The following is a 144179-nucleotide window of genomic DNA, read 5'->3' as shown; positions in this document are numbered from 1 at the left end:
TTTAAGGTGAAAGGCAAGAGGTTTAGAGGGGATTTGTGGAAAAATATTTTCATTGGAGAGTGGTGGAAATCTTGAATGTACTACCTAGGACAATAGCTGGAAACTAGCAGGAAACTTCATAAACATTAAAAAGTACTTAGATGAACATTTGAAATGTCATAAAATTCAAAATTATAGACCAAATGTTGGAAAGTGGAATTAGTGTAGATTTTGAGTAATTTCTCAATGGGCCAATGGTCCTCTTCTGTGCTGCTTGATTTCATGAGTTGATTTGCTGGGTCGAATGCCTAGTAAATCTATGAGCTCTTTGTTATGGTCTCAGGGAGTTGATGGTTAGACTGACTGAGTCATATCGCAGGATGAATACAGGCTTGATTGATATAGTGCTCTATCTTTGCCGTCTGCCAACCTTATGATTGGTCAACGAAACGTGTTCAGACAAAACTGCAGATTTTTTTTTAAACAATAGAACATAAGTTTATGAAATAAAAGAAAAAGAAAGCAGACAAATGCACTTTCGTTTTATGCATATATGCATAAACCACCTGGAAAGGTAATTAACACAAACACCTAGAGAAAGTTTCAATCTCTTTCAGAACACCATTCATTGCATAGCCTCAATCCAAGAGAAATATCACTCCTATCTCAGAGTTTAAAATCTCTACATTTTTAAAATTTGATTGTGGGTGATCACTGCCTGGCCAGTATTTATTGCCCCACCCCTAGTTGCCTTTGATCTGAGTGGAGTGCTAGGCCATTTCAGACAGCAGTTGAGAGGCAACCACATTTCTGTTGGGTGCAAGTCACGTGTAGGCCAGACAAAAATGGAAGTTTCCTTCCCGAAAGGGCATGAGTGAACCAGATCATTTTTTCCAGCAAGGAATTCATGGCCAACATTAGATTCTTAATTCTGATGTTTTTTGTAAATTGAATGCAAATTCCATCATCTGCTACGGATAGGTTTTGAACCCAGGCCCTCATAATGGCGGAGTATCTGGATTAAGTATCCAGTGATAATGCCACTTGAACATCAAGTCTGATGGAATGTTTGCTGGTTTTGTTTCCTTAAATGCAAAGACAAATTTATAGTTTGTTTTCTGAGTTTGCTGGCATGAAACTCTTACAGTTTTCATGGTCTAAATGTTATCAGCTCGAAAGATTTGATGATTTCAAACCAAAGTGTCCTGGCTTGGAAGCTTCACAGATGAGAAACTGTACAGTTTAGTTGACTGGTTCCCTTGAACAGAATTGGGAAAACATGGCTCCTCCAAAAGAATAAACAATTCTATCCTCTGAACTGAACTCCGGGTTCTTCTGAACCTACCCTTAAAACTGTTGCTTTGGTGTCAAAGCTAAATTATCTGCCTTTCTCTATTGACCTTTGCCTGTCCTAAATCGAGAATATAAATGTTTTTATCACTTACACTACACTGAAGGAGTCTGCTTGATGATTGGCTGAGGTCAAATGCTTTCTTCGAAATTATCTATTGACATCATTGTTTCAAAATGATTGTCTGACCTTCTACAAAAATCTTCACAGAACTAGCCCAAATCTCATTCTGAAAAAAGTGTCATTATCATACACTTTTCATCACATCTACCTTTGTTGTATCTGCTACCTAATGTGCAATTGATTGTTTATATTAACTAAAATTTGTCTGTTAACGCATGCCTAATTTATTGTATTCTTGTTTAATTTTTAAAGAAAAATACTACTAAAAATGAAATCTTGCCTACTAGTTTTCTCATGGTGTTAGAAATCAGCATAATTTCTAATTCTTCTCAATGGAAGAAATGTAGACCCCTGTCATAGTATGAATGCAGAGTGGCAGCAGTCTATGAATCATTTATTAACGCTCCCTGTCAACACTCAAAGATTGGAAACTGAAAGGTCTTCTTCTTAACAGAACACACTCAGTTTGTTGCAGTGATTGCCACAATCGAACATTAGCCTCAACAGCTAACCAGAAATGCATAGTGCCCAGTTAGCAAAGCTGTGCATCACAGAATCAATCAGCTTCAGAATGCCTCTGGATTCATAGAAACCCTGCATTGCAGATAATGACAAGACTGGTTAAGACCTACAATCAAGCATGCTGGAAATTTTGGTCAAGCTAGTTTAAACTTTGACCTCAGTTAAAACTGGAGTCAAGGCATGTGACCTGTCCAGTGAGCTGTGATCTGCAATTCCTGTGTTGTCCAAATATGGGAGGATATATAGTGGTCTGCTAGACACACTGACACTATTATCTTAGATGGAATGGGGATGTTTAAGGCTTGCTATAAACATTTGGGAGCTATTTCCCAGTAAACTCCATTAGTCGAGATTGTACACTGTGATAGGGATTGGCAGACTGCCAGAAACGTTTCTGGAAAGTGAGCTTATTTTGCTATAAAAGTTAGCAGAACAAAGGCTTTCGCATGAGTGATCACCAAGACCAATATTTGCCCTGAAGTTATCTTTGGAGGGACAAAGAACCATGAGGCAAGATCTACACAGAGAGAAAGATTGGCCACTTCACACGAATCAGGGTGGCATTTGTTTCAAGCCAGGATAGAATTAAATATTAATTAAGGTAAAATAAAGTGAAATAAAATGAAGTGGGTTAAAGAGAGGCTCAGTTAGATAAGGAAAGAAGGAAATGTTGCAATGAATGTTTGTTTTATGTTAACTATTGTGACATAAAGAGTTAAATAAAGAAGGGTTTGTTTAATTAAAATCTGAGTTGACTTCCTGTCCTTTTTCTGACACACAAGGGAAGAATACCTGGGGAAAAGGTTTGAATCCCCTTTTCAGGTAACATTTTTGCTGTCCTTGAGTGTCTATGATAAGAAGTGACTTCAGGTTGCTAGAAAGTCAAACATCCAGCCTAAGCCTGATTATGAGGTCAGATGCCCCACCTGATGTCAGAAATCATATGTGCATCTGAGGACTGAGGCGGATTGATTAGTAATTGGAAATAAATCAAGTGTTTGCTGTATGCAAGAAATAAATTTCAGAATTTACAAAAGGGAATCCTGTATCCCTTTGATGATGTCTAAAGAGTTAAGAGTAGATGATGGCAGATTGTCAAGAATGGGAAGAGATACAAAGAGAACATTGAAATAAGAAGTGGCTCAAGTGGGTTGAGTATTGCAGTAAGTTAGTACCAGGTCTGGTTCCCGAAGGACAGAAATGTCGGAAAGAAGCAAGGAGAGTCCAAGGAACGCATGCTTCCACATTCAGTAAGGTTACAATGATAGTCTGTTGTTTGGAGCAATTAAGGGGAAAAGATTTAGAAAATGAAAAATCACATTAGGAAAATGAGAAGTTATGTGAAGAAAATGAGAAGTTATGTGGAGAAATCCTGACCCAATGAGTTCTGTGACTACTAGTCGCATAGAAAGTGAGGACTCATTCTGTCATCTAAATAACCCCTCTTACCGTATTGGAGTTAGGGGAAATCACTAAAAAGAGCACCACTTTTGCACCCACTGCAGATTCTTCTGTGAATTTTGAAGGAATTTGTCAGCAAAGACTTTCACATGGGCTTGATGATAGGGAAGTAAAATTAATGTTAATGTGTGTGTGCCCTGTGATTTCATCTGATTCAGTGTGAATGGGTGGGGAATTGGAAGATATGAAGGAAGCTAAATTAACCACTTTCTGGATTAGTGGTGCTGGAAGAGCACAGCAGTTCAGGCAGCATCCAAATAGCTTAGAAATCAACGTTTCGGGCAAAAGCCCTTCATCAGGAATAAAGGCAGTGAGCCTGAAGCATGGAGAGATAAGCTAGAGGAGGGTGGGGGTGGGGAGAAAGTAGCATAGAGTACAATGGGTGAGTGGGGGAGGGGATAAAGGTGATAGGTCAGGGAGGAGAGGGTGGAGTGGATAGGTGGAAAAGGAGATAGGCAGGTAGGACAAGTCCGGACAAGTCATGGGGACAGTGCTGAGCTGGAGGGTTAGAACTAGGGTGAGGTGGAGGAAGGGGAAATGAGGAAACTGTTGAAGTCCACATTGATGCCCTGGGGTTGAAGTGTTCCGAGGCAGAAGATGAGGCGTTCTTCCTCCAGGTGCCTGGTGGTGAGGAAGCGGTGGTGAAGGTGGCCCAGTACCTCCATGTCCTCGGCAGAGTGGGAGGGGGAGTTGAAATGTTGGGCCACGGGGCGGTGTGGTTGATTGGTGCGGGTGTCTCGGAGATGTTCCCTAAAGTGCTCTGCTAGGAGGTGCCCAGTCTCCCCAATGTAAAGGAGACCGCATCGGGAGCAACGGACACAATAAATGATATTAGTGGATGTGCAAGTAAAACTTTGATGGATGTGGAAGGCTCCTTTAGGGCCTTGGATAGAGGTGAGGGAGGAGGTGTGGGCGCAGGTTTTACAGTTCCTGCGGTGGCAGGGGAAAGTGCCAGGATGGGAGGGGGGATTGTCAGGGTGGACCTGACCAAGTAGTCACGAAGGGAACGGTCTTTGCGGAAGGCGGAAAGGGGTGGGGAGGGAAATATATCCCTGGTGGTGGGGTCTGTTTGGAGGTGGCGGAAATGTCGGCGGATTATTTGGTTTATGCGAAGGTTGGTAGGGTGGAAGGTGAGCACCAGGGGCGTTCTGTCCTTGTTACGGTTGGAGGGGTGGGGTCTGAGGGCGGAGGTGCGGGATGTAGACGAGATGCTTTGGAGGGCATCGTTGACCACGTGGGAAGGGAAATTGCAGTCTCTGAAGAAGGAGGCCATCTGGTGTGTTCTGTGGTGGAACTGGTCCTCCTGGGAGCAGATCCGGTGGAGGCGGAGGAATTGGGAATATGGGATGGTATTTTTGCAAGAGGTAGGGTGGGAAGTGGTGTAATCCAGGTAGCTGTGGGAGTCGGTGGGTTTGTAAAAAATGTCAGTGTCAAGTCGGTCGTCATTAATGGAGATGGAGAGGTCCAGGAAGGGGAGGGAGGTGTCAGAGATGGTCCAGGTAAATTTAAGGTCAGGGTGGAATGTGTTGGTGAAGTTGATGAATTGCTCAACCTCCTCACGGGAGCACGAGATGGCGCCAATGCAGTCATCAATGTAGCGGAGGAAGAGGTGGGGAGTGGTGACGGTGTAATTACGGAAGATCAACTGCTCTACGTAGCCAACAAAGAGACAGGCATAGCTGGGGCCCATACGTGTGCCCATGGCTACCCCTTTGGTCTGGAGGAAGTGGGAGGATTCAAAGGAGAAATTGTTAAGGGTGAGGACCAGTTCGGCCAAACGAATGAGAGTGTCGGTGGAAGGGTACTGTTGGGGACGTCTGGAGAGGAAAAAGTGGAGGGCTTGGAGGCCCTGGTCATGGCGGATGGAGGTGTAGAGGGATTGAATATCCATGGTGAAGATGAGGCGTTGGGGGCCAGGGAAATGGAAGTCTTGGAGGAGGAGGGCGTGGGTGGTGTCTCGAAATTATGTGGGGAGTTCCTGGACTAGGGGGGATAGGACAGTGTCAAGGTAGGTAGAGATGAGTTCAGTGGGGCAGGAGCATGCTGAGACAATGGGTCAGCCAGGCTGGTCAGGCTTGTGGATCTTGGGAAGGAGGTAGAACCGGGCAGTGCGGGGTTCCCAGACTATGAGGTTGGAAGCTGTGGGTGGGAGATCTCCTGAGGTGATGAGGTTCTGTATGGTCTGGGAGATGATGGTTTGGTGATGGGGGGTGGGGTCATGGTCGAGGGAGCAGTAGGAAGAGGTGTCCTCGAGTTGACGTTTCAGCGGTGTAGAGGTCAGTGTGCCAGACTACCACTGCGCCCCCTTTATCCGCTGGCTTGATGGTGAGGTTGGGATTGCAGCAGAGGGATTGGAGGGCTGCGCGTTGTGAGGGTGAGAGGTTGGAGTGGGGAGGGAGGTAGACAGGTTGAGGTGGTTAATGTCCAGGCGGCAGTTGGAAATGAAGAGGTCGAGGGCAGGTAATAGGTCCGGGTGGATGCAGTGTATTGGAGGTGGGCGAAGGGGTCCTCGGAAGGTGGGCGGGAGTCCTGATTGTGAAAGTAAGCTCGGAGGCGGAGGCGACGGAAGAATTGTTCGACGTCATGGTGTGTATTAAATTCAATGATGCGTGGACGGAGGGGGATGAAGGTGAGTCCTTTGCTGAGGACTGATCGTTCGTCCTCAGTGAGGGGGAGGTCTGGGGGGATGGTGAAAACTCGGCAGGGCTGGGAGCTGGGATCTGGTGTGGGTGTAGAGCTGGGAGTGGGGGCGGAACCTGTAACTGGAGTGGGTATGATGGTGGGGGGAATGGGGGTGGAGTCATGAGCAGGGGTAGTGTTCCCCTTGGGGTTCTGGGGGGTGGGAATAGTGACAGTGGGGTCTGTGGGGGGCATGTCAGCAGAATGCAGGTGAGTGGCGCTAGTGGGGGCGGAAGTGGTGGTGACCACGGTAGTAGGGGTGGCGGGAGTCACTGAGTATGTGGCATCAGCGACGATGTGAAGGGCAGAAGTGATGTCAGGTGTGATGCATGAGGGATTGTGAGGGGTGGAAGTGGTTACCTAAATTAACCACTGTTGGTTATAACAGAGAGGATCCAGTAAATGGTTTAAATAGGTGTAGCCAAACAAAAGAGGAGCATCAGACTGTAAATGCAGGTTGATTTTGGATTCATTTCACCCAGGTTTTGGGGATAGGGATCATACTAGGTTAACTGGAGGCAATCTTTCTACTTAGTTAAGAACCTGAGTAGCACATGCTGCAGAATGAGAAAGAAGGGGGTGTGATAATTTTGACCCCAACAGTTAACACACAGGATGAGGTATGAAGAGCAAGGTAAATGGTTCGAGTTTGGGACAAAGAAATTCAACAGGTATGGGGAAAGGGAGCACAATTGGGAAAAGGTTTCTCATAAAAATGGTCCAGTGTGGAAAAGTGAAGGAAGCAGAAGAAGGAGTAGTGGTGTAAATCCTCGGAGTTTCCTGCCTCCATGTGGGTAGAGGTAGAGGCCAAATGGAAGCCGACCCAAGATCTCAGGAGCAGTGTTATAACAGCAGTTGACTGGATCACTTCACTCAGGATTGTCAAGCACCTGTATAGGACTGAAAAGGACAGGGACAAGGACAAGGATAGGAATTAGGATGGAGATACAGAGCTCTGCCACTAGAGGGACTAATGAGACTAGCTTGAGAAAGGGATTTGGAGGCTATTTCTCTTTATCCACCATTACTGGATGCAAATCCAAAAGCATGACAGTGTCAGGTCTCTGCAGCATGGGTGTGTAATGCTACATGGGATAATGTGGGAAGATCGCTGCTAGAAGGCAAGATAGGAGACCAAACAGTCAAGTTCCTGTGGGATACAGGGGGTATCCACACTACTCTTCGCATGTCCACAGATGTTTGTTTATCTTGGTAAGGAAAGGGCCAATTATTTTGGATGCGTTTACCTGACATTTACAAGAAGGATGTAAAACAAATTCAATTGCATTTAAGCTGGGCAATGTGGTTTGTTATCACTTGGCCAAATTAATCCAACTTCTCCGATTCTGATTTTATGAATAGCTGTAAATTGTTATTTGATCCAGTGAATTGTTGCGTGTGACAGGTGGCTGATAGGAATAAGGTGCCAACAGAGTACGCGTGGCATCCTATGCAAATGGAGTCTTTACATTCGGGGTGTTCTGGCTCTGGCTCAAACCTATGGATGGCACATTGGCTCAGTGGTTAGCAGTACTGCTGCATAACACCAGTGACCCAGGTTCAATTCCAGCCTCAGGCGACTGTCTGTATGGTGTTTGTACGTTCTCCCTATGTTTGCATGGGTTTCCTCTGGGTGCTCGTTTCTTTCCACAGTCACAAAGATGTGCAGTTTAGGTAAATTGGCCAAGCCGAATTGCCCATAGTGTTCAGGGATATGTGGGTTAGGTGCAATAGTCAGGGGAAATGTACAGTAATAATGGAGGGGAATGAGTCTGGATCAGATATTCTTCAGAGAGTCGAAGTGAACCTTTTAGGTTAAGTAGCCTGTTTCCACACTCTATGGATTCTATCAAGTCCAATGATTTAATTGTACAAGAGCTTATTGCTAAACAAGCAAATACATTGCTCATGAGTAAGCATGACAATGGTCAAATGTGGAGGGTGGGGTAGGGAATGTATTTCTAGAAGGCTCTGACCCAAAATCCAAAAGCAGTAAGGTTTCCTGAAACAAGCTGAAGGAGAAGTAGAAAAGCTAATTACAAGTCTGATAAAATAAGGAGTTTTTACAGCCTGTAGCTTCGACAAATAATTCTTCTATTTGGCCAATATGAAAACCAGATGGTTTATGACCATTGCCGAATGATTATAGAGAGTTAAATAAAAGAATGTTGCTAACAGAGCTAAACTGGTTAGCACCAACAGTAGCAACCAGTCCTTGGGCAAAGATGAAACAAATTCCACAAGCAAAATATTTGATATTTCTTAGCATTAGTAATGTGTTTTGATCTATTCTTTTAAATCAACAATGATAATATAAATTTGCTAGCAAGTTTTGAGAAGGTTGAGGTTCTGGATATAGATTTGCTCGCTGAGCTGGAAGATTCATTTTCAGACCTCTCATCACCATACTAGGTAACATCATCAGTGAGCCTCCGGATGAAGCATTGCTGGTATGGCCCGCTTTCTATTTATGTTTTTGGGTTTCTTTAGGTTGGTAATGCCATTTCCTGTGGTGATGTCATTTCACTGATGATGTTACCTAGTATGGTGACAAAATGTCTGAAAACGAACCTTCCAGCTCAGCGAGCAAACCTACATCCAGAAATTTGCTTTTATGTTTCAAGGTCAGCAAGAAACATGGACTTATTTACCATGAATGTGCCACAACTCTCCATCCATCTTCCACTGAAGATTAACTAAAGGGTTGGAGACTTTTTCACAACCTGATTGTTTAATCCAATATGTGGATGAACTTCTTCTCCAGACTGAAACTAAATAGGAACATCTCTGATTATTGGATGAACTATTAGCCCTCCTCACCTCATCAGGACTTAAAATAAATCCTAAGAAGATGCAAACTATGAAGTCTTAGGTGTGTACTTAGGCACTGTGTTAATCCACAGGAAGCACAAAACTGAGAAGAAACACAAGGAATCCATTGTGCAATTGCCCTTTCATAAATGTAAATTTACTATGATCTATTCTGAGATTAGTGGATTATTGTATGAAATCATATTGATGGATTTGCTACCAAAGCATCTCCATTATTAGATCTTTTGAAGAAGGATTTTCCATGGCAGTGCGCTGAACAGCACATGCAGGCTGTTTCAGAATTAAATCAGGCTTTAGATGTCGACCCAGCACTGCAAATGCCAAACCCAGAACCCTTTTTTGCACTATAGGTCACTGCAACACAATTAACACTGCTGCAGTGCTTTTGCAAGAACATCATAGGAGACTGGCACCGGTGGCTTAGCTTCTAGGCTTTTAATCCCAGCAGAGCAAAGATTTACAATTTGTGAATGACATCCTTACAGGACATATTCCTATTTAGTTAATAATAACTTCCTTCTTATACTAGGACAACCAGACTTGTATGCAATACTCTAAATTTGGCCTTACTAATATATCATTCAGCTGTAACATGATATCCTGTATTTAACGCACTGACCAATGAAGGCAAGAATGCTAAATGCCTTCTTCACCACCCTCTACCTGTGACGCCACCTTCAAGGAACTATCTACCTGGACACTACTAGGGCCCTACCATTACCTGAGTAAGTCTTGCCTTAGTTTGTCTTACAAAAAAGCGAAACCTTACATTTATCTGAATTAAATTCCAACTGCCAGTCTTCTGCCCACTAATCCAGTTGATTCAGATCCTGTTGTACTTGTAGATAATCTTCTTCACAATCCACTATTAATTTTGATGTCACCCACAAAGTTATTCATCGTGCGTCCTATATTCTCACCCAAATCGCGTCTATAAATGGTGAACAGCAGTGCACCCTGCACTAATCCTTGCAGCACACCGCTGGGCTCAGGCCTTCATTTTCACAACAACCCACCACCACCACTCCCTGTCTCCTACTGTCAAGCCAATTTTGTATCCAATTGGTTAAACGTCCCTGGATTTCACATGATCGAACCTCACTAAACAAGTCCACCATTCAGAACCTAGTTGAAGGCCTGGCTAAAGTCCATGACAACATTTACCACTCTGCCTTCATCTATCTTCTTGGTCAAAACTTAAAAGAAAAAATCAAATTTGTGAGACACAATTTCACACATTGTTGTTAGATGGATGCATTAAAAGTAGCATAGTTGGACAGCACATTGGACATTAATTCTTCAAGGTTGAGATATCACAGTCAAATTGAAGAACTGCCAGGTTTCTTAGCTGGCACTTTAAATTACAGTGGTAAACCACATGAGTGTCAAATTGTGGTAACAAATGATCCCAAGAGATAATTTGTTACAACACAACAGCAGGGAGGACCGGTGAAGTCTGCAAGATCTGGATATATATCTGACAAAACTACACAGAGAGAAACCACAAACGGGCTTTTGAATATTTTTGATGATGGATCCTCTGTGGTGGCAAATGGTATTAGAAAGACAGGATGTGGAGTATATGTAGAATATCACTAAGGCACGCCTCTTACTGAGTTAGCTCTTAAATTACCTTGTGAGATGAACCTGAAAAAATGTGTTGCTGGAAAAGCACAGCAGGTCAGGCAGCATTCAAGGAGCAGGAGAATCGATGTTTCGGGCATAAGCCCTTCTTCAGGGATGAGAAAGGTGTGCCAAGCAGGCTAAGATAAAAGGTAGGGAGGAGGGTGTTGGGGGAGGGGCATTGGGAATGCGTTAGGTGGAAGGAGGTTAAGGTGAGGGTGATAGGCCGGAGAGGGGTGGGGGCAGAGAGGTTGGGAAGAAGATTACAGGTCAAGAAAGTGGTGCTGAGTCCAAGGGTTGGGACTGAGATAAGGTGGGGGCGGTGGGAGGGGGTGGGAGGGGAAATGAGGAAGCTGGAGAAATCTGCATTCATCCCTTGTGGTTGGAGGGTTCCTAGGCGGAAGATGAGGCTGTCTTCCTCCAGGCGTCGTGTTGCCATGGTCTGGTGATGGAGGAGGCCAAGGACCTGCATGTCCTTGGCGGAGTGGGAGGAGAGTTAAAGTGTTCAGCCACGGGGTGGTTGGGTTGGTTGGTGGGGGTGTCCCAGAGGTGTTCTCTGAAACATTCCACAAGTAGGCGGCCTGTCTCTCCAATATAGAGGAGGCCACATCGGGTGCAGCAGATGCAGTAAATGATGTGTGTGGAGGTGCAGGTGAATTTGTGACGGATATGGAAGGATCCCTTGGGGACTTGGAGGGAAGTGAGTGGGGGAGGTGTGGGCACAAGTTTTGCATTTCTTGCGGTTACAGGGGAAGGTGCCGGGATTGGAGGTTGGGTTGGTGTGGGGTGTGGACCTGATGAGGGCGTCGCGGAGGGAGTGGTCTTTCCAGAACGCTGATAGCGGTGGGGAGGGAAATATATCCTTAGTGGTGGGGTCTGTTCGGAGGTGGCGGAAATGACGAAGGATGATATGATGTATCTGGAGGTTGGTGGGGTGTAGGTGAGGAGCAGAGGGGTTCTGTCCTGGTAGCGATTGGAGGGGCAGGATTCAAGGGCGGAGGAGCGGGAAGTGGAGGAGATGCGGTGGACAGCATCGTCAACCACGTCTGAGGGGATATTGTGGTCTTTGAAGAAGGAGGCCATCTGGGTTGTTCGGTATTGGAATTGGTCCTCCTGGGAGCAGATGCAGCGGAGGCGAAGGAATTGGGAATATGGGATGGTGTTTTTACAGAGGGCAGGATGGGTGGTAGGTGCATTAGTCAGGGGTAAATGTAAGGGAATGGGTCTGGGTGGTTTACTCTTCAGAGGGTCAGTGTGGACTTGTTGATTCAAAGGGCCTGTTTCCATACTGTGGGAAATCTAATCTGAAAAAATATCAACATATCTTAGTGGTCACTGATACTTTCAGTAAATGAGGTGCAGCATTCCTTTTCATAAATACGTAGTTAAAATGGCAGCTAATATCCAAGTGAAACAAACGTTTACTAGATGGGACTCCCAGAAAGTATTGAATCAGATCAAGGCGCTCAAGTAATGTTAGCTGGGATCAATTAAAGGATCCATATCGCGTATCACCCTCAGTTAAGTGGGAAAGTAAAGAGGATGAATCGTATTTTAAAAATATGATTTGGAAGACTCACACAGCAAAACATGGAACTTAGTACTACTGTTTGTTACAATGTGAAACACAGTCACTAGTTCACCTGGATTTACTCCACATATTATGACGACAGGACATTCCATGAGAGATTTCTCCATCATGAAGGCTTCCTGCCTCCATTCCTGGTGAAGGGCTTTTGCCCGAAATGTCAATTTTCCTGCTCCTCGGATGCTGCCTGACCTGCTGTGCTTTTCCAGCACCACTCTAATCTCGACTCTGGTTTCCAACATCTGCAGTCCTCACTTTTGCCTAGCTATTAAAATGGAACACAAAATGAAATTGAGCAAGGATTATTTTGATGGTAAAGTGAATTCTGCAGAGTATGAAGTGGAACAACAATCTATGCCTCAACTTCATCAATCAGGTGATGTTTGTCACCGAGGTATTGTGGACCCCATTCTATTGTTGATAAAGTAAGGTGTTACTGGATTGTGGGAAAATCTCACAATCCGATGCCTGGAGGATAAATGCCTCGTCTTCCGCCTCGGAACACTTCAACCCCAGGGCTTCAATGTGGACTTCAACAGTTTCCTTATTTCCCCTTCCCCCACCTCACCCCAGTTCCAAACTTTCAGCTCAGCACTGTCCCCATGACTTGTTCTACCTGCCTATCTTCTTTTCCACCTATCCACTCCACCCTCCTCCCTGACCTATCACCTTCATCCCCACCCCCACTCACCTATTGTACTCTATGCTACTTTCTCCCCACCCCCACCCTCCTCTCATTTATCTCTCCACCCTTCAGGCTCTCTGTCTGTATTCCTGAGGAAGGGCTTTTGCCCAAAACGTCGATTTTACTGCTCCACGGATGCTGCCTGAACCTTTGTGATTTTCCAAAATCTGGTTTCCAGCATCTGCAGTCATTGTTTTTACCTGGTTTCAAATAAGCCAAATCAAGGCATATGGTGTTCAGTGTTGCCATCAGTATCATGCTATCTTCGAAGCATGTAATCCCTATCATCATACTTCTAATTCCCACCTTGACTCTTGTTTGTCTGATGATTCGACACTGATGGAGCAGTCTTCCACAGGCACCAGCATAAACAGCTTGTGAAGCTTTGGGGTTCTGAAAAAAATGGAATGATAGAAGCAGCCGAAATGGAAGTGGTCAAGCTCCCACAGAATCTGGATTTTTGGTTTTAGTTTTGAGCAATGGCTGTTGGAGTTTTGAAGAAGTGGCAGCTATTTTTGCCATCTATTAGTTATAGCCAAGTGCTGGAGGTTCTCTTCCTGGTACAGGAGTGGCATGTTTCTGAATTTGACACTTTGTCAGGAGGTGTATCTACAGGATGTTACTTTATTAGAACAATAATTAGTAGTAGTTACTGTAGCTATTATTCTCTTTAGTTTTCCAGTAGAGTTAAATTAATCCAATTCCTTCTTTCTTTTGTTGTATTTTAACTATAGTAGATGAATGAAGTGCGTTTTGCTTTAAATTCAATAATTTGACCAATCAAATTGCATCTGGAATACATTCATATTTCCCTTTAAAATAAGAAAATGTTAGGGTCTAGTGTACATTCTGAATATTTTTGGGGGATTTGCTCCAGTCTGTAACAAGACAGATAGTCAGTCAGATAGTCAGACAGAAGTTCCATAGTTGGTCAGTCAGATAGTTTATCTAATACTTTGTTAAATAAGTCACCAGCTGCCGGGAAAGCATTTTGGTTGCGAGATGTTCAAAATTGCTTAGTTATGTTTGCAAAGGTGAATGTGGGAATGGGTATTGAGTTAATAAATGTTCAGGCTGGAGAGGACAGAAAGTAGGTAAAGAATGATACGGTTGAACCTATTGCTAGTCAAGTTGTTGACTGAGTTGTTGGCTAAATGTTGCATGATGAGATCATTCCTATTAACCAAATAGCACCAGACTAATTGTTTCTGATACACGCCCATACATACACGCCCCTGGTGTTTCTTCCAGGAAATCTTCCAGTGTTATGAGGATGTTGTTATCCTAATCCCATTCATCATTCTCATTCTTCATAAATGTCAGAAAATGCACATTAATAGTAAAGACCATAAAACCATAAGTCACAGGAGAGAAATTCGGCCATTCAGCCCATTGAGGCTGCTCCCCCATTCAATCATGGCTGATAGGTTTCTCAACTTCATTCTCCCACTATCCAGCCGTAACCTTTGATCCGAGTTATTCTGACGATCCTATCTATCTCAGTTTTAACTATACTCAATGACCTGGCCTCCACAGCCTTTTGTGGCAATGAGTTCCATAGATTCACCACTCTCTGGCTGAATAAGTTTCCCTTTATCTCAGTTATAAAAGGTCTTCCCTTTCCTCTAAGGCTGTGTCCTCAGTCCTAGTCTCTCCTGTCAATGGAAACATCTTCCCAACATTCACTCTGTCCAGGCCATTCAGTATTCTGTAAGTTTCAATTACATCCCCACTCATCCTTCTAAAGTCGATCAACTATAGATCCAGAGTCCTAAAACATTCCACATATGTTAAGCTTTTCATTCCTGGGACCATTCTCATGAACCTCTTCTAAACACGCTCCATGGCAAATACATTCTTCCTGAGATATGGGGCCCAAAACAGCGCACAATACTCCAAATGTGATTTGACCAGAGTCTTATAGAGCCTCAGAAGTACATTCCTGCTTTTAAATTCAAGTCATCTCAAAATAAATGTCATCATTGCATTTGCTTTCCAAAATACTGACTCAACCTGCAAGTTTACCTCGAGAGAATCCTGGACTAGAACTCCCAAGTCTCTTTGCACTTAAGACTTCGGAATTTTCTCCCCATTTAGAAAATAGTCCATGCCTCTATTCTACCTACCAAAGTGTATGACCTCACACTTCCTCACATTGTACTCTGTTTGCCACTTCTTTGCCCTCTCTCCTGACCTGTCCAAATCCTTCTGCACCATCCCCACATCCTCAGTGATACCTGTCCTTCTACTTATCTATGTATCATCTGCAAACTTAGCCAGAATGCCTTCAGTTCCTTCATTGAAATTCTTAATGTGTAAAGTGAAAAGTTGTGGTCCCAACACTGAGTGACCTCCAATGCAAAAGAGAGTTCTGGCTTGGCACTTGCAGTGTTGGGTCTGTAGCTAAAGCCTGTTATAACAGCCTGCATATGCTGTTCAGTCGACTGCCAAGGTGCATCATTCTTTAAAAGATCTGATAATGGAGATGCTTTGGTAGCAAAACCATCAATATGATTTCTACAATAGTCCACTAATCCCAAACAAATGTCACAGTAATTTTACATTTTACAGCCGGGCAACTGATTCCTGGCATTTCTTCTCAATTTGACCTTCCTGTGAGTTAACACAGTGCCTAAGTAGACTACCTAAGACTTCATAGTTTACATGTTCTTAGGATTTATTTTAAGTCCTGTCAGGGTGAGGAGGTTTAATAGCTCATCCAATAATCAGACAGAGATATTCCGCTCTAGTCTCAGTCTGGAAAAGAAGTTCATCTACATATTGAATTAAACAATCAGGTTGTGAAAAAGTCTCCAATCCTTTAGTTAGTCTTCAATGAAAGATGGATAGAGAGTCCTGGCACACTTGTGGTAAACAAGTCCATGTTTTTTGCTGACTTTGAAACATAAAAGCAAATTGATATTGATGTTGTTGATTTAAAGGAATCGATCAAAACTATTGCCAAGAAGTGTCAAATATTACGTTTGTGGAATTTGTTTCATTGTTGTCCAAGGACTGATTACTACTGTTGGTTAAGCTCTGTTAGCAACATTGTTTTATTTAACACTCTATAATCAATGGCCAGTGGCACAGTGGCACAGTTGTTGGGGCGGCACGGTGGCACAGTGGTTAGCACTGCTGCCTCACAGCGCCAGAGACTGGGTTCAATTCCCACCTCAGGCGACTGACTGCGTGGAGTTTGCACATTCTTCCTGTGTTTGCGTGGGTTTCCTCCCACAGTCCAAAAATGCACAGGTCAGGTGAATTGGCCATGCTAAATTGCCTGTAGTGTTAGGTTAGGGGTATGGGTGGGTTGCGCTTCAGCAGGTCGGTGTGGACTTGTTGGGCCGAAGGGCCTGTTTCCACACTGTAATGTAATCTAAGGTAAACCATCTGGTTTTCAAATTGACCAAATAGAAGAATTGTTTGTTCAAGCTACAGGTTGTAAAAACTCCCTGTTTATCAGACTTGTAATTACCGTTTCTACTTCTCCAGCTTATTTTGGGAAACCTTGCTGCTTTGGATTTTGGGTCAGAGCCTTCTACAACTACAATACCGCCACCCCCCATCCCCCCCCCCCCCCCAACCCCCTCAACATTTGGCGTCAGTCTTGCTTATCATGACTAATGCATCTGCATGTTTAGCAATAAGCTCTTGTGCAATTAAATCATTGGACATATCCGTAGGTTTGAGTCAGGACTAGAATACCCCGACTACACAGACTCTATTTGCATAGGTTCCCTTGCTTGTCTCTGTTGGCATTTTATTCCCATCAGCCATCTGCCAGATGTAACAATTCGCTGGATTAAAAGGCAATTTACAACTACTGATAGAATCAAAACCACATCGCCCAAGTTAAACTCAATTGAATTGCTTTCAAATCCTTCTTGTAAATGTCAGGTAAACCCATCAAAATAACTGCCCCTTTCTTCCCCAAGATAAACAAACATCTGTGGATGTGTTAAGAGTAGTGTGGATACCCCCTGTAACCTACAGGAACTCACCTGAGTGGCCTCCTACCTTGCATTCTAGCAGCAATCTTCCCACATTATCCCATGTAGCATTACACACCCATGCTGCAGAGACCTGACACTGTCATGCTTTTGGATTTGCATCCAGTAATGGTGGATAAAGAGAAATAGCCTCCAAATCCCTTTCTCAAGCTAGTCTCATTAGTCCCTCTAGTGGCAGAGCTCTGTATCTCCATCCTGATTCCTATCCTTGTCCTTGTCCCTGTCCTTTTCAGTTCTATACAGGTGCTTGACAATCCTGAGTGAAGTGATCCAGTCAACTGCGGTTATAACACTGCTCCTGAGATCTTGGGTCGGCTTCCATTTGGCCTCTACCTCTACCCACATGGAGGCAGGAAACTCCGAGGATTTACACCACTACTCCTTCTTCTGCTTCCTTCACTTTTCCACACTGGACCATTTTTATGAGAAACATTTTCCCAATCGTGCTCCCTTTCCCCATACCTGTTGAATTTCTTTGTCCCAAACTCAAACCATTTACCTTGCTCTTCATACCTCAACCTGTATATCATCTGTTGGGGTCAAAATTATCACACCCCCTTCTTTCTCATTCTGCAGCATGTGCTACTCAGGTTCTTAACTAAGTAGAAAGATTGCCTCCAGTTAACCTAGTATGATCCCTATCCCCAAAACCTGGGTGAATTGAATCCAAAATCAACCTGCATTCACAGTCTGATGCTCCTCTTTTGTTTGGCTACACCTGTTTAAACCATTTACTGGATCCTCTCTGTTATAACCAACAGTGGTTAATTTAGCTTCCTTCATAATTTCTAATTCCCCACCCATTCACACTGAAGCAGATGAAATCACAGGGCACACACACATTAACATTAATTTTACTTCCCTATTATCAAGCCCATATGAAAGTCTTTGCTGATGAATGCCTTCAAAATTCACAGATGAATTGGGTTCAAAAGCTCTTTTTAGTGATTTCCCCTAACTCCAATACCATAAGAGGGGTTGTGTAGGTGACAGACTGAGTCATAGGGTCATACAGTCATAGAGATGTACAGCATGGAAACAGACCCTTCGGTCCAACCCGTCCATGCCGACCAGATGTCCCAACCCAATCTAGTCCCACCTGCCAGCAACTGGCCAAGATCCCTCCAAACCCTTCCTATTCATATACCCATCCAAATGCCTCTTAAATGTTGCAATTGTACCAGCCTCCACCACATCCCCTGGCAGCTCATTCCATACACGTACCGCCCTCTGCATGAAAACATTGCCCCTTAGGTCTCTTTTATATCTTTCCCCTCTCACCCTAACCTATGCCCAATAGTTCTGGACTCCCCGACCCCAGGGAAAAGACTTTGCCTATTTATCCTATCCATGCCCCTCATGATTTCGTAATTCTCTATAAGGTCACCCCTCAGCCTCCGAGGCTCCAGGGAAAACAGCCCCAGCCTGTTCAGCCTCTCCCTGTAGCTCAGATCCTCCAACCATGGCAACATCTTTGTAAATCTTTTCTGAACGCTTCCAAGTTTCACAACATCTTTCCAATAGGAAGGAGACCAGAATTGCACGCAATATTCCAACAGTGGCCTAATCAATGTCCTGTACAGCCACAACATGACCTCCCAACTCCTGTACTCAATACTCTGATGAAGAAAGGAAAGCATACCAAGAGCCGCCTTCACTATCCTATCTACCTGCAACTCCACTTTCAAGGAGCTATGAACCTGCACTCCAAGGTCTCTTTGTTCAGCAACACTCCCTAGGACCTTACTATTAAGTGTATAAGTCCTGCTAAGATTTGCTTTCCCAAAATGCAGCACCTCGCATTTAGCTGAATTAAACTCCATCTGCCACTTCTCAGCCTATTGGCCCATCTGGTCCAGATCCTGTTGTAGTCTGAGGTAACCGTCTTCGCTGTCCACTACACCTCCAATTTTGGTGTCATCTGCAAACTTACTAACTGTACCTCTTATGCTCACATCCAAATCATATATGTAAATGACAAAAGGTAGAGGGCCCAGCACCGATCCTTGTGGCACTCCACTGGTCACAGGCCTCCAGTCTGAAAACAACCATCCACCACCACCCTCTGTCTTCTACCTTTCAGCCAGTTCTGTAACTAAATGGCTAGTTCTCCCTGTATTCCATGAGATCTAACCTTGTTAATCAGTCTCCCATGGGGAACCTTGTCCAACGCCTTACTGAAGTCCATCACATCTACTGCTCTGCCCTCATCAATCTTCTTTGTTACTTCATCAAAAAACTCAATCAAGTTTGTGAGACATGATTTCCCACACACAAAGCCATGTTGATATCCCTAATCAGTCCTTGCCTTTCCAAATATATGTACATCCTGTCCCTCAGGATTCCCTCCAACAGCTTGCCCACCACCGAGGTCAGGCTCACTGGTCTATAGTTCCCTGGCTTTGTCCTTACCACCCTTCTTAAACAGTGGCACTACGTTTGCCAACCTCCAGTCTTCCGGCACCTCACCTGTGACTATCGATGATACAGATATCTCAGCAAGAGGCCCAGCAATCACTCATCTAGCTTCCCACAGAGTTCTCGGGTACATCTGATCAGGTCCTGGGGATTTATCCACCTTTAACCATTTCAAGACATCCAGCACTTACTCCTCTGTAATATGGACATTTTACAAGATGTCACCATCTATTTCCCTACAGTCTATATCTTCCATATCCTTTTCCACAGTAAATACTGATGCAAAATATTCATTTAGTATCTCCCCCATTTTCTATGGCTCCACACAAAGGCTGCCTTGCTGATCTTTGAGGGGACCTATTCTCTCCCTAGTTACCCTTTTGTCCTTAATATATTTGTAAAAACCCTTTGGATTCTCTTTAATTCTATTTGCCAAAGCTATCTCATATCCCCGTTTTGCCCTCCTGATTTCCCTCTTCAGTATACTCCTACTTCCTTTATACTCTTCTAAGGATTCATTCGATCTATCCAGTCTATACCTGACATATGCTTCCTTCTTTTTCTTAACCAAACCCTCAATTTCTTTAGTCTCCAGCATTCCCTATACCTACCAGCCTTCCCTTTCACCCTGACAGGAATATACTTTCTCTGGATTCTTGCGATCTCATTTCTGAAGGCTTCCCATTTTCCAGCCATCCCTTTACCTGCGAACATCTGCCTCCAATCAGCTTTCGAAAGTTCTTGCCTAATACCAGCAAAATTGGCCTTTCTCCAATTTAGAACTTCAACTTTTAGATCTGGCCTATCCTTTTCCATCACTATTTTAAAGTGAATAGAATTATGGTCGCTGGCCCCAAAGTGCTCCCCCACTGACACCTCAGTCACCTGCCCTGCCTTATTTCCCAAGAGTAGGTCAAGTTTTGCACCTTCTCTAATAGGTACATTCCACATACTGAATCAGAAAATTGTCTTGTACTCACTTAAGAAATTCCTCTGCATCTAAACCTTTAACACTATGGCAGTCCCAGTCGATGTTTGGAAAGTTAAAATCCCCTACCATAACTACCCTATTATTCTTACAGATAGCTCAGATCTCCTGATAAGTTTGTTTCTCAATTTCTCTCTGACTATTGGGGGGTCTATAATACAATCCCAATAAGGTGATCATCCCTTTCTTATTTCTCAGTTCCACCCAAATAACTTCCCTGGATGTATTTCCAGGAATATCCTCCCTCAGCACAGCTGTAATGCTATCCCTTATTAAAAATGCCACTCCCCCTCCTCTTTTGCCTTCCTTTCTATCCTTCCTGTAGCATTTGTATCCTGGAACATTAAGCTGCCAGTCCTGCCCATCCCTGAGCCATATTTCCGTAGTTGCTATGATATCCCAGTCCCATGTTCCTAACCATGCCCTGAGTTCATCTGCCTTCCCTGTTAGGCCCCTTGCATTGAAATAAATGCAGTTTAATTTATTAGTCCTAACTTGTCTTTGACTGTTTGACTCACGTCTGTTCTCAGCTGTACCCATCTCAGATCGATCTCTTTCCTCCCTGGGTCCCACCCCCCCACCTTACTCGTTTAAATCCTCCCAAGCAGTTCTAGCAAATTTCCCTGCCAGTATATTAGTCCCCTTATTATTTAGGTGCAATCCATCCTTCTTGTACAGGTCACTTCTACCCCAAAAGAGATTCTAATGATCCAAAAATGTGAATCCCTCTCCCATACACCAGCTCCTCAGCCATGCATTCATCTGCTCTATCCTCCTATTCCTGCCCTCACTAGCTCGTAGCACTGGGAGTAAGCCAGATATTACTACCCTTGAGGACCTACTTTTTAAACTTCTACCTAACTCTCTAATCTCCCTTCAGAGTCTCAACCTTTTCCCTTCCAATGTCATTGGTTCCAATGTGGACAAAGACCTCCTGGTGGCATCTCTCCCCCATGAGAACATTCTGCACCCTCTCTGAGACATCCTTGATCCTGGCACCAGGGAAACAACACACCATTCTGCTTTTTCCCTGCTGGCCACAGAAATGTCTGTCTGTACCTCTGACTAAAGAATCCCCTAACACAATTGATCTCTTGGAAGCCAACGCACCCCTCGTTGCATTAGAGCCAGTCTCAATACCAGAACTTGGCTGTTTGTGCTACGTTCCCCTGAGAATCCATCACCCCTACATTTTCCAAAACAGCATACCTGTTTGAAATGGGTATATCCACAAAAGACTCCTGCCCTAGGTGCTGACCTCTCTTACCCTTCCTAGAGTTAACCCATCTATGTGACTGTATCTGAGACTTTACCCCCTTTCTATAACTGCCATCCATCACATACTGTTGCTGTTGCAAATTCCTCATCGCTTCTATTTGTCTCTCCAACCGATCCACTTGATCTGATAAGATTCACATCCAACAGCATTTATGGCAGATATAATCCGCAGTAACCCTTAAACTCTCTTTAAACTCCCACATCTGACAAGAAGTACATATCACTGTAAAGGCCATTTTAGCTCCTTCACAACCTACAAACCCAGAAAATAACACTGTCTTATTCCTCAACAAACACTGGCACAGGTTAAATTAATAGCTATGGCTTATATTTTAAGTTTAATCAAGAGACTTATCTCCAAAAACACATAATCAAGAAAGAATCCACTGTACCCACTACTGCAGCCTTTCTCTTGTACAGACTTAAAACAACAATTAACTTATCTGATTCTGTGCTGTGAACTTTGCCCAACAGTTCCTCCAAGATTAGATGTGACTTTCGGTGTTTGTTAATTTTCCCAGGTGCACTCCGATGTCCAGCAGTCGACGCATGCAAACAGCAAAGGCAGTAACTGCGCAGGTTTTCTTCTCTCTCTTAACTGCTCTTGTTTTGACTTTATTTCCAAAGTTCCAAAACAATGCAACAGCATATAAAACAGTAATTGCTGCCCCTGGAATTCGAGGAAATCACCTCCAACACCTAAAATACCTCAAAAAAGGAAGCAGCTCTTACTCCGGAAATGTTTCCCGTCCTCCATCTTGGATTACCCAGAATCCCTCCTCACCTTCCATGCCATTATTAGTCACAGGACTCATTGGGGCAGGATCTGGGGACGCTGAGGGATTAAATTCCTTTGCAAAAGGAGGTGGGAGTCCCCAGTCATCACCACATGCAACACTCTCCCAGGTATTCTCTTCTAACTCTCTCCAGTCCAATTCTTAATCGCCTTCTCCACCAGAATGAACTGTCCCATAAGGACACATCATTAATTTTTGTATCGACACCCAACATTTTAATTCATCAATCTTCTTGCTGGCATTTTGACTGATCAGCTACAGAGATTCTACTTCCAATGATTACTTGATACAGGACTTTAATGGAAGCCTGCAAACGTATGTGTTTTTCATTCAGTTTGGTCACAGACTGTTTGGATGCATCTTGGTCACTGTTTGCATGTTGCACTGCTCAGTAAGCCTTCTCCCAATGGGTCATGTGCACCACATTTAACAGACTCTGGCTCAGTGGGCAGCACTGCTGCCTCACAGCGGCAGGGTCTTGGCTTCAATCACACCCTTGGGTGACTGTCTGTGTGGAGTTTGTACATTCTCCCCATTCCTGTGTGGTTCTGGATGCTCTGGTTTCCTCCCGCAGTCCAAAGATGTGCAGATTGCGTGGATTGGTCGTGCTAAATTTCCTGTAGTATTCAGGGATGTGTAGATTCGGTGGATTAAGCATAGGAAATGCAGGATTACAGGGATAGGATGGGTGGGTTTGAGTGGAATGCTGTTTGCAGGGTTGGGATGCGCTGAATGGCCTGCTTCCACACTGTAGGAATTCTCTGATTCGTGTTGTTCCACTTTTTCACATAACCTTTCTATTTCTCCACATAACTTCTCACTTTCCTCACATAGCTGCTCATTTTCCTAATGAGACTTTTCATTTTATAACCCTTTTCCCCTTAACTGCTCCAAACTACAGTCTATCATTGTAACCTTACTGAATGTGGAAGCATGCTTTCCTTCCTCTCTCCTTGCTTCGTCCCAACATTTCCGTCCTTCGGAAACCAGATGAATTGAAATGTTGGCTGTCGATACAAAAAAGGGAACTCCATCGTGAGAGGAACTGACCGGGGTTTTTGTGGCAGCAGACGGGATTTAAGGATGGTGTGTTGCCTTCCTGGTGCTAGAGTAAAAGACATCGCGGACAGAGTGCAGGACATCCTCAAGGACGAGGGTGAAGAGCCAGAGGTGGTGGTACACGTCAGCACAAATGATGTCGGGAAGAAGAGGAGGAACATACTACAGCGAGACTTCGGAGAACTAGGAAGAAGGCTAAAAAGCAGGACGTCCAAGGTGGTTATCTCCAGTTTGCTTCCAGTTCCTCGGGCTAGTGTGGCCAGAAACCGGGAGATAATGGACTTGAACGTGTGGTTGGGGAGCTGGTGCAGGAAGCAAGGTTTCAAGTTCTTGGATCACTGAGGTATATTTTATGGTAACCATAAATTCTACAAGAGAGACGGCTTGCACCTTAATAGATCAGGGATCAGCATTCTGGCAGGCAGGTTTTCTGCTGCAACACCGCTACATTTAAACTAAGTAGCGGGGGGGAGAGGACAAGCTGGATGTTTAAAAAGGAAATTGAAGGGGTAGTTAGAACAAGAGAAGTCAAGAAAGACAACTGTATCAAGGAGGCAGAAAACTGGAAAAGGCATCATGCTGTAAAGTTGAGTGAAATAAGGATTGAGGGGAAGGGTGAGAGCAGTAACAAATTAAAAATTCTATACATGAATGCACGAAGCATTAGACACAAGGTGGATGAGCTTGAGGCTCTTTTGGAAATTGGCAGATACGATATTGTGGGGATAACTGAGACGTGGCTTCATGGGGACAGGGCCTGGGAAATGAATATTCAAGGCTACACGTGCTATCATAAGGACAGACTGACGGGCAGAGGGGGTGGGGTGGCCTTGTTGGTAAGGGAGGATATTCAATCCCTTGCGCGGGGGGACCTAGAGTCAGGGGATGTAGAGTCAGTGTGGATAGAGCTTCGAAACACTAAGGGTAAAAAGACCCTCATGGGAGTCATCTACAGGCCCCCAAACAGTAGTCTGGATGGCGGATGTAAGTTGAATCAGGAGCTGAAATTGGCTTGTCGCAAAGATGTTACTACAGTTGTTATGGGGGATTTTAACATGCAGGTAGACTGGGAGAATCAGGATGGTATCGGGCCTCAAGAAAGAGATTTTGTGGAGTGCCTCAGAGATGGATTTTTAGAGCAGCTGGTGCTGGAGCTGACCAGGGATAAGGCAATTCTGGATCTGGTATTGTGTAACAAACCAGAATTGATCAGTGACCTCGAAGTGAAGGAGCCATTGGGAAGTAGTGACCATAATACAATAAGCTTCAATCTGCAATTTGAGAGGGAGTGGGTACAATCGGAAGTGACAATATTTCAGTTGAATAAAGGAAAATATGGAGCTATGAGGGAGCAACTGGCCAAAGTTCAATGGTGCAATACCTTAACAGGGAAGACCGTGGAGGAACAATGGCGGATATTTCTGTGTATAATGCAGAAGTTGCAGGATCAGTTCATTCTTAAAAGGAAGAAAGATCCCAGGAGGAGACATGGGCAGCCGTGGCTGACGAGGGAAGTAAAGAAACATATAAAGTTAAAAGAGAAAAAGTATAACTTAGCGAAGATAAGTGGGAAAACTGAGGACTGGGAAGCTTTTAAAGAACAACAGAGGATTAGTAAGAAGGAAATACGCAGAGAAAAAATGAGGTACGAAGGTAAACTGGCCAAGAATATAAAGGAGGATAGTAAAAGCTTTTTTAGGTATGTCCAAGGCAAAAAAATGGTTAGGACAAAAATTGGGCCCTTGAAGACAGAAACAGGGGAATATATTACTGGGAACAAAGAAATGGCAGAGGAATTAAATGGGTACTTCAGATCTGTGTTCACTGGGGAAGACACAAGCAATCTCCCCGAGGTAACAGTGGATGAAGGACCTGAACTTAAGGGAATTTATATTTGCCAGGATTTGGTGTTGGAGAGACTGTTAGGTCTGAAGGTTGATAAGTCTCCGGGACCTGATGGCCTGCATCCCAGGGTACTGAAGGAGGTGGCTCGGGAAATCGTGGATGCGCTGGTGATTATTTTCCAGAGTTCAATAGAATTGGGGTCGGTTCCTGAGGATTGGAGGGCGGCTAATGTTGTGCCACTTTTTAAGAAGGGTAGGCGGGAGAAAGCAGGAAATTATAGACCAGTTAGTCTGACCTCAGTGGTGGGAAAGATGCTGGAGTCTATTATAAAGGATGAAATTACGGCACATCTGGATAGTAGTAACAGGATAGGACAGAGTCAGCATGGATTTATGAAGGGGAAGTCATGCTTGACTAATCTTCTTGAATTTTTTGAGGATGTAACTCGGAAGATGGACGAGGGAGATCCAGTGGATGTAGTGTACCTGGACTTTCAGAAAGCTTTTGATAAAGTCCCACACAAGAGGTTAGTGAGTAAAATTAGGGCGCACGGTATTGGGGGCAAAGTACTAGATTGGATAGAGAATTGGTTGGCTAATAGGAAACAAAGGGTAGTGATTAACGGCTCCATTTCGGAATGGCAGGCAGTGACCAGTGGGGTACCGCAGGGATCCGTGCTGGGACCGCAGCTTTTTACAATATATGTAAATGATATAGAAGATGGTATCAGCAATAACATTAGCAAATTTGCTGAGGATACAAAGCTGGGTGGTAGGGTGAAATGTGATGAGGATGTTAGGAGATTACAGGGTGACCTGGACAAGTTAGATGAGTGGGCAGATGCATGGCAGATGCAGTTTAATGTGGATAAATGTCTGGTTATCCACTTTGGTGGCAAGAACAGGAAGGCAGATTACTACCTCAATGGTATCAAATTAGGTAAAGGGGCTGTTCAGAGAGATCTGGGTGTTCTTGTACACCAGTCAATGAAGGTAAGCATGCAGGTACAGCAGGTCGTGAAGAAGGCTAATAGCATGCTGGCCTTCATAACAAGAGGGATTGAGTATAGAAGCAAAGAGGTGCTTCTGCAGCTGTACAGGGCCCTGGTGAGACCACACCTGGAGTACTGTGAACAGTTCTGGTCTCCAAATTTGAGGAAAGGCATTCTGGCTATTGAGGGAGTGCAGCGTAGGTTCACAAGGTCAATTCCTGGAATGGCAGGATTGCCTTAACGGAAAGACTGAAGCGACTGGGCTTGTATACCCTTGAGTTTAGAAGACTGAGAGGGGATCTGATTGAAACGTATAGGATTATGAAAGGATTGGACACTCTGGCAGGAGGAAACATATTTCCGCTGGTGGGGGAGTGCTGAACCAGAGGACACAACTTAAAAATATGGGGTAGACCATTTAGGACAGAGATGAGGAGAAACTACTTCACCCAGAGAGTGGTGGCTGTGTGGAATGCTCTGCCCCAGAGGGCAGTGGAGGCCCAGTCTCTAGATTCATTTAAGAAAGAATTGGATAGAGCTCTTAAAGATAGTGGAGTCAAGGGGTATGGAGATAAGGCTGGAACAGGATACTGATTGGGAATGATCAGCCATGATCATATTGAATGGTGGTGCAGGCTCGAAGGGCTGAATGGCCTACTCCTGCATCTATTGTCTATTGTCTATTGTCTATAAAAATGAATGATGTGTGCTTATGGGACAGTTCATTCTGACGGAGATGGCGATTGGACTGGAGAGAGCTAGAAGAGAATACCTGGCAGAGTGTTGCATGTGACGATGACTGGGGGCCTACACCCACCTTTGCAAAGGAATTTAATCCCTCAGCATGCCCAAATCCTGCCCCAATGAGTCCTGTGACTACTAGTGGCATGGAAGGTGAGGACTCAGTCTGTCACCTACACAACCCCTCTTACAGTAGTGGAGTTAGGTGAAATCACTAAAAGGATACTACAATGCTCAATGCACATGAGCCACTTCTTATTTCAATGTTCTCTTTGTATCCCTTCCCATTCTTGACAATCTGCCATCATCTCCTAACTCTTTTGACGTCATCAAAGGGATACAGGAAGTGATCAGATTACCTTCACAAATTCTGCCATTTGTTTCTCACATATAGCAAACACTCAACTTATTTCCAATTACTGATCAATTCACCTCTATCCTCAGACATGGATATGAATTCTGACATCAGTTGGGCCAGCTGATCTCTTCATCACTTTCAGGCTGGATGTTTGAGAATACGAGGCTGATGAGTTTGACTTTAGTGCAACCTAAGGTCGCTTCTTATCATAGACACTCAAGGACAGCAAAAATGTTACCTGAAAAGGATATTCAAACCTTTTCCCTTGGCTTGAAACAAATGCCACCCTGATTCGTGTGGAGTGGCCAATCTTTCTCTCTGCGTAGGTCTTGCCTCATGGTTCTTTGTCTCTCTGAAGATAACTTCAGGGCATGTACTTCTCAAATATTAGTCTCGATGATCACTCCTGTGAAATCCTTTGTTTTGCTAACTTTTATCCCAAAACATAATCACTTTCCAGAAATGTTTCTGGCACTCAGCCAATAAATTGACCAAAGCTCATCATATTGTTCGATCTCAACTAATGGAGTTTATTGGTCAATAACCCTTAAATATTTACACCAAGCCTTAAACAACCATATTCCATGTTCTATATCAAGTAATACAGTGTCAGTGTGTCCATCAGACCACCAACCTCCCATATTTGGCCAACACAGGTATTGGAGATCACAGCTCACTGGACAAAAAATAGAACATAGAACATTACAGCGCAGTACAGGCCCTTCAGCCCTCGATGTTGTGCCTTCCTGTCATACTAATCTGAAGCCCATCCCACCTACACTATTCCATGTACGTCCATTTGCCTGTCCAATGACGACTTAAATGCACTTAAACTTGGCGAATCTACTACCGATGCAGGCAAAGCATTCCATACCCTTACTCATCTCTGAGTAAAGACAGGTCACAACATGTCTTTGCTCCAGTTTTAACTGAGGTCAAAGGTTAAAGTAGCTTGACCAAACTTCCCAGCATGCTTGATTGTAGCTCTTAACCAGTCTTGTCAGCAGGTTTGCTGCTGGTCACCTGACCACAATATTTATGAAACTTTGGAAGCTATTGTTGGTGCAGATTGATTTTAAAGAATTTGACCTGGATCTGAAAGTTTTCTACTGTAGTATATTGTTTTAAAATGTCTCCCATGTTGGAGCAGAAGTAGCCTTCATTAAAAATTGGCCGGCTTTGAGCTGGTGTGGTGATTTCCTACTGGAATGGAGACATTGAACTATGACTACATCTGTGCCATCTGCCATCCAGCTTTGCTTCATTGTAGGTGCCCTCGGTTCCTGCTATGTCCTCAGTTAGCTGGCGCCCAATAGAGATCATGAGCAAATAGTCAATATTTCCTGAAGATTCCTGGGGGCCATTGTGAGGTTTGTCTGGTATCTTACAGCAACTGTTGGAGAACTCAGTTTGGAACCCAAAGGCTTTAATAACTTTTTCATAGTTAGCAGTTAATTTGTCAATTATTTTAAACCTTCCATTTCTAACCATCTTCTTAAAATGTCATCAGCACAGCTACAAAGTGTTCACAGCATCTTTATCTGATCTTTATGGGATTTCTGAATGGTGACAAAGTTACCTCAGAGCGCCAGGAACTTGGTTTCAATTTCACTCTCGGGCAACTGTCTGTGTGGAGTATGCATGTTCTCCCTATGCCTCAGTAGGTTTCTTCTGAATGCCCTGGTCCAAAGATGTACAGATTGAGTTGATTGGCCATGCTAAATTGCCTGTAGTGTGCATGCTTGGTGGATTGCTCATGGTAAATTCAGGGTTATGGGATATAGGGTTAGCAGACGGCTCTGGGTAGGATGCTGTTTGGAGAGTTGGTGCAGATTTGATGGGCTGAATGACCTTTATCTGCAATGCAGGGTTACTATGAATCCAGAGGAATTCTGAAGCTGATTGAATCTGTGATGCACATCTTAGCTAAAGCCTTCCACAAAGACGAGGAACTCTGATAGAGTCAAGCTTTCTCCTGGGCTCTGTGCATTTCTGGTCAGCTGTTGAGGCTAATGTTCAGTTGTGGCAATCACTACAACAAACTAAGTGTGTTCTGTTAAGAAGAAGACCTTTCAGTTTCCAATCTTTATGAGTGTTGACAGGGAGCGTTAATAAATGATTCACAGACTGCTGCCATCCTGCATTCATACCATGACAGGGGTCTGCATATCTTCAGGTGAGAAGAATTAGAAACCATGCTGATTTCTAACCCTATGAGAAAACTAGTAGGTGCAATTTTATTTTTTGTAGTATTTTTCTTTAATAATTAAACAAGAATATAATAAATTAAACATGCATTAACAGACAAATTTTAGTTAATACAAACAATAAATTGCACATTAAATAGCAGATCCAACAACGGTAGATGTGATGAAATGTATATAATATTTATAATATTTTCAGAATGAGATTTGGGCTAGTTCTGAAAAGTATTTTCATAGAAGGTCAGACAATCATTTTGAAACAGTGATCTCAATAGATAATTTTGAACAAAGTATTTGACATCAGCCAATCATCAAGCAGACTCCTTCAGTGTAGTGTAAATGATAAAAATATCTATATTCTCGATTTAGGACAATAGAGGAAAACAGAGAAAGGCAGTTAATTTAACTTTGACACCAAAGCAACAGTTTTAAGGGTGAGTTCAGAAGAACCCGGAGTTCAGTTCAGAAGATAGAATTGTTTATTCTTTCAGGGGAACCAAGTTTTCCCAGTTCTGTTCAAGGGAACCAGTCAACTAAGCTGTACAGTTTCTCATCTGTGAAGCTTCCAAGCCAGGAGATTTTGGTTTGAAATCATCAAATCTTTCGAACTGATAACATTTAGGTCATGAAAATTGTAAGAGTTTCATGTCAGCAAACTCAGAAAACAAGCCATAAAATTGTCTTTGTATTTAAGAAAAAGAAAGCAGCAACCATTACATCAAAGTTGATGGTCTAGTGGCGTTGTCACTGGATGCTTAATCCAGATACTCAGCTAATGTTCTGGGGACCTGGATTAAAAACCTGCCCTTGGCCGATGATGGAATTTGAATTAAATTTTTAAAAAAGGATGAGAATTAAGAGTCTAATGTTGGCCATGAATTTAGTGTTGGAAAAAACATATCTAGTTCACTAATGTCCTTTGGGGAAGGAAACTGCCACCCTTACCCGGTCTGGGTGACAGGTGACTCCTGGTCCACAGAATGCTGTTGACTCTCAACTGACCTCTGAAATGGCCTAACAAGCCATTCATTTCAAAGGCAAAAAGGGGTGGTCAATAAATGCAGTGATCTCCCACAAGTGAATTTAAAAACATAGTAAAGATGTTAAACTCTGTGATCGGAGTAATATTTCTCTTGGATTGAGACTATGTCATGAATAGTGTTCAATGAAACACTTCTTTAGGTGTTTGTGTTAATAACTTTTCCAGCTGATTTATGCATATATGCATAAATACATAATGCATTTGTCTACTTATTTCTTCTTTTAGATCATAAATGCATATTCTGTTGAGAAAAAAATCTGCAGTCTTGTGTGAACATGTTACATTGACTAATCACAAGGTTCGCAGACGACAAAGATTGAGCATTTTCTCAACCAAGCCTGTTTTCATTCTGGGATATGACTTGGCCAGTCTAACCATCAACTGAGACCAAACAAAGAGGTCATGGATTTGGTAGGCATTCAACTCAGCGAATCAAATCATGGAATAAAACAGCACAGAAGAGGACCATTGGCCCATTGAGCCTGCACTGACAAGAAAAAAATTACTCTAAATTAACACTCATCCCACTCAAGAGCACTTGGCCTATAGCTTTGAATTTTATGACATTTCAAATGTTCATCCAAGCTCTTTTTAAAGTTTATGAAGTTGCCTGCTAGTTTCCAGCTACTGTCCAAGGTAGTGCATTCAAGATTTCCACCACTCTCCAATGAAAATACTTTTCCTTAAATTCCCTCTAACCTCTTGCCTTTCACCTTAAAATTATGACTCACTGTTAATGCTCCTTCGACTAAGGGGAACAGTTACTTTCTGTTCACTCTGTTTATGACCCTCAGACTCTTACACAGCTTGATCAAGGACCCCTCCCCACCCCCCAGCCTTCTCAACTGTAAAGAAAAGCACCCAAGCTTATCCAGCCGCTCCTCATAATTTAACTGCTCCATCCCAGGCAACATCCCGGTGAATCTGTTTTGCACTCTCTCCAGTGCAGTCATATCTTTCCTATACTGCATAGACCAGAACTGCACGCAGTACTCCAGTTCTGACCTAACCAAATTGCTAGGTAAAAACAATTACTGCAGATACTGAAAACCAGATTCTGGATTAGTGGTGCTGGAAAAGCACGGCAGTTCAGGCTGCATCCGAGGAGCAGTAAAATCAATGATTCAGGCAAAAGGCCTTCATCGGGAACGGGCTTTTGCCCAAAATGTCGATTTTACTGCTAACCAAACTCCTGTACAGCTCCAACATTACCTCCCTAGTTGTCATGACCTCCCATGTTAACATCTATGCTATGACTGATACAGGCAAGTGTCAAGTATCTTGACTTCTTAACTATTCTATTAACCTGTGCTGCCACTTTCAGGGATCCATAGACAATCATCCCAAGCTCTCTCTGGCCATTTGAACTTGCTAGTGCAGTAACATTGATTGAGGATTCCCTGGTCTTGTTACTTCTTCAAAAGCAAATTGCCTCACACTATTGCTGGAGCCAGTCAGGTAGGTGGGTTAACTCTAGGAAAGGTCGGAGAGGGAGGTAGGTGGAGCAGGGGTCTCCCCTGGCTATCCTTATCTCAAACGAATATGCTGTTTTGGAAAATGGAGAGGGTGATAGGCTCTCCAGGGAATGTAGCACAAACAGTCAAGTTTCTGGTATTGAGAACGGCTCTAATGTATTGAGGGGTAAGTCAGGTTTCAAGTGATTGATTGTGATGGGGACTCTCTAGTCATAGGCACAGATAGCCGTTTCTGCTGCTGGCAGTGAGAAATCAGAATGGTGTGTTGCCTCCCTGATGCCAGGATCAAGGACATCTCGGAGAGGGTGCAGGGTGTTCTCAAAGGGGAGAACAAATCAGCCACTGATTTGTCCATCTGAATAAACTCTCTATATCCTTCTGCAATCTAAGACCTTCTTGCTCACTGTGAACTCCCAGCCAATCTGCATGTCATCTGCAAGCTTACTTGTCACATTTTCCATTTCCTGCAAAATACTCATATGTATTATAAACAACAAGGGGCTTGGCGCTGGTCCCTGTGGTATGTCATTGTACCATAAAACCTTAAGATATAGGAGCAGAAATGAGACCATTCAGCCCATTGAATCTACTCCACCATTCATTCATGTCTGATAAGTTTGTCAACCCATTATCTTGCTTTTTCCCAGTAACTCTTGATCCCCTTGATACTCGAGAATATATCTATCTCAGTCTTAAATATATTCAATGACCTGGCCTCCTCAGCCTTCTGTTGCAATTAATTCCATAGATTCATCATTCTCTGGCTGAGGAAGTTTCTCCATATCTTTGTTCTAAAAGGTCTTCCCTTTACTCTAAGGCTAGGCCCTCAGGTACTAGTATCTCTTACCAATGGAAACATCTTCCCAACATCTATTCTGTCCAGCCATTCAGTATTCCATATGTTTTAATTAGACCCCCACTCATCCTTCTAAGTTCCATCGAGTCTAAACTCAGAGTCCTCAAACATTCCTCATATGTTCAGCTTTTCATTCCTGGGACCATTGTCGTAATCCTCCTCTGAACATAGTCCAGGACCAATACATCCTTTCTGAGAAACACTGCTCAGAATGCTCCAAATGTGATTTGACGAGAGCCTTACAAAGCCCCAGAAGTACATCTCTGCTTTTATATTCAAATCTTCTCAAAATAAATGCCATCACTGCATTTGTCTTCCTAACTACTGACTCAACCTACAAGTTTACCTTGACAGAATCCTGGACTAGAACTCCCAAGTCTCTTTGCACTTTAGACTTTGGAATTTCCTCTCCATTTAGAAAATAGTCCATGCCTCTATTCATCCTACCAAAGTGCATGACTTCACAATTTCCCACATTCTGCTCCATCTGCAATGTCTTTGCCCATTCTCCAAACCTGTCCAAATCCTTGTGCAGCCTCCTCGTGTCCCCAATGTTACCTGCCCCTCTACCTATCTTTGTATTATCTATAAATGTAGTCAGAATGCCCTCTGTTTCTTCACCTAGACTGTTAAGGTATAAAGTGAAAAGTTGTAGTCCCAACACTAAGCCTTGCGGAACACCACTTGTCACTGGCTGCCACCTTGAGAAGGACCCTTTTATCCCCACTCTCTGGTTTCTGGCAGACAGCCAAACTTCCATCCATGCCTGAACCTTGCTTCTAACACCATGGGCCCTTATCTTACTCAGTAGTCTCCTGTGTGGCACTTTGTCAAAGGCCTTCTTGAAGTTCTTATAGATAACATCTATTGGCTCGCCTTGGTCTAACCTGCTCATTATTGCCTCAAAGATAGTTTATCAACCATTCCTGGAAATTAGCTAGTTTAAATAACTGCTTGTAAATTGTACATAACAGCAGTTACTATCTTGATTCTAGTGTCGGGCAATGGAAGATGGAGTTCATCGTTGAGATTATTCTTCTTTGTTTGGTGATTGTATAATGATTGAAAATGTGCTCTGAGGTAAACATAACAAAGATCAGCTGTGAGATCTATAGTTTGTTACATGAAGTGTGGGACATTGTGAAAATGTGTTGAATTTAATGCGTCAATAATTATCAGGTGTGAATATCAAGTCATGGGAGATCCTTTTGTTCGCTGGTACAGTAGATCCCTTTGTGATACTGCTGAAATTCAATCTGACCACATCAGAGTAACTTTACCTTATCGGCTTCATCTCATATACATTTCTGAATATGTACCTCAGATGGGGAAAGGCAGGTTTAAACAAGTAATTTGAGATATTTCTTACAATGGTGAAGATAGGGTATAATGATATTTTACAATTTGTGGTTGAGAAAGAGATTAGATCTAAATTATACATTAGAAGCAAAAACCTTGAAAAGGTTATTACACTGGTAGCTTATAAAGGTGAGGGAGAATATTGTGTTATGAACTTATTGAACGATTATGGTGCGATGATATCTCATATTGCGGATACTGATACTGGTTGATTTAAGCAGACTCTAGTGTTCACTATGTTTCTGGGTATTCTCGAGGTAAGTTATTAGCAAGTCAAGCCCATAGATGTTGCACTGTGACCATTTCACCCGTGCTCTCAATAATGAATCTTAGGGTCAGTTTCTTCTGAACCCTCCTCTTTTTGCTTAGTCTGATCGACAAAGGGGAACGGGATAAGGTGGTAATCAGTCCCAGCAGTCACTGAGCCGAACATAGTCCCGGTGGCATTCACATCCGAGTGCCTTGTGTGGCCAGTACCTTCCCATCCTGTGTTGCCATTCCAAAAGTTGTGGTCTCCTTCAAATCTGGCATTGAAGTCACAAAGAATAATTATCTTCTCCTCCTTGGGATGCTTGGCAGTGTGTCAAAGTTGGCAAAGAAAGTCTCCTTGATTTCCTCGACCAAGTCACGGGTTGAGGCATAAGTGCTCCTTTGGTTGTTAGTGAGCATCAGGTTGATAGTCTTGAGTCAGTTGTTGATCCCCACAGGAAATTCAAAGGGGTAACAGATGAGCTGGTTCTTAATTGCGAATCCAACACAGTGAATACTTGGCTCAGAAACTGCCTTCACTTTTCAGAAAAAGGTGTAACCACCTTTCACCTCCTTCAGTTGTCCTGCATCTGCAAGGCGGGTTTCAGAAAGAGAAGCTAGATCGATATGGCATCTCTTCAGTTCTCTGACTATGATTGCAGTACTTCTCTCCACTTGGCCACTGGTCTTACACTCCAGGCTCCAAGTTTACTATCCTTTGTTTCTGACCACGTGTGGGTGATTCCTCTGGATCAGCGGTAATCTAGTTGGGAGCTTTAAGGCAAAGTATTTTAGGGCACCTTTTCCAGCCACCCTCCCCAAAGGGGGTGAACAGAGCAGATCCTAAACAGGGTGGTCAGTTGTGGATGGAGCTGCCGAAATGCTTCGTCCAGGAACGGATGACTGAACTTGACACCCATGGCCTCTTGCGTCAGTTTGTGATGTGGGGTTTCCAGCTATCACAGTCCCTCCCCCTCCGCCACTCACTGATCACCACAGGACTCTTGTCCAGGATGAATGTAACACTGGTATCTCTTGGGAGACATGTTTTAACATGGGGAGGCTGGTGCACAGCCAGCCACCACACCAACCTTGGCAGATAGGAGTCAAAGCCTAATGGCACAGAGACCAAGACAACTGGCATCCCTTCTGTTGCAGCCATTTTGATGCTCGAATTTGTGTTCAGCTATCATCCTCCATGCATTCTGCCATTGAAGTCTTTATGGATCACATTTTGTCTGGAACCTCCACCCAACCTTACTGTCATGGTGACCCTGGCAGGAGCTATGCTCCAGACAGTTTATCTCTTGGGTTCCTAGGTTCACAATGTGACCCTTGGGTACATGTCCAGGAATGGTTTGATCAGAATAATGCAGAAATTAAGCAACTTATCTCCAAGAAATGGACAGCTTTCTGTGACTGGAAGAATGACATGCACTGCAAAACCAAAAGAAGGGCCCATGCCAAAGCTGAGGTTGATGTCCAGGTGAGAGGAGGGGAGATCAAAAACAAATGGTGCAATAATAAGACATTGGAAATCCAGCAGCTAGCAGAAACCAGTGACATAAGAGGCCTTTTCAGCGACACCAAGGTAGCATGTTGTCCCAGCTACCATGGTCTAAACGCCCTGCACTCTGAAGATGGACAAAAACTGCTCAAGAACAATGATGCTGTAAACATTCACTGATGAGAGTATTTCCAAGAACTCCACAACCATAATATCAATGTTAACTTAGAAATCACCAATCAGATCCCCAGAGATTCACACAAACCACTCAATGACCAGAGTACACGTTAACACAAGGAACAAGCAGTGGTTAGCACTGCTGCCTCACAGCGCCGGAGACCCGGGTTCAATTCCCGCCTCAGGCGACTGACTGTGTGGAGTTTGCACGTTCTCCCCGTGTCTGCGTGGGTTTCCTCCGGGTGCTCCGGTTTCCTCCCACAGTCCAAAGATGTGCAGGTCAGGTGAATTGGCCATGCTAAATTGCCCGTAGTGTTAGGTAAGGGGTAGATGTAGATGTAGGGGTATGGGTGGGTTACGCTTCGGCGGGGCGGTGTGGACTTGTTGGGCCGAAGGGCCTGTTTCCACACTGTAAGTAATCTAATCTAATTATAAACAACAAGGATCCTGGTCCTGATGGGATTCTTGCAGAGATCCAAAAGGAGGGTGGCCCACAGCTCCATGAACACATAGATACTTTGCTCTTGAAGATTTGGCTCAAAGAAGAATTCCCCTTGAACCTCAGGGATGCTCTGATTGTACCATATTCAAAAAGGGTGACAAGGCTGACTGTGGGAATGTCAGAGACATCTCTCTTCTGCCAACCACTGGCAAAGTACTTGCACAAATCCTTGCTAATAAACGTCTGCTGTTATCTCATGAAATACTCTCTGAATTGCAGTGCAGCTTCCATCCATCCAGAACAACAATAGACATGATATTCACAGCACATTAATTACAAGAAAAACATCAAGAACATAAACAGCCACTTTACATGACTTCATTGACTTAACTAAGGTCTTTGTCACAGCTGATCTCCAGACTCTCTGGCGGATTCTGTCACAGTGCTGAGGTTGCTGCATGATGACATGTCTGAAACAGTGCTGAGCAACTGTGGATTGGAGTCCGAACCTTTCACAGCAGAAAGGTTGGTCAAGCAGGGCTGCATTATTGCATTCAATATGTTCACCATCCTCCATCTCACTGGCCAAAACCTGCTCAAGGAGATTCAAATTATTCACCGTTTAGATGGCAGGCAGTTCAACTGTAACAGGTTCATGGCCAAAGGCAAGATCCCCACCACCTTCATCTTGGAGCTTCAGTATGCTGATGAGAATACCATGACAGCACTCTGTGGAAGATCTGCCATTCATCTTAGATAGCTTTGCCAAGGCATACGAGCTCCTACACACTAGCCTTAACATAAAACAGTCTCGTGCTCCATCATCCACCACCCAACAGTCCCTGCACTCCCTTCTACAATAAGGATTGATGACTATCCCCTTGGAAATGTGGATCATTTCCTATACCTCAACAGCCTTCTTTCCTCTAATGCCAATGTCAATGCAGAAATACAAGACCATCAGAGCTGTGTCAATGGAAACTATGCCTAACTCAGAAGAAGGCTGTTTGGAGACCATAACTTATCGGTGCAGACTAAACATCAACTATACAAAGCCGTTGTCATTCCCACATTGCGATATTGAGCTGAAATATGGACTACCTGCAGTAGACACCTTAAAACGCTGAAAGAACACCACCAAAGATCCCTACGAATAGTTCCTGCAGATCACCTGGGAAGCCAAGCACATTAACACAAATGTCTTGGAGAAGGTCAACATAGATTAGATGAGATTACTTACAGTTTGGAAACAGGCCCTTCGGCCCAACAACTCCACACTGACCTTCTGAAAAGCAACCCTCCCAGGCTCATTCCACTACATTTACCACTTTACCTAACACTACAGGCAACTTAGCATGGCCAATTCACCTAACCTGCACATTTTTGGAATGTGGGAGGAAACCACACAGATACAGGGAGAATGTGCAAACTCCACACAGACAGTTGCCTGAGACAAGAATTGAACCCGGATCTCTGGCGCTGTGAGGCAGCAGTGCTAAACACTATGCCACCGTGCTGCCCACATAGCCACCATCACCAACCCCATAATTCAACAGCAACTCCAATGGACTGGCTGTGTTTTCTGAATGCTCAACTCACGCCTCCTAAAACAGATCATGTTCTCCCAGCTGAAGGAAGGTCCACCTGCCACTGGTAGATAAATGAAATGCTTCAAAGATAACATTGGGACCAACCTGAAGAAATTCCATATCAGCATTAATAACTGGGAGGACATGGCTACAAACCAGAATCATTGGAGAAACGTCATCCGGTAGGAAGCAAAACGCCCAGAAAACAATCTCCACTGTGTTGCTGGACAGAAGCGACTCTTACACAAGGAGAGACAGAAATCAGGGAGGCCGACCCACCATCACAATGTTCAACCACCATTACTACCCAGCAATCTCCACACTGCAATAGACTCTGTGGATCCTGGATTGGCCTCTTCAGCCATCTGAAGACCCACAAATAGACATCATTATGGAAGGCAATCATGCTTGACTCAAGTGATCGCTGATCGATAGATAGATAGATAGATAGACAGATAGATAGACAAATAAGATTTTTTGCTTCAAATCTCAAATACTAACTAAACTCGGTTCTGTAGAATTTATTGATATACATAAGAGGGAGGCAGGTTATTTTTATCTTACAGATAATTTAAAAGAGATGTTGAGTAACTATTTTGAGAAATACAATGCCACTGCTAATAAACATTTACCAGAAAAACTGATACAAATTACAACACAGTTAGTTGATGCCCATCGAACTTTACAAAAGGATAATAATGCTGTCAAATAAATTAATTGGTGGAATAATTTATGGGATTAGGTAGAAGTGCACAGATTCAACCTTGAGTTCTTCTTATGTCAATATTTGAGAAGTTCATGCCCTGAAGTTATTTTTGGAGAGATGAGGAACCATGAGACAAGATCAACATGGAGAGTGAAATTGGGCACTTCACTCGAATCGGGTGGTACTTGCTTCAAGCTAAATTGATAGAGTTAAAGTTCAAGTTATAATGAAGTGTGAATTAAGTTAATGTAAAGTGAAATTAAATTAAGATAATCTTATCAACTGTTCATTTTAAATTAAGTTACAGCATCCAAACTGTAATTTTGATACAATGGTTAATGGGAACAGATAAATTTTAACGTGGACACAGGGTGAGGAATTTCCATACCCCCTAAAAACACACCTTGGCTAAAGTATGAGTTTCTGCAGCTTTCATTTGATTGCATAATTCAGGGGTACCACACTAACGATGCAAGCTCATTTGGCTACTGTTTCTCATGATAAGGTAGAAAATTGTTGATATTCATTGTATCATCTACAATCAGTAGTCCTCCTTCAGAACTTGTGCTGAACCTGTCTACGAAGGGTATTATTAAGCTGGAGAGGATTCAAAGAAGACTTACCAGGATCTTGCTGGAAATGGAGGCTTTGAGTTATAAGGAGACGCTCAATAGGCTGGGACCTTTTCACTGGTGCATAGAAACTTGAGGGGTGACCTTGTGGAGGTTTATAAAATCATGAGGGGCATAGATAAAGTGAATGGCAGGTACGATCTCCATAGGGTGGAATATTTCAAGAGTATGAGGCATACTTTTAAGGTGAGCGGCAAAAGATTTAAAAGAGGCATGGGGGCAACTTTTTTACACAGAGATGGGTTCGTGTATGGAATGAACTCTGGAGGAAGTGGTGAATGCAGATACAGTTACATTTAAAAAGCATTTATGTAAGTACATGTAAGAATAAGAGATGTTTGCAGTTCAATGGGCCAACTGAAAGCAATTGGGACTAGTATAGTTTGGGATTATGGATGACGTGGTCTGGTTGTACTAAAGGGTCTGTTTCCATACTGTATGACTCTGTGACTCTGTAACTCTATGACTTGTACCTTGCCTGCAAGTTGGAAGAACTAAACAATCAAGACAGACCAGATAAGCTCAGGTGGCAACTCCAAAAGTATTCACAGGGCTGAGCATAATGTAAATGGTTTACTGGATCAATCCAAATCTGATTAACAAATTGATGTGTTAAATAACTCTAAAAATGGCTCCACCCTCTCTTAGAAAGTTTAGAATGGTGACAGAAGCCAGGGAGGTTTAATACCAGTGACCCAGCCCACATCTTGGTGTTCTTGCACAAAACCTGAACCAATTCCTAAAGTTCTTTGTGTATTTGTATCTAACATAACCAATTCAGACATGGAATGAAAAGCTCGTCACATGACATCCCTCAACAAGATTTTAGCAGAGCTGCAAGGAGCTAAGTCTTCATGAAATTGAATGCAAACATTAGCTTTTATCATTAGATGAACAGTCCAGACTGCATTTCATATGGAAGATATTATAGTTTTCTATCATTTGGAAACTCTTTGATACCCAAAGTTGTGTCTATAGATGACCGTTGAGGGAGTGATATGCCATATGGATGATATTTTTCTTCACAGTTCCACTCTGATGGAGCTCAGGGGCAGGATACTGAGAGTGCTGCATCTTTACAGTTTACAGGTGTCACACACAATCACTAGTGTGAGGCTTCCAAACCCAAATTAATAAAACCTTAAACTGAGTTAACTAACTACATTAGAAAGAATGAACAAGTGTTGTTAGCTTAATAAGTAAGATTTATATGTGTAAAGTTCGCTTATTCAGGATAAGTTGTTGGTTATAGGAAAAATATTAAAATATATATAAACAAAATGCCAAAATCAGGCACACACAATCCTGCAAAGGTGCAACTTGGCTGAAACAGCAATAACTTTTGAGTTGTTTTTCTGAAGCTGGAATGCATATGACTTCATATCAGGCTGAGTAAGGCACCACCAGACACAAGGCAGTCAGGATAGCGCAAGTTCGAAAATTGAGCTAAAGCAGCTTCTTGGAAGATAAGGAGAGTCAATAAGAGGCAAGTCTATAATTTTGGAATGTGTAAAAAACAATATATTTGTCTCAAACAGATCATTTTGGAACTCAAATATTATAAATGTGACATTACGATGTATAAATATTCAAGATTTCTTGCTGAGGGCAGAGCTTACTTTGGTGTTCTCCCAAGGTGTTGACAAAATAAATGATCATTAACCCTGTATATAATTTTCCTAAGATTATTTCATAAAATAGTCTATCATCAACATTCTGAAACTGTGTTTCCAGGTTTTCACACTCTGTCTCACTGCCTACTCTGCCTCCATGCATCATAGCTTTCCTCTTTTATTTGTCTTGTAGATATTTAATTACTATAATGTGTTCACTTAAGGGGGAATATGTTAATATTATGTTGGCGAAATTGTTCAGGTACACAGGTGGCAGCATTTTTTAACTAAATACTTCAAGTCCCTCCTGCTCCAGAGGTGTGTCATCCCATTTCTGAGGAAGCTGATTAGAAAATACATTGCAGAAAGCATAAAGAGAGTCTCCTGGGTCATGGGGTTTGGTGACAAAGGAACAGATACAGAATAGTCAAATTTGTGAACACATCTGTTATCACGGAAAACATTAGGGTCAATTTTCTTACTTCACCAGCATGATATTATAAACTTCAGAGCTTTAATAACCTGTTCATAGAAAGAACCAACAAAGATAAAGTGTAACACCTGGGAAGAAGCAGCAGTAACTCTGTCTGAAATAAACTGTGAAAGGACAAGGCCAAACGTATATAGGAATTGAAAGCAATTAGCCATGTCTGAGAAAAGAGGAAGGTGAAACTGCATGAACAAGACAGCTTTATCATCTGCTTCATAACAAGCTGCTTTATGCCACAAGGATATGCGATTGCCCTTCAGAAGAATTTAAGGAGTTACTAAAAGAAAGCTGTGTCTTCCTACAAATAGTTAAAGCCAGATATCACAAGGAACAAGGAAGCTACTTCTGATAAGACAGCAAGCTGCAGATTTTCAGTAATTTGGATGAAAGGGTCTTTTTTTTAAAAAAATCAATAATATCACACATAGACCAAAAGCTAAAAATCTGCATAAGAATCAAATATTGGAACTTCTCCTTTGGCAGAACTTCATAGAACAATGCATGAGGATTGAACAATTAATCTTTAACTATTCACAACAGTTACACAATGATTCATTGGTAACTGTTACGCAAAACGGGTGGATAGGGCAAGACTGAGCGGTCGAGTGGCCGAAGGTAAAATAGTATGTTCACTTCCAGAGTCAGACTCTGTTGGTAGAGACTTGGCCAAGATCCACCAGTAATCGGGTTGAATTATGAGGCTTAACCTGCTTAACGGAGGGGTATTATTTAGGTTGCTACATGCAACAAAATTTAAATCACTGTTTTAGTACTTGATCGTCAGTGAGACTTCTTAATAATTAGCCAAATTAAAGGTAACTTGTGGTGATTTATCCCCCACACTGACTTGTTTGAGTTGGATTAGCACTGATCGTATCGCTTGTTTCACTGACAAACTAGTTTACCTTCAGCCACTTTACCACCCAGTCTTGCCCCACCCACTCATTTTGTATGACAGTTACCAATGAGTGACTGTTATGAATATTTAAAGATTAATTCTTGGTTGCAGGTGCTGCACAGAACCATAAATTAAAACACTGGCTCCAAAATCAGGATGTAAACAGATGGGAAACATCAAATCGGTCTACAAGTGCTGAAACTAAACCTTCAATTACATTTCAGCTAAAGATATACGGATTACATTTGGAGGACTTAGTCAATGTTTTCAGCTTAATTCTGGAGACAAACAGAAGGTAAATCATTTGTTTTTGTCTATTTCCATAAATTGTAGCAGAAATGTATATATCTTTGGAAATGAAGTTTTGGAAAAGTCTCAAGATTTTAATTGAATGCACGCATAACAGGATCTTAACAAGTATTTCTCCACCCATTTTTGATATCTTTTTTGTTACTTTAACTGCCAGACTTTTTTAAAATTCATTCATGGCATGTGGGAGTCATGAGCTCAGCCAGCATTCAGTAGCCGATCATATTTGGCTCCCCCAGAGACGGGGTTTTAATTCTTCAATTGTTGAACATTGTATACTCCTCTATAGTGATATGCAAGAAGCGTTATCCCATATACTCCCTTTCTGTGACTGAAGGAAGGAGGAAAAAACTGTTACATGCATAATCAGGCTTTGACTGCTTATATTGAATTGTTCAAAGTTGGAGAATGGAACTAAAACATCACCTTTCTAAAATTAGGAATATCAGAGGGTGTCAAACTTACACATGTTGTGCTTCTAGCTGTTTGGACACAGCCTAGCCTGTGTTCCATATCTGGGAGGGTATTAGCAAAGGCATAACATGTATGTTTCAAGGCACATGCTTATATTGGCATTTTCCAGATTGTTGAGTTAGACGTTGCATCAATATAACATGGCAACCAGCCCATGACAGGTATAATTGCATTTCTCCAAACAGTTTAAAAAGTAATCAACAGTAACAAGATAATCAGTTGCAATCAGAGTGAAGAGATTTACTCCAAGCATCACCTATGGTCACCAGGCGTGTCATTTGTCATAAGCAGTTCTTTAGTTTGCCTAAATTAGTATTTGTTACAAACAGTGCACTGGCTGATATGGTTCTTGACCTCATTGCTCATCTTTGGCTGTGTGAAAATTTCTCTTGACTTCTTCTGACTAGGCTCAGTTCCTTGATGGCTTGCATGGATATGGTTGTATTTTTTTTCATGTTCCCCAGTAATAGTGGCTGTACTTATACAGTCATAGAGGTGTATAGCATGGAAACAGATCCTTCAATTCAACTCATCCATGCCAACCACTTATCCTAAATCAATCTATTCCCATTTGCCAGCATTTGGCCATATCCCTCTAAACCCTTCGTATTCATGTACCCATCAATATGTTTTAAATGATGAAATTGTACCAGCTTCCACTACTTCCTCTGGCAGTTCATTCTAGACACCACCCTTTGTGTGAAAACATTGTCCCTTAGATCCCATTAAAAAGTTTCCCCCTCTCACCTTTAATCTGTGCCCTCAAGTTTTGGACTCCCCTACCCTGGGAAAAATACCTTGTCTATTTACCATATCCATGCCCCTCATGATTTTATAAACCTCTGTAAGGTCCACACTCGCCCTCTCAAGGAAAATAGCCCCAGTTGTGAATTATTTAGCAATGTAGGTTATTATGAGTTGAACAGTAACTCTGTTGTTCATGTTATCATCCTCCCTGTCTCATCTGAAAACACAGAAAGTAGGAATTTTGAGCTGCCATTCCTACTCTTATTTAAGTCATTATTCTGTAAGTCAGGTTTTCTTGTGTTCAAGTGTCTATCTGTGTTTGGCTCATCTTCCTTATTTATTACACACTTTGAATGGAATTACATTTCACGTATGTAAGCACCACCTTTTTTGTTGAATTTCTGTTGTTTCTTTCTCCCATATTTGCTTGCTAATTTCCTGCCTTTCAAACTCAGCATTGAGTCTTTCTCTTTTAAACTTATGCTCAGACTATCAGCCTCTACCAAACTAGTTTAATCCAACCCCGACATCAATTCTGAAACAAACCATTCCAAAACATTGGTTCCCATGTTGTTGATTTGTAAACAATTCAGCTTCTTCACCAGAATTGGTCTTATCGCAACAGCAATCCAAAATCTTTCATCTTGCACCATCTAATCAAACTGGAAATCATCTGCTCGATCCATCTATTTCTGTTCACATTGCATTTATTAAACTCACTACCTTCCAGGTCCTTCTTTTAATCTCATTTCTAGCTCTCTGAAATCTTCTTGCACAACAACATCCTTTCTCAAACAATGAAATAGATACTGACAGGTTGTCCACCCGTCACGTCATCGATATCTTCAGTATGCTCTCAGCCTTTCAGTGACATGCTTGCTGGAGGTCTGAGGCTGCAGGACTGAACCTGTTTGTCCCCATACTGAATCCATTATTACTATTTCCCCTTATGACTTTCCTCTTCAAACTTCACACACAACACCCTACACAGTGAAGTCACCAGTGGACCCCTGAAATTTGCTTTGGCTGTACTCCCTGTAATGATAATGACAATGGTCTAAATATCAATTAACTGTCAGTGATTTAATTAACTCCATGGGTTATTTTATTTAAAAAGGCATAACACCTCACAGGTTATGAAGCAAACAGTACAGCAAAGCGACCTGTTTTTATTTGTACAGCTTGCAAATGCATTGCAGATGAACTGCCAGGATGAGTCACAACATTTTATATACAAAGCCAATGCAATCTTAAATATTAATTGCATAGTGGATAGTATATATACAGCATATTCTTACTTTCTGGAATAAAAACTATTTACAGCAACAGCTGATCTTATGAATCTGTATTGTATATGTAACTGGATGATTATAATTCCAATTGTATAATTATTACAATGAAATAAGTAAATTACATTAATTAAATAATGCATTTATAATTATGATTACAATCCAGATTAACTACTGTCTCATCTTGCTCCTCATACTGTTTCATGTGATTCAAACATTCTTCACAACTATTGTTTTGTTTCTTTAAATCAGCCACCTCATTTTGAAGCTTCTTGATTTACATTCTGTGAAAATGTTAGCTTTCCATTGACCAGGTGTATTATCTCCATTATAGCCTGTTCTAATAACTGTACAGGCTTTTCGTTTTTTAAGACATCCCTTAAAGTCTTTGTCATCACAGAGGTGATATTTGCAAGTTCAGATTTTCCTGGCCTCTCGTTCAGTCTTTCCCAATTGGATTACATTTTTCATTCCAGATTTTAAAAAACTAATAGAAATATAGAAAATTGTTAAAAATCACACAACACCAGATTATGTCCAACAGATTTACTTGGAAGCATTTGCTTTCGGAGTGCTGTTCCTTCATCAGGTCTGTTTTCTACAGACCCCTCTAATAGCAGTAGGGAGATCAAAGAATTCATTGACCAGCAGATTTTGGAAAAGTACAGACATAGCAAGGCTGTTGCTGAAGGTGACTTCAACTTTCCCAATATTAATTGGAACTCCTTAGTGCAGATGGTTTGGATGGAGCCATTCTTGTCAGGTGTGGTCAGGAGGGTTTCCTTACTCAGTATGTAGACAGACCAACGAAGGGAGAGGCCATTTTGGATTTGATGCTCGACAATGAGCCAGGACAAGTGTGAGATCTTACAGTAGGAGAACACTTTGGTGACAGTGAGCATAACTGCCTCACATTTACCATAGCCATAGAGAGGGAAAAGAACAGTTACCATGGGAAGATATTTAATTGAGAAAAAGGAAATTATGAAGCTATCAGACAGGAGGTGGGAAGTACAGATTGGGAGCAATTGTTCCACAGAAAGAGGACAACAGACATGGGGAGACTGTTTAAGGAGCAATTGTTGTGAGTGCTGCATAAATTTGTTCCTCTGAGACAGGAAAGAAGGGGTAAGATTAAGGAGCCTTGGATGACAAGAACAGAGGAGCTTCTTGTGAAAAGGAAGAAGGCAGCTTACGTAAGGTGAAGGAAGCAAGGGTCTAACACAGCTTTAGAGGATTACAGGCTTACTAGAAAGGAGCTTAAAAATGGACTGAGGAGAGCCAGGAGGGGGCATGAAAAGGCTTGGTGGGAGGGATTATGGAGAACCCAAAGGCATTTTACGCATACCTGAGGAATAGGAGAATGGTCAAGGAGAAGGTAGGGCTGATCAGGGATAACGTTGGGAACATATATGTGGAGTCTGAGCAGGTAGGGGAGGCCCTATAAGAGTTTTTCGCTTTGATTTTCACTAAGGAAAGGGACCTTGTTGTGAATGAGAACTTTGAGGAGCAGGAAAACAGGCTTGAACAGATTGAGATTGAGGAAGTTGATGTGCTGGACATTTTGGCAAACACTAAGATTGATAAGTCCTCAGGGCCAGATCGGATTTATCCTAGGTTGCTCCAAGAAGCAAGAGGTTGCTAAACCACTGGAGGATTAGAGGGAGGTGAATGTTGTTCCACTTTTCAAGATGGGGAACAGGGAAATGCATGGCAATTACAGACCAGTCAGTCTTGCGTCTGTAGTCAGCAAGGTTTTGGAAAGAATTCTGAGGGATAGGATAGGAGGTATGGGATACAGGGAGATTTGGTTCTCTGGACTCAGAATTGGTTGGCTGACAGAAGGCAAAGACTGGTTGTAGATGGCAAGTATTCTGCCTGGAGGTCAGTGGTGAGTGGTGTCCTGCAGGGCTCAGTTCTTGGACCTCTGCTCTTTGTAGTTTTTCTAAATAACTTAGATGAGGAAGTTGAGGAGTGGGTTAGTAAGTTTGCTGATGACACAAAGGTTGGAGGTTCTGTTGATAGTATCAAGGGCTATTGTAGGCTGTAGCATGACACAAACAGGATGCAGACTTGGGCTGGGAAATGGCAGATGGAATTCAACCTGGATAAATGTGAAGTGATGCATTTTGGAATGTCGAATTTGAACACTGAATATAGGATTAAAGGCAGGATTCTTGACTGTGTGGAGAAACAGTAGGATCTTGGTGTTCAAGTGCATAGATCCTTCAAAGTTGCCACCCAAGTGTTGTTAAGAAAGGGTTGTTAAGAAAGCATATGGTGTTTTGGCTTTCATTAACAGGGGGATCGAATTTAAGAGCTGTGATGCTTTGCTGCAGCTCTACAAAACTCTGGTGAGATCACACTTGGAATATTGCGTCCAGTTCTGGTTGCTCTATTATCAGAACGAAGTGGAGGCTTTGGAGAGGATGCAAAAGAGGTTTACCAAGGTGCTCCTGGACTGGAGGGCTTGTCTTACGAGGAGAAGTTGACTAAGCTTGTGACTTGTCTCACTGGAGAGAAGGAGGAAGAGAGGTGACCTGATCAAGGTACAAGGTAATGAGAGGCATGGATAGAGTCGATAGCCAGAGACTTTTCCCCAGGGTAGGATTGACTGTCATGAGGGGTCATAGTTTTAAGGTGTTTGGAGGAAGATATAGAGGAGACGTCAGAGGTAGGTTCATTACACAGAGAGTTGTGAGCGCATGGAATGCATTGCCAGTGCTAGTGGTGGAAGCAGAGTCATTAGGACATTTAAGCGACTACTGAACATGCGCATGGAGAGGAATGAATTGAGGGGAGCGTGGGCCAAGTTATTTTATTTTAGATTTGGAATAATCCTTGGCACAACATTGTGGGCCAAAGGGCCTGTACTGTGCTGTACTTTTCTATGTTCTATGCTTGAATTCTGTCTCTACAACATTATTGCTGCCATTTCTTACTGAAAAGCCTGCCATGTGAGTGATTTCCGATTGCTTGTTTTGTGCATTATGCAGTCACACCTGTATTTGCAGGTCTGTCATTTTTATTGCTTTGACCTTCAGGCTATGTTTTGTCACTGCTTTATTGAATCAGATTTGTTTTTATGTTCAATCTGTTCCACGTTTTTCAGTAAGCTGACAATCTTTCCAATAGATTGTTAATATAGAACTTAGAGCTCATCCTGCTTCCTTTCTTTGTCCTCCAGCTTTCCATTCACCTTGGTGAGCTGGGCAGAGACATCCCTTCAAGTCTTCATCATCCCAGAGGTGGTATTCTCAAGTTTGGATTTATCCTAAACTAGTCATTCAGTATTTTCCTATTGGACTTGCATTTTACTCTCTATATTAAAGAGCTCATAGAAACATAGCAAATTGGAGCAGGAATAGACCATTCTGCCCTTGGAGCCTGCTCCACTATTCAGTAAGGTAATGGTTGATCATCCAACTCAATACAATGTTCCTGCTTTCTCCCTATTCCCTTTGATCCTTTTAGCCCTAAGAATTGTACCTAATTCCTTCTTGAAAGCATTCAATATGTTTGTCTCAACCACTTTCTGTGGGAGAAAATTCTAAAGGCTCACCACTCTCTGGATGAAGAGACTTCTCCTCATCTCAATACTGAATGGCATTCCCCACAACCTCAGTCAGTGATCCCCGGTTCTCAGCTTCCTGATCATTGGGAACATCCTTCATCCATTTGTCCTGTCCTGTTCTGATAGAATTTTACAGGTTTCCATGACTCTTGTAAACTCTGGTGAATATAATCCAAACAGATTCAATCCTTGCTGATACCTCACTCTTGCCAGCTCAGGAATCAGTCTGGTAAACCTTTGTTGCACTCCCAACATAGCCAGAATATCCTTCCTCAGATAAGGACACTGAAGTGGCACACAATCCTTCTGGTATGGTCTCATCAATCCCTTGCATCATACTCAAATCCTTTTACTATGAAGCCAACATACCATTTGCTTTCTTAACCTGCTGCCTAGTTACTTCCAGCAACTGTTATACAAAGATAACCAGGTTGTGTCTTCCCTTTCCCAATCTACACCATTCAGGTGGTAATCTATCTTCATGTTTTTGCTCCCAAATTTGAACAGACTTACATTTATTCCTATTACACATGATCTGCTATATATTTGATTACTCACTCAGTTTGTCCAAGCCACACTGAAGCAGCTCTGCATCGTCCTCATGGTCTACCCTCCCACCCAACTTCGTATTGCCAGCAAACACAGAGATACATTTTGTTATTTTGTTCCGTTCTCCAAATATATTGTGAATAGCTGGGGTCCAAGCATTGATCCTTGTCATTGCATTTTAAACACTGCCAGCTCGCTGAAAAAAGATTCATTTATTCCTACCTTGCGTTTCCGATCTGCCGACCAATCCCTTTCCATATCAGGACACTACTTTTACATGCTAATCTCTTATGTAAGATCTTATCAAAAACCTTCTGAAAATCCAAGTGAACCGTATCCTCTAGCATAGTAAATAGGAGCAGGATTCGGCCGTTCAGTCCCTGGAGCCTGGTCCACCATTCAATAAGATCATAGTTGATCATCCAATTCAATACACTGTTCCGGCTTTCTCCCTATATCCTTTGCTTTGTTTACCCCTAAGAACTGTACCTAATTATTTCTTGAAAACATTCAATGTGTTGGTCTCAACTGCTTTTTGTGGCAGAAAACTCTAAAGGCTCACCACTTTCTGGGTGAAGAGATTTCTACTCACCTCAATACTAAATGGCCTTCCCTATAACTTTAGGCTGTGACCCCTGGTACTCAGCTTCACGATCATTGGGAACATCCTTCCTGCATTTATCCGGTTTAGTCCCAATACAGTTTTATCAATCCATAAATTACATTTGCAAACATTTCCAGTAGATTTGTCAAACATGGTTTCCCTTTTGTAAATCCACGCTGACTCTATCTGATCCTATCACTATTCTCCAACTGATCTGCTATGACATCTTCTATAATGGACTCCAGCATTTTCCCTACTACCAATGTCAGGCACACTGGCTTATAATTCCCTGTTTTCTCTCTACTTTTTTTTAAAGAGTGGGGTTATATTAGATACCCTCAAAACAGTAGAAATTATTCTAGAGTATATAGAATCTTGAAAAATGAACACCAATGATATTCATTTTTTCTAAGGCAACTTCCTTAATATTCTGGAATGTAGATCATCAGGCATTGGGGATTTATCAGTCTTTAAATCCATCAATGTCCCAACACCATTTTACAGCTAATACTGATTTTCTTCATTTCCCCCTCTTTGTTTTCCCCCAATAACTTTGGATGTTAGTTTTGTCCTTCTTTGTGAAGACTGAACCACAGTATGTATTCAATTGGTCTGTCATCTCTTTGTTCCCCATTATAACTTGCCCTGTTCTAATTGGAGGGATCTTTTAGCTTCACATACCTATGGAAGCTTTTGCAATTAGCTTATATGTTCCTAGAAAGCTTACTCTCATATTAGCTTGACTAACTTAAAAGAAAATGAAGTGTTTCAATTCCTGATTCATGGATTTAGTTCGTTTTTTAAACATATAATACTTCATAAGTTGTGAAAAAACAATTACAGCAAACCAACTGGTTTCCACATATGTAACTTGCAAATCTAAAATAAACTGACTGTGCAAAAGAGTTGCAACATTACATATTCAAAACACTTGAGTCCTTAAAGATGAATTACCTTAAAATAAGGTAAACAGGTAATACTCCCCAGGACCAATGCCAATTATGCAAAACTACTTACCAGTTACAGAGTAAAATGCACTCAGGAAAATGGAGGATGATCCTTCTTATCCAAACGAGCATTCACTCCCTCTCTGCATCCACACTCTTAAGTTGCAAAGTAACCATTTCGAGAGAGATACTAGCTCTTAGTCTCACAGATAGACTATAGCTAGGACAGCTGCTACACCAGTTCTGAAAACTGAAACTTCTCCCTCTGGCAACATTTGATGTGTTGATATTTGTCCAGGATGTGAGAGGAATACTGGCTTCCATAAAGCATTTGTAATTAATGGTAGGTACTGAGGTGACCTACCATGATTTAATGATTTTTTTAAAAAATGTTAATGAAATTTGGGCTTGCTGTCTTGGCCAACATTTATTTGCCTTCGTCTAATCACCCTTATAAGTTGGTGGTGAACTGCCTTCCTAACCACTGTAGTCCATGTGTGTAGGTACAATCAGCTCAGGGTTTTGATCCAGAGATGGTGAAGGACCAATGATGTAAGTCCATGATATGTAGCTTGGAGGGGAACTGCAGGTGGGAATGTTCTGATGCATCTTCTGCCCTTACCCTACTAACTGGTTGAGGTCAAGGATTTAGAAGATGCTGTCAAAGAAGCCATGCTGAGTTGCCACAATATCCATTGTAGCTGACAATTAACACTTCAACTGTGTATCAGTCATGAAGAGAGGAATTGTTGAAGATGGTGGATGGCATGCTATTCAAATGGGCTGCTGTATCCTCAATGGTGCCTAGCTTTATGATGCCTTGTTGGGGTTGCACCCATTCAGACAAGTGGAGAGTGGCCCATCACAGTCTTGACTTGTGCCTTTTTGAAGGTGGTCTTGTGTTGTGAGGAAGTGAGTTACTCACTATAGAAGTTCTCACCACTAGCCTGCTCTGATTGCTATATTTTTAACATGGCTTTACATAAACCATCTTTGTGAATCTCATGCAAGCTTAAAAAACAGGACATTAATTATCATTTTGGCACTTCTCACATTCTTGCCTCAACATTCAGTTCAACAACTTCAGATAATGGTCTCTGTCTTCCCAGTTGATATCATCTCCCTGCTACCCACACAAAATTCCACCCACCACCATGTATCAGAATCTTGTTTGTCATTGATGACCTTACAGTCAGAGCTCATCTTTGCTTTGCCCAAAACACCCACTCTGGACCCATGCTTTTACTCTCCAAGGCCATGACCACTCCCTTTCTACTTTCTTCTCTGAACTTTTGATTCCCAATCTCCCTTAACCTCTCCTAACTAGCCCTTCACTTATTGGACCTCCCTTCTCATAATACAGCATCAAACTCGTGGGTTTTCCACCTCTCACTGTGCACAGTGTTGCCCTTTTATAGGAAGGATATTATTATATTGGAAAAGGTGCAGAATAGATTTACAAGAGACTGGAGCATTTGAGTTTTAAGGAGAGGTTGGATAGGCTGGAATTTTTTCCCCTGGAATATAGGAGGCTGAGGAGTGACCTTACAGAGGTTTACAAAATCATGAGGAGCATGGATAGGACGAAGAGTAAAGCTCTTTTCCTTGGGTAGAGGGCACACTTTTAAGGTGTGAGGGGAAAAGGTTAAAAGGGATCTGAGGGGCAACTTTTTCACACAGAAAGTGGTTGAATTATGGAATAAAGTGCCAGAGGAGGCTGTAAATGCAGGTACAGTTACAACATTTAAAAGACGTTTTGACAGGTACATGGATGGACAAGTTAAGAAGGACATGGCCTAAATGCAGGCAAATGGGACTAGTTTAGTTTGGGAAACCTGGTTGGCAGATGGACTGAAGGGGCTGTTTTGGTGTTCTATAACTCTATGACTGTGCGACTGTTCCGGTTCCGAAAAGTGTATTAGACTCAAAGATTAACTGTGTCTCACTCCACAAATGCTGCCAGATGTGCTGAGGTTCTCAAGCACTTTGCTTTTATTTCAGATCTTTAGAATCTACAACATTTTACTTGTATTTAAATGCTTTGCCCAATCCAGTTTCTGGTCAGTAGTAAACCCAGGACGTTGATCTGGCGATTCAATGCGGGTAATGTGTTTGAGCATCAAAGGGAGATGGTTGGGTCCTCCTTGTTGGAGGGAGTCATGACCTGGTACTTCTGTGGTGTGAATGTTCATTTAAATCAAAGTTATAAGCATAGGTTCATGAGAGTTAGATTCCATTAAGCCAATATCCAGTGAAGTACCTTCAGTGGCTGTGCACAAAAATCCCTTTTGCAGGAGCTCACCTGCAGTTAACATCAGTTATCCATAAGTACAGTAAGACTTGGACAACATCCAGGCTGGAGCTAACGATTAGCAAGTTACATGCTGCATAATTTTCAGGTATTGTACACCCTAAACAAGACAGAAGCTGACCACTTACCTTTCACCATCACTAACATTACCATTGTTGAATCCTCCACTGTAAATATCTGAGGGTTGATGCTGTCCAGAAACCAAAATGGAGCAGCCACTTGAGTACTGCATTGAAACAGATGGCCTCCTTCATTACAGACTGCAATTTCCCTTCCCATGTGGTTAAAGATGCCCTCCAACGCATCTCTTCCACATCCCACACCTCCGCTCTCAGACCCCACCCCTCCAACCGTAACAAGGACAGAACGCCCCTGGTGCCCACCTTCCACCCTACCAACCTTCGCATAAACCAAATCATCCGCTGACATTTCCGCCATCTCCGAACAGACCACACCACCAGGAATATATTTCCCTCCCCACCCCTTTCTGCCTTCCGCAAAGACCGTTCCCTCTGTGACTACCTGGTCAGGTCCACGCCCCCCCTACAACCCACCCTCCCATCCTGGCACTTTCCCCTGCCACCGCAGGAACTGTAGAACCTGCGCCCACATCTCCTCCCTCACCTCGATCCAAGGCCCTAAAGGAGCCTTCCACATCCATCAAAGTTTTACCTGCACATCCACCAATATCATTTATTGTATCCGTTGCTCCCGATGTGGTCTCCTCTACATTGGGGAGACTGGGCGCCTCCTAGCAGAGCGCTTTAGGGAACATCTCCAGGACACCCGCACCAATCAACCACACCGCCCCGTGGCCCAACATTTCAACTCCCCCTCCCACTCTGCCGAGGACATGGAGGTCCTGGGCCACCTTCACTGCCGCTCCCTCACCACCAGACGCCTGGAGGAAGAACGCCTCATCTTCCACTCTCAGAACACTTCAACCCCAGGGCATCAATGTGGACTTCAACAGTTTCCTCATTTCCCCTTCCCCCACCTCACCCTAGTTCTAAACTTCCAGCTCAGCTCTGTCCCCATGACTTGTCCAGACTTGTCCTACCTGCCTATCTCCTTTTCCACCTATCCACTCCACCCTCTCCTCCCTGACCTATCACCTTCATCCCCTCCCCCACTCACCCATTGTACTCTATGCTACTTTCTCACCACCCCCACCCTCCTCTAGTTTATCTCTTCACACTTCAGGCTCACTGCCTTTATGCCTGATGAAGGGCTTTTGCCCAAAACGTCGATTTCAAAGCTCTTTGGATGCTGCCTGAACAGCTGTGCTCTTCCAGCACCACTAATCCAGAATCTGGTTTCCAGCATCTGCAGTCATTGTTGTTACCTCATCCCTTAATAATCAAGTCTGTTGCAAATCGTTGTTTTAACTACAAGGAGTCGACAAAATTCCAACTGTAATGTTCTTATTGATTTCTGAATAGGGATGATGATGTAAATGGTAGGAGATGACAATGTAAATGGCTTTGAATGCCAAGAGATGGGAATATAAATTCCTTACATTCTACCCGTCGAACAAAGACATTCCACCCTAGCTTCAGCACATCCAATTTTCTGCAGGTCAGCGGAGCAAATTAACTCTTATAATATCACAATCCCTCCTTTATAACCACCTAAATGGTGGTAAAAGCTTATCCATAAGACTCTGACAGCTAGTATTTAAGCAAGTTATTGACACACAGCATACAATGATTATAACAACAAAAATTACTAGTTGTAGATGGGATCCTCTGATGTGGGGAAAAAAGTGTTCATCGGTGAAGTCCTTACATCCACAGTCCTTAAATCCACACTCCACCCCCTTCAAGTTGAGTGGGAATGAGCCAGTTATCCAAAGTCGCCTTCAGTAGACTCCAACCTGAAAACAAAATCCTGTCTGTCCTTGCACACTACTCCACAGAAAAATTAGAATTCTTGGATAAGGAAGTTAAATACTGAACAAAACTGATGAGACTTCCAGCCTTGCGGAGATCCTTCACATGGAGGATATTAGTGTAATTGAGTGTACAGTGTAGCAGCTGCAGCTGCAGCAGCAGGCTAGGTGAATGCAGCATTTTTTGCTGTTTCTGCTCCCACTTTGTTGTTAAATGTAACAAAGCCAACTGGCTGTTGTGGTGTTAGCTTGACCAGTGAACCATAATATCCCTTAAATGATCGAAAGAGAAGGTAAAACCCACATGGTTTAATATCATAGGAAGGCCACTGACAAAAAGCATACAGACCTCCTCTTCACTGTTGTGAGCTTCTTCACTTTTTAAGCTCATGACTGGGGAGCTGATTGAATCCATTGGATCAGGTTGCGTCGGTGGTCCAAAGACCTGTGAATGGAGAAACTCTAGAGACAATGTTAGCTGCTGAAAGTTTATTTGCATGTCTTCTCTCATTACTTCCTTGCCAAGGTGGTTATCAGTATGAAGACAGTAACTCATTTAACTAAACTAAATTGTATCTCCCTATTTTAACATTCTCAGTCATCTTGAAGTCTGTTACTCAGTTCACTATTTATGACACTATCAAGTTTTAATCAAATCATAAATTTATAAATTGTACTACCTAATCAATTCAGTCATTTATAAACAACAATCAATTGTCCTAAAATCAAACCCCCGGGAGGACCCCATTCAGATTATTTAAAAACCATTTTCATTTGACAAATTAATACTTGGTTAATGTGAAAGCTGCCAGGAAAATTAATTCAAAAATCTGGAACAGCAAGAAAACAGCAAGATGTTTACTGTGCTTTGGCCATTGAAGAGGCAGTTTCAGTACAGAATTAAATCTCAAATATTCATGGGAAACAAATGCATAATATATTAAAATATGTTCTCCAAATGAAACTTCCCAAATAAAACAGCCAGAATTACAAAGGTTACAGACCAGTAACTGAACAACTTTGGTAGAGATTAACATTCTTTGAACTTGCAATATGAAGGGGGCCAATCAAGTCTTAGTAACAATAGACAGAACTTAAACAGCTCTTCCTGATGAAGGGTTTTTGCTGATTTTCCTGCTCCTTGGATGCTGCCTGACCTACTGTGCTTTTCCAGCATCACTCTAACCTTGACTCTGTTCTCCAGCATCTGCAGTCCTCACTTTCGCGTAGAACTTCAACAGCTCAGCCTCAAATTCTAATATTCTTTAAAATCTTAACAAAACATCAAAATTAAAATGCACTCTTCTTTTTGTGAAACTCTGCATTAAAAATAAAACGCAAAGATATTTTACTACAATACTCTCATCTGGCTAAAGCATGACCACTAACACAATTGATTTTTTTTTAAATAGGCATGGTAGAATTTCAAAACGAATCAGGGGCTCAAGCACTCAATCAATTTGTTTTGTTACATGTTTGATAATCTTAAAAAGGACTAATGTGTAATATTAATGTAAAAATCCTTGCCTATTACATAGCCCACAAAATGCATTGAATTGAGATCCTAATTCAAATAAGGAAAAACAGTTACTTCATTATTTTCTGAAACAGTATTCTAACAAACTAAAATATTTAAATATCAAACACTTTCGATATTACACAATTTATATTGAAACTTCCTTTATCAATCCAAGTATTAGTATAACCTTAATTTCAGCTTTTCTCATTTGTTTTAAGTCTCTGGTCAGAATTCTTCTCATTTTAGTATGAGGGAGAAAACGCGGCACATTTGTGAACCCCCTCAGTTCACCTGGTGATGATCCATGAAATGGAAAACGAGGAGTCGAAAAGATGGAGGAGGTGGCCCCAAAAGATCCACACCAGAGTCAGACAAATATAAAGCACGTTCACAGACTCCCAAACACGGCACAGAAGAAAGCGCAAGCATTGATCCAAGATGCCCAAAGCTCCGCAAACCCCACAGTGCCCAGTGCATGCACACAAAAACGATCACTGAAACATTCTCACCCCACCACTGGGTGAGGCCGCGAAGGAAAGAAAGACCAATTGCACCCTCCCGGCGAAACCGCACCCACAAAAAGAGAAAACCCTTGCAGCGGACTACATGGCGCCGCATTCCCCTCCCCCAGAAGAAAGACTCGCCAAGTCAAGTCCACAGCCCAGAAACTGAGACTCCCACATCAAAGCTTCCCTGGCAGGCAATGCACTTCACTGTCAGGATCTGAGTGGACTCTCCTCCTTTTTCCAGTGACACCATGTTGTCCTAAAAGTACTTCTAAGGGGAGCTTCTCAGGGGATAAAGGCTATAACTTTAAGAAGTACCAATTTTTTTTATTCTCCAGAGACTGAAACCTCGTGTCTGTAGTCTCTACACCCACTTTAGAGTCCTGACCTTCGCGTGGGGGATCTCCCCTCTTAACAACCAGTCTAAGGCAAGGATGATAGAGTTAGGCACAGTAACCATTTTTTTTTGCACTATGCTCCAGAGTCTCAAACATCACCATTAGAGGACTTTAACCTCGTTTTTCCTGGAGACTTTAACCCCCCCCCCCCCTTTCCCACAGCACTTTAACCTCCTTTGCCTGAGGGATTTTAACCTCCGAATTCCCAGTAACTTATGATTCTGAAAGTGAACTCATTAGTGTACAACTGCATAAGTTACCTAAGAGATTCCATCACCACAGAGTCCCAGGGGACAAGGGGTCGACTGAGTGGTAGGTTAAGGAGAGAGATCAAGGTAAATCTTACTTTGTGGGCCCATCCTTCTCACAGAACTGGCACTCAGGTGATCATTTCTTCAGTCCACCTAGAAGCTCTGTTTATGTTGGAATCCCACAGCTGCCACAAAATGTAAGGTTCTTTTTCCCTTGAGATTCTTAGCTTTTCCTTGAGATGCAACTGCAACACACCAATTTCTGTGAACAACAACCAAGTTTTCTTCAGAAAATACAGGACAAGCTTCGGAGAAACTCTTAATGTTATTCGCCATGCTCGCGAAGCGTGTCGAGAGGTTTCCCTGAACAAAGGAAACAGTCCTTCCTTTATACACAATCTTTATATCTCAGTCAGTAATGCCCACAAGACAACCCCCACCCATTCCCCACAGTCACATGCCACTCAAGACACAATGCAGTGACCTGACCATTTCCAGAAACGATATCATATAAATCATCCCTTACAATGATCAAATCTGTTGAAAATCATTTTTTTAAACTACAGGGCATAGTCAAAATTCCAACTGTAATGTTCTTATTGATTTCTGAATAGCGGATGAAAATGTAAAGAGTAAGAGATGATAATGTAAATGGCTTTTGATTAACTAGGAAATGGCCATGCAAATGGCTTTGAATGCCAAGAGATGGGAATGTAAATTCCTTACATTATACCTGTAGAACAGAGACATCCCACCCTAGCCTCGGGACATCCAATTTCCTGCAGGTCAGTCGACCAAAATTAACTCTTCAATATCACAACAATTACCTCCCACTGACATCCACCTATTGCCTTCCCAGCCACCTTCCCCAGGCCCACCTCAACCTCCTATTTATTTCTCATTCTCCTTTCCCTCCACATTCCTGATGAAGGATTTATGCCACAAACATTGACTCTCCTGCACCTCAGATGCTTCCTGACCTGCTGTGCATTTCCAGCATAACCCTGTTCGACTCATTAACAATAAGGAAACAATTAAGAAATGCTGGCTTATTCAGCAATCCCACATTCCATAAAAAAATGTACATGCTGAAAGTCAGGACAGCTGAGTGAACTGGCATTCAATTTATCAGGATTAACTGGGAATGTTTGAAACCTGGAACAAGGGAACCGATGGTACAATTTACTGTTAGCATAACATGCATACTGCTGTTTTTCCCTCAATTGTCAGATCATTGAAACATTTGTGGAGTGTATTCTATACCTGGTGATGACATAACTGTAGCTAATCTTCTCTACTCACTTCAACTACACTTTCTTCTTGATAGCAGCTGGAATTTTTTTTCCATTGCTGATAGGAATGAGGATACCTCCCCTAATCCCACACCTATAAGAACCATACCTGCCACTTTAACCATTCCTGCATCTTGTGTAAGTGCACATGATCATAGAGACTCTTTTGTTCTTTAGTTCTTTGATCTTGTTCTCAATAACCTATACTGTATCACCAATGAATCATGCCTTGAAGTAATAAATGTGATATCATGACCTATGGAATCAGGTCCCAACCATTCACACATGGTGTCAAAGTCAAAAGTAAAATAATATGAGATATGGATATTGTTTCACCTGCCACAACATGTGTTTAACTATTATATTTAGCAAAGAAACTTTGAGTCGACTCAATAATAAAACAAATTATTTATTTAACACAATTAATACTTTAACACCAAATACACTACAAACTAACAATTTACCCTATAAATCTAATCAACTATCTTGTGCTTTAACCTAACTCTGAATGATCATATATTATCACGAGATCTTGGCCTTGATACATGTGGTGATGATCATCTGTAGTCTTCGCTTGGTGGTCCTAGGGGTGTCTTCTCTTCACAGTGATTGGTCTCATGTTACTGCCCCTGAGGAAGGTGTTGTGGTGATTTTTATACTCAGTACTTTGGGAGGGTCTTCAGTGTTCTCCAATAGATCGATCAGGGTTCAATCACAGGCTGCAGTGACAGACAGTCAGTATGTAATTAACCCAGCAGCTGCAGATAATACAAAATACACTCAAATGTGAATTGAATACAATCAACCTGAATGCCATCCCTGGGAAATTGGAACCTCAAGTTGCTTATCAGACACAGAGGCACCCCCACACCCTTATTTGGTCATGGTTATCCTGGGAGAGATCAAGGTTGTTTCTGTTGTTATCTTTGTCTAATATCCGAATAACTTTGAACTAATGTAATGCAAATGTCCTAACTCTCCCCCACTTATTTTTTAAGGAATAAGAATGTGAACTCCATGTGGAATGTTAAGTTGAGTTAAGAGGTCTGATAGGTTCCGACCTCAGTTTCTCGTGGTCGGGGTTAGGATGGTTTTAAATGGTCTGACCGCAGAGTGGTCAGAAAAGACTGAAGTGAGACAGTCATCCTGACCAACTATTTTAAGTGTAAAGACAAAGTGGTCATTGTGACCTGTGAAGGAAATTTGAAGATGAAGGTGAGATGGTCATTGTGACCATGGGGAGAATCTGATATGGAGATTATCTCCAATGAACAATGCCAGGGCAGCTGGAGAATTGTAACCTGGTTACTCCCACAGTATACAGGAACTACAGAGGCATGTGAAATGCGTGAGTTTGGACTATCAGAAATGGTTGCACCTCACCTTGGGTGGCTGTCAGGAGCTAGGTTCATCATCTGGATTCATGAATAAGTGTAGTAGACACCCAACAGTGACTCATCAGTCTGTCATAAAACATCAGTCTCTGGGGGTGTGGTAATATTGTATCCTCCCAGTTCCCATGTCTGTGTCCCTTCCCTGTAGCAGTGATACCCTGAATGTTGGACGTTACCATTTGATGGTTTGTGTTAGTCTGTTTTGCTCTGTTCCATACCAACCTGTTTGCATCCACGTTGTGGATACGTCATCTGGGGTCTGAGTTAAAATGAGTCAGGATTGCTTGATCTCCCTATTTGTCAGCCGGTTATCGGGGAGTTCTATCATGTCTAGACTGTTGGGAATGTATAACATATCAGTGCTGTCAGTTACTAGCAAGTTGTTTCAATTTGTTAGGGAGTCCTCCACTAAGTCAATTACATCATTTGGGGATTCCTACTGTGTTGAAGTTGCAGTCAGTGGTAGTGATGGGAGAGTATAGGTTTTGTCAGGGGTTGGGTCAGACTGAGAGGGTGTGTTATGTAGTGTCCTTGGTCTTGTCACTTGCTCTTGGGCAGTGTCATCCACCGTACACATATCGAAGTGGTGAGAGTGGCTGTGTTCTATGCCAAAGGCATTTAATTGGTTTACATTGTACCAGCTGTTTTTTCCTGTGGCTAGTAGCACCTTGTTGTCTGAGGGGCTTGTCTTATCCACCACTGTGCGTGGACTTAAGTATTTAGGGGAGGGAAAGGAACTAGGGTTGTATATCTATAGCATCATCTGCTGTCCTATTAGGTATTCGAAAGGATTAACTTCACTGTCAAATTAAACGTTACTCACTTTCCTTTTGGTCCCACACCCCTGACAGCTGCTGTTAACTGAGTGGCCTCGATATTCTCAGGGAGCTGCTGCACCACCTCCTCATGGGGGAGGGCAGTGAGAGCAGGTCCTGTGATGTTGAGACCGAATAGGTAATCAACTCCTTTCATGGGTCAGCCTGTCATTAGGGTATGAGGAGTATACCATGTGGATCGGGAGATGGTGTTGCATACCATAATGAGGGCAAACTGAAGTACTGTGACAGGTTAGCGTTCTGCTGCACAGTCTTCCTAATCCTCCCTTTTAGGGTGCAGTTCATCCTTTCCACAAACCCAATGGATTGGGGGTGGTAGGCAAAGTGGAATCTCTGCTTGACACCAAGTATAGTCATCACATTCTGCATGACTTGCCTGGTGAAATGGGTTCCCTGATCTGACTCGATACTGCAGCATAGACCCCATCGCGTGAATGCCTGTTGCGTTAGGATTTGTGCGGTCGTTTTGGGTGGATTTGTCCTAACAGGAAAAGCCTCAGCCCATTTTGAGAAAATGTCTATGATGACTAGAATATAGGTAAATCCATTCCTACATAGTAGAAGGGGACCTAGATAACGAGTTTGTAGATTTGTCCAGGGCTGTTTCACTGGATGGGTGTGCTTCAGTTCTCCTTTTCGAGCATACCTGTCTTGATTATTTTCGGGGCAAACCTGACAGTTCCCTACATCGTGTGCAACATCCTTGTGTAACTCAGGCCACCAACAGAGTTCTTTCAACCATTCGATAGTTGGCCTGGCGCCCATGCCCGTCATGATACTAGTATGTGATTTGATTTTTGTCTTGCATCAGAATTACATAGACCTTTGCTTTTAAAACTAATCCATCCTGTACCTGTAGGGTATCCCTCCAGTTGGCACAAGCCTCGAGACAGAATTCTCCCACTACCTGTTTTAAGGAATTATCACTGTGTTGTGCTTGACTAAGGTCCTCTATGTTTGTCTGACTGACATTGACTGCATTTGCCTTCTCACCTTTCGGTTGCTGCCAGAATTTGCCCAAATGAGCACCTCCCTTAGTTCACTCATCTGCTCTGCAGATGTTTTGTGGTGGCTTCTAACTTTAATTATGCCAAATTTCCTTCCACTGGTGGCCTGCAGTGCGTGTTATGATAAGGAATCTGATGATAAGGGTTCCCCATCTGTAGAAATAATTCCTCTGGCTTCCCATAATGGTAAAAATTCAGGGAAGCTGTTGCACACATGCCTGCTATAAGAGTATATATGTGCAGGTGAAGAGAACAGATCAGGGTGGCTGACTACATCGGCTATAGCTGCTAGTTCCACAGCTTGGACACGTGGATGGCTGGGGAATTTTAAAGCTAGTTCAATTAGTGGCTGTCCTTGAGTGTCAGTCATGTATACCTCACAGCCAGTGATCCGACTGCCACCCTTTATGGCAGAGGATCTATCTACATAAATTTCGACTGCAGTCCCTGCCTGCCTAACATTTTGTCTCATTCCTAACTGTTTCTGAAACTGCTTTGGTATAAAAGGCCAGTGGGGTGTTTAGTGGTGATGATTGGGCAGTCATGTGGGTCTCCTCCATAACTCAAGTTATTGGCTAAGAAGGCATCTCGGTACGTCTGTCCATGATGTCCCGACCTTGAAGCAGCAGAGTCCATCGTGCAGCTTGAATCTGGCTCACTGAGCCCTCTTTAATTGTGCTGTTCAGCAGGAACTGGATTGGGGTGTGCTCAATCAGTATGAACAGTGGGTTTAAAGCAATAATGCAGTCAAAGTACTGGACTGTCCAAAAGATTGCGAGGAGGTGTCGTTCATGTGTGGAACGCCTTTGCTCCATGGGCTGTAGCACCCTGGAGGTGTAGGCCACTGGACCTTGCCTACCCTGCGGCTCTTGCAGTAGAACTGCAGCTATCATCTGGTCTGTGGTTGCAACATCTAAGGCATATGGTAAGTAAAGGTTGGGAACTGGTAAGGAGGGTGCTGTAGCGAGGGCGTGTTCTCAATCAGTTCCTGCCTTTGTACGTTGGGATGTCTAATTCCAGGCAGCGTTCTTTATCAGTCCAAGCCCACTAAGCTAGCCCACCTTGGATAACTGACCCCTGTCTAAGTCTCCATGGACTCCTAATAAGTATGCCTACACACGATTGGCAAGTGCAGTTGGGTGCTCCTCTTTCTCCAACCTACACTGGTTTAACTCATTTATGGGGTCTTCTTTATTGTACCCAATTGCCATTAAGATCACCCTTTTCACATCGGTGAGGATTCTGTCCCCTACATTTAGCTGGGCTGGGATTGCAGACTGCACTAATTGGCTCAGACACATTATAATGAGCGTTACTTCCTCTCTCTCATCTAACCCATGTAAAACCTTTTATTGCCTGACCCTTTTCAAATAAATGGATCAGCCAATAGCTCAAAATCTGGAATCTTCTTCATGATTTCTGCTAATTGTGCCACCGGAAAGTGGGTGGTGTATGTTATTGCTGGGGCATCGCGTATCCAATCCATCACTCAATGGTAATTGGGTTCATTGTGACAGGAAGTGTCCTCAGGGGCACTGAAGAAGTTGACTCTGTTAGTAAGGGCAGGGGTGGACCACAATCCTCCATGCACATGGCGTACTGCTGTGTGTCTTCCCTGAATTGATCCCCGCCTATCTCCTGTCCTTCTCCTCCCTCTTTAACCTCCCCAAAGTATACATTACAGAGGGACCGAATGAGATGGTGGAGGGGGTGCACTATTTTGTTTGGATAATTGATTATTCGGTTAATTGATTTCCTCCTGGGACTCTGAATTTTCTGTGAAGTCTGCTCTCTGTTCAGGAGACTAGGCAGCATCACACCCCCAACCAGTCCACCCACCCGCCCCCAACCCCATCTGCTCCCACCCCGCTCCCCCACCCACCCCCAACCGGTCCCCCCGCCTGCCCCCAACCCCATCCGCACCCCCTATTTCTATCGGGACCTTGAGATTCCCTTCGGATAATCTGATAGTCAGGTAATTGATATTCGGATAATCGAGGTTCCTCTTGTGGTTTGCGAGTTGGGTTTTTAATTTCTCAGTCTCAATGAGGCGCTGAGTGTGGTCTACGGCTACCCGTTTCTTCTCCCTTTCTGCCTGGTGCATTACCTTTACTGCTGCTTGTAAATCTGCACAGTTATTTCTCAACTGACTCACTTCATTCTCAGCAACCTATTTAGCTGACACTGTGTGCTAGGTATCTTCATATATTCTCTCACACTGGGTTTGGAATTGCCCCATGTGTAGTAGGTCTGCCTGATTTCTTTGCTCCTCAGCTGCATTTTTCAGTTTTAACTCTGTGATTTCCCTTTTTGCATCCTCTAATTTTTCAATTCCTGTTCCATCCCTAACAATTGTCCCAAACAGCACATCATTGCTGTGACCTTTTCCAGTTTGGGAGCCTACTTCCCTTTAGTTTTCCCAAAATATTTTTGTCCGAGGGATCCTGATCCCATTCCATCATTACAGCAAACTTCTGCTCATATGGACCACTTTTTCTTACTAATGTATTGCCTTAACTTCTTTTCCCATTCTCCGCTGCTCCTTTCTTTGCCATTCTTGATTAACTAAGGGGAATAGGGGGTCGATCAGACTAAAGGTACGGCTTTCACTATGCTCTAGTCCTAATCCCACCAGGTCTTTACTGACTTTCTGTGTTTTACCTGAAATATCCCAATAAGGATCAACACACACACACACACACACACACGTAGACACTTGTTGGCTTTATCTTTTAAAGAACTGCTCAATATAGATTCTTCTATTCCAATTGATTTACTTGAACTCGTGACCTTAGCATGGGACAGCTGTCCTCTTCACAACCATCTCATTCACGGCTTGATCACCCTGATCGATTGGCCCCAACCAGATGCTGCAATGTCAATGGCAGGGTGGTCCTTGGGTATCCATTCCTAGAGGTGTTAGGTGCACATAGGTCAGGTAGCCCTCTCCAAGTAAGGGTGTGGGGTATCCCTGTGTCTGGTAAACAACTCGAGGTTCCGATTGCCCTGGGGATGGCATTCAGGTTGATTCTATTCAATTCATGTCTGAGTGTATATTGTATTGTCTGCAGCTGCTGGGATGATTACACACTGCCTGTGTTTAGCTGCAGCCTGTCAAGATTCTGCAGCATATTTATTAGCACAGTCAAGGCTTGTCTCAATTTCTCCACATACCTCAATTGTTGTCTGATTTTTGTAAATCCATTACTTTGATCAGATGGAGGAGGGTAGTGCAGATGCTAGAGATTAGAGTCAAGATTAGAGCATTTCAGAGAACACCACCAGGACACCCGCACCAGTAAACCCCCCTGCCCCACGGTGGAACATTTCACTCCCCCTCCCACTTTGCCGAGGGCATACAGGTCCTGGGCCTCCACCATCGCCACTCCCTCACCACCCGGCACCTGGAGGAAGAACACCTCATCTTCCGCCTCAGGACCCTTCAACCCCATGGCATCAATGTGAATTTCACCAGTTTTCTCATTTCCCCTCCCCCCACCTTATCTCAGTTCCAACCTTCCAGCTCAGCATTGTCCTCATGACCTGTCCCACCTGTCAACCTTCCTTCCTACCTATCCGCTCTACCCTCCACTCTGACCTATCACCTTTACCCCCACCCCCATCCATCTATTGCACTCTCAGCTACTTTCTCCCCAGCCCTACCCCTCACATTTATCTCTCCACCCCCGAGGTGCCCAGCCTCACTCCTGATGAAGGGCTTTTGCCCGATAAGTTGATTTTCCTACTCCTCAAATGCTGCCTGACCTCCCGTGCTTTTCCAGCACCACTTTAATCATTACTTTGATCAGCCCATCAAGCCACAATATTAAAACCAGCCAGACCTGCTCCTCCCACATAGTAGGCTGTTGTTAACAATAATATATTTGTTCTGTCTCACCTGTTTCCTTATAATTATGAATTTACATCTAATCCATTGTGCAACTCCAAAGTCACAGAGTTGTAGAGATGCACAGCACCGAAACACATCCTTCGGTCCAACTTGTCCATGCCAACCAGATATCCTAAATTAATCTAGTAAAGATAATCCTTCATAGATAATTACTTGAACTGAAATGCACAAACAGAGACTCCAGTAGCAGGAAACAATGCCATGAAAAATAGGCAAAAGATGTTGGATAATGGTTTGTTCAGGTTTTGTCTGTTAAAGTAAGGATGGCATCAGTAGAAATTTTCAATCAAAAATGTTACTGAGTGAAAACCTTTTTTTGGCTTTTCTGTCTTGATCATTTTTGAGTTGTTATCGTTTGAGGAATGGATGTTTAGGTTTTTAAAGTTTCTTCTTAAAACCATTTTAAATGTGTTTTTGTGTCTTTAATTCTGTTTATTATAAAGAAAGTCATTCCAACACATTGTCTGAAATGTATTTTTCCTCTATCACTAATACTCTAATAATTCAGAAACTAGCCTCTTAAATTACTTGAGCTCTGCTGCACAGTGTATCAAGCCAGACTCTGGGTATAGCACGTGGGAAATCAAGCCCCAAAATTCCCAGAGTCTTCGCAAAAGTTAAAGGTTTTATCAATTTATGCAAAATATCTGACCTGCCCTTGTTGACCCAATTTGGCAGAAAACACAGACCAGGCTTCTGTACTGAGCAAGAATGACCATTTAATTCATATAAACGGAATCTAGTGACTGCTAAACAACTGGAAACTGTTGTTATTTAACTCTACCAGTTCCAACTTCAACCTCCTTTATAACCCCTTTGCATACCTAAAGGCAATTACAGACAGAGAGGCAAATAAGGTTTGAGGGAAAAACAGAGAAGGCAGTTCAATTACCTCTCTCCAGAGTGCTACTAACAAAATCATCGTGATTAGGTTCCCTACAATATGGAAACAGGCCCTTCGGCTCAACAAGTCCACACTGACCCTCCAAAGAGTAGCCCATCCAGACCCATTCCCTCACCCAATGCACCAGTCACTATGGGCAATTTAGCATGGCCAATTCACATGACCTGCACAGCTTTGGATTGTGGAAGGAAATCGGAGCACCTGGACCAAACCGACACGGGGAGAATGTGCAAACTCCACACAGTCACCTGAGGCAGGAATGAAACCCAGGTCCCTGGCGCTGTGAGGCAGCAGGGCTAACCACTGAGACACCATGCTGCCCCAAAAGCAGAGTAGATTCCCTACAGTGTGGAAACAGGCCCTTCAGCCCAACAAGTCCACAATCAACCCTCCAAAGAGCAACCCACCCAGACCAATTCCCCTACATTTACCCCTGACTAATGCACCTAACACTACAGGCAATTTAGCACACCAAATCACCTAATCTGCACATCTTTGGACAGTGGGAGGAAACCCACACAGACAGGGGGAGAATGTGCAAACTCCACACAGACAGTTGCCGGAGGTGAAAATTGAACCGGTCCCTGGTGCTGTGAGGCAGCAGTGCTAACCACTGAGCTACTGTGCTGCCTAAACTTTGTTTAGTAGGACCTGCTATTGTTCTGTATCTCTTCTTCAGGTACTTTTCACTTACTTGAAGAAAGCATGGAGCAACAGTTTCACAAATGATAAAATCTCTGACTTATTGGTTAAAAACTAAAGCTTAGAACAACTGGTGAGAAAAAAATCATCTTTTTGTTTCAAGCTTCAGTTATTTTCTACACACCACCTCTCCTTCTTGACTTCCAAAGGCTTCTGGCCATATCGTTTACACCCATAAGCTGTTTAGCTACCAAGGAGCCAATCACATAATTGTTCGCCGGATTTTTGCTTTTGCGATTGACAAAGTTTTTTCCAGGGCATTTCACTAGAGCTGCAAAGGAGTGAGGAAATCAAGGACAGACCATCAAAGAGGAATAAGGAAAAAGTAAAGTTGCCAAAGCCCCAGTGGACCATAGGGCTGCTGTCTGATTAGAGAGAGAAAACTGGTAGTGGTTAAATCTGAGAATCACCACACCTGAGGCAAGGTTGAGAAGGAGTGACATCAATAATAATCTCAACCAGTGCAGGAATTGAACCCAGGCAGCTGGCATTGCAAACCAGCTGTGACTAGCAACTAACATAAAATAAAAAGTCAATATCCTCTATAGGCACATCAAACATAAAAGCATGGTAAAAGAAGAAGTCAGGCTAATCAAGAACAATAAAAAAAGGGATTTACACTTTAAGCATTAACTAAATATTTTGCATCTGTTTTTGCAAAGGACATAGATGCTATCCAGACCATTGTGAGAGAGGAGAAAATTTGATCATTGAGAGGGCTCAAAACTGATAAGGTGACATTGGATAAGCTACTTGTACTTAAAGTTGACAAAGCAACAGGACTGAATACAGCACAATTAAGGATATTGAAGGAATTGAGAGTTGAAGTTCTGGAAGTACTTGATATAATTTTCCAGTTTTCCCAAGATTCAGGACAGTGCCAGAGGAAATAAAGGTGCTCAAAGAAGGAATGTGAGGATAAACCCAGCAATTAGAGACTGTTTAGTTTACTGTCAGCAGTGGGGAACCCTCCAGAAACAATAATTAATATTTACAGGGACAATAGTTCTTACTTATAGAAGAGTGGAGAACATGAGGACATAAATTTAGAAATTTTCAAAAGTTACAAATGCAAAGTGGCGATCCAAATGTTATCACACTACAAGTAGTTGAATTCAGGAATTCATTGCCCAAAGGAATAATGAAGTGTTGTGAAGTTGAAGGTGTGTACTGTACCTTTAGGAGACAGTGAAAGCTGGTTTGCACTGAGAGCTTGCAGGCACCTGGTATGTGACTGACTAGCAGTCTCAGAGTATACTGGAAAATTGAAAAATATGTAATGTTTGGCTGTGAAACAAATACCTGACTTTTGGTTGCTATGTTGAAAACCATTCAAATTTAAACAGTTTAAATTATGCTCTAGGGTACTAAACCCAATCAAATTTGAATTTACTGTTTTGAACAACATTGAACCAATGAGACGATCTTATGTTTGGGATATAAAGAATCCAGCATTTTGTGAGTTAGCCAGAGAGCGTGGCCAATTGCCATAGCCAGAGTAACTGCCTGCAAAACATTCTCTAACAAAGGTACCTTTTTCATATGAAACATCTTTGCAATCAAACTCTGAAGACAACCCAGAGAGATCTACAGCTAGAGGAAGGAGGACACCAGAGATGATCACTGCTATCTGGTTTTGAAATGAAGTTGATGTAATTTTAATATGGGTTGTTATTGGAACAGCATATTGTTATAGAGTTAGAGGAGATAACAAGCAGTTAGGAGAAAGGGGGCTTAGAGTTGTAAATGGTTGTTGTTTAATGTTCACTTTTAGAGTTAAAGAATAATTTTTTTTTCTTTAAACAGTGGAATTTGGGAATTCTCTGTCACTGATACTTTAACAGATTTTAAGGCCTGGTGAGCTTTTCTGGGTGTTTGGTTAAATTAGCAGAAGGGTTCACTGCCGTGTTGTAATAGTTTGGGAGCTCGGGCCCATGATTTGGACAGGTTTAGACACATCCAATCTCAGATTTGGTCAGATTTGAACAGATTTTGGGAACGAAGACCCAGTAAATTGAAACACTTGTTGATTAGTATCCTAGATCTTTATATATAATGTAGCTGAGACAACTTGCTTAATTTTGGGTACTTATGGTTGGTTAAATTAAAAGTTACAGAAGTAGCTCTTAAAATTGCTAAAGAGGTTCTGGGGTTTGAAGATGATTTCCAAATTTGCCAAGAAAGTTTAGAAGGACAGAAAAAAGACCACACTTTTAGCATTAACAAATAGGTTAAAATTGGGTCTAACTAGGGACAAAAGGAAATTGTAAGGGAGTTCGTCAAGTATTTAGGTATGTCAGAGTAACAGACAAGTGCAGTTATCGTTTGCCATACATGTCATACAAGCCAAATGGTAGATAAGCCACAGGCAGTAATAAAACCAGCCCCTTTGTTGCCAATTCCCACATTTGAAGGATCTTTCATGTGGGTTATAATTGATTGTGTAGGTCCCCTCTCAAGAACTAAAAGTGGGAACCAATACTTGCGAACCATAATGGATGTGTCTACCAGATTTCCAGAGACAATTCCATTATGGAGTATTAAGGCAAAAAGGATGGTCGAGGAGTTAATAGCTTACTTCATGTGTTACAGGCTACCTAGAGAGTTTTAGTCAGACCAAGGGTCTAATTCTACTGCTAAGCAGTTTAAGGAAGTCATGGATAGTTTAGGCATACAGCACTTTATCAAATGTGTACCATCCTGAATCCCATGCTGAAAGGTGACATCAGACTCTGAAGACCATGTTAGGAGTGTACTGTCAGGATTACCTAAATGATTGAGATAAAGGTATCCCATTCCAATTGTTTGCCATTAGAGATGCCCCAAATGAATCTAGTTCGTTTACTCCTTTTGGGTTAATGTTCGGACATGAAGTGAGAGGCCTTTTGAAATTAATTAAAGAGAAATTGACAGGACTGAAGTCGGAGATCTCATACTTGGATTATGTATCTGAGGTGAGGGAGAGATTAAATCGGGGAGGTGATTTAGCTAAGCAGCACCTGAAGAGGATACAGCATAGAATGAAGCAGGTGGTAGACAAAAACTCTAAAATTCAGATGTTTACCCATGGGGGTGATGTATTAGTATTGTTACCCATGGTAGGAGATCCCTTCAAAGCCAGGTTGAGTAGTCCATTTTAAATTAAGTCATGTAAACTATCTGGTAAAGATGCCAGATAGGAAAAACCATATTGATATGTTATGTGAATATGTTGAAACCTTATTAAAATTGAGAAAGGGAACGGGAGAAACAGGTTTGAGTTTCAAATCAAACCCAGATGTCGTGGAGTTTGATATGCCTCAAAATATGTTTCGCGATGAGGAAGTCCTTAGGGAGTGAGATAGGTTAATGAACCATCTGTCTTAGGAGCAAAGAATCCCAATGAAAGGTTTATTGCAGCAATATGAGGACATATGCAAGAATAAGATGGGGAGGACTAATGCTATTATGCATAAGGTAGAAGTAGAGAGTGCTGTTCCAATAAAACAACACCTCTACAGGCTTAATCCTTTCAAAGCCACACAGGCCCAGAAGGAAGTGAATGCAATGCTTAACAAAGATATCATCGAAATAAGTCAGAGCAATTAGAGTTTGCCAATCGGAATTAGTTCCCAAACCTGATGGGACTTTGTGTGGACTATCGGAAGCTCAAAACTGTGACAAAATCGGACTCATACCTAAAACCATGATTGAATGACTACAATCGAGAAAGTTGGACAAGCCAGTTACATCACTAAGTTGGACTTACTTACTGCATGGTTATTGTCAGGTTCCTTTATCAGAGAAAGTGAAATAAATTCTGCATTTGTAACTCCAAATGGGAAAAATCAATTCAAACTGATGCCCTTTGAAATGAAGAATGCACCGGCCACATTGCAAAGACTCAGGAACAGAGTTGTAGCTGGGCTACCCAACTGTGCAGTCTATCCGGATGATGTAGTGGTCTTTGATAAGTCATGGATAGATCTCATGGTACAGTTGGCAGAGCTCTTTGATGAAGAGAAGCAAAACTGGTAATAAACTTAAAGAAAATAGAATTCACAAAGCAGAGGTGACATTCTTGGGACATAACATCAGTTATTGACCCCAAGGAACTCAAAGACAAAGGCCAATGAGGAATTTCCATGACCAACCTCATAGAAAGAGGTGCTTCAATTTTTGGGAATAAGTGGATTCTATTGGAAGTTTGTTCCAAACTTCAGCAGCATGATGGGGCACCGCAAGCAGATTTACTGACACAGAACCCAAAATTTCAGTGGACAGAACAATGCCAGGAAATTCTTAAATATGACAGTTTAAAAGCAGTATTAACCACTGCACCAGTTTCAGCTACACCAAACTTTTTGAAACTCTTCAAAGTTGCAATCAATATAGTAGTTGGAGCTGTACTGCTACAGGAAGATAACAATGGATTTGAATGGCCAGTTAGTTACTTTTTGGATATAGAGAGAATAAGCAAACTCCACACAGACAGTTGCCTGAGGCTAGAATCGAACTCGGGTCCTTGACACTGTGAGCCAGCAGTGCTAGCCACGAAGCCATCATGCCACCCTTTAGGTGATGGAGCCATCCTGACCATTTCAAAACCAGGCACCAACATCAGCACAGCCCCTCCATCTACAAACACTGTCCAGAGGGGCTGAAAATTAAAACCCACTGAGTCAAAACCAGAAAGCTTAAGTTAGAAGATTTAGTTCAGTACATAAACTGAAATAAAGAGAATGGAAATCCAATGCAATTAGGAAAGAAAGCTAAATAGACAAAATAATTTTTATACAAACCTTTTTTTTTCGATCAACAATAACTTTAATTGGATGGAATAACAGTTCACATTGTGAAAGTACATTTTTAGTGTCACTTTCATTGTGTGCCAGGACTTCAAATGACTGAAGTTATGCTGAATGAACAGGCCATAAGATGTGCAGGCTAGGTGAATTGGCCAAGCTAAGTTGCCCACAGTGTCAGGGGTAAATGTAGCGAAACAAGTCTGGGTGGGTTACTCTTTGGACTTACTAAGGGCCTGCTTCCATACCACAGGGAATCTAATCTAATACTGGATGGGGATAGCATCATTGTTCTTTCAATTGGAGAATTCAGAGCAATGTTTCCAACAAGAGTATAAGTTTAATAAGTCCCCACCGCCAACACCCCAAACAGAGGTATTCATGGAGGTAGATAATATCCAGAGTTTTCTAACTTAAGGAGTAATAGAGTCATAGAGATGTACAGCATGGAAACAGACCCTTCGGTCCAACCTGTCCATGCCGACCAGATATCCTAACCCAATCTAGTCCCACCTGCCAGCACCCGGCCCATATCCCTCCAAACCCTTCCTATTCATATACCCATACAAATGTCTCTGAAATGTTGCAATTGTACCAGCCTCCACCACATCCTCTGGCAGCTCATTCTATACACGTACCACCCTCTGCATGAAGAAGTTACCCCTTAAATCTCTTTTATATCTTTCCCCTCTCACCCTAGACCTATGCCCTCTAGTTCTGGACTCCCCGACCCCAGGGAAAAGACTTTGCCTATTTATCCTATCCATGCCCCTCATAATTTTGTAAACCTCAATAAGATCACCCCTCAGCCTCCGACACTCCAGGGAAAACAGTCCCAGCCTGTTCAGCCTCTCCCTATAGCTCAAATCATCCAACCCTGGCAACATCCTTGTCAATCTTTTCTGAACCCTTTCAAGTTTCACAACATCTTTCCGATAGGAAGGGGACAAAAATTGAATGCAATATTTCAACAGTGGCCTAACCAATGTCATGTATAGCCACAACATGACCTCCCAACTCCTGTACTCAATACTCTGACCAATAAAAGAAAGCATACCAAACGCCTTCTTCACTATCCTATTTACCTGCGACTCCACTTTCAAGGAACTATGAACCTGCACTCCAAGGTCTCGTTGTTCAGCAACACTCCCTAGGACCTTACCATTAAGTGTATAAGTCCTGCTAAGATTTGCTTTCCCAAAAATGCAGCACCTCGCATTTATCTGAATTAAGCTCCATCTGCCACTTCTCAGCCCATTGGCCCATCTGGTCCAGATCCTGTTGTAGTCTGAGGTCATCTTCTTAGCTGCCCACTACACCTCAAATTTTGGTGTCATCTGCAAATTTACTAACTGTACCTCTTATGCTCGCATCCAAATCATTTATGTAAATGACAAAAAGTAGAGGACCCAGCACCGATCCTTGTGGCACTCCACTGGTCACAGGCCTCCAGTCTGAAAAATAACCTTCCACCACCACTGTCTTCTACCTTTGAGACAGTTCTGTATCCAAATGGCTAGTTCTCCCTGTATTCCATGGGATCTAACCTTGCCAATCAGTCTCCCATGGGGAATCTTGTCGAACGCCTTACTGAAGTCCGTATAGATCACATCTACTGCTCTGCCCTCATCAATCTTCTTTGTTACTTCTTCAAAAACCTCAATCAAGTTTGTGAGACATGATTCCCATGCACAAAGCCATGTTGACTATCCCGAATCAGTCCTTGCCTTTCCAAATACACGTACATCCTATCCCTCAGGATTCCCTCCAACAACTTGCTCACCAGTCTATATTCCCTGGCTCGTCTTTACTGCCCTTCTTAAACAATGGCACCACGTTTGCCAACCTCTAGTCTTCCGGCACCTCACCTGTGACTGTCGATTATTCAAATACCTCAGCAAGAGGCCCAACAATCACTTCTCTAGCTTCTCACAGAGTTCTGGGGTACACCTGATCAGGTCCTGGGGATTTATCCACTTTTAACCATTTCAAGACATCCAGCATTTCCTCCTCTGTAATCTGGACATTTTGCAAGATGTCACCATCTATTTCCCTACAGTCTATATCTTCCATATCCTTGTCCACAATAAATACTGATGCAAAATATTCATTTAGTATCTCCCCCATTTTCTGTGGCTCCAGACAAAGGCCGCCTTGCTGATCTTTCAGGGGACCTATTCTCTCCCTGGTTACCATTTTGTCCTTAATATATTTGTAAAATCCCTTTGGATTCTCTTTAATTCTATTTGCCAAAGCTATCTCATGTCCCCTTTTTGCCCTCCTGATTTCCCTCTTCAGTATACTCCTACTTCCTTTATACTCTTCTAAGGATTCACTCGATCTATCCTGTCTATACCTGACATATGCTTCCTTCTTTTTCTTAACCAAACCCTCAATTTCTTTAGTCATCCAGCATTCCCTATGCCTACCAGCCTTCCCTTTCACCCTGACAGGAATATACTTTCTCTGGATTCTTGTTATCACATTTCTGAAAGTTTCCCATTTTCCAGCCATCTCTTTACCTGCGAACATCTGCCTCCAATCAGCTTTCGAAAGTTCTTGCCTAATTCTGTCAAAATTGGCCTTTCTCCAATTTAGAACTTCAACTTTTAGATCTGGTCTATCCTTTTCCATCACTATTTTAAAATGAATAGAATTATGGTCGCTGGCCCCAAAGTGCTCCCCCACTGACACCTCAGTCACCTGCCCTGCCTTATTTCCCAAGGGTAGGTCAAGTTTTGCACCTTCTCTAGTAGGTACATCCACATACTGAATCAGAAAATTGTCTTGTACACACTTAAGAAATTCCTCTCCATCTAAACCTTTAACACTATAGCAGTCCTAGTTGATGTTTGGAAAGTTAAAATCCTCTTCCATAACTACCCTATTATTCTTACAGATAGCTGAGATCTCCTTACAAGTTTGTTTCTCAATTTCCCTCTGACTATTGGGGGGTCTATAATACAATCCCAATAAGGTGATCATCCCTTTCTTATTTCTCCGTTCCACCCAAATAACTTCCCTGGATGTATTTCTGGTAATATCCTCCCTCAGCACAGCTGTAATGCTATCCCTTATCAAAAATGCCACTCCCCCTCCTCTCTTGCCTCCCTTTCTATTCTTCCTGTAGCATTTGTATCCTGGAACATTAAGCTGCCAGTCCTGCCCATCCCTGAGTTATGTTTCTGTAATTGCTATGACATCCCTGTCCCATGTTCCTAACCATGCCCTGAGTTCATCTGCCTTCCGTGTTAAGCCCCTTGCATTGAAATAAATGCAGTTTAATTTATTAGTCCTACCTTATCTCTGCCAGCCCTGTCTGTTTGACTCCCTTCTGTTCTCAACTGTACCCGTCTCAGATTGATCTCTTTCCTCACTATCTCCCTGGGTCCCACCCCCCCACCTTACTAGTTTAAATCCTCCCAAGCAGTTCTAGCAAATTTCCCTGCCAGTATATTAGTCCCCTTATTATTTAGGTGCAATCTGTCCTTCTTGTACAGGTCACTTCTACCCCAAAAGAGATTCCAATGATCCAAAAATGTGAATCCTTCTCCCATACACCAGCTCCTCAGCCATGCATTCATCTGCTCTATCCTCCTATTCCTGCCCTCACTAGCTTGTAGCACTTGGAGTAATCCAGATATTACTATCCTTGAGGACCTCTTTTTAAAATTTTTGCCTAACTCTCTGTAATCTCCCTTCAGAATCTCAACCTTTTTCCCTTCCTATATCATTGGTTCCAATGTGGACAATGACCTCTTGCTGGCCCCTCTCCCCTGTGAGAACATTCTGCACCGTCTCTGAGACATCCTTGATCCTGGCACCAGAGAAACAACACAAGATTCTGTTTTTTCCCTGCTGGCCACAGAAATGTCTGACTGTACCTCAGACTACAGAATCCCCTAAGATGGAGGACGGGAAAAATTTCTGGCTGTAAGAGCTGCTCCTTTTTTTGAGGTATTTTAGGTGCTGGAGGTGATTTACTCGAATTCCAGGAGCAGCAATTACTGTTTTATACGCTATTGCATTATTTTGGAACTTTGGAAAAAAAAGTCAAAACAACTGCAGTTTAAAAGGGAGAAGAGCAGATAAAGGAAGCACACAACCTAGCAACACAAAAGATAATCTAAAAATGTATCTGCAGCAAAACAGGATAGTGCATAGTTCACACTATGGTATCTCTGTTAGGTGGTATCTCTGTTAGGTTGACATATACATGGCATATCTGTTCACAATCCAAAATCCCTGTTTTAGGCTGTTTTGAAACTGTTTAGACAACTTATGAAACTAACTGAGGAACATAAATTATACAATTCCCTGAAACCTATCCTTTGTCATTTAGCCCAAATTCCTATTGATTCTAATAAACATAAGGATAATAAATGTGAAATTCTGATTAATTAATATCATTACTATAAAATTAATTCCAAAGGATTTGAAATCAATTTGTCTTATGGCTTAATTTAAATATTTAATTCCTAATTTTTATCTATTTTCTTTCAGCATGTACCTCAGAACGTCTTACAAAATCATTGTCATTTTAGTGATCCTGATTTCGACTATGATACTTTTTCACATGACAAGTAATCCTTCAAGGAATTTACTTCCAGTCATGAAAATGAAGAAGCAGATTGATAACTGGCACTTGAACCTCACACCACCAGAAAAACTAACCTTTCTGTCACCATATGGAGGAAGCTGGTAAGCCTAGTTGTCAAAATTTATCATTTAAAATTTAATTCTGCTCTGAAAATGTTGAAATGTATTCTTAATTATGTCCTTGCAAACAACTAAAAACTGTTGTTTTACATGCAGATATTTCACATTTCCTTTATTTCAAGCAGAAAATTTACAGCATAGAATCTATCTCTGAAGAGCACTTAAATCTCAAAATTGTTGGTGATTCCTGTCTCTGTCCTGCACTTCTGACTCACCCAGTCCCTATGTCAGATTGGCTTTTGGAGATCCTGTGCATTTTCCCTGGATATTATACGAATGAGTGAAGAATCCTCAAGGTTACCACTGCCAATAACAGTGCTCACCCATGGACTGTTTGTGGACACAGTGCAATAGCAGATCAACGCCTTTCTCAGTACCAGCCCTACCTTTATCTGCTACCACTTATCTGTCCCAAACGGACAACTGACTCTCAATGTCAAGACTAAACCTGTCTTTGGGAAGCAGTTCAGTGCAATGCAATTAACAAAAACATGTTGCAGACAGGGCAAAGGCTGGTAAGAAAAGGTGGTTAGATGAGCAGAGACATTGTGGATGTCAAACAAATGTGTGATTCTGAATGGAATGGATCAGGAGGTAAGTACCATTCAATAGTCAACAAAGTATTGATAAGTAACTCTTCTGGAACAGTATTGAAAGCCTAAATTAATAAAGGTGAACATAGACATCAGTCCTTTATAAAAAGGAACAAAGCAACTCATTGACTGCAGGAGCCATAGGTCACATAGGAATTCTGAAGGTTTGACCTTCTAGAGGTTTAGAAACACATGAGGGGCATGGAGAGGGTAAATAGACAAAGTCTTTTCCCTGAGTTGGGGGAGTCCAGAGCTAGAGGGCATAGGTTTAGGGTGAGAGGGGAAAGATTTGAAAGGGTCCTATGGGCAAATTTTTCACACAGAGTGTGGTGCTTGTATGGAACGAGCTGCCAGAGGAAGTGCTGGAGGCTGGTACAATTAGAACATTTAAAAGGCATCTCCATGGGTATATGAGGAGGAAGGGTTTAGAGGGATAGGGCCAAGTGCTGGCAAATTGGACGAGATTAGGTTAGGATATCTGGTCGGCATTGTCGAGTTGGACCAAAAGGGTCTGTTTTCATGCTGTACATCTCTATGACTCTATCACATTATGGGGACATGACTGACAAGATAACCCATCCTGATCCTGTTTCAGCTATTGTGTTTAAAAGAGTAACCAACAGAATATCCATTTGGTAAGCATAAAGGACACAAAAAGTAATATATCTATCTTAATTCTGTGAAATGCCTTTGGAAATATATTTTTGTTTAATCATAGGCCATTTCTTAAATGTATATGTTCTTGCTCTAAGTAAGAAATACACTGAATGTTACAAATCTTGAAATGAGTAGACTTGTTAAAAAATAATTGGTGACACGTGAAAAGATAACAGTCCTGGTAGTATAGCAGAGCCTAAGAGAAAATGATAAAGAATATTGAAAAATATAAATACTATTCCTAAAATGGTTCATTATTATTTGAAGATAGTAAATGTAAATATGTAACTATGTACAGTAAAGAAAAAAAGAAATATCAAATGTATTAATACTATGAAGTATTAAAGTACTCTTGGCATCTCTGTGTCCTTTCAATGTATTTTTAAGTGATTTTAAGCTCATAGTGCATTTGCTAAAGGAGTTGAAACTGATATATTGATGGTAATAAGCATCTACAGTAAGCTGTGTACAGATATGTAAGGCAGTCACTAAATAAAGTACATAATTCACATCATAGTTAGCCTTGATGCTGCTTAGCGATACATGGGCTAGAGCTACATTTTAATAGTTCATGAAAAACAATCCATATATCACTCATGTGCAGTTCAAGAGTCAGTTTTTCAATCAGTTTGTAATCATAGAAAAGCAAAAGATGACTGCATGCAGCTGAAGGAATGTTGTTAGCTGCCTGTACAATGCTGGGATCCATTCTGTGGAAAAGATTTGGCCTAAAAAGAAGCTTTGATTGCCATTGGTAGTTTAGTGGACCTGAGAGTAGAGGAAGGAAAATCCATAGCAGTACTTGTTTGGTGAAGTTGAAGAACACTGGAATTCAAAGAGATTTGGGGCAGTTTAAAAAAAGCTGAAATTGCGATAGTAATGAGACTTTTGCAAAAAGTTTCAGGACTCCTTGGGATTGCAATCTCAAGAGAAGAGATTAAACCACCAGGATGTGAGCAGTCATTTAGACAAGTCAGAGTGAAATAGCTTTCAGGGCATTCTGGGCTAGATCTTCAAAAGTGAAGAATTGAAATTCTTCTTGAAAGTGAAAGAAGTTAAATCAGGTTTTGTGATCCATAGTGTTGTCAACAACTGGGTCAATTGAGAAGTGGAGGAGATCTGTCTTGACCACATCTTCTATTTGATACACATTGAGGCAGCTCTGACCACAGTTTGGCTATTGGTTTTGCCGTACGGAGAGTAAATTTTATTTTGTTTGCTCAAACTATGGCATTTTAAGGTTTTACTCTCTTAGCAAGTACCTGGTATTTCAAATATAGTCGATTTCTAAAAGAAAGATTACTGGTCCCTAGCCAGCTCAAGACAATATTGCCTGGCATCATAACACCAGTTTAAGAACAAAAACAGAAATTGCTGGAGAATCTTAGCACATCTAGCACATCTGGAGACAAAAGAGAGTCAGCATTTCTTCAGAAGAGTGACTGGAACCAAAATATTAAATCTACTTTCTATCCACAGTAGCTGCCAGACTTGCTGAGTTTCTCCAACAATTTATATTTTCCTTTCAGATTTCTAGCATCAGCAGTTCTTTGTGTTTTTGTAACCGGATACTAACATGTGTTTGCACCAGTGTGAAGAGCACATACCAACATAGAGAAGAATGAGAGTTTGAGTGGTGTCAGAAATCCATTGTATTGCAGAGCAGTAGATGTCATTTGGCTGGAAATTGACTAACAACTTAATTGGACGTTAGTGTCACAATTCACAAGTTGCTCATGCCCAATATTCTCAACATGGCAAATGTATGAAATCCATCTACCAAAGTCAATGAAATGGTTGTGCCACAACCCATTGCACTGGCTGTGCTGCTGTAGAATCTTTCATGCTGCCTGTGAGTTCTTCACACAGCAGAGGGCCCAGTAGCATTGACTGAGCACTTGGAAAGGCAGGCTGCCTTCTTAATGCATGATAGTACTTTAAAGGCAAGCTTCACAAAATGTTTGTTGCAATGGAAATTCCTGTAAAATGAGTGCCAGGACAGGAGGAGAGATGAATCATGGTTGATCAAGTGTTAGAGACAAGTGGTGGAGGTGTGCAGATGAAGATTTGCTATTGTGTTTCAAGGGAGCTGAAAACTATCAAAAGCAATCTTCAGGAGGGAGTCGGAACAAGTGTACAGTGCTTTCAACATTTTGATCTGGGGACTTACCAGCAGTGGCACAAGCAGTCTAATAATCTCACGTGGGTGGTCAGACTCAGTGAATGCATCTTCACATGACATCTCTTTTCTGCTAGCTAGCTAACTGATGAAGGAGTTGCACTTCAAAAGCTAGTACTTCCAAATAAACCTGTTGGACTGTAACCTGGTGTTGTGTGATTTTTAACTTTGTCCACCCCAGTCCAACAATGGCACCTCCACATCATTTCCAATCACCAAACCACCAACCTCTCGTGCTGCTCAATGCACCACATTTCCATCGTTCATTGAAAATCGCTCTGCAACCTCAGGCCTCATGTCTAACATCCGTGTACTAAGCCTCACTCTCATACACCTACCTCACTGCTTTCACAAGTGTCCAACTATACAGCAGGGAAAGGAACAGCAGTTGCTATGCCACATAATTGGCAACCTTTTGCCCTCACACTCTCAGGAAAGAAGTGTCAGGGAACAATCCCACAGGCGATAATTCTCTGTATCATGGGTTCTATAGCAACCAATAACTTGCAGCTTTGTAAAAATTAAATATCCATGCAATGTGGCTGTTGCTAGCTGTGTCTGCATTTATTGATCATCTCCAATTTCCTTTAAGGTGGTGGTGGTCTTCTTGAACTGCTGTTGTCCATTTGGTGTACACTGACAACACCATTCGGGAGGGAGTTTCAGGTGTTTTACTCAACAACACTAAAGGTTTGGGGATATATTTCTAAATCAGGATGCTGAGTGCCTTGGAGGGAAAATTGCTGTTAGTGATATTCCTATGTATCTCCTGTTCTTGTCCTTACATTTTAGTGACCGTGGGTTTGGAAGATACCAAGGTACATGTCTGCAGCTGACACACAATACTGCTGCTGAGCTTCAGTGTTGGAGGGAGTCAATGTGTATAGACATAGTTAGAGGCAAGCGGACCACTTTGTCAGCTTCCTGAGTGTTGTTTTAGTTCCACTCATTCAGGCGAGAGGGGAATACTCCTGACCTGTGCCTTGTAGATTGTAGATTGTGGACATGCGTTGGGTGTGTCAGGAGGTGAGCTACTTGTAGCACAATTCCAAGCTTTTGGCTTGTACGTGTAGTCTCAACACTTAGGTGACTATTCCAATTCAGCTATTGCCTAGTGGTAAACTCCAAGGATGTTGATAGTGGGAGATTCAGTGATGGTGAGGTCATTGAAAATGTCAAGGAGTGATGTTCAGGTTTTGTCTTGTTGGAAATGGACTTGGCCTGAAAAGTGTCTGGCATGAATTTTACTTACCAGCCCAAACATGAAGATTGTTCAGGTTTTGCGACCTTTGGACATAGATTGTTTTCAGGCCTGAGGAGCTGTGAATGGTGCCTAATATTGTGCAGTCATGAGCAAACATCTCCGCTTTCAGCCTAGAAAGAGAGGGAAGGTCATTGATAAAGCAGCTGAAGATGTATGGTCTAGGAACTCCTGCCGTGGTACCCTGGAGCTGAGATAACAACAACCACAATGTGTCTCCTTTGTGCCAGGTATGACTCCAACCATCAGAGAGTGTTCTCCCTATTTCCCATTGAATCTGGCTTTACCATAGATTCTTGATGCCATGCTAAGTCAAATGCAGTTCTTGATTTCAAGAGTAGTCATTCATATTCACCTCAGGAATTCAGCTGTTTTATCCATGTTTAAACCAAGGCAGCAGTGATGTTAGGAGGTGAGTATGGAGTCATAGAATCATAGAGACGTTGAGTCCGACCAGATATCCCAACCTAATCTAGAGCTATCTGCCAGCACTTGGCCCACATCCCTCTAAACCCTTCCTATTCAAATACCCATCTAAATGCCTTTTAAATGCTGTAATTGTACCAGCCTCTCCCACCTCTTCTGGCAGCTCATTCCATACACAGCACCACCCTCTGCATGAAAAGGTTGCCCCTAGGTCCCTTTTATATCTTTTCCATCTCACCTTAGACATATGCCCTCTAGTTCTGGACTCCCTGACCCCAGGAAAAAGACTTTGTCTATTTATCCTATCCATGCCCCTCATAATTTTATCAACCTCTATAAGCTCCGATGCCCCAGAGAAAACAGCCCCAGCCTATTCAACCTCTCCCTATAGCTCAAATCCTCCAATCCTGGCAATATCCTTGTAAATTCTGAACCCTTTCAAGTTTCACAGTATCCTTCCAATAGGAAGGAGACCAGAATTGCCCGCAATATGCTAAAAGTGGCCTAACCAAGGTCCTGTACAACTGCAACATGACCGCCCAACTCCTGTATTCAATGCTAATCCTGGTGGAAACCAAAATGAGCACCAGCGAGCAGTGCATTGTTAAGCGATAGCATTGCATATGATATCACTTTAATATGACCACCTGATGGGGCGGTAATTGACTGATTTAGCTTTGTCCTGTTTTTTGTTACAGGACATGCCAGGCATAATTTCCAGATAGTCAGGTAGATGCCAGCGCTGGTGTTGGTGAAACAACTTTGTCCAGCAACTTCTGGAGTACGTTGCTTCAGTACTATTAACAGATTGTTGTCAGGGGCCATAGGCTTGGCAATTCTCAATGCCTCCAGCCAATTCTTGGCATCACAGAGTGAATCCGATTGACTGAAGGCTGACATCTGTGATCGTAGGATCCTCTGGAAGAGTCAATAAATTGTGCACTGATAAAGCACAGCAGGTCAGGCAGCACCTGAGGAGCAGGAGAAATGACATTTTGGGCATAACCCCTTCATCAGAAATGCAGAGGGGGAAGGGGGCTGAGAGATAAATAGAGTTAGGGGGTGGGGCTAGGAGAAAGGTATTTGGGATGGCGTTAGGTGGGCAAAGGTAGGAGGTGATTGTGATAGGATGGTGGGAAGTGTGAAGTGGCTAGGTGGGAAGGAAGATGGACAGATCAAGAGGGCGGAGCTGAGTCAGGGGACTGGATCTGGGATTGGGTGGGGTGAGGGGAGATCTGGAAACTGGTGAATTCAATGTTTATGCCATGAGGTTGAAGGCTCAAGGCCCAAGATGAGCTGTTCCTCCGGCGGGTTGCAGGTGGCCTTGTGTAGGCAATGGAGGATGCTCAGAATTGACGTGTCATGGGGGGAGTGGAGGGGGCGTTAAAGTAGATGGCCACAGAAAGGAAGGTTGGTTGGTGCATACGGACCAGAGATGTTCCCTGAAGCAATGTGCGAGTTTGTGTTTGATCTCTCTGATGTAGAGGAGGCCGCAGAAAGCAACAGATACAGTAAATGAGGTTGGAGGATGTGTAAATAAATCTCTGCTGGATGTGGAATGATCCTTTGGGACCTTAGACAGAGATGACGGGGGAGGTGTGGGTGCAGGTTTTGCACATCTTATGGTGACAAGGGGATGGTGCTAAGTGTGGAGAGGGATTGCTGGGGACCTAATGAGGGAGTCCCAGAGGGAATGGTCCCTGTGGAATGCAGATAGGGGTGGGGAGGAAAATATATTTTTGGTGGTGGGGTCTGATTGTAGGTGGCAAAAATGGTGGAGGATGATACATTGGATTTGAAGATTAGTGAGTTGGAATGTGAGTACTGGGGGATTCTACCCTGGTTGTGGTTTGGTGGGTAGAGTTCAAGGGTGGAGGTGCAGGAAATGGAGGAGGTGCACTGGATGGCATTGTTGACCACGCGGGAGAGGAATTTATGATCCTGGAAGTAGGAAGACATCTGGGACATCTTGGAGTGGAATCGCTCATCCTGGGAGCAGATACGGCAGAGGCAGAGGACCTGGGAGTAAGGGATCACACTTTTACATGAGGTCGGTGGAAAGAGGTGTAGTCAAGGTAGCTATGGGAGTCGGTGGCTTTGATGTAGATGTCAGTGTTAAGTCAATCACCAGAGATGGAGATGGAGAGGTCCAGGAAGGGGAGGAACATGTCAGAGATGGTCTGTGTATATTTGAGGTCAGGGTGGAAGGTGTGGGTGAAGTGGATGAACTGCTCATTCTCCTCATGGGAGCATATGGCAGCACCAATACAGTCATCGATGTCACAGAGGAAAAGGTGGGGGACAGTGCCAGTGTAACTGCTGAAGATGGACTGTTCCACATATCCCACAAAGAGGCAGGTATAGCTGGGACCCATGCGGGTACCCATACCCACCCCTCTGAAATCCACCCTGAAGCTCTTCAAATAGAACCTGAAAAAAATCGCATATCCTGCTCCTCAGATGCTGCCTGGCCGGCTGTGCTTTCTCCAGCGCCACACTTTATCGACTCTGAACTCTCCAACATCTGCAGTCTCACTATCTCCTACCTCTAGATGAGACCAAGGTGGATCACCCATTTGGCACTTCTGACTGAAGATTGTTGCAAATATTTCAATCTTACCTTTTGGGCTGATATACGTGGCTACCCCATCATTGAGGATTGGAATATCTCGGGTACAGTATCCATCAGTGAGTTGTTTAATTGCTCACCATCATATAGGGCTGAATGTAGCAGGACTGCAGCGCCTAGATTTGATCCATGATTTGTGGAATAAGACCAGAGGATAAGACCAAGTAGGAGCAGAACTAGGCCATTTGGCCATCAAGTATATTCTACCATTCAATCATGGCTGACATATTTCTCAACCACGTAGCCTTTGTCTATCACTTGCTGCTTACATTGTTTGGCACACAGGTATTCCATTGCTTAGATAATGTTCAATACCATTCCTCAGATACTAAAGCAGTTCATGTCCAAATTTAGCAAGACTCAGACAATATCTAGACTTGGACTGAAAAGTGCTAAGTAGCATTCACACCACATAAAGGACAGGCAATGACCAGCTCCAATAAAAGACAATATAACCATCACCCCTTGACATTCAATAGTGTAACCGTCATTGAATCCCCCCATTATCTACATACTGCGGGCTACCATTGAGCAGAAACTGAACTGAACCAGCCATACGTACAGTAGCAATAAGAGCAGGTCAGAGATTAGGAATCTTATAGCAAGTAACTCACCTCCTGATTCCCCAAAGTGTGCCCACCACCTAAAAGGCACAAGTCAAGTGCATGATAGAATACTCTCCACTTCCCTGGATGAATGCCTGGACAAAGCAGCCACTTGCTACTTGATTAGCACCACAACTGCAAACAGCAACGCCTTCCAATACTAATGCACAGTTGCATCAGTACAGACTATCTACAAGGTGCGTTGTAGAAATTCACAAAAGCTCCTTCAAAAGCACCTTCAAAACCCATGACCATTTCCATCTCAAAGAATAACAGCAACAGATACATGGGAACACCACCACTTGTAAGTTCCCCTTCAAGCCACTCATTGGAAATATGTCACTGATCCTTCAATGATGATGGGTCAAAATTCTGGAATTCCTGTCTGACAGCATTGTGGGTCAACCTACAGCAAAGACAGCTCACCACCACCTTCTCAAGGGCAACTAGGAATGGGCAATAAATGCTGACCCAGATAGTGACACCCACAACCTATTAGCAAATAAAAGGCCAGTTTTCAAGGTTGGAAAAGTAGAAATTTTGCACCACAGAGAAAAGACTACATGATGGAATACTATCAGAAACATAGAAATGCTTTAAGTTATATTACAATACGACACAGGAATTGAATATATGTACACAGACTGCAATCAGCCCAGCTTTTCTTTTGAGACTGCACATATCTCAACCTCAACTTCATCAGACGAATTGGAGGGGATTGAACATTTGCAGGAGAACAACTGGTCCAGTAGCATTGAGCTGTCCAAGTAGTGGTCGAGGAACAAATAGCTATTGGCCAATCCATCAGGGGTGGGTGGGGCAGAGGGAGCAACCAGTAGAAGACTTCATTGGGCTCAAAGCAGAACCCAAAGATCAACAGAAATCACTTATATTCGAATGAGAAAGCTTTTTAACATTGTCATTAACATTTATCATTGACAAGTTCACAAACTTCACAGGATTGATGGATATGTTCAATCCTCTTCCAAAATAGTACAGTCCAATGTCAGTGAGAGAGATAGTCCTTAGTGAGAAGCAGTCTTTCAGTGGCCCTTGTGAGAGGCTGGAAAAGTTCACCAGTCAAAAATTACAATGGGCAACTGAAATATCCCTCATGATCAGCAAATCAAGGGAGATAAGCTGCATATGATTCCATCAGATCCAGATCTCAAATCCAAGACAAGGTCTCATCGTCCAAGATACTTAAAAAAACGAGGCTCCAATTAGAAAAGCATTGCATGATACAGGAGTCCAGAATATCACAAGGGTATAGTACTCAGTTCAAAAGAGCAGTTAACTTCCAAGAAAGACAGTAAGGAGATTAGGGGTCATGAAACAATAACAACATTTAAAAATAACTATATTCTTGAGGAAGAAATATAAGAGATAGAAGATCCTCCAGTTATCCACAGTTCAGAAGCAGGGCCAACAATCCACAAGCAAGTGTTCGCCATTATGCCAAACTTGAACAGAAAGCATTCCAGGTAAAGTTTGAACATTCCAAACCAATTGCTTTTGTGAACTCAGAGACTTGCGGAAAGGTAGAATATTCATAAGTGTAATATAATGATATCCATATCCATTTTGGAGACATGGATAGAGCAGGAACAGGAATGATTGTTGCAAATTCTGGGATATAGATGTTTCAATAACAACAGAGAAGATGGTAAAGAGGGGGAGGTGTGGCATTGTTAGTCAAGGACAGTATTACGGTGGACATTTGAGGACTCGTCTACTGAGGTAATATGGGCTGAGGTTAGAAACAGGAAAGGAGAGGTGACCCTGTTGGGAGTTTTCTATTGGCATCCAAATAGTTTCAGAGATGTAGAGGACAGGATAGCAAAGATAATTCTGGATAGGAGCGAGAGTAACGGTAATTATTATGGGGGACTGAATACTGTAGTTCGAGAACTTTAAATGGGTCAGTTCTTGTCCAATGTCTGCAGAGGATTTTCTGACACAGTATGTAGACAGGTCAACAAGGGACAAGGCCACATTGGATTTGGTACTGGGTAATGAACCCGGCCAGGTGTTAGATTTGGAGATAGATGAGCACTTTGGTGATAGTGACCACAATTCAGTTATGTTTACTTTAGTGATGGAAAGGGATAGGTATATACCGTAGGACAAGAGTTATTGCTGGGGAAAAGGCAATTATGATGTGATTAGGTAAGATTTAGGATTCATAGGAGGGGGAAGGAAACTGCAGGGGATGGGCATAATTGAAATGTGGAGCTTATTCAAGGAACAACTTCTGTGTATCAGGCATGGAGGAAGTAGTTGAGTGAGGGAACTGGGATGTAAGTAAAGAAGTTGAATGTCTTGTCAAGAGTAAAAAGAATGTTAGGATGAGATGTGAAAGCTCAGTTAGGGCACTTGAGAGATACACGTTAGCCAGGAAAGACCTAAAGAGAGAGCTAAGAAGAACCAGGAGGGGACATGAGAATTCATTGATATATAGAATCGAGGAAAACCCAAAAGCTTTCTAAATGTAGATCACAGATAAAAGAATGATTAGAGTAAGATTAGGGCCAATCAAAGATAGTAGTGGGAAGTTGTGCGTGGAGACTGAGAGAATAGGGGAAGCTCTAAATGAATATTTTTCATCAGAATTCACACTTGAAAAAGACAATGTTGTTGAGGAGAATACTGACATATAGGCTATTAGACTAGATGGGATTGAGATTGCCAAGGAGGAAGTGTTAACAATTCTGGAAAGTGTGAAAATGGATGCCATTTGGGCCCGATGGGATTTATCCTAGGATTCTCTGTGAAGTCAGGGAGGAGATTGCAGAGTCTTTGGCTTTGATCTTTATGTCGTCGTTGTCTACAGTAATAGTGACAGAGGACTGGAGGATAGCAAATCTTGTCCCTTTGTTCAAGAAGGGGAGTAGAGACAACCCTGGTAATTATAGGCCTGTGAGCCTTACTTCGGTTATGGATGAGTCATTGGAAAAGGTTATAAGAAATAGGATTTATAATCATCTAGAGAGGAATAAATTGATTAGAAATAGTCAACACATTTTGTGAAGGGTAGGTCGTATCTCACAAAACTTATTGAGTTCTTTGAGATGGTTACCAAACAGGTGGACAAGGGTAAAGCAGTTGATGTGGTGTATATGGATTTCAGTAAGGTGTTTGGTAAGGTTCCCCACAGTAGGCTATTGCAGAAAATATGGAGGCATGGGATTGAGGGTGATTTTGCGGTTTGGATCTGAAATTGGCTCACTGAAAGAAAACAGAATCTGGTGGTTGATGGGAAATGTTCATCCTGGAATTCAGTTACTAGTGGTGTACCACAAGAACCTGTTTTGGGGCCACTGCTGTTTGTCATTTAAATAAATGACCTAGATGAGGGTGTAGAAGGATGGATTAGTAAATTTGTGGATGACACTAAGGTTGGTGGAGTTGTGGATAGTGCTGAAGGATGTTGTAGGTTGCAGAGAGACATAGATAAGCTGCAGAGCTGGACTAACAGATGGCAAATGGAGTTTAATGTGGAAAAGTGTGAGGTGATTCACTTTGGGAGGAGCAACAGGAATGTAGAGTAGTGGGTGAATGGTAAGATTCTTGGTAGTGTAGGTGAGCAGACACATCTCGGTATCCATGAACATAGTTCCCTGAAAGTTGCCATCCAGGTTAATAGGGTTGTTAAGAAGACTGATGGTGTGTTAGCTTTTATTGATCGAGGGATTGAGTTTCGGAGCTACGAGGTCATGATGCAGCTCTACAAAACTCTGGTAAGGCCACACTTGGAGTATTGCATACCGTTCTGGTCACTGCATTACAGGAAAGATGTGGAAGCTTTGGAAAGGTTTCAAAGGAGATTTACTGGGATGTTGCCTGGTATGGAGGGAAGGTCTTATGAGGAAAGACTGAGGGACTTAAGGCTGCTTTTGTTAGAGAGAATAAGGTTGAGAGGAGACTTAATTGAGACATATAAGATAATCAGAGGGTTAGATAGGATGGACACTGAGAGCATTTTTTTCTCCCATGGTGATGGCTAGCACAAGAGGATATAGTTTTAAATTGAGGGGTGATAGACATAGGACAGATGTCAGATGTAGTTTCTTTACTCAGAGAGTAATAGGTGCGTGGAACACACTGCCTACAGCAGTACTAGACTCCCCAATTTTAAGGGCATTTAAATGGTCATTGGATAGACATACACTTTAGATTGGTTTCACAGGTCAGCGCGACATCAAGGGCCGAAGGGCCTGTATTGCACTGTAATGTTTTATGTTCTATAATTGTAATATGGGTTGACTGTAGGGAGAAACAGCTTGGGGAAGATGTTGTAATAAATAATTGCACTGAAAGAGCTCATGTTCATGTTACAATGGCGCCACACATTCTATGACATCACACATAATCTGTGGGAGAAGACTAAGATGTTCGACTCTGGCTTTTGGAGGGAGTCGTTCTTTGTCATCAACTCCATAAGATCCTAGTATGAATGCATTACCAAATGTAGTTGACTAATTGCTGTCAAGCAATATGTCTTCACAAGAACAATGCCTTTTGTAACAACACTTTATGGTTGTGCATTCTCTTCCACAAATCATGAGATAGGCTCAAGACGAAGTGAAGACAAAAGAGGTTTGATGGAAATCAACCATCACAAACAGTCCTTCCCTAGTACCACGTACTGGTAGAGAGAGCAAATAAGACCATAAGACATAGGAGTGGAAGTAAGGCCATTCGGCCCATCGAGTCCACTCCGCCATTCAATCATGGCTGATGCGCATTTCAGCTCCACTTGCCAGCGTTCTCCCCGTAGCCCTTAATTCCTCTAGACAACAAGAACCTATCAATCTCGGCCTTGAAGACATTTAGCGTCCCGGCTTCCACTGCACTCCGTGGCAATGAATTCCACAGGCCCACCACTCTCTGGCTGAAGAAATGTCTCCGCATTTCCGTTCTGAAATGACCCCCTCTAATTCTAAGGCTGTGTCCACGGGTCCTAGTCTCCTCGCCTAACAGAAACAATTTTCTAGCATCCACCTTTTCAAAGCCATGTATTATTTTGTACGTCTCTATTAGATCTCCCCTTAATCTTCTAAACTCCAACGAATACAATCCCAGTATCCTCAGCCGTTCCTCATATGCTAGACCTGTCATTCCAGGGATCATCCGTGTGAATCTCCGCTGGACACGTTCCAGTGCCAGTATGTCCTTCCTGAGGTGTGGGGACCAAAACTGGACACAGTACTCCAAATGGGGCCTAACCAGAGCTTTATAAAGTCTTAGTAGTACATCTCTGCTTTTATATTCCAACCCTCTTGAGATAAGAGACAACATTGCATTCGCTTTCTTAATCACAGACTCAACCTGCATGTTTACCTTTAGAGAATCCTCGACTAGCACTCCCAGATCCCTTTGTGCTTTGGCTTTATTAAGTTTCTCACCATTTAGAAAGTAGTCCATTCCTATATTCTTTTTGCCAAAGTGCAAGACCTCGCACTTGCTCACGTTAAATTCCATCAGCCATTTCCTGGACCACTCTCCCAACCTGTCTAGATCCTTCTGTAGCCTCCCCACTTCCTCAGTACTACCTGCCTGTCCACCTATCTTTGTATCATCGGCAAACTTCGCTAGAATGCCCCCGGTTCCCTCATCCAAATCATTAATATATAATGCGAACAGCTGTGGCCCCAGCACCGAACCCTGCGGGACACCGCTCGTCACCGGCTGCCATTCTGAAAAAGAACCTTTTATCCCAACTCTCTGCCTTCTGTTAGATAGCCAATCCTCAATCCATCCCAGCAGCTCACCTCGAACACCATGGGCCCTCACCTTGCTCAGCAGTCTCCTGTGTGGCACCTTATCAAAGGCCTTTTGAAAGTCCAGATAGACCACATCCACTGGGTTCCCCTGGTCTAACCTACTTGTTACCTCTTCAAAAAATTCCAACAGGTTTGTCAGGCATGACCTCCCTTTACTAAATCCATGTTGACTTGTTCTAATCAGACTCTGCTCTTCCAAGAATTTAGAAACCTCATCCTTAATGATGGATTCTAGAATTTTACCAACAACCGAGGTTAAGCTGATTGGCCTATAATTTTCCATCTTTTGCCTTGATCCTTTCTTGAACAAGGGGGTTACTACAGCAATCTTCCAATCATCCGGGACCTTTCCTGACTCCAGTGACTCTTGAAAGATCTCAACCAATGCCTCTGCTATTTCCTCAGCCACCTCTCTCAGAACTCTAGGGTGTATCCCATCGGGGCCAGGAGATTTATCAATTTTAAGACTTTTTAACTTTTCTAGCACTATCTCTTTCGTAATGGCAACCATACTCAACTCAGCCCCGTGACACCCTTTAATTTTTGGGATATTACTCATGTCTTCCACTGTGAAAACTGACGCAAAGTACTTGTTAAGTTCTCCTGCTATTTCCTTATCTCCCATCACTAGGCTCCCTGCATCAGTTTGAAGTGGCCCAATGTCTACTTTTGCCTGTCGTTTGTTTCTTATGTACTGAAAGAAACTTTTACTATTATTTCTAATATTACTGGCTAGCCTACCTTCATATTTGATCCTCTCATTTCTTATTACACTCTTTGTTATCTTCTGTTTGCTTTTGTATCCTTCCCAATCTTCTGATTTCCCACTGTTCTTAGCCACTTTATAGGATCTCTCTTTTTCTTTAATACATTTCCTGACTTCCTTTGTCAGCCAAGGTTGTCTAATCCCTCCCCGGTTAATCTTTCTTTTCTTGGGAATGAACCTCTGTACAGTGTCCTCAATTATACCTACAAACTCCTGCCATTTTTGCTCTAGTGTCTTCCCTGCTAGCCTCTGCTTCCAGTCTATTTTAGTCAGTTCCTCTCTCATGCCCTCATAATTACCTTTATTCAACTGTAACACCATTACATCAGATTTTGTCTTCTCCCTTTCAAACTCCAGACTGAACTCTACCATATTATGGTCGCTACTTCCTAAGGGTTCCCTTACTTTAAGATCTTTTATAGAGTCTGGTTCATTGCAAAGCACTAGGTCCAGAATAGCCTGCTCTCTTGTGGGCTCCATGACAAGCTGTTCCAAAAAGCCATCCTGTAAACATTCCATGAATTCCCTTTCTTTAGATCCACTAGCAACATTATTTACCCAGTCCACCTGCATATTGAAGTCACCCATGATCAATGTAACCTTGCCTTTCTGACATGCCTTCTCTATTTCCCGGTACATGTTGCGTCCCTGGTCCTGACCACTGTTAGGAGGTCTGTACACAACTCCAATTATGGTTTTTTTGCCTTTGTGGTTCCTCAATTCCACCCACACAGACTCCACATCATATCACAAATATCACAAAGTACCAGCAGTGGCTATCAGGCAAAATATCACAAGATGAATTCAATAATTGGAGAACACACAGAGTACTGAATCGTCATGAAAATTAAGGTAATGGCATGACAGATAGCCTCTATCAATGAGACTTGGAAACACCAGCCTTCAACTTAACAAAGCTCACCCTCCCCACAGCCTTTGCTCTAAGCTCCTATGACGCTGCTGAAAAAAAAAATCACCTACTCCTCTAATCCTGTGAGAATCAGATGACAATTTTTGCAAAGGCAGGAACTCATCTTAACATCTCAAACAGCACTGCAGATTACTGCCAGACATTTCACAGCAAAAATCATTAGAGAAAAAAAAACTTACGTGGATCAGGGTGCTTACCATTTTAAATAATGCTACTGCAAGGCATGTCTTTTCATTTTCATGTCATGACTAAACAAAAAGGTTGTGCCAGTATATTCATGGGCCAAATTTGTGCAAATCATTAATGACCATGTCCAAACATGTTATGTCACAGCTCTGCAGCTGGTTGGACTTGAACGAGACCTTTTTTTCCTGGAGATAGGGGGACACTACCTCTGAGCCACAAGACATTCAAAAAGAATTGTGGCATCTCAACAACTAGTTGACTGTGTGACAACGGGATAGCGATATATCGACACCTTCCACCACCACAAATCCATGTCCTCCAGCGACATAAATGATCCATGCCTGCCAACAATCTAAGAACTAAAGGACAACATGGAAGAAAGGAACTCAAAATACTTGCCAATACATGACGTTCTCAATCATTATATTGAAACTAATACATTCCTAAGTTGGTTTGACAAGTATTGAAGCAATGAATGAATGAATGGATTATCTTATGAGTCAGAGTAATGAAATGTGCATTGTATATTATTATAGTATTAACACAGTTATAGAATAAATATCTTTTATTTGTCAGTTTGGCTAACATCAACTTCAAATCCTCTACAGGTTAAATGGCAACAAAAATTGCAGCTGTAACATTGGGGGACAATTGCCTTTAACAAAGTCTTATGATCCAAAAGACCTGTTAACAATCCAAAAAAGGAGAAAACAACAGTATGAACAACACAGAAAGAGGTATCTAATTTTGAAAACAATATGTAGATAGTAAATTGCACAAAAGTGATGAACGCTTATGAGATTAGCGTAATTTTTGGAAACTGAAGCTTGATGTGTAGCTCATTTTCGTGTAAATTGAGAAGGGAAGGGCTTAGTTCCATTTCTGAGTTCTGTGCATGGTGAAGTGGTATTTAGCAATGTATTTACAATTTAAGAAAAGGTAACATCAAATGAATGCAGAAATTGCCAAGAAGAACCTAAGTGCAGCCATGTCAATGATGATGGGATTTTAATGTGGGAACAGGTGACCACCTGTTGACTAGCTGAAAGGTTGCTGCTGATAGCAAAAAGGTTGAATATTTATTAAAAATTTTTGAAACCATTTCCACTAGTTCTTGTATTATGTATTTGCTAACTTTTTTTCCTTCTGTGTTTAATAAACATTGATGTTCTTCTTACAACACAGAGACAGCAAACCAAACCAAATTAGCCTCCCTACCACTGGATTCACAACACAGTGAAATTAAACATTTAATAATCCTTCAAACTGCCCAAATGTACTTAACTAGACTTTGTGAATAATTGATCTTGGACACCAAGTTTAAAACATAAACAAAAGCTTACCATTAATTCTTAATAATGTAACATTAGCTGCACAAATATCTAATTAATAACTATGAGCAAAAGCCCAATTTTTTTGACACACAGAGGGGCTGACAAACTGACACTGTTAAGAGAAAGATTAGAAATGAAAATAAAACCATGTAATTTGCCTCTCTATTAAGTTTACAATAATTGATACTGGGCCTTCACAAAGTCCTTAGACAATGGGTAGTTCACTGACACATGGAAGTGCATATCATGCTTGAATTCCAAAGTAATCAGTTAATGCGAACAGCTTCATCAGACTTGTAGAAATATGGGCATATGTCATCCCCAGATTACTACCTGAGCCATGAGCAAATTGGCACAAGGTCAACAAGAATAAAGAGGTAAACACCAAGCTCAAAGATCGATATGGGAGAAATGGTTTGAATTCTTGGAACAGTGGCACAGTGGTTAGCACTGCTGCCTCACAGAACCAGAGACCCGGGTTCAATTCCCGCCTCAGGCGACTGACTGTGTGGAGTTTGCACATTCTCCCTTGTCTGCGTGGGTTTCCTTCGGGTGCTCCGGTTTCCTCCCACAGTCCAAAATTGTGCAGGTTAGGTGAATTGGCCATGTTAAATTGCCGATAGTGTTAGGTGAAGGGGTAAATGTAGGAGAATGGGTCTGGGTGGGTTGCGCTTCGGCGGGTCGACGTGGACTTGTTGGGCCGAAAGGCCTGTTTCCACATTGTAAGTAATCTAATCTAAAAAGTGTAATTAGTACTGTGGACGGAGGGAGCTGTTCCAATGGGATGGGCTTCACCTCAGTCATATTATGATGTGCTTCCTTGCAAATTGCATAACTGAGGCAGTGAGTCTGACTTTAAACTAAATAGTAGGGGATGGGTTCAGGTGCATGGTAAATAATGGGAAAAGGTAAAGAAGCCAGACAGCTCAGCAAGGATTAAAATTTCCAGTACATGTAATTATACAGACAGTATGGAAATGATTAGGAACCTACCATCAGGCATAGCAGAGAAGTGACAATTATGTGAAGGGAGATAGTCAACACAGGACTGAGGACACAAAGTTAAAAATCACATAACACCAGGTTATAGTCCAACGGGTTTAATTGGAAGTACTAGCTTTTGGAGGGCTGTTCCTTCACCGGGTGGTTTATCAGGAGAGCCACCTGATGAAGGAAAGGCGCTTCGAAAGCTACTGCTTCCAATGAAACCTGTTGGATTATAACCTGGTGTTGCGTGATTTTTAACTTTGTACACCTCAGTCCAACACGGGCATCTCCAAATCAGGACTGAGGGTGTTATACTTAAATGCACACAAAATATGAAGCAAGATAAATTATTTCGTAGCACAGTCTGGATTTGGTGGGTGTGATGTTTGGGTAACACAGAGATTTGGCTGCAAGGAGCTCATGGCTGGGAACTAAATAGCCAAGGATCTGTGTCCTATCAAAAGGAACAGCAGATGGCCAGGGGTGCTGGGGGGTCTTCATTTGTTAGTAAGAAATGAAACTAAGTCGATAGTAAGAGTGATATTGACATGGAAGGAGTCAAATCTGTGGGTAGAGGTGAGGAATTGCAAAGGAGAAAAAGGCCCTCATGGGAGTTGTGTCCAGGTTTCCTAGCATTAGTCAGAATGTTGGGAAGAAAATAAATCAGGAGATAGAACAGCTATGTAAGGAAGGTGCTATCATAATAAACATGGGGGATTTAATTATACAAGTGGACTGGGAAAATCAGGTTGGTACTGGATCTCAAAAACAGGGATTCATGGAATGTCTCCAAGATGTTGTTTGGAACAGCTTGTGGTACAGACCACGAGGAAACAGGCAATTCTGGATTTAGAACAAAGAACAAAGAAAATTACAGCACAGGAACAGGCCCTTTGACCCTCCAAGCCTGCGCCGATCCAGATCCTCTATCTAAACCTGTCATCTATTTTTCAATGATCTGTATCTCTTTGCTCCATGCTCGTTCATGTAACTGTCTAGATACATCTTAATTGACGCTATCATTCCCACCATTACCACTTCCACTGTTAACATGTCCCAGGCACCCACCACCGTCTGCAAAAAGAACTTGCCACGCATAGCTCCCCTAAGCTTTTCCCCTCTCACTTTGAACTTATGACCCCTAGTAATTGAGTTCCACACTTGGGGAAAAAGCTTCTTGCTATCCACCCTGTCTGCACCTCTCATGATTTTGTAGGCTGCAATCAGGCTCCCCCTCAACCTCCTTCTTTCCAATGAAAATAACCCTAACCTACTCAACCTGTCCTCATAGCTAGCATCCTCGATACCAGGCAACATCCTGGTGAACTTCCTCTGCACCCTCTCGAAAGCATCCACATTGTTTTGGTTATGTGCCAACCAGAACTGTATGCAGTATTCCAAATGTGGCCAAACCAAAGTCTTATTCAACTGTAACATGACCTGCCAACTCTTGTACTCAATACCCCATCCGACGAAGGAAAGCATTCTGTATGCCTTCTTGACCACTCGATTGACCTGCGTTGCCACCTTCAGGGAACAATGGACCTGAAAATCCAGATCTCTCTGTACACCAATTTTTCCCAGGACTTTTCCATTTACTGTTTAGTTCGCTCTTGAATTGGATCTTCCAAAATGCATCACCTCGCATTTGTTCAATTGAACTCCATCTGACATTTCTGTGCCCAAGTCTTCAATCTATCTATAGTCTGTTGTATTCTCTGACAGTCCCCTTCACTATCTGCTACTCTACCAATCTTAGTGTCATCTGCAAATTTGCTAATCAGACCACCTAAACCTTCCTCCAGATCATTGAGGTATATCACAAACAACAGTGGTTCCAGCACAGATCTCTGTGGAACACCACTGGTCACAGTCCTCCATTTTGAGAAACTTCCTTCCACTTCTACTCTCTGTGAGACACAGCAGAAATTCATCCCAAGGATGACAAAATATGCTAAAGGGAGTTGAGGCAACCAAACCTTAAAAGGGAAGTGAGGTACAATATAAATGCAAAAGAAGAAGAAAATATACAATGTGGTGAAGATTGGTAGGAAGCCAGGGATTGCAAAGCCTTTAAAAGCTAACACAGGATAACTAAAAAAGCAATTAGGTGTGGTGGGGTGGGAGGTGGCAGAGAAGAAGATGAAATATGAGAGTAAGTTAGCTCGTAATATAAAAGAAGATTTTAAGAGGCTTTTACTCATACAAAAGGTAAGGGGGCAAGAGTTGATATTAGACCTTTGGAAAATGAAGTTCAAGAAGTAGTAATGGAGAACAAAGAAATGACGGAGAAACTGAATAGGTACTCTGAATCAGTATTCACAGTGACAGGCACCAGAAACCTCTAAGAGGTAAGTCAGGAACCGAGCTAAGTGTAGTGGCCATTGCTAAGATGATGTTGGGAAAACTGAAAGTTCCAAAGGTAGATAAATCACCCGGACCAGATCAGCTATACCTCAGAGTTTGAAGGAGAGAGCTGAGGAGATTGTAGAGACATTGGTGGTAATCCTTCAGCAATTATTGAAATCAGGGAGGGTGCTAAAGGAATGGAACATGACTAATGTCACACCCCTGATTGAGAAGAGAAGGGGGATAAAAACAGGAAACTCGAAGCCAGTTAGCCTGATCTCAGACATTGGTAGAATTTTAGAGACCATTATTAAAGCTGAGATTGCAAAGTACTTGGAAGTGCATGGTAAAACAAGGCTGGGTCATATCTGACAAAGCTGTTAGAATTCTTTGAGGAGGTAACAAGCAAATTAGACAAAGGAGAACCAGTAGACATGATCTACCTAGATTTCTAAAAGGCCTTTGACAAGGTGCTGCACAGGAGGCTACTAAATAAAAGCCCACCATGTTAGGAACAAATTACTGACATGGATAGAGGATTGGCTGACTGGCAGAAGGCAGAGTGGGGATAAAGGGATCTTTTTCTGGAAGGCATCTGATAACTCATGGAGTTCTGCAGGGGTCAGTGTTGGGACCACAATTATCCATATTAGACATTAACGATCTGGACAAAGGAACTGAGGGTGTTGTTGCTAATTTGCAGATGACACAAAGGTTGGTGCAGGGATTGGTAGTTTAAGGAAGCAGGGAGACTCCAGATGAACTTGGACCGGCTGGGCGAGTGAGTAAAGAAGTAGCAGATCAAATATAATGTGGAAAAATATGAGATTATGTACTTTGGTAGGAAGAATAGAGGCTTAGGTTACATTCTAAATGGGAAAAGGTTTCAGAAATCTGAAACACAAAGGGACTTGGAAGTATTTGTTCAGGATTCTCTTAAGGTAAGAATGTAGGTTCATGGCAAATGCAATCCTAATATTTCTTTGAAAGAGAGTGGAATACAAGAGCAGAGATGTAGTGCTTAGGCTATATAAGGCACTGGTCAGACCACATTTGGAATATTGAGAGTAGTTTTGGCCTCATATCTAAAAATGAATGTGTTGGCATTGGGGGAGTGGGCGGGGGTGGGGGAGTGGGCGGGGGTGGGGGGTGGGGTGCGCAGTGGTTCAGAGGAGGTGCATTACAATGATGATAGGCTTGTCATAATGAGGAGTGTTTGAGGATTCTGTACTCAATGGGGTTAAGAAGGATGAAGGGAACCTGATTGAAACTTACAGAATACTGAGAGGCCTGGATAGTGTGGATATGGAGAAGAGATTTTCATGGTAGGACAGTACATAATTCATGGAAGTTTACATCACATATAGGTTGAGTGGTTAAGAAAGTGTTTATCACACTTGTCTTCATTGCTCAGTTCTTTGGCTGTAGGAATTGAGTCATTGTGTTGAGGTTGTATAGAACGTGGTTGAGTCTTCTTCTGGAATACTCTGTCTAGTTCTGGTCAACCTGTTATAGGAAGGACATTACTAAGCTGGAGAGATTTACCAGGATATTGCCAGGAATGGAGGGTTTGAGATATGAGGTGAGGCTGAATAGGCTGGGACTTATTGTTTACACAGGAGCACAGCAAGTTAGGGGGTGACCTTATGGAAGTTTATACAATCGTCAGGGATATAGATAAAGTGAATGGCAGGTAAGGGATTTCAAGACTAGATGGCCTATTTTCCCTGAGGTCATGGATTTCAAAACTACATGGCACATTTTTAAGCCTTGAGGAGAACAATTTACAGAAGACATGAGGGGCAATTTGTTTGCACCAAGAGTGGTTTGTGTGTGGGATGAACTGCTGGAGGAAGTGCTGGATGTGGGTACAGTTACAACATTTAAAAGACATTTAGATAAGTACATGAATAAAAAATGTTTGGAGGGATGTGGGCCAAGCACAAGTAGGTGGGACGAGTTTAGTTTAGGAAAATGGTCGGTGGACTTGTTGGACCGAAGGGTCTGTTTCTGTGCTGTATAACTATAACTTTATGACAGATGGCACAGAATGGCACAGAATGAAGGGACAACCCTTTAAAACTGAGATGAGGAGGAATTTCTTCAGCCAGAGGGTGGTGAATCTGTGGAACTCATTGCTACAGAGGGCTGTGGAGACCAAGTCATTCAGAATAGAGATAGATAGGTTCTTCATTGGCAAAAGGATTATGGCTTACAGTGGGAAAACAGAAGAATAGGGTTCAGAAACATGTCAGCCATGATCTAATGGCAGATAAGGTTCGATGGGCCGAATCGCCTAATTCTGTTTCTCTAACTTATGATCTTATATTTCTTACAGACTGGTATTCTTTTCTCAGAGCATCCAATATATCAAAAACTGGGGAGAAACTAGAGAGACAGCAAAACAAAGCAGCACCATCTCCAGAAGTCTCCAAAAAATTCACCTTGCCACCTGTCGAAACCCAATCAAATTGATTCTTCTTTGATTAACCAATCCAACAAGATGCCACCTTGAGCAGTGCAACAGCTCACTGCTGATATGTCTATAGTGTCCTTTGGTCAGTAAATAAATCACATTATCCTTCCAGGCCAGTTTTTAACAGGAAACAACTGTCTTCATTCTCTTGTTTTTTTTCGAAAGATCAAGCTATTGTTCAAAAATACAAGTTTAATTCTTAACTTCAACTCACAGTTCCAAACTAAAAAGTAAGGAAAATAAATCAGAAATAGTGATAGTCTCGACAGTGCTTTAGTAAAGGTACATTGACAGCCTTTCGAGCATATATTCAGTGACTGATCACCAAAGTAAACAAGTTGCAAAAATAAGAATTATGGTCCACCAAACTGGTTTCACTCTGGGATGTGGCTTATCAGTATTATGATTATTTGTGATCATAACATGAAGTTCAGTTGATTCCTCAACATCATAGAATCATGCAGCGCAGAAGAGACCTTTTGGCTAATTGAGTCTGTACTACCAAATTAAACTAAATTTACGCTGTTCCCAGTTTCTGGCACTAAGCCATCTTGAATGTTATGATACTTCAAATGCTTAACCAAGTACTTTTTAACAATTGTGAGGCTAACTACCTCTACTACCCTCCTAGACAGTTCATTCTAGGCCCCATTACTCTCTGGGTAAAATAATTTATCCTCAACCCCTTGACTTTCACTTCGTGTGCCTCATATTATTGACCTTTCAAAAAAAAGGAGGAAGGCTGCTTTCTCTCCTCTCTATCCATTTCCCTTCATAATCTTAAACATTTTTATCAGGCCCCTCCTCAACCTTCTCTGCTCCAAAGAAAACAACTCAAGTTTATCCAGCTCATTTCATAGCTAGAATGCCCCATACCCAGCAAAATTTGATGAATCTGCTCTGCATCACCTCCAGTTCAATCACATCCTTCCTGTCGTGTGGTGACCAGAACTGCATGCAGTATTCCAGTGTGACTTAACTGAAATTCTGTACAGATCTAACATAACCTCCCCACTCTTATAATCCTTGCCATGAATAGGCAATTGTCTCACATGCCTTCTTAATTAAATTATTGAGCTATCCTGCTGCCTTCAGGGCTTTGTGGTCAAGTAACCCAAGATCCTTCTGTTCCTCGAAGATTCCTAGCGTCGTATTGGTCGTTGAGTACTCCCTTGTCTTGTTACTTCTTCAAACATGCATCATCTCATACATATCGGGGATAAACTTCAAGGATAAACCTCCCTCCCCTTCCTGGACCACTCCATCACCGTCTCTGGCGACTGACTAATCACAGACACAAACAAGCACACCGACTCCCACAGCTACCTACACTACACCTCCTCCTACCCTACCTCCTATAAAACACCATCCCTTATTCTCAATTCCTCCGCCTCCGCTGCATCTGTTCCCAAGCTGATCAATTCCACCTCAGAAAATCCCAGATGGCCTTCTTTTTCCACGATCGCAACTTGCCTTCCCACATGGTTGACAATGCTTTCCAGCGTATCTCCTCCACTTCACTCACCGCTGCCCTTGAACCCTACCCTTCCCAACGCAACAAAGACAGAACCGCACTGGTCCTCACCTTCCATCTCACCAATCTCCGCATACAACGCGTCATCCTCCGCCACTTCTCCCACCTCCAAACAGACCCCACCACCAGAGATATATTTCCCTGCCCACCCCTATCAGCGTTCTGAAAAGACCATTCCCTCGGCGACTCCCTCATCAGGTCCACACCCTCCCATCAGCCCACAGCCCACTCCTGGCACCTTTCCCTGCCACGCAGGAAGTACAAAACCTGTGCCCACACCACTCTCCTCAACTCCGTCCAAGGCCCCAAGGGATGCTTCCACATTCATCAGAAATTCACCCATACCTCTACCAATGTCATCTACTGCATTTGTTGCACCCAGCGTGGTCTCCTCTACATCGGGGAAACAGGATGCTTTCTTGCGGATCATTTCAGAGAAACTTCTGGGACGCCCACACCCACCAACCCCACCACCCGGGAGTGAACACTTCAACTCCCCTCCCACTCCATCGAGGACATGCAGGTTACCACCGTTACCAAACTGTTACCACCCGACACCTGCAGGAGGAACGCCTCATATTCTGCTTTGGGATCCTGCAACCACACAGGATAAATGTAGATTTTAACAGCTTTCTCATTTCCCCTCCCACCCAGAATATCCCAGTCCCAAGCCTCTAACTCAGCACCACCCTCTGGACCCATCCAATACTGCCCCCTCTGACCTCTCATATTCTCCCTCACCTCCATCCACCTATCACTTTCCGAGCTACCTCACCCCAACCCCAACTCTACCATTGGGGAGAAGGTATAGAAGCCTGAATACACTCACCAGCTGGTTTTGTTACAGTTTCTAGCCTACTGTTGTTAGAATACCGAATGTACTCACAAACTCTTAACATTCGCCTGTACCTGTGTTTTTGTTTTGCTGCTGTTTACCTGTTATTTACTTATCTATGCTACTTAACTCTGTGATCTGTCTGTATTGCTCGCAAGACAAGGCTTTTCACTGTGCCTCGGTGCACGTGACAATAAATTCAATTCCATTCAATTCAATCTCTGGAGATCTGTCAAAGAAAAACATATGGTGCAGTGCAGTTTCACAGCTGACCTTGAGAGACATCATTATCCAAACTACACACAGCAGCTTGGAGTGAGCAGTGACTTCACAGCCAGATCAGCTAAGTGTTTGATTTTAAGACTTATATAAACTTATAAACTTTTTGTTTGTAAATCTATAATAGTGAGTAGGGTGAGTTTATTTTTATGTTTTTCTGAGATCTATGTCTGGATTAAATTTTAAATATAAACGATAGATATTGTGTTATCCTGGAAAAGTTCTTTTGAGCAGTAAGACTGTACTAATGCTGAGTCTTTGAGAAAATGTGCTGTGATTTGTTTTGGGTATATTCTGGGTCTACAGATTGTTTAAGGTACAGAGATGGCTTTTGGTAGAGTGATGTGTTTTTTTTTCTGTCAGCTGTGGGAGATTAGGGAGACTTCCAATATTCCTGGAGATTATGCCTGCAAGAAGTGTGTTTCGGTACATGGATTGGTTGGAGTGGAAATGCGAGGTAATGAGGAACTTACAGGAGCTGGGGGTGTGGTGGATGGCAGTTTCTGGAATTTAGAAAAACCACAGTCAGAGGTAGGTGGTTATAATTAGGAAAGATGGCAGAAGTAGGCAGATAGAACTGTAGTCTCCTGTAGCTATTCCCATCTCAAATATGTATACTGTTTTGAATAATGTCAGGGGTGATGACCTTTCAGTGGAATATAGCACTGACAACTAGGTGTGTGGTGCCAAGACTAGTTTTACTGTGATGAGGGAGATGTCAGGTTCCAAGCGATCAAGTGTGATAGGGGACTCTCTAATTAAGGACATGGACAGATGTTTCTGTAGCCAGTAACGAGACATGGAGAGGGTGCAGAATATTCTCAAAGGGGAGAGTGACCAGGAGAAAGTCATTGTGCACATTGGTGCCAATGATATAGGAAGAGAAAGGATGAGGTTCGACAGAGAGAAGATAAGAAATTAGGCAGGAGGTTAAAAAAAAGGCCCTTTAGGGGAGTAATATCTGGATCACTCCCGGTGCCATGTCTAGAGAGAGTAGAAATTGGAGGATAGGATAGATGAATGTGTGATTGAGGAGCTGGTGCAGGGGACAAGGATTCACTGGGATCCCTTCTGGGTAAAGTCAACTTGTGTAAGACGGGCGGGTTGCTGTTGAATTGGAAGAGAACCAATATCCTGGCAGGGAGTTTTGTTAGTGCTACTCTGGAGGCTTTAAACTAATAAGGAGGGTGGGGGGATCCAAAGAGATGGTGAGAAAAGGGATACATCTGAGGCTGGTACAGTAGAGAAGAGGAGCAAGTTAAATAGTCAAGGCAGGGAAGAGCAAGGCTGAGAACAAGGTAAGGCTCATAAAACAGATTGCATTTATTTCAATACAATTGGCTTGACAGGTAAGGCAGATGAACTTAGGGAATGGTTGGGAAAATGGGGAAAAGCTATTAGAATAACAGGGCTCAGGGAGGGGCAGGACTGGCAGCTTAATGTTTCAGGTTAGAGATACTGTAGGAAGCATAGAAAGATGTGCAAGAAAGAAGGGGGAGTGATGTTTTTTGTTCAGGATAATATTACAGCTCTACTTAGGGAGGATATTCCTGGGAAAACATCCAGTGAACTTATATGGTGGAAATGAGAAATAAGAAAGGGTGATCACCTTATTGGGATTGTACTATAGGCTGCCCAATAGTCAGCGGGAAATTGAGAAGCAAATATGTAAGGAGATTTCAGAGACCTCTAAGAATTGTAATGTTAGGAGATTTTAACTTTCCAAACATTGATTGGGACAACCATTGTGTTAAGGATTTGGATGGAGGAATTTGTTAAGTGTGTAGAAGAAAATTTCTTACTCAGTATGTAGATGTACCTACTTGACCTTCTCTTGGGAAGTAAGCAGGGCAAGTGACTGAGGTGTCATTGGTGGACTACTTTGGGAGCAGTGATCATAATTCTACCGGTATTAAAATATGTATGGTAAAGGGTAGACCTGATATATAAGTTGAAGTTCTAAGTTGGAGTAAGGCCAATTTTGATTGTATTTGGCAAGAACATTCAAAAGTTGATTGGGGGTGGATGTTCACAGATAAAGGGATGGCTGGAAGGTGGGAGGCCTTTAAACATCAGATAACAAAACTGTGTGTTCCTGTAAGTGCAAAGGGCATGGCTGGTAGGTGCAGGGAATGCTGTATGACTAGAGAATTGAGGCACTGGTCAAGAAAAAGAAGGAGGCATATGGCAGGTATAGACAGTTGAAATTGAATGAATCCTAAGAGGAGCATAGAGGTAGTAAAAGTAAACTTAAAAAATCAGGAGGGCACAAAAGGGGACATGAGATATTTTGGGCAAATAGGACTAAGGAGAATCCAATGCGATTAAACAAATACAGTGAGGGCAAAAGACTAACTGGGGAGAGAAAAGTGCCCCTTAACAATGAACAAGGCCATCTATATGTGGAACCACAGGAAATGGATGAGATATTAAATGCATATTTCGTATCAATATTTATTATGGAGAAGATGGAAGCATGGAAAACTTATGGAAATAAATAGTGATATCTTGAAGAGTAGACATATTACAGATGAGGAGGAGCTGGATGACTTAAAATGCATAAAGTTAGATAAATCTTTGGGAGCTGATCAAGTGCATTCCAAAATGGTATGGGAAACTAGGGAACAGATTGCCGGGCCCCTTACTGAGATATTTGTATTATCAATAGCCACAGGTGAGGTACCAGAAGACTGAAGTTTAGTAAATGTGGTGCCAGTATTTAAGAAAGGTGATAAGGAAAAGCCAGGTAATTATAGACTGCTAATCTGGACATTGGTGGTGGGAAATTTATTGGAGGGGATTCTGAGGGACAGGATTTAAATGGAAAGGCAAGGACTGATTAAGGAGAATCAACAAGGCTTTTTGCATGACAAATCATGTCTCTTGAAAAATCATGTCTCAATAACTTCGTTAAAAGGTCTTGGATGAAGTGATAAAGAAGATTGATGAAGGCAGAACGGTAAACATTGTCTATATGGACTTCAGTAAGGTGTTTGAAAAAGTTCTGTGTGGTAGACTGATTAGTAAGATGGGGAGTTAGCCAGTGGTTTGAAGGTAGGAGACAGAGGGTGGTGGTGGGTTGCTACTCAGACTGGAGGCCTGTGACCAGTGGTGTGTCACAAGGATCGATGCTGGGTCCATTGTTTGTCATCATTTATATAAATGAATTGGATGTGAACATAGGAGGCATATTTAGTAAGTTTTGCAGATGACTCCAAAATCGGTGGTGTCGTGGACAGTGAAGAAGGTTACCTCAGATTACAATGGGACCTTAATCAGATCGGCTAATAGGAGTGGCAGATGGAGTTTAATTTAGATGAATGTAAGGTGTTGCATTTTGAGAAGGCAAATCAGAACAGGACTTATACAGTTAATCGTAGGCTGTTGCCAAACAAAGAGACATTGGGGTGTAGATGCATAGTTCCTTGAAAGTGGAGTCACGGATAGACATGGTGGTGTGGAAGGCATTTGGTATACTTGCCTTTATTGGTCAGTGCATTGAGTATAGAAGTTGGGATGTCATGTTGCAGCTGTACAGGTTATTGGTTAGGTCACTTTTAGAATACTGCATTCAATTCTCGTCTCCTTGCTATAGAGTTCAGAAAAGATTTGTAAGGATGTTGCCGGGATTCTAGGGTTTGAACTACAGGGAGAGGCTCAATAGGCTGGAGCTTTTTCCCTGGAGCATCGGAGGCTGAGGGGTGATTTTATAGAGGTTTATAGAATCAGGGATAGTGTGAATAGCCAACATCTTTTACTAAGGATAGGGGAGTCATTACGTGCTTTAAAAAAAAATGAGTGGCATGGTGGCTCAGTGGCTAGCACTGCTGCCTCACAGCGCCAGAGATCTGGGTTTGATTCCAGCCTCTGGTGACTGTCTGTGGAATTTACTTTGTCTGCGTGGGTTGCCTCCAAGTGCTCTGGTTTCCTCGCACAGCCCAAAGATGTGCAGGTTAGGTCAATTGGCCATGCTAAATTGTCACATGGATGTGTAGGTTAGGTGCATTAGCCAGGGGAAAATATATAGAATAGGGGAATGGGTCTGGTGGGTTACTCTTCAGAGAAGGTTAGAATTTACGATCACATGAGTTATCAGTCAGCTTTAGGAGAGTTGAGAAAGGCAATTGGAAAGATTAGCCCCAATAAGATAAGCATTGGGTAGGAAACTTAGCAAGAGAGAAAGATGGGGTTGCCTGGAAAAATTAATGGACATATGATGAAAGGAGAGAGATAACTGCTGGGAGTAAAAAGGAAAGTCAAAATTACGATAAAACTTGAGAGACTGACTGCCAGAGTTTGGTCTCGGGAAGTAGGTGTTACTGCAAAAATCAATGGAGAAGTGTTGTCTTTTGACTGTAATGTCAAGAAATTTGAAAACCAAGGTCAAGGAGAGATCTTTACAGTCAACAAGGGAAACAAATAGCAGGTTACGGTGTGGAGAAACAATAGTAATATTTTTATTTGCAAACTGGTGAAGGTGGTGGGATAGGAGGTGCTTGGGCTCCCAGCCTGTCCATTCCCTCTTGCATCACTAACCTCATCCTTCTTCTTATTTTTATTTTGTTTTCTACTTTTAACTTTTGAATCAAGTTAAATTTTCCTTCTTTTTGTGGATCCAAGACAGCAGCCCTTAATTGGCACCCTATCTACCACTTTCAGCATTCACTCTCTCCATTGCCAATGCTCAGTGGCAGCAATGTATACCATTTACATAATGCACCACAATAACGCAAGTAGGCTCCTTAAACAACACCTTCTAAAGCTGTGACCATTTCCAACTAGAAAGCCGAGAGCTGCCAATACATTGGAACATCACCACCTGCAAGTTGCCCTCCAAGCCACTTGCCTTCTGGACTTGAAAATATATATTTCCATTCCATTACTGTTACAGTGTTAACATCCTGGAGCTCCCTCCCTGACAACATTGTGTGGATCAATGATTACTGGGTTGTTAGCAGCAGAATGGAGTTGAGTCCAAAGATTTGACGGTTAGGTTTCTTCCAGCAGCCTCAAGATGTGCAGGTTAGGTGGATTGGCTATGCCAAATTGCCCCAAAGTGCCTAGGGATGGTGAGCTTAGGTGGCTTAGCTATGGTAAAATGCAGGGTCATGGGGTCATGAGGATGGCTGGATCTGAATGGAATGCTGTTTGGTGGGTTAGTGCAGACTCGATGAGCCAAATGGCCTCTTTCTGCACCATAGAGATTCTATGAGAAACATGTCAGCCTGGATTGAATGCTGGAGCAGATTCAATGGGCCAAATGACATAATTCTACTCTGAAGACTTATGGTTTAGATTAGATTAGATTCCATGCAGTGTGGAAACAGGCCCTTCGGCCCAACAGGTCCACACCAACCCTCCGAAGAGTAACCCACCCAAACCCCTTTTCCCTCTGACTGCACCTAATTGACAATTTAGCATGGCCAATTCACCTGACCTGCATATCTTTGGATTGTGGGAGGAAACCGGAGCACCCGGAGGAAACCCATGCAGACAAGGGGAGAATGTGCAAACTCCACACAGACAGTCACCTGAGGTTGGATTCGAACCCGGGACCCTGTTGCTAACCACTGAGCCATCATGCCACCATGCCACGCTTTTATGAATGTATCCACACTCTAAACACTGCGGTGGTTCAAGAAGTCAACTCACCACCACCGCCTCCAGGGCAGTTCAGATGAGCAATAAATGCTGACCCCTAACAGTAACAACCATATCACATGAACCAGTGAAATGGTACACAATTGGCTACTTGTATTAATGTGTCTTGTATTTTTCCTTCCTCTTCCCAAACCATGTTCCTTCATGCCAGGGCACGCTATATATGAGGAATGATGTACTGGGAACTGCACTGTAGCCCACTTGTCTTTCTGCTGGTGGACACTGTGTAGTAGTGCATCATCCTACATAGTTGGTAGCTGAGACCATAAAGAAACTGTAGTCACCGTCATTTGGCATGCCCTTGCCTGATTGTTTCCTGGCTCCAGCCAAGGCCAGCACCAAATGTGTCGTGATCGGAATGAGGTCAGCCAGATGGACCTCATTGAATGTGAAGTCCCTGATTGGGGCCATTAAACTGGTCCAAACAGGAAGCATTTGTTGGATAGTCAGAGTCTTCTGCCCAGGTTAGAAATGTCTAATACCAAAAAGATTGAAGGTGAAAAGGGAAAACTTTAAAAAGAGATGTGTTCGGTTTTAATGGAGAGGGTGGTAGGTACCTGGACCGTGCTGCCAGGGGAGGCAGCAAAATCAGACACCATAGCGACATTTAGGGGGTATTTAGATAGACAGATAAGCAGATGGGAATAGAGGGATATGGACCATGTGTAGGCAGATGGGATTAGTTTAGAATGGCGTCATAGTCAGCACAGACATGTGAGCCAAAGGGTGTTGTATTGTCCTGTATTCCATGTTCTATGTTAAACACTAAGTAAATTCGTAACCAGGATGAAATTTAACCCAATATTAGGATTGAAGATTTTAAACAGTTGAAGATTGGGAGTGAAAAGTAAAGGATGGCAAGGACTGGCCAAGTATAGAGTGTATATGAATAGGAAGGGTTTGGAGTGATAAGGGCCAGGTGCTGGCATTGGGTTGGGATATTTGGTCAGCATGGAAGGGTTGGACCGTAGGGTCTGTTTCCATGCTGTACATCTCTATGACTCTATGACTCTCTCTAAGGAGCTGCTAGCCAGGAGCAAACTGAACCAAAGTATATTTTGCAAGGGATCATTATGAAAATAAAGCATGTATATATATGAGTAGATGGATTAGGGGCAGGAGGGAACTACTCAGACCTTTCGGACTGCTATATCATTCAATAAAATCGCAGCTGATTTGAGTACTCCATTTTCCCACACATTCCAGCTAACCATTAATTACTTGCTAAGCAAGAATCTACCTATCTCTGCCTTATAAATACGGAAGGACTCTGCTTTGAATGCCAAAGTCTCGTGAATTTTGTGAGAACAATTCTACCCTTAACTTTATCTTAAATGGGTGGCTCCTTAGTTTGAAACAGTGACCCCCCTGATTTCTAGATTCTAATTTCAAATTGTAGATTCAAATCATCCTGAGAAACAGGGCTAGATTTGAATGTGAGTACAAAAGAAAGTATACTGGAAAACATTTCTGCAGCTTGGATGATGTTTTGTAACAACATTTGAAACTTAATCCAATTTTAGATGGAGATTCCGATTAATCAGCAGAAATTTGATTCAGGTTTGTTGCAGATTAAATGAAGCAGAGTATACTCACTAAGTGGTATATAAGGGGCCCTCTTGTGGTGCATTGGTAGTGTCCCTATGCGTGGGCCAAGAGAGAATAGAAAGCTTTATTTCCACTTCCAACTCCATTTTGATTTAGTCCCCTCCATCTATCCCTGACCCTCCTCTCCTTTTGAGGATGGCATTGCCCTGCACAGGATTTGCTTGTTAATGTTCAGTTGGCCTCATGGGTGTTCTCCCGCTGGTGGAAAATAGAGAACAAAATTCTTGCATAAAGGTGTCTTTTCAAATAAAAACATAATGAAGCAGATACTGTATCACTATACATTAAAATATGCAGACGCAGTTCTATCTCACTACATATATAAAGATGGATAGAGCAGGGTGGGAAATGGATGCTGCAGATTCCAGGGCTTAGATCTTTCATTAAGAACAGACAAGGTGGTAAAAGAGGGGGAGGTGTGGCCTTGTTAGTCAAGGACAGTATAACGGTGGCTGAAAGAACTTTTGATGAGGACTCGTCCACTGAGGTAGTGTGGGCTGAGGTTAGAAACAGGAGAGGAGAGGTCACACTGCTTGGAGTTTTTTTAAAGGCCTCCGCAGAGTTCCAGGGAGGTGGAAGGGAGGATTGGCAATATTATTCTGGGTAGGAGTGAAAGGAACAGGGTGGTCATTATGGGGGACCATAACTTCCCCAACATTGACTGAAAATGCTATAACTCTAGTACGTTGGATGGATCAGTTTTTGTCCAATGTGTGCAGGAGGGTTTCCTGACACAGTATGTCGAAGGGTCAACAAGAGGGGAGACCACACTGGATCTGGTGCTTGGTAATGAACCAGGCCAGGCGTTTGATTTAGTTGTAGGTGAGCACTTTAGAGGGAGTGACCATAATTCAGTTACGTTTAGTTTAGCGATGGAAAGGGATAGGTACATGCCACAGGTCAAGAGTTATCGAAGGGGCAAGGGCAATTATAATGCAATTAGGCAAGAATTAGGATGCATAGAATGGGGTAGCAAAATGCAGGGGATGCAGACAATGGAAATGTGGAGCTGGTTTAAGGAACAGATATTGCATGTCCTTGATAGGTATGCCCCTGTCAGGCAGGGAGGAAGTGATAAGGTAAGGGAACTGTGGTTTACAACAGAAATTGCAACTCTTGTTAAGCAGAAGGAGGCTTGTGTTGATGAGGCAAGATGGTGCAGATGATGTGATGGTGAGTTACAGATCAGCTAGGTAGGATTTAAAGAGACAGTTAAGAAGAGCAAAGAGAGGACAAAAGCAGCCTTTAGCAAATAGAATAAAGGAGAACCCTAAAGCTTTCTATAGGTTTTCGCAAGGTTTGTGAAGGTTTGTAGCTCAGGTTGAGGTTTAGGGTGTAGGTTTGCTCGCTGAGCTGTAGGTTTGATATCCAGACATTTTATTACCTGGCTAGGTAACATCATCAGTGGCAACCTCCAAGTGAAGCGAAGCTGTTGTCTCCTGCTTTCTATTTATATCTTTCTCCTGGATGGGGTTCCTGGGGTTTGTGGTGATGTAATTTACTGTTCGTTTTCTGAGGGGTTGATAGATGGCATCTAGATCTATGTGTTTGTTTATGGCATTGTAGTTGGAGTGCCAGGCCTCTAGGAATTCTCTGGCATGTCTTTGCTTAGCCTGTCCCAGGATAGATGTGTTGTCCCAGTCGAAATGGTGGGAATGGTCTCTGCTATCAGGATTCATAGCAGAAGCGGTAATGCAAAGGCTAGAACAAACAGCCTTACCAATCATCAAACCAAAAATCTGGGTTCGCTACGTAGATGACACCTTTGTCATCACAAAACGAAACAAGATAGAAGAGACATTTAACATCATCAACAACACCCTCACAGGCATAAAGTTCACCTAGGAGGAAGAAACTGACAACAAACTCGCATTCCTGGACGTCACAGTAGAAAGAAAGGACACCGGAGAACTACAAACCTGCATATACAGAAAACCGACAAACACTGACCAAATACTCAACTACACCAGCAACCATCCCAACACACGCAAACGAAGCTGTATCAGAACACTATTCCAATGAGCCACCACACACTGCAGCACAGACAAACTTCGAAAAACAGAGGAGAACCACCTATATGACATATTCAAGAAGAACGGATACTCAAAAAACACAGTGCGCAGATTCCTCAAGAACAAACCACGACAAGCAGACCAAACACAGCCAGAAACCCTAACCACCTTACCATATATCAAAGAAGTTTCAGAAATGACAGCCAGAAATGACTACTGAGACCCCTCGGAATCCTAGTAGCACTCTCAAACAAAAGCTAACAAACTTAAAAGACCTAGTACAACCCATGGACAAAACCAACGTCATCTACAAAATTCCATGCAAGGACTGCCACAAACACTACGTAGCACAAACAGGAAGAAAGTTAGCCACCAGGATGCATGAACACTATCTAGCCACAAAAAGACACGACCCTCTCTCCCTCATAGCCCTACACACCGATGATAAAACCATTTCGACTGGAACAACACATCTATCCTGGGACAGGCTAGGCAAAGACATGCCAGAGAGTTCCTAGAGGCCTGGCACTCCAACTACAATGCCATAAACAAACATATAGATCTAGATGCCATCTATCAACCCCTCAGAAAAAGAACAGTAAATGACATCACCACAAACCCCAAGAACCCCATCCAGGAGACAACAGCTTCGCTTCACTTGGAGGTTGCCACTGATGATGTTACCTAGCCAGATAATGAAATGTCTGGATATCAAACCTACAGCTCAGCGAGCAAATCTACACCCTAACCTTTCTATAGGTGTATGAGGAATAAAAGGATGACTATGGTAGGAATAGGGCCACTCAAAGACAGAAGTGGGAAGAAAATGTAGACCCTGTGGACATCAGAGAGGTGCTAAACAAACATTTATCATTGCTTTTCACTCAGGAAAAGGAGAATATTGTCGAGGAGAAGAATGAGGTATGAGATATTAGACTAGAAAGGATCAATATTAGTTACGAACAGGTGTTACCAATTCTAGAAGGAGTGAAACTAGACAAGTCCCTTGGGCCAGATGGGATTCATCCGCGGATTCTCTGAGAAGCTAGGGAGGAGATAGCAGAGCCTTTGGCTTTGATATTTGAGTCATCATTGTCTACAGATTTAGTACCAGAGGACTAGTGGATTGCAAATGCTGTGCCCTTGTTCAATGAGGGCAGTAGAGATGACCCAGGTAATTATAGACCAGTGAGCCATACTTCTGTTTTAGGAGAGGTTATGGAAAGGACGATAAGACATAAGATTTATGATCATCTAGCAAGCAAAAATTTGATTTCAGATAGCCCACATGGTTTCGTCAAGGGCAGGTCATGCCTCACAAACCTCAATGAGTTTTTTGAGAAGGTAACCAAGCATGTGGATGAGGGCAGGGCAGTTGACGTGGCATACATGGACTACAGTAAAGCCTTTGATAAGGTTCCACGTGGTAGGCTGTTGGAGAAAATGCAGAGGCATGGGACTGAGGGAGATTTAGCAGTTTGGATTAGAAACTGGCTTTCTGAAATAAGGCAGCGAGTGGTGGTTGATAGAAAATATTCAGTCTGGAGTCCAGTTACTAGTGATGTGCCACAAGGATCTTTTTGGGACTACTGCTGTTTGTCATTTTTAGAAATGCCTTAGACGCAGGCATAGATGGATGGATTAGTAAATTTGCAGATGACACTAAAGTCAGTGCAGTAGTGGACAGTTTGGAAGAATGTTACAGGTTGCAGGGAAACTGGATAAACTGCAGAATTGGGCTGAGAGGTGGCAAATGGAGTTCAATGCAGCTAAATGTGAGGTGATTCTCATTGGGAAGAATAACAGGAAGACAGAGTACTAGGTCAATAGAAAGAGTCTTGGTAGTGTGGATGTGCAGAGCGATCTTGGAGTCCATGTACATAGATCCCTGAAAGTTGCCACCCAGGTTGATCGTGCTATTGAGAAGGCATACAATATCATGCTGCAACTATACAAAATGCTAGTGCGGCCACACTTGGAATATTGTGTACAGTTCTGGTCACCATATTTCGGGAAGGATGTGGAAGCATTGGAAAAGGTGCAGAAGAGAGTTACCAAGATATTGCCTGGTCTGGAGGGAAGGTCTTATGAGGAAAGACTGAGAGACTTGGGTCTGTTCTCATTGGAAAGAAGAAGTCTAAGAGGGGATTTGATAGAGACATACAAGATGATCAGAGGGTTAGATAAGGTAGACAGTGAAAGTCTTTTCCCAGGATGATGACGTCAGCTTGTACGAGGGGACATAACTACAAGTTGAGGAGTGACAGATTTAAGACAGATGTCAGAGGCAGGAATGCCCTGCCTGCCAATGTAGTTAACTCAGTCACATTAGGGAGATTTAAACAATCCTTGGATAAGCACATGGATGATGGGAGGGGTTAATGTAGGGTGGGGTCGAGCTGAGAATAGTTCACTGGTAGGCGCAACATCGAGGGCTGAAGGGCCTGTTCTGCGCTGTATTGTTCTATGTTCTATATATAATACATATATTAGCAATTTTTGAGAAGATTTGTAGCTCAGGTTGATGATAAATATGTAAGTTAGCTCACAAAAGAGGAGGATAATGACAACAGGCTCCCATTCCTAGACATGACAGTTGAACATACAGTTAACGGGGAGCTTCAAACCAGCGTCTACAGAAAAACAACACACACAAACCAAATACTTAACTTCAGAAGCAATCATCCCAACATCCACAAACAGAGCTGCATCAAGGCATTATTTCAATGAGCTACATCACACTCCGGCACCCAAGAACTACAACAGCAGAAGAAAAATCTCTCTGCAATATTTTCAAGAAAAACGCGTGCCCAGTAAACAGAATTCACCGATTCCTCAGAAACAAACCTAAACAAGCAAATACACACAACCAAAAACCATAGCCACATTACCTTACATCAAAGGTATACGATAAATAACTTCCAGACTAATCAGACCCCTTGGCATCATGGTAGCCCACAAACCTGCCGACACACTTAAACAGCAACTAATGAACCTAAGGATCCATTAACTGATACCAGCAAAATTTGCATTATTAACAAAATACTATGCAAGAACTATAAAAAAAACTACATTGGACAAACAAGCGGGAACTTGCCATCAGGATACATAAACACCAATTGGCCACCAAAGGACATGACCCAATATTACTAGTTTCCATACGTACAGACAAAGAAGGACACCTCTTTGACTGGGACAACACACACATCCTAGGACAGGCCAAACAAAGACACCATGAGAATTCTTAGAGGCATGGCATTCTAAGCAGAATTCCATCAATAAACACATCAACTAGCCCTTGAAAAAAAGAACTGGAAATGACAGCACCCACCTTAAGAAACCAAAACCTAGAAATAAAGAGGTGGGACATCCCACCAGCACTTCACCAGAGACTCTCACTGATGATGTTGCCTAGTATGGTGACAAAACGTCTGAAAACAAACTTTCAGTTCAGCCAGCTAACTTACATGCTTATAATATATATGTATATATATTAGCACAGGTGACTGGGAAAAATATATAATAAAGGGCATTTTTCAGCCCTACAAAAGATGAAAAATATATATGATACCGGTGATTTGAGAAAAAAAGGGACCCAGGAGTCTTCTAATGGTGCAGTGGTAGTGTTCCTACCCATGGACTAAGAGTCTCAGGAAAAAGTGGTACGTAAGGGGGCTCCTTGTGGCACAGTGGTAGTCTCCCTACCCCTGTACCAGGCAACGTAGGTCCAAGTCCCACCTTCTCCAGAGATGGTAATAAAACCTCTGAACAGACTGATTAGGAAAAATTGGTTAAATTAAATAAGTGTATACGTGGTGATTCAGAGGTATGTCATTATCAATCTGAACAGGTTGATTACAAATATCTACGTGGTATATAATTAGCTATTTTTACACAGGATCGAGTCACCTTTGAAGAAGATAATCACAGCCAAACCCAATTCCCCACTAAGCTATCCTATCCATGGAGTTGAAGTAATGCCACTGCAATCCATTGTCATTCCAGGTGAGAATATCAACTTAAGTTTCATGAAAGCAATGAATGTTATTCTTTTTTTACTTTCCCATTTTGTATAAAATACAATCTCTTCTTTTAGGTTTGGGTGTGTTTACATTTGGTAGACAGAACTATACGGTAGGTTTTTCTCTTGTTTCTTTCAAGTTTTTTTTTGATATGAAACTATGCCTGGCAATAATTCCATTGGTACTGATAGGCTTCCTGCACCATATTCAAACTGCTCGTCTGTGTCTGGAAGTCCAACATGGACTGATGAGGCTCAGTTGAGGTGTTCTTACTTCAGAATCAGAAGATGGTAGGCCCTTGTCTGGGCATGTAATTAAGGCTAAAACTACAGTGTATTACTGAGAGAGTCAGAGACACTGCCTTTTAGATGAGATTAGATTCTATTCCTCTTAATTAAACTCACTTTCACATCAAGAACAGAATTATCCAATATTTGGATTAATCAAATAAATAAGAGTGAAGTATGGATGCAAATGTCATGATAAAAATGTAAAAATATTCAGTATTATTTCAACACTATTCACTTTTGTATCGTTTCCTGATGAGTTGAAAATAATTTGCCTAACCACCTTACAAAGCTTGATTTGTATTCAACTAAAAATGCCAGCAAGAAAACAACATATTGCACATGCAAATTGTAGAACTAAGAGAACAAAGAGCAAAGAACAATACAGCACAGAAGTAAGCTTTTCATCTGTCCAAGCCTGTGCCAACACATTTTGCCTTTCCATACTAAAATTGTCTTCACTTACAGGATCCATATCCTGCTATTCCCTCCTTATTCATGTATTTGTCATCTATTTGCTGTCACCACCTCCTCTGGCAGCACAGTCCAGTCGCCCACTACCCTTTGTGTGAAAAATTGCCTCGCACATCTCTTTGAAACTTCCTCTCTTGCAACCTGAAACTGTGTACCCTGGAAACTGACACCTCCACTCTGGGAAAAAGCCTCATACATTGTACTCTCTCCATGGCATTCATGATGTTATAAACTTCTATCAGGTCACCCCTCAAACTCCTGCATTCCAGTGAAAATAAACCTAGTATGGCCAACCTTTCTGCATGGCTAAAATCCCCCTTACCAGGCATCACCATAGTAAATCTTATCTGTACTGTGTCCAAAGTATCCACATCCTTCTGGTAGTGTGGTGACGAGAACTGTACACTGTTTTCTAAGCATTGCCTAATTAAAGTTCTACAAAGCTGCAGCATAACTTGTCTATCCTTTATACTCAATGTTCCCTTCCAATGAAGGCAAGCACGCCACAGGCCTTTTTTCACTACCATGTCTACCTGCACTGCCACCTTCAGTGATCTGTAGACCTCTCACCCAGATCCCTCTGCATATCAATATTCCTAAGGGTTCTGCCATTCACTATCTAATTTCCACCTGGGGTTGACCTTCCAAAATGCATCACCTCGCATTTATCCGGATTAGACTCCATCGCCATTTTTCTGCCCAAGCCTCCAATTAATCTCTATCCTGTTGTACCCTCTGACAATCCTCCTCACCATCCTCAACTCCACCATTCTTTGCACCATTTGCAAACTTACTAATTAGACTAGCTATGTTTTCTTCCAAATAATTTATGTCAATCATGAACAGCAGAGGTCCCAGCACTGATCCCTGTGGAACACCACTAGACATAGTCCTCTAATCCAAAAGGCATCCTTCCACCGCTACCCTCTGTCTCCTGTGATGAAGCCAATTCAGCATCCATCTTGCCAGGTCACTCCTGATACCATGTCACTTTTGTACCAGTCTGCCATGAGAATATTGTCAAAAGCTTTACTGAAATCTATGTAGACAATATCAACCACTTTTCCCTCATAAATTTTCTTTGTCACTTCCTCAAAAGACTCGATCAAATTAGTGAGGCACAACCTCCCCTGCACAAAACCATGGTTTCTACCACTAATAAGTCCATTTGCTTCAAAATATTTATAGATCTTGTCCCTGAAAATCTTTTCAAATGATTTCCCCATCCCAGATGTGACACTTACAGGCCTGCAATTTCCCTGCTACCATTCTTAAACAATGGGATAACATTGGCTATTCTCCAGTCCTCTGGGACCTCACCTGTGGCCAAAGAAGATACAAAGATTCTGCCAATGCTCCAGCAATTTGTTTTCTTGCCTCCCTCAATATTCTAGGATTGATCCCATCGGGACCTGGGGACCTATCTATCTTAATACTTTTCAAGGTGCACAACACCTCTTCCTTCTTTGTAGCAACTTGGCTTAGAAACTCAACACTCCCTTCCCTGACACCATCCTCCACTAATTCCATCTCTTTGATGAATATCAACTCAAAGTATTTATTTAGGAAATTACACTCTCAAACCACAATTAACAGTATCAACAGCAAAGACTCAATGCTTTTTTCCTTTGCCGTTCCTTTATCAGATTTTGGTGTACATGTATTGATTATCCTCAGTTAAATCTGACTATTAAATTAGATTACTTACAGTGTGGAAACAGGCCCTTCAGCCCAACAAGTCCACACTGACCTGCCGAAGCACAACCCACCCATACCCCTACATTTACCCCTTACCTAACACTACGGGGAATTTAGCACGGCCAATTCACCTAACCTGTGCATCTTTGGAATGTGGGAGGAAACCGGAGCACTCGGAGGAAACCCACGCAGACAAGGGGAGAATGTGCAAACTCCACACAGACAGTTGCCTGAGGCTGGAATTGAACTCGGGTCTCTGGCGCTGTGAGGTAGCACTGCTAGCCACTGTGCCACTGTGCTATTACTTTGAAATGAATCAAAGTGTCCCTACATTGAGGCCTAGAGGCCCAGATTCAATTCCCATATGATAATTTTATATTACTTTTGTGTCTTCCTGTTTCTTTGTGCTCTCTCTCTCTCTTTCTATCCCTCTCTCTCTCTCTCTTTCTACCCCCTCTCTCTCTCTTTCTATCCCCCCCTCTCTATCCCTCTCTCTCTCTCTATCCCCCTCTCTCTCTTTCTATGCCCTCTCTCTCTCTCTCTTTCTATCCCCTCTCTCTCTCTCTCTCTCTCTATCTCCCCTCTCTCTCTCTTTCTATCCACCTCTCTCTCTCTTTCTATCCCCCCCATCTCTCTCTCTCTTTCTATCTCTCTCTCTCTCTTTCTATCTCTCTTTCTATCTCTCTTTCTATCTCTCTCTCTATCTCTCTCTCTCTTTCTATCTCTCTCTCTCTTTCTATCTCTCTCTCTTTCTATCTCTCTCTTTCTATCTCTCTCTCTCTCTTTCTATCCCTCTCCCTCTCCCTCTCTCTCTTTCTATCCCACTCTTTCTCTCTTTCTATCCCCCTCTCTCACTTTTTATATCTCTCCCTCCCTCTCTTTCTCACTCCTCCTTCAATTCTGGGTGCCTCCTCTCCATGATTTGGTGTCAAATTGTCACATTTGACAAAGGAAGACGAAAACCAAATCATATCGAAATAACTCCACAAGAGGCTGGTATCCCATCATCAAGTTACACTTTATTTACACATGAACCATCCTTGACTTTAGTACTGCCTCTTCAGAGTCAGCTACCAAAGTGGCAGTATCTCTGACACTCCTGTTTTTATCTCTCAGCCAGGGCTCTCTTAATGGATCAGATTAAGAGCCCAAATCAGGGGACTCATATTCTATGATGTCCACCTGGCAGAGCTTGTAACAATTATTACATCCCTCCCCCTCTGAGTCCAAGGGCATTGACCAGTGCTTTATCTTGGAGAGCCTCCTGGGATGTTTCAGCACCAGGGCAGGTTCCTTCGACCCATCATGACTGGGCAGGAAGTAATGGAAGGGAGCTCACCTCTTCCACCAGGAGCATCTAGGCAGAATTTCACTCTCACCTTCCGGCGACAAAGCTGTCGAGGCTGTTACATCCATCGTGTCCACCTCTGATTCAGAGAACTCATCAATGCTTGATGGAATGGGTGAACCCATAGGTTCCAGCAGCTTTTCCAACTGTTCCGAAGACTAGGGCTTGTTTTGCTCCTGCAATGTTTGCAAATTCATATGGCCCGCATGTTTGTCCATGACCATCACACCTACCCGACCCATCTATGTCACTGATTCTGACCTCCCGTCAACCATGCCTCTTACCTGTCTGGGGCCTTTTTCACGATTCTTGCACCAAACATTGCCCCCCGTAACAAACCGTCTCTCTCACTTATGTCTGGATTGGCATTCCTGAAGCCATTTCATCCTTCCCTCCCTCCCTGCATGTCCAGAAAGATCAGAATTAACCTGATGCAGAGTCATCTCCCCATTAGCAAGTCAGATGGAGATATCCCTCAGATGGGGTGATCTTATAACCAAATAGGAACTGGGACAGTTTGGTATTCAGTGAGCTATAAGCTGTTTCCTTAAGCCTGCCTTCAGAATTTGGATTACTCTTTTGGCCAGACCAGTGGATGATGGGTGATATGGAGCTGTCCTTACTGGTTGGATCCTGTTCGACTTTAGGAAATGTTCAGACTTCCTGTTGGTAGACAATAGACTATTATCTGTGACCAACATATCCGGTAGTCCATTTGTTGAAAAAGATGCATACAGTTTTTCGTTCATCGTCCTCATGTTTGATGAATGAACTCTGTGCATGTCCAGCCACTTTGAGTGGGCATCTACCATGACCAAGACCATTGAACCCATGGAAGGACCTGCATTGTTGACTAGCAACCAAGTCCACAGTTTACCTGACCATTCCTAAGGATGTGGGGGAGCTGCTGGCAATAACGTTTGTCCTTGTTGGTTGTCTGGGCACTGCCCCAAAACAAAGTGGTTACGTACGCATTCAATCCTGGCCACAAGATATAACTTCTCACCAACATCTTCATTTTGGAGGTTCCTGGATGATCCTGATGGAGTCCATCCAGTATCTGTCAGTGGCCTTTGCTTGAGACAATCACGCTTGCTTCCAGTAACAATACACCATCCTCAATGGTGATCTGGTCTCTCCAGGTCCAAAAAATCTTCAGTTCTGGTTCTGATGACCCTTTGGTTCCCCCATCTCCCCACCAGCTATTTCAGTTTTGAAATGACTACATGGCCCTACATCCAAAGTCTGACATTGTCAGCTGTGACTGGGAGCATGTCTGGAAAATTTAATATCATGACAGAAGCTTCCATTAAGTGTATCACCGTGATGTATCTGCTACTCAGTCTCCTGGACAGTGTTCTGACTTGTAATTATAAACACTTAGTATTGGAGCGCACCAATGAATGTGGCCTAAAGCTATAAGCGGCACTGCCTTGCCTTCTTTAAGCAGACCAAATATGAGTTTGTGGTGTGTGACTATCACAAATTTTCATCCATCAAGGTATTGGTGGAACTTCCTGACTCCGAATTTGACCATCAATTCTTCCTTCTCTAACTGGTGCATTTACACAGCACATTAGCTAAGTCTTGGGTGCATATGCCATTGGGCATTCCTCTCCATTGGGTCACTTATGAGCTCATACCACATCGATGCTATATGGAGAGGCATCACATGTCAATACCAGGTCTTTCTTGGGATCATAATATCCTAACACTTCAGACAATGATAGCTGTTTCTTTATTTCATTGAAAACTATGGCTTGCCTTTGCGACCACTTCCAACGCTGACCGTTTTTTTAAAGAGTTGACACAAAGCTGCCAGAATGGAGACCAGGTGATGTTTGAACTTTCTATAATAGTTTATCTAAGCTCTAGGACAGATGTGGGAGCTGGGCATTTTTGATCACCCTCCCTTTCTCTTCTAATTTGTTGACTCTGCAGTCCAAGTAGGTCACTTGGGGGACTTGAAGCATACATTCTTCCCTTTTTAGGTGTATGTCTGCCTTGGAGAAATGCTTAAGACCATACCCATGCTCTCTAAGTGTTCCTTATTAATTTTATCTGGCATTAGAAAGTCATCTAGGTAAATGGTGACCTGAGGTAGGTCTTACAAAATGTTCTCCAATGTCTGCTAAAAATTTGAACAGGCTGATGATGCCCTAAATGGGAGTCTCATATATTGGTACAAACCCTTATGGGTATTAATAGTAGGCTACTTCTGGAAATCCTCACCTAACTGCAATTGCAACTATACATGGATCATGTCCACCTTCATGAAGGATAGAACCCAGCCAGCTTTGTGCAAAACTCTTGTATCCAAGGGATTGGATATTTATCCAGCGATGAAAAGCAGTTTACAGTTTGTTTAAAATGATTTTAAATGCTCTGAATGGCTGTTCATTTAAAAGGAAGCCAATCTTCTCATAGAGTCATAGAGAAGTACAGCATGGAAACAGAACCTTCGGTCCAATGCGTCCATGCTGACAGATATCCTAAACCGAATTAATCCCATTTGCCAGCACTTGGCCCATATCCCTCTAAGCCCTTTCCATTCATATACCCATCCAGATGCCTTTTTAAATGTTGCAATTGCACCAGCCTCCACCACTTCCTCTGGCAGCTCATTCTATACACGCACCACTCTCTGTGTGAACAAGTTGCCTCTTAGGTCCCTTCTAACTCTTTCCCCTTTCATCCTAAACCAATGCCCTCTGGTTCTGGACTCTCCCAGTCCAGGGAAAAGACCTTGTCTATTTATCCTATCCATGCTCCTCATGATTTTATAAACCTCAGACTGATTCCAAGCAGGGAATCAATTGGATGCACGGAAGTTAGGAGAAAAAAGCCAGTTTTATTCTGCTTGGATTACCTTCTGTCATAGAAAGGCAACTCCTTGCATTGATTAATACTGCTGTTCAATTGTAGTCTTTTTATATTCCTCTGTCATAGTTCAACCATGACACAATTGGGATGCTTTGTCATTTAATGCAAAGACATATCCCACTGAGAAAGTAACATAGTAACATAGTAAGAAGGGGGTAATCAATCACAATAGCATCAAATTGAAAGAAAAAGCATACAATGTGGCAAAGGTGTGTGGAAAACAGAGGATTGGGAAACTTTCAAAACAAACAATAATAAAGAGGTAGGAAATAAACTATGAGGGAAAACTAACAAATAATATCAAGACAGCAAGAGTTTCTTTAAATATCTAAGAAAGAAAAGAGAGCGAATGAGAATAAAGACCACTTCGACAATGAGACTGGGAAAATAATCATGGGGAACCAGGAAATGGCAGAGGTGATGAATAAATATTTTTCAACAATCTTCATTGCAGAAAACATAGTAACATTTATGAAATAATAAGTAATTAATGGGCAAAAGGAAGATCAAGAAATACATTATGTAAGACTAGAGAAAAAAAATAAGAGGGAAGTCAATGGAGCTAAAAGCTGCTAAGACCCAAGATCTGATGTGTTGGATTCTAGCATATTAAAGGCTGGAGCTACAGAGATATTGGATTCATTGGTAGTAATCTTCAAAGAGTACATAGATTCTGGAAAAGTCCTCACGGATTGTAAACTTTCCCATTTATTCAAGAAGGGAAAGAGACAAAAATAAGGTAAGTATAGGTCAGTTAACTTGACATCTGTTGTTGTGAAAATGTTAGAGTCTATTGCACAGATTATAATGGAGCATTTGAAATACATAATACAACCAAGCACAGTCTGCAAGACTTCATGAAGGGGAAATAGTGCTTGACAAATTTGTTCAAATTATTTGTGGATGTAACAAGCAGGATAGCTAAAGACAAACCAGGAGATGTAATATCTTTGGACTTCTAAAAGACATTTGATTAGGTACAGTATACTGAAAGTACTTAATCTGAAAGCTCTTGGTGTTTTCGGTGGTATTAGCATGGATAGAAGATTGGCTAATTAACAGAAAACAGGATGGCAACCTTGAACTTGTGAAGTGCCACAGAGATCAGTACTGGTGTCAAAATTATTTAGAAGATACATTAATGACTTGGATAAAGTAAATGAATATGCTATAGCCAAATTTACGGAAGGCACAAAGTTTGGTGGGGGGGGGGGGCAAGTGTGAGAATAACAGAGAGTAGAGGGGGACATAAATAGGTTGAGTGAATAGGAGAAAACCTAAAGAAGGATAAACTGAGAACATGTATTTTGGCAGGAACAATAGAGGAACTGAATATTATGTATATGGAAAAAGACTGCAGACAGCTGCAGCACAGAGTGACTTGGGTGTAATACTTAAATTTCACAAAAAGTATCTACTATCAACTTTAGCAAGAAATAGGGAAGGCAAATGGAATGTTGGCCTTTATTTCAAAGGGCTAGCAGTATAAAAATAGGGAAATCTTGCTAAAACTATACAAGGCACTGGTTAGACCACAGCTGAAATGCTGTGAACAACTTCATTCCCCTTAATAAGTTTAATAAGTTGGGCCTGTGTTCACTGAAATGTAGAAGAATGAGAGGTAACTTCACTAAACATATAATATTCTTTGGGAGCTTGACAGGGTAGATGTTGAGAAGCTCTTTCCCATTGTCTAGGAGCTTCTAGAGTCAGAAAGCATAATCTCAGAGTAAGGAATTTCCCAGATAGGACAGAGATGACTAGAAATTTCTCCTTTCAGAGAGTAGGGAATTTGTGGAGTTCTTCCAACAGAGGGCCTATAGATCCTGGGTTGTTAAGTATGTTCAAGGCTGATATAGATAAATTTTTAATTAATAAGGAAATCATGGGTTATGGTAAAAGGCAGGAAATTTGAGTTGAGGATTATCAGATCAGCAATTATAGCATTGCATGTCAGAGGAGATCTCCCAACTTCTAATGATCTTACATGTTATTGTCTTATAGATACAAGACAACACATTGCAGCTCAACAGCACCTCTGCAAAATCATTCAAAGATTTAAAATGAAAAGACTTAAGATGTGGCATTTTTCAAGATCACCAGACACCTTACGTATTTTACAGATGTATGCAAGTGCATTCAATGTTGCAATGTAGGAACCATTCCAGCCAAACTCTAGACAAATGATGATCAGATCATCAGTTTTTGTGATGTAGGTTTAGGGGTAAATGTTAATCAGAGTATCACAGATGACACACCTGTTCTTCATTATTTTATATCTCTTCAAGTAAGTTGATGATACCTTAGCTGAATGCCTAATATCAAAAGACAACATTCCAACAATGCAGCAATCCCCCAGTATTTTATCAGAGTGTCAGGATTACTTGTTGCACTCAAGACCAGAAGTGGAGTATGAATCTGAAGCAGGCAAATCAGAAGCAAGTGTACTACCAACTTAGCCATAATTGACATTCACTTACACTCTATTCAAATAATAAATAGTGTGATCATTCACTCAAAAGAGTTTAAGTATCACTATCTTTTCCAGATGCTCAGTTGCACAAGCATCTGTAGCATTCTACAGATATGTCTCGCAAACTCTACACCACATTTTATGCATTTGTGTGAGCTTAATTATCTATTTTCTTGTTATTTAGGTGAAACTAACAGCTACACAAGGAATATTTAACACAATTGCTGAGGTCCCCAATGGTGTGTTGAAAAGATTAGGTGAAAAAGAGTTAATATTAAAAAGCCCAAACTTGGAATTCATTAATGCTGTGCTTAAATATATTACTTACACAAGCACAAAATACCACATCAATACAGTTGATATAGGTAAGTACAGCACTTAATGTTTTATTTGTTAATATAGTCTCAAAATTCCTTTCCATTTAATATGAAGGTGAAATCAACTCCATAATTGACAAATTTTTCCGAAACTTCCTATCTGACGTATGCATGAAAAACAAACTTCATTTTCATTACTGCGCAGTACAGGCCATTCAGCCCCCGATGGATTTTCAGTTATTATTGCTTCACTATGCTAAGAGAAATTTTCACTAACAAAATGATTGCCCTTTGTAAATCAGAAGCTTCATCTTCTAGTTAGCACTGGCCAAAGTTCTGAATGCAGATCTCCCCAGTCATCAAGACATCTACTTTAATAAAAGCTGCATTGTTCATCCCTGTCACTGCCTTAGCTGACTGGCTCATGACAGCTTATCAATGGACTTTATTTACCTCTAGATTTACCAACTCCAAAGTGCCTCACATCAGACTTCCATCTTCCATCCTTATAAAATTGAGTTGATCCAAACTTCTTCTCCCAGAATCCCAAGTTTTGCCATATCCAATTTACCCTTCTTTGATCATCATTGACCTGCGTTGGCTTTCAGTCCGTCTGTTCCTTGATTTTTAAAATGTTGCTCCTTGTTTGCAAATCTCTGTTCAGCTTCAAGCCTACCTCTCTAACCTCCACCTGCCCTGCAATAGTCCAGATTCCATACACGCTTCAAATTTTCACCTCCCGCACAACTCCAATTTTAATCTTATTTATGGGGCACCTTCAAATGTTCAGGCCATAAATACGTAATTATGTCCCAAAACAAAACACAAAACCCACACTGAGAAGTCGTAAAACATGACCTACTCTTGGGAAATAAGGCAGGGCAGGTGACTGGGGTGTCAGTGGGGGAGCACTTTAGTTTGATTAGTTTTAAAATAGTGATGGAAAAGGATAGACCAGGTCTAAAAGTTGAAGTTCTAAATTGGAGGAAGACTCATTTTGACGGTATTAGGCAAAAACTTTCAAAAGTGGATTGGGGGCAGATGTTCGTGGATAAAGGGATAGCTGGAAAATGGGAAGCCTTCAGAAATGAGCTAACAAGAGTCCAGAGACAGTATATTCCTGTTAGGGTGAAAGGAAAGGCTGGTAGGTATAGGGAATGCTGGATGACTAAAGAAATTGAGGGTTTGGTTAAGAAAAAGAAGGAAGCATATGTCAGGTGTAGACATGATAGATCAAGTGAACCCTTAGAAGAGCGTAAAGGCTGTAGGAGTATACTTAAGAGGGAAATCAGGAGAGCAAAAAGGGGACATGAGATAGCTTTGGCAAATAGAGTTAAGGAGAAATCCAAAGGTTTTTTACAAATACATTAAAGGCAAAAGGATAACTAGGGAGACAATAAGGCCCCTCAAAGATCAGCAAAGCGGCTTTTGTATGGAGCTGCAGGCGAAGGGGGAGATACTAAACAAGTATTTTGCATTAGTGTTTACTGAGGAAAAGGACATGGAAGATTTGGAATGTGTGGAAATAGATGGTGACATCTTGAAAAATGTCCATATTACAGAGGAGGAAGTGCTGGATGTCTTGAAACACATAAAAGTGGATAAATCCCCAGGATTTGATCAGGTGTACCCCAGATCTCTGTGGGAAACTAGGGAAGTGATTACTGGGCCCCTTGCTGAGATATTTGTATCATCGATAGTCACAAATGAGGTGCCAGAAGACTGAAGATTGGCTAACGTAGTGCCACTGTTTAAGAAAGGTGGTAAGAACAAACCAGGGAACTACAGACCGGTGAGCCTGACATCAGAGATGGGCAAGTTGTTGGAAGGAATCCTGAGGGACAGGACATACATGCGTTTGGAAAGGCAAGGACTGATTAGGGATAGTCAACATGGTTTTGTGCATGGGAAATCATGTCTCACAAACTTGATTGACTTTTTTTTGAAGAAGTAACAAAGAGGATTGATGAGGGCAGAGTGGTGGATGTGATCAATATGGACTTCAGTAAGGCGCTCGACAAGTTTCCCCATGGGAGACTGGTTAGCAAGGTTAGAACTCATGGAATACAGGGAGAACTAGCCATTTGGATACAGAACTAGCTCAAAGGTAGAAGACAGAGATTGGTGGTGGAGGGTTGCTTTGCAGACTGGAGGCATGTGATCAGTGGAGTGCCACAAGGATCGGTGTTGGGTCAACTACTTTTCGTCATTTATAGAAATGATTTAGATGTGAGTATAAGAGGTACAGTTAGTAAGCTTGCAGATAACACCAAAATTGGTAGTGTAATGGACGGCGAAGCAGGTTACCTCAGATTACAACAGGATCTTGACCAAATGGGCCAATGGGCTGAGAAGTGGCAGATGGAGTTTAATTTAAATAAAGGCGAGGTGCTGCAGTTTGAGAAAGCAAATCTTAGCAAGATTTATACACTTAATAGCAAGGTCCTTGGGAGTGTTGCTGAACAAAGGGACCTTGGAATGCAGGTTCATAGCTCCTTGAAAGTAGAGTCACAGGTAGATAGGATAGTGAAGAAGGCATTTGGTATGCTTTCCTTTATTGGTTAGAGGATTGAGTACAGGCGTTGGGAGGTAATGTTTTGGCTGTACAGGACATTGGTTAGGCCACTGTTGGAATATTGCGTTCAATTCTGGTCTCCTTCCTATCAGAAAGATGTTGTGAAACTTGAAAGGGTTCAGAAAAGATTTACAAGGATGTTGCCACGGTTGGAGGATTTGAGTTATTGGGAGAGGGTGAATAGGCTGGGGCTGTTTTCCCTGGAGCATCGGCGACTGAAGGGTGACCTTATAGAGGTCTATAAAATCATGAGGGGAATGGATAGGATAAATAGACAAAGTCTTTTCCCTGAGGTGGGGGAGTCCAGAACTAAAGAGCATATGTTTAGGATGTAAGGGGAAAGATATAAAAGAGACCTAAGGGACAACTTTTTCACACAGAGGGTGGTATGTGGATGGAATGAGCTGCCAGAGGAAGTGGTGGAGGCTGTTACAATTACAACATTTAAAGGCATTTGGATGGATATATGAGTAGGAAGGTTTTGGAGGGATATGAGCTGGGTGATGGCAGGTGGGACTAGATCGGGTTGGGATATCTGGTCGGCATTGACAGGTTGGACCGAAGGGACTGTTTCCGTGCACATCTTTATCTGTGACTCTAAGTCTTCATCACATAAACACTCACTATAAAGGCAAAGCATTTTGAAGTAGTTTCTGTTCCTGGACCAATTCACTCAGATAGTACCTCATATAGCAAAATATCAGCAGATGCACCATTTACTGCAGATCCCAAACATCAAGATCAGTGAAATGAGTGTGCAAGCATCTTCAGCTTTCATGGCCAACTAAATATCCACCAAAAAAAGGAAGACATGATTCAAGAAGACAAAAACGTACTTTTCAAACTGGAATATTGCAAGTCAATTAAGTGGTTGAAGTCACTATCCCATGACTGGACGCCCATTGGCATTCCAATATACTGTACCAATGACTGATAGGGTTTGGCACGTTTCCTGTTTGCTAACCATGTCACTCTTATTGACGTTGCTCGGGGAGGCATGAAGAAGGAGCTTTTTATAGCCCTCATGACTGCATACTCAAAAGTTCTATCATGAAACTGGTGCTAAAGTCATCTCATGCATTAATTCTTGTGGAAAGAGCTCAAACTTAGGATCAACTGAGACAAAATATCTTGTAAAACATTAGCCTGGCAGTCCAGAAAGGAACAAGAGGTTGGATGGTCATGACAAAAATGATCTATTCTGTAATAAAATAGCCAACATTTCAGGATGAGGAGGATAGTTGTAATAATGGTCTGAGGATAACATGTCTTGCCTGGAAAATCCAGAAATATCCTCCCTTTCCCAATGGCACAGATACAAATCATCATCAGATTCAATTCATTTCACTTTATATCAAGAATTGGCTGACATCACTGGCCCTCAACAACTTTCCAACACTATCAATGAAGGTTTGTATTCCACAACTAGCAAAATTTTCCAGCACGAATGCTACATTGACAGTGTGGAAATTTCCCCAGGTATGTCCTGTGTATAAAAACATCTGAAACCCAACCTGGTCAATTATCACTGCATCAGCCATCTAGCCATCAACAGCAAAGTAATGAAAGAGATTGTTGACATGATATCAAGTGGCACTTGCAAAGGAATAACCTACTGATTGACATTCAGCTCGGTTTGCACTGGTGCATGTTGCCTGCGGACTTCACTGTACCAGTCAGGCCAAAGCAGCCCTTGATTGGAATCTCAACAACAATCTTCAACATTCACTCCCTTCCCATCTGACAGACAGTAGCAGCAGTGTGTACCATCGACAAAGTGCATTGCAGTAACTTACCGTGCTTTTCCAACAGCACCTTTGAAACCTGCAACCTCTTCCACTGAGAAGGACAAGCATATGGGAACGCCACAACTTACAAGTTCCCCTCCAAACCACTCACTCTCCTGGCTTGGAACTATATCACTATTCCATCAATGTAACTGGATCAAAATCTGGGAACTCTGTTCCGAATGGGACCATTGATGTCTCACAGCCCAAGAGCTGCAATGGTTCAATAAGGCAGCTCACTGTCCCCATTGGGCAGTTAGTTATTGTTACAATAGATGCTAGCCCAGCCAGTGATACAGGAATAAAAAAAATCGTTGCTGCAAGCCTTAAATGTTTTCTGCTTTTTTTTTGTTAAAATCAGTCAGTGAATTTTCATAAATCTCCTACCTGGAAAACGTATTGTTTTGAACTTAATTTGCATTTTGTTTTATCTTTACAAAAGTGTCTTTTCAGTTTGAAGAACATGTTGCTGAATTTCCGATTATTATCAGGCAGCCCCCAATGCCACGGTTGTTTGATCCTGGACCAGGTAAACTTGGTTTTAATAAACCTTAGAGATTCGATCAATATGTTTAAATAAAATCTGTTTCTCTAACTAACTTAGATTATCTTTCCTTATTCCAGACAGTGACATCAATTCCTTGGTAACCATTACAACAAAGACATTTTTAAGATATCATAAGCTTCGACTCTTGATAGACAGTATTCGGAGCTTTTACCCAAACATGACGATAATCATTGCAGACGACAGTGAAGTTCCTGAAAAAATTGAAGGACCCCACATTGAACAATACTTCATGCCATTTGCAAAAGTAAAATAAAGATTTCTGTATTCAATTTATATTTTATACAGGCTTGAAACAGAAGTTCGATTTGAAAGCACAATTCAACAATTTGATATTATATATGACACCATTGCTGATTTCTAGTCTGTCACACCTTAATGAGGTACAGAATACTGGAAATCGAGCCTTGATACTCCCAGAGTCATTACAAAAGTTAAAGATTTTAAAACAGTATGTGAAATTCTCAATTTGTCTGCCTTTCTAAACCCAGTTTGACAGGAAGAACGGACCAGGATTCTATACTTAACAAGAATGGCTATTTCTTACAAATCAATAGATTCTATCTACAGGCAAACAACTATGAGCTATTGACATATAACTTGACTAGTTGTAACTCTCACCCCCTTATAAAGCTCCCCCTGCATACCCATTCAAACGGACAAAAATATTGCATTCTGGGTAGAAGGAATAACTGGGAAGACAAGTCAATGGCCCTGTTCACAGGGTTTGCTGAGATGATCATTTAGTTTGTCAGAATTTGTTGTTTATCAATCTCTTTTCTCCAAGTACTTTCACATCCTTGCAAGAGGCACAGAGCAACTGGCTCACAAATTATAAAGTCTCTGCCTTTGTTGTTAAAAGCAACAGCTTACACTAACTAGTGAGGGAAAATAAAATTGGCTTTCTTCAGACTGCAGAGAGATGTACCACTTCCACTTCTGGAACTCTAAAGCAGGAGCAATTGGTCAGTTCATTAACTGAACCAGTCAACAGATGACGTTTAGGGAATTGGAAGAGGTATTTATTCTGAGATGTTCAGTTAATTAAAAACAAAAACACCTTCCCATTCTTTCACATTAAATCTCAAGCTCTGAATTCTTCAGATGTGAGCTGTTTTCCATGAAAACCAATCTGGAAATGGAAACATCAAAAACAATTTGCATTTGTATACGCATATAATCAGTGTCAGCAACACCTTTTTCAAAACACTTTTCCAATTCAACACATTTATTACTCTTCATTGGTTATTCTTACTGATGATGTTTGCCCCTTCTACAGTTTTTTAAAATGAGTTACCAATCCCTGTGATCTACTCCATTTTCTTTCAGCACTGATTAGACTTTAATCCAGTCAACCTGATCAAATGCTTTTACAAAATCTGCTGAACAAAGACATTCCTGTCCAAACTCTAAACTGTGTTCACTCATAAATCTTGTTCTATCTATTGCTTATCTTTTTCCATGTCACCCTGGAACACAAATTTATTGGGGATGGGCTGGGAATGCTAAGATCAGTCACACTTGCAGAAGAGAAAGCACTTGTAGTAATCACAGAAAAAAAGATTTATTCGAAAGAATGGATATTTCAGTAGCAGCAAGCATGAGCTATGAAAAAAATGAACATTGACCAAATTAGTCCAAAAGAACACTATTTCAAATTTGAAGTCTCGAAAACAAAATCTAAAAATCACAAAGAAACTTTCATATATTTAAGAAGGGAAAAAAAACTAGAACTGTATAATGGAAATTGTAACAAACAAAAAGAAGAAAGATCATTGGGCAAGTCCATATTTGCTAAGCAGAGATACTTATGGTAAATAAGGATATTTGAGCCATGGCGTACTCCTGCTATGATATTACAGAACTGCACATCAATGGGGTATGAATAGCACAATGTGGGTGGCATTAAAATAACTTGTATGGAACACTCTGTCAAACAAAGGAGAAAGTGTGGACTGCAAATGCTGGAGATCAGATTCAAAGGTGTGATGCTGGAAAAACCCAACAGGTCAGGCAGCATCCAAGGAGAAGGATAGTGATGTTTCAGGCATAAGCCCTTCCTCATGAATGTGGGGTGGGGGTTCCCAAGGGGGCTGAGAGATAAATGGGAGGGGGGGAGGGGTAGGGAGGAGGTAGCTGGGAAGGCGATAGGCAGATGAAGGTGAGTGGTGATGGTAATAGTTTGGAGCGGAGGGTGGAGCGGGTAGGTGGGAAGGAAGATGGACAGGCAGGACAGTTCAAGAGGGCGGTGGAGGGTTGGATCTGGGATAAGGTGGGGGGAGGGGACATGAGGCTTGTGGATGTTTAACAGTTCATCAACTTCATGAACACCTTCCATCCTGACCTCAGGTTCACCTCGGCCATCTCAGACACCTCTGTCCCCTTCCTGGACTTCTCCATCTCCATTTCCAGCGACAGGCTCAACACAGGAAACTACTTCAAACCCACCAACTCCCACAGCTATCTGGGCAACACTTCCTCCCACCCTGTCTCCTGTAATAATGCTATTCCTTACTCCCAATTTTACTGCCTTCACTGCATCTGCTCCCAGGATGAACAATTCTGCTCCAGAAAATCCCTGGTGGCTCCTACTTCAAGGACCACAATTTCCCCTCCCACATGGTCAACAGTGTCCTATCTCCTCCACTTCCCGCACCTCTCCCCTTGAACCCCACCCCTCCAACTACAACAAGAATAGAACCTTCCACCCCACTAATCGCCAGGTACAACACATCACCCTCCGCCCTTTCTGCCACCTACAATCAGACCCCATCACCAGAGATATAGTTCCCTTCCCGCCCCTATCAGCATTCTGCAGAGACTGTTCCCTCGTTAGGTCCACATCACCCACTAACCCACCGTCCACTCCCGGCACATTCCCTTGCCACCGCAAGAGGTGTAAAACTTGCGCCCGTACCTCCCCCCTCACCACCATCCAAGGCCCCAAAGCATCCTTCCACATCCAGCAAAGATTTTCCTACACATCCAAACACCTCATCTACTGTGCCCGTTGCTCTCAATGAGGTCTCCTCTATATTGGAGAGACAGGACACCGACTTCGGAATGGTTCAGGGAACATCTCCGGAACATACGCACCCAACAGCCCCACCACCCCACAGCCGACAACTTCAACTCCCCCTCCCCATCCACCAAGCACATGCAGGTCCTGGGCCTCCTCCACCCGCCAAATCCAAACCACCCGATGTCTGAAGGAAGTATGCCTTATCTTCTGCCTTGGGACCCTCCAAACACACTCATCAATGTCCGCACTCTTGAACTGTCCTACCTGTTCATTTTTCTTCCCACCTATCCACTTCACGCTCCACTCCGACCTATCACCATCACTCCCACCTGCATCTACCTATCGCCTTCCAAGCTACCTTCCCCCCAGCCCAACACCCCTTTCCTATTTATCTCTCATCCTCTTTCAGACCCCCCACATTGCTGATGGAGGGCTTACGCCCAAAATGCCGACTCTCCTTCTCCTCAGATGCAGAACAGAGCATAACCCACTGACAGAGACACAGCATGTGGTCATCAACAGTCACAGAAGATAGATTATTGATTACCTAATATAATTTTGAGTCTGGTATAAAATTATCATCTATGATAGTATTTAGTATGAGCTTCAGTGAACAGTGTTACTTGGAAGAATAAGCCTGAAAACTGTCTTTGACTTGTCTTTTCTTGAACCAGTCTTACTCAAACATAACTATCATCATGTGGCATAAAGATACACAAAAATCACTAACTAGAAAGCTAAATAAACAACTCAAAAAACAACCCAGACAGAGAATGATTATAGTCTGTTTTGGAAATGGCTGTCAATGATGGTACAATTAAAATTGAGTTTGTGCAACAGTCCAGAATTTGACATGCACCAAGATCTCATTGGATTGTAGGGTTGGAGAAGAATCCAGCAATGGGGAATTTTGTGGGGTTGACAGGGCAGGGGAGCGCTGTGTGGATTTGGAAATACAAATTTCATGTTTGACAGGCACTTGGAAGTGGAACTTCACGTGATTTCTTTTTGTCTGATGGTTTTGTTTAGTACTTCATCTACTTCGTCAGTCTCATCTTAAGGAGGTCTCTTGTCTATTCCAACATAGCCATGGTCAAAGCATGAGCAGCATTGCATCTTCATCCTAAGTTTGTCTGAGGATTTCATAAAGATGTCATGAGCCATGTTTGGAGGGGTGACCTCTTGTCTCCCAGCAGCCATCCCATGGACCTTGGAAGGATCTCTTAGTTCTCCAATATGGAAGAGTCATTGCAGCTCCCATGTTACTTGATGCAATCATAATTTGAGTGAAAGCTTTCTTGGTAGGTGAACTCTGCAGGTTAGTGATAGTTCACACTCAAACCAATGTGGGTTCAGTCAATAACACCTTGAACCTGGGGAAGACTGAAACTGTGGAGAATCCCATTTCCCAAGCTGCTTGATTCTTTTCCTCATGGGTGAAGTACATGAAAATCTGCACTCATGGCAAACTGGCATCAGTTACACCCCACATGCATTTTACGGGTGGAGGATTGGTGGAGGTTGGTCATTGAAATGAATTGCTGACATAATGATTCAGGGTAGCTGTGGCCTGGATGGCCACAGGGCTGAGATTGCAGCCCACTCCTTCTAAGCTTAATTCCTGCTCCAGCAGGTGACGCAAGTTAGTGATGACAGTGTAAAATAGCCTTACTCTTCGACAACTAAGGACAATGATGGCGAGACCAATACATGTGGGGATTCAATATTCTCCTCTGGATGGATTTTCACTTGCTGCCTCAATCTCCAGATGCTATGCAAATGCAGCTGATGTTTGCTGTTGCTGTTTTCTCCTCATACAATGTCTTTGTAGTTAGATCAATGACATAACAATTGCAGCCACCACAATCTGTATGCAAGATACATGAGGAGATAATCTAGGATGAACATAAAAGAAAGGTAATACAGCTTTATTGAAGGAAATCCTGAGCTCTTAAATCAATAAAAATTAACCCTCAAAAAGTGTAGCGTTAAGGCTTCCAATTTCAAGAAAGCAAATTTCTCCTCATTTATTGATTCTGAAACTCTTGCCATTTTATTCTGCACAGGGATGGTTTGCTGGAAGAAACTTGGCAGCTTCTCAGGTCACAACTAAATACCTTCTTTGGGTGGATGAAGATTTTTTATTCACAAAACAGACAAAAGTGGAAAAGTTGTTGGAAGTATTAGAAAACACAAACTTGGACGTGGTAAGAATGGAACTTGATGGAAAGTGAAAGAATTTTCTGAAATATTTCAACCTGATGACAATTTAGTTTGAAGCATGTTTTTTTTCTTTCCTTTGTTCCTCCTTTTCTTCTTCCTTTTGTCACTCCCTTCCTTTTTTTGTCCTCCACCCTCCTTTCCTTTCACTCTGCCTCCCTCACTTCTTTGAAAATATAGAGATCAATGTTTTCTTCATGTTTAGTCACAAAAATGATTTCCACTCTAGAGCTCCAAGTCAATCATAGATTAAAACTTGAGATTAATTTTATCAATGTTTCATTTATCTCACACACAAAGAAAGGATAGGTTTCATTCAGCTAAAAGATTAAAAAGCTGAAAAACTGAAATCGGGTCTCAACTTATCTTGGATCCAGCCATTCCCAGTTTTGGCAAAGGTGGGAGAAATGACTGTGATCAATTCTGCTCAGGACAAGCTTGGCTATTTCATTATTTTAAAGAGTGTTTGTACCTTCATTTTAAGACTCATTGTTTTTCCAGGAATTTCTTTAAAAGGAGGCCAGAAATATTGAATATATGCCTTTATTGTGTTGCTTTTGGTCAACAAGGAAAAGGGATTTTACTTTTCAGCCTAATATCCTGACCACCATCACTCTACCTCAAAATCAGACACTCTGAACTTGCATCTCTTCCAAGCCCCCAGTCACCATTAGGACTTAACTCAGTGACAACCTTGTACTGAAGATGTTCTTACATAACTGCTGCTAGTCTGTCATTTGCAGAGAAAAATGCAGGACATTTCAGAAACCCATTTTTGGAGGTTCTTACCTCATAATGTTTGAGGAAGGGAAGAACGATGGGAGGAAGGAATGAAGAAGAAATGTAGGAAGTGAGGGAAGCAGAGTGAAAGGGAAGGAGGGTGGAGGACAAGAAGTTGGAAAAGAGAAAAAGAGGTAGGAAAGGAGGGAAGTCAGAAAAAAGAAGGAAAGGAGGGTGGAGGATGAAAAGAAGGAAGGGAGTGATAGAAGGAAGAAGAAAGGGAGGAACAAAGGAAAGAAAAGAAGAAGGAATGGAAGAATGAAACAAGGAAGTGAGGGAGAAAGTGGGGAAGGACGGGAGGATACTACACAGGTATCTGCTTCTTTAAACCTATTCAAAAGAGGAAAACCAAGACCAAGCCTTCTCAAAGTGGAGTCTGAGGAAACGTGGATTTGTGAGCTGTAACTTTGAGATGCTTTGAGGCAGGAATGGCTGAGCACCTCATCCTATCTCATTTTATGGTTCTCCAGTTTTCAGCAAGAGACCATGATGATTATAAATCCTTAAAATGTGCTCACAGTGGGAAAAGCAAGCACTTACATTGATCCTTGTGATAATAGAGGAAGTATTTCATTGAGATAAAAACATCATATTTTATCTTTAATCACTTGAATTATAACCTTCACAGGTTGGTGGCTCAGTAAACGGTAATCGTTTCCACTTTAGGCTGTGGTATGAATATGGAAATCCTGATGACGGAGAATGCTTGTTCTCAAAGGGTGGGGGCTTTCATCCCTTGGATGGGTTTCCAAACTGTGTGATAACCAGTGGGGTGGTCAATTTCTTTCTGGCCAGGACATCAAAGATTTTGAGTGTTGGATTTGATCCTCGATTGGCCAGGGTAGCTCATTCAGGTAAGTGAGCCATTCACTTGTGCTGCTCCTCCATCACTACCCCCACTAGATTTGGTGATAATCAACTTTTATTCTGATTTGTTTGTTTTCATGTTTCAGTAACAACTTTAGGGAGTCAAAATGTACGATGAACATGGGTCAGGGGTTTTGTGACAAAATGAGGTGGGATCCAAGGATTGTGGGCACAAAACATCCTTCCACCAGCTGCACTGCTCATTCTCAGCATAGTCAAAAGTCTTGGAGATTTTCCAGGAGGCCACATTATATCTACAATGGAAGTGTACCAATTAAAGCTCCTCTCCTGATCTGACTGAAAATTTCCAGTTAGCACATTGACTGGACAGTGGCCTAAACAGGGCCAGAGAGAGGGAGCAGCCAGCCAGTGACAGGCCAAGGTCTAACCTTCCAGATCGCTTTAATCCCAAGTCTTCTCCACACACCATCACTACCAATGATGAAGAATGACCAGAGCTGCAGTTCATCCCACCCTCAAAAGGTTTCCCCTTGGCAAAAGTGATCCATCAGCCTCAGGAATGTTTACTTCCACACATTTTAAACAGCTGAAAGGTCAGCTGCACTCTTTCACTGCTAGAGTCCTATCTATTGGCCCTTTAATAAGAAGGGCTGATGCCCGAAATGTTGATTCTCCTGTTCCTTGGATGCTGCCTGACCTGCTGCACTTTTCCAGCAACACATTTTCAGCTCTGATAAAATCTGTGAGCTGTTTGTAGATGCCTGGCAATGACGGAGAATATGCATTATTTGCTTTTCTACTTGCTGCCACCACACATTATATATACTCTCTCTGTGTTAATACAGAATATTTAGAAGCTGCTGCCGTAAAGAAAAGTGTAACCTTATTAAGAGACATCTCACTATCATCTATAGCCAGGAGATTCTACAATAGACAAGATCATATAATATAACGTCACTGCCCATGATGATGCATAATCTCCATAACATATTAGCTACATAGACCCAACCTGTTACAGAGTCATAGAGTCATACAGCACTGAAGCAGACCATTCGATCCAACCAGATATCTCTCCAAACCTTTCTTAGTTATGTACTTATCTTAAACACGCATCCACCACTTCCTCTGGAAGTTCATTCCACACACAAACTACCCTCCCTGTAAAAGAAGTTGATCCTAATGTCCTTTTTAAATCTTTCTCCTGTCACTTTTAAAATATGCTCCCAGTATGAAATCCCCACCTTAGAGAGAAGACACCTACCATTCACCTTATCTATATACTTCATGGTTTTATAAACCTCTAAATGGTCACCCCTAAACCTCCTATGCTCCCATGAAAGAAGTTCCAGTCTATCCAGCCCCTCCTTAGCAAATCAAACCCTCCATTCCCAGCATGATACTGGTAAATCTCTTCTGAACCCATCCCAGCTTAAAAATATCCTCCTGTAATAGGGCAACTAGAACTGGACACAGTGCTCTAGACCAGCATCCTGTACAACCTCAACATAATATCCCATATTCTGTTAGATGACAACAACCACAATGGAGATGAGGAGATTTTCTTGTAAGGGTGAAGTGTTATGATCTGGAATTCCCTGCCTTATTTTGCAGTGAAAACAGATCCCATAATAAATTGCCAACTTAAATGGTTGCAGTAAAGTGGAATGAAATAGCTGAGTACCAATAATCCCTACTTGAATAGAATCCAGCAGGAAAGGCTGTAGATAGGACTTTAAATTAAGTGTGTGTGTGTGGGGGGGGGGGGGGGGGGAGTGGCGAGAAGGAGGGCGGGGGGGGGGTTGTGCATTCAGTTATTGGGGAAATTAGAAAGCCCAACTTAAAGGAGCAGGTAAGAGTGCAGGTTAGCAATGCAGCGCATGGTTACCAGACAATAAAGGTGAGGGATAGAACTTTTATGCACCAAGGAATTATAAAGAAGTAGGGAAATTTGACAGTGGAACAAATTTAAAAGCTTTGTATGTAAATGACTGAAACATTCACAATAAAATTAATAAATTAATATAAACAAAAGGGTACGATTTGGTAACAATTACTGAGACAAGGAGACCAGGTCTGGGAATTAAATATCCAGGGGTACTCAGCATTTCGGAAAGACAGACTGAAAGGAAGGGAGGTGGGCGTAGCCTTGCTGGTGAAGGAAGGGATCGTGCTGTAATAGAAATGATATAAACACAGGAGATCAAGATATGTAATCAGTCTGGGTAGAAATTAGAAATAGCAGTAGGAGTAATCTAAAAGTCCCCAAACAGTGGTTCTGTAGTGGGGCACAGTATAAACCAGGAAATATTAGAGACTTGCAAGAAAGGTTCAGCAAGAATCATGGGTGATTTGAACATGCACATACATTGGAAGAATGAAATTGGCAAGGGTAGCCTGGAGGCAGAGCTCATTAAAGATTGTTTATTTGAGCAGTATGTTGTGAAACCAACCAGGGAGCAGGCTATTCTGGATTTGGTATTGTGTAATGAGGAGAGATTAATTGATGACCTCACAGTTAAGGATCCTCTAGGGAGTAATGACCTTAGTATGATATAATTCAAAATCCATTTTGATGGTGAGCAAGTGGAGTCTCCCAGTAGTGTTCTGAAATTAAACAAAGGAAATGATATCGGCATGAGGACAGATTTGGCCTGAGGAGATTGGGCAGGAAGGCTAAATGGTAAGACAGCGGATGAGCAGTGGCAGGTGTTCAAAGAGCTATTCAATTCCTCACAAGTAAAGTATATCAAAGTGAGAAAGGGCAGGGAGTAAAAACATCCATGACTAAACAAGAAGGACAAGGACAATATAAAGTCAAAAACTAAAGTATACTATATTGCAAAGACTAGTGGAAGATTGGAAAACTTTCAGACATAAAGGATACTGAAAAATTAATAAAAAGAGCTAAGCTAAATTTTGAAAGAAAACTAACACAAAATATCAAAAAGGATAGTAACAGCTTCTATAGATATAAGAAAGGAAAAAGAGCCATTAATGTGAATGCTGATTCCTTGGAAGATGAAACCAATGAGTTAATAGAGGGGAGCTGGCAGAGATCCTGAATCAATACTTTGCCTCAATTTTCATGGTGGAGTACAGTAGTACCATGCCTGTTAGAATGGGCAAGTCAGAGATAATAGAAAGGGCAGAACTTAGAACAATCACCATCGATAGGGAAAAGGTATGATGCAAGCTATTAGGATTGAAGACAGACAATTGTCCCAGGTCTGCTGGCCTACATCCTAGGGTATTAAAGGAAGTGGCAACAGAGATAATAGATCCATTGGTTAAAGTATTCCAGAATTCTCTGGACATAGGAAAGATTCCAGTGGATTGGAAAATGGCTAATATTCAAAAAGCAAGACAGACAAAATGTGGGAAATTACAGACCAGTTAGTTTTACATATGCTGTTAGAAACGTGTCAGAATCAACTATCAAAGAAGCAATATTAGGATATTTGGAAAGTCAAAATGCTATCCATCAGAGTCAGCATGGTTTTTTTTTGAAAGGCAACTCATGTTTGACTAATTTGCTAGAGCTCTTTGAAGAAGTAACAAGCAAAGTGGATAACGGGGATGCTGTAGATGTAATTTATCTGGACTGCATTTGATAAGGTGCCACAAGGTTGGATCATATGGGATTAGCCTGGATACATGAATGGCTGATGGACAGAAGACAGAGAGTCTGAGCAAATGTTTTTTTTTCTGGATGGCAAGCTGTAACTAGTGAGGTGCCATAGGGTTTCATTTTTGGAGCCCAGCCATTTACAATCTGCATTAACGACTTGGATACATGGAGGAAGGCTCTTTAGCCAAATTTACAGATGACACAAAAAATACGTGGAATGGTAAATTGCAATGAAGAAATAACCTTACAAATAGACATTGATAGTTTAGGTGAGTGGGCCAAAATGTGCTGGATGGATTGGATGTGGATAAGTACAAGGTTATGCATTTGGGTCGAAAAACTGGGAAAGCGACCTATTATCTTAATGGGGAGAGATTTCGGGATGCTCTGGTGCAGAGGGATCTAGGTATATTGGTTCATGAGTCACAGAAAGCTAGCAAGCGGGTATAGATGTTCATAAAGAAAGTGAATAAAATATTAGCTTTTATAACCTCAGGAATAGAATATAAAGGTAAGGAAGTATTGTTACAACTGTACAAGGTATTGGTGAGACTGCACCTGGAGTATTGTGCACAGTTTTGATCCCCTTATTTGAGAAAAGATTTAGTGGCATTGAAGGCAGTTCAGACGAGGTTCACTAGATTGACCCCAGAGATGATGAGTTTGCCAGATGAAGAGAGATTGAACAGTTTAAGCCTACACTCTCTGGAATTTAGAAGAACGAGGGGAGGTATTCAAATATTTGGATGAGAAGTCATAGTTTTAGGGTAAAGGGTAGCAAAGTTAAAACAGAGTTGAGCAGAAACTACTTCTCCCAAAGAGTTTTGGATGCTGGGACAATGAGTAAATTTAAGGAAGAGTAAGACAGAATTTTACTTGGTACTGGATTGAGGGATATGGAGAGAAGGCAGGAAAATAGAGGTGAGGAGCATATCAGCCATGATTGAATCTCAGAATGCAGATGTTCTTGTGGATCAGAGCCAAACAAAATCAATGAACTTGGTTTGGGTTCTGTTTTGAGGATTGGGATATACTGAGCACAACTTTCCCATGGAACATTTAGTGGATGGAGAAGATATTGTAATGTGTGGATGTTTGTTTGGTATGTGAAAGAATTGGGCTTGTTACATGAAATAACCTTTTTCATTCTGTGCTATTCTATTATTATGCTTGACCTTTCCTGACTAATGTTTTCACAAGTAAAACTGAATTTGAAATCTTTCCTAGAGTTTTTCATTGACGGACTCGGCAGACTGCTCGTGGGATCGTGTAATGATGTCATTGTTGGCCATCAGACGCACCAGAGTCCAAAAAATGACACACAGAAAGCAGTTGAACAAAAATATGCAAGGTTTCGATGGCCCTCGAGGCATGACACAGATTTCAAACTTGCACTGCATTATTTCAAAAACCATTTAAAATGTTACACCAAGATTTGATGGGTAAGACTGTACATTTCTATTCCTGATGAAGGGCTTTTGCCCAAAACGTCGATTTTCCTGCTCCTTGGATGTTGCCTGACCTGCTGTGCTTTTCCAGCACCACTCTAATCTAGACCCATAATCTTGACGGACCAATGCATGAGATCTATCTCATTGCTATCTCCTTCAGCCTCTCCACTCCCTTGATGTTATTGGGCTGCTTCTTTAATAACAACTCCCGGATACAGTGAACATTTCGGCAATTCAACATTTCTTCTTTTTCTTTCATGGAATGTGAGCATCAGTAGAAAGACCAGTAAATGTTGACCATCACTGCTGCCTATGAAAAGCTGTTGACAATCCACTCTCTTGCACTGCTGCTGTCCATTTAATAAACAGCAGGAAGACTGAGGCTACTTTCTTGCTTCCCATCACAAATAGAAATAATAGCTATAAATTCTGTCTCCTCCCCAGTAGTTTCAACCAAAGAGATCTTGGTATCCTATTTTGGTATCTTGAGCTTTGACCACATATGATGTCAATTATCAAGACCACCTACTTCCTCTCAACTATTTCGTCAGCTCCCGAAACCCTCATCCATAGCCAGAACCCTCTTGAAGGTTGGACATAGAGAGTAAGGAGCCAGGAGTCGATCTGTAGATGGTCTACAGTAGGGAAGATAGTCACTTGAAGCCAAGTGTAGGTGACCTTTGATTGTTGTACATTGTGACCACAGAGAAGCTGGAGGCAATGGCCCATTGGAGGAGGGGTGTGGGATGCTTTCTTTTGCCAAGAGAGATGATGTGCCCCGGACCCTTTCAGGGATGGTTTCTTCCCGCATGTTTGCTCACCTCCAACTACTCAACTATTCAAATACTCTTCTGACAGCGTTCCTTGGTGCTACTTTCCATTAATGTGAAGTCGTTCAAAGTTCTGTTGGCCATATTTTGACATATGTCCATGTCCCATTTATACATCATTTATTGCCCACTAATCTACATTGGTACCTTGTACATTAATGCCTTAACTTTACAATCCTCAGCTTTAAAATCAATCCATACTCTCTTCTTTTCCTATCTCTTGTAACTCCTCAATCTTGACAATCTTCCACAAATTCTGATTTCCTCCAAGTCTGACCTCTTGGGAAACCTCAATTCTTTTGCACCATGCTGGCAAATATGCCTTCAACTTCCCTAGCATACACTCCGATATTTCTCTCTAAATCATTCCTTAAAGTCATTTAGCCTGATTTTACATTTTGTTGAAGTTC

At 42.2% G+C, this 144179-nt stretch overlaps 1 protein-coding gene across 1 annotated transcript; it reads left to right on the top strand.

Annotated features, from left to right (window-relative positions):
- Positions 1-42759: 42759 nt before the first annotated feature.
- LOC140465579 (beta-1,4 N-acetylgalactosaminyltransferase 2-like) lies at positions 42760-142927 on the top strand. The gene is made up of 11 exons (XM_072561121.1): positions 42760-42865; positions 77272-77469; positions 94115-94243; positions 116480-116586; positions 116678-116715; positions 125951-126131; positions 130888-130974; positions 131070-131257; positions 136099-136239; positions 137661-137886; positions 142716-142927. The coding sequence occupies exons 2-11, from the start codon at positions 77273-77275 to the stop codon at positions 142925-142927; spliced, it is 1506 nt and encodes a 501-aa protein (XP_072417222.1). The 5' UTR covers positions 42760-42865; position 77272.
- The last annotated feature ends 1252 nt before the right edge of the window (positions 142928-144179 follow it).

This window comes from Chiloscyllium punctatum, chromosome 42 (genome assembly GCF_047496795.1).
Source record: "Chiloscyllium punctatum isolate Juve2018m chromosome 42, sChiPun1.3, whole genome shotgun sequence".
In the NCBI taxonomy this organism is placed as follows: domain Eukaryota; kingdom Metazoa; phylum Chordata; class Chondrichthyes; order Orectolobiformes; family Hemiscylliidae; genus Chiloscyllium; species Chiloscyllium punctatum.
The sequence above is the reverse complement of the archived record's forward strand: the minus strand, read 5'-3'. Positions and strand labels throughout refer to the sequence as shown.

Coding starts and splice junctions, on each gene's coding strand:
- LOC140465579 (XM_072561121.1), top strand. CDS start 77,273: ATGTACCTCAGAACGTCTTACAAAATCATTGTCATTTTAGTGATCCTG. Junction 77,470..94,114: donor TCACCATATGGAGGAAGCTG/GTAAGCCTAGTT, acceptor AATCCTCTACAG/GTTAAATGGCAACAAAAATT. Junction 130,975..131,069: donor GTTGTTTGATCCTGGACCAG/GTAAACTTGGTT, acceptor TCCTTATTCCAG/ACAGTGACATCAATTCCTTG.